Source organism: Rissa tridactyla, chromosome 1 (assembly GCF_028500815.1).
Source record: "Rissa tridactyla isolate bRisTri1 chromosome 1, bRisTri1.patW.cur.20221130, whole genome shotgun sequence".
NCBI classification, from domain to species: Eukaryota; Metazoa; Chordata; class Aves; order Charadriiformes; family Laridae; genus Rissa; species Rissa tridactyla.
The window spans coordinates 207,769,948-207,914,126 of NC_071466.1; the positions used below are offsets into that span (position 1 = coordinate 207,769,948).

The following is a 144,179-nucleotide window of genomic DNA, read 5'->3' on the forward strand; positions in this document are numbered from 1 at the left end:
TCCCTGGTCCTCTGTTTAAAATTAATCCATCAGAAAATCACATGGAGGATGCTCAAGACCCCCCTCCAATTATTTTAAATCATGTCATTAAATCAGACAAATGCTGGCACTGCAACTCAGCAGGCGTTAATTTAACCCATATGCTTTGGGACTGTTCCTACATCCTTTTGTCCTAGCCAGAATTTATGCAAGAATTATTTTTTTTTCCTATAAAATATAATTATATTACAAGATAACCATACAATTTTAAGCCCAATGGGTTCTAAATGGAAGCCGGATAAATATGAAAAAAAAAACAACCAAACCACTTTAGCTCAGCAAAACATATAATGACTTTTTGGAGACTAGTATTATAGGAAGGAAGATCCAAAAATTCTCAAAAATCTGAAGACTGGAGGTCAAGCATGGAAGTCCAGCCACCATGCAATTATGTTCCATAATAAAAATAATGAAGATAATTTCCTGCAGATAAATGACATTATTCTGGAAATACCCCACTATAAATATTAAATGTGTGTCTCCATCTCAGCCTCATAGTCACCCTTCTTGTCTTTCTACACTTCTTGCTCCCATTTCTTCATCCCATTTCTTTCTTCATTTTTTCTTTCTGTGTCACTTTTTCCATATCTTCCCATATTTCTCCTCTGGTTTAACTTCTCAGATTACTTCCCATTCTTTCCCATGCTTTCCTTTGAAATCTGTGTGTGAAAGAAAGGAAAAAAAAACAAAACAACTTAAGGCTTAACATCATTTGGATTTTTCTAAAACGATGTTGTCATTATGTACAGTGCAGAGGAATATTCATTAAATTATTAGGTTGATTTGCATATGACTTGGTCCTGGGATTGTGTGATTTTTGGTATTTGGAAAAATAATAATAAAAAAGCCCACTAAATGTTTGGAGTTTAATAGAATACTAATGAAGAGCAAAAAGAAAAAAATGTTGTCCAGTGTAGTCATGGCTAGTAACATTGCTCTGTTGGCTATTTACTATGTGGTTAAACATGTTTTAGTGCAGTAATCCCAAAAGGATGATGCAGGAAGTACTTACCTACACACAAAAAAAATGGATCTTCTTTATTTATAGTTTTGATTTGTGTTGTGATTGTGCCAATGCATGATTTAGGAGCTTTATATGGGGTTTTTTTGGTTATTGTTTTTTTCTCTGTAACAGCAACTTTGCCATCTGGAAATGCTAAAAGTGCATAAAAGAAATAGGATTTATATGCAGAAACAATAACCCTCTTCAAACTTTCTTCAGTCTGGGCTATGCTTTTGCATGCAAGTTGCTCTTCTCAACTGTCATTTGGTTTTTGTTTTTGTAATTGGTCATCACCATGAGACTCAAGTATATAATTCTGTGAATGCTTCTGTGTATTAATGACTGCTTCAGCTGATTAAAGAATAGGCCTCTTTACAGGAAATTCAAGGGATGTATGCAGTTCAAACTGAGACACTTCATTTTTCCAAGCTAGTTGGGAATTTTAAAGAACTTTTATTGAAGAAAACTCAAAATACAGTATTACCAAAGCAAGCTCATGCTTTGGACTATGCAACTTTTCTATGAACTTAGTGTTCTTATCAATGTTGTACAATTGAGAACAACAGTGAACGTGATAAAAGCTCAGTTACAAAATGTGATGCATGAGTCAGGAGTCTTGCTGCCTCAAGGGAGAAGTTCCCTCAGCCACAGACTTTGGAATCTCATCCCAGGTCAACCAGTCCTTTGCCAAATGAGTTTCTAAGCTCTTGCAGCCCACTTGCCAGTAAAGTTCCTGAAGCCTTAACTGTCAAAGGTTTTCCCTGCTGCCTTTAGTCTTCTCTTTCCTTGATTGGTTATGCCCTTCCTGGCTGACATGAAGGTACAAAAGGCTATGACAGAGGAGACAGAAACTGGAAATAAAGAAGGTAATTGATACATATTTATCATCATTTCCATAGGAAATCACAGAATGACACAGAATCACAGAATGTTAGGGGTTGGAAGGGACCTCTGGAGATCATCTAGTCCAACCCCCCTGCCACAGCAGGGTCACCCAGAGCAGGTTGCACAGGAACGCGTCCAGGCAGATTTTGAATGTCTCCAGAGACGGAGACTCCACCACCTCTCTGGGCAGCCTGTTCCAGTCCTCTGCCACCCTCAAAGTAAAGAAGTTCCTCCTCATGTTTAGGCAGAACTCCCTATGTTCATGTTGGTGTCCGTTACCTCTTGTCCTGTCCCTGGGCCCCACTGAAAAGAGCCTGGCCCCATCCTCCTGACACCCACCCTTTAAGTATTTATAAGCATTGATAAGATCCCCCCTTAGTCTTCTTTTTTCCAGAATGAAAAGACCCAAGTCCCTCAGCCTTTCTTCATAAGAGATATGTTCCAGTCCCCTAATCATCTTGGTAGCCCTTTGCTGTACCCTCTCCAGCAGTTCCCTGTCCTTATTGAACCAGGGAGCCCAGAACTGGACACGGTACTCCAGGTGTGGCCTCACCAGGGCAGAGTACAGGGAGAGGATAAACTCTCTCGACCTGCTGGCCACACTCTTCTTGATGCATCCCAGGATGCCATTGGCCTTCTTGGCCACAAGGGCATGTTGCTGGCTCATGGTCATCCTGTTGTCCACCAGGACTCCCAGAGCTGGTGTCCAGTAGGTCAGCCCCCAACCTGTACTGGTGCATGGGGTTATTCCTCCCCAGGTGCAGCACCCCACACTTGCCCTTATTGAATTTCATAAGGTTTCTCTCCACCCACCTCTCCAGCCTGTCCAGGTCTCTCTGTATGGTGGCACAGCCTTCTGCTGTGTCAGCCACTCCCCCCAGCTTTGTGTCATCAGCAAACTTGCTGAGGGTGCACTCTATCCCTTCATCCAGGTCATTGATGAATATATTGAAGAGGACTGGACCCAGTACTGACCCCTGGGGAACACCACTCGTCACTGACCTCCAACTAGACTCTGTGCCCCTAATCACTACCCTCTGAGCTCTGTCTTTCAACCAGTTTTCAATCCACCCCACTGTCCATTCATCAAGCCCACTCTTCCTAAGCTTCCCTATGAGGATGCTGTGGGAGACCATGTCGAACACCTTGCTGAAGTCACGGTAGACAACACGCACTGCCCTCCCCTCATCTATCCATCCAGTTGTGCCATTGTAGAAGGTTATTAGATTAGTCAGACATAATTTCCCCTTGGTGAATCCGTGCTGACTACTTCTGATAGCTTTCTTTGAGATGCTTTGAGATGATGCCCAGAACAAGCTGTTCCATCATCTTTCCAGGGATGGAGGTGAGGCTGACCTGCCTGTAGTTTCACAGGTCTTCCTTCTTACCCATTTGGAAGACTGGACTGACGTTGGCTTTCCTCCAGTCCTCAGGCACCTTGCCTGTTCTCCAGGACCTTTCAAAGATCATGGAGAGCAGCCCAGCAATGACTTCTGCCTGCTCCCTCAGCACTCTTGGGCGCATCCCATTGGGATCCATGGACTTGTGGATATCCAGTGTACTTAATTGATCTCTAACTTGATCCTCCTCAACCAAGGGGAAGTATTCCTTTGTCCAGACTTTCCCTGTTACCTCCAAAGTCTGGGACTCGCGAGGGCTGGCCTGAGCAGTAAAGACCGAAGCAAAAGAGGCATTCAGTGACTCCGCCTTCTCCGCATCCTCTGTCACCATGGCTCCTTGTTCTCATTCAACAGCGGGCCCACATTTTCTCTAGTTTTCCTTTTGCCTGTGATATACTTGAAGAAACCCTTCCTGTTGACCTTGACATCTTTTGTCAGGTCTAATTCCAAAGAGGCCTTGGCTCACTTGGGTTTCATCCCTGCATATTCCCAGAGGTGGACTGGCTGAACCACCAGTATGGAAAGCTGAGGGATGGAGACTTTACAGAAGTGGCAGGGGGAGCAGAGGAAACAGTTCATTCTAGTGGTAGTTTGGAGGCTGAAAGGGCACAGACTGTGTGAGTTACACATTGCTGACAGAAGGATGCATTTGCAGAGTTCCCAGAAAACATCAGACAGAACAGAGAACACCTTTAACTGGAGATCAGCAGGAAACTTTTTTTTTATGGTTTATTTTTTTCCCCCCACTATGACTCACAGCTGGGAGCGGAGGTTGGGTGTGATCTTTTCAGGGTATTGGCTCTACAAGAAGTGATCCTGCTAAGTTCTCCTACTCTATTATCGAAGTGTGGTATGACTAAGAGAGCTGTGCAGTCAGGAGTCTGTGCACACAGACCAGCCCCAAAATTGCCCATAACCTGGACCTGCTGTGAGAACTTGAAAGTTAATTACCAGTTTCTTCAAAAATGGGAATACACTTAAAAATCAAATACTTCAGGTCTCAGTCAGGACAAACTCTAAATCCCTATCACTTGCCCATCCCCCTTCACATACTGTCAGGGGAGGTATATGTTACTAGCAGACTAAAAAATTCCCCTGTATAGCTGCTTTTCCCAGGTAGATCATTAGCAGAAAAAAACAGATCTGAACATTTCAGTTGTGTTAGGTAAAACATGACTGAAACATGCACAGTTACGAGAGCGATTAATGTGGTATGAGGATCCATACAAACTAGAACAGCAAAGCTATATTATAATTTATACCGCTTTTCTGAAAATATTTACAATTTTCCCCTCTCCTCTGAGTAGCTGTAAAGCATTCTTTCATTCCCTTCCTGTGCCCAGGGAGATCCAGGAGGGAAAGCATCCTCAGCTTTGCCTCAGGGGACACATGGCAAGACGCACTTGTACCTCATACCTCTGTGAAAATGAATATCCATTATCTAGTCAACAAAATCTCCCTTTACGGTTCATGAGAAGAATTAAACACCCCAAGTATGCGATTCATGAAATAAATAGTTTATACACCTCACAATTGACTATTTTACTCCATTGAATATAGTTTAGGCTTATTTATTTCAAAACTAGACACATAATCATCTAAAATTCAATTAAATTATTCCCTGCATGTGTTTTCTTTTCCATGTCTGTCTTTTTGCAGGCTCTAACAGTGTCGCATTCCACATATTACTTTGGGTTATTTTCTATTTGCCACAGTGAGGAGCTTCTGATATACAATAAATAATCATTCTGTGGTACTTAAGGTTTTTGGCAGAATCTATTTAGAGGTAGCATTAAATGTCTTATGACTCAGTTTGAACCCCAATGAAATAAACTGAAAGTCTCCCAAGTCTCCAAGTCTGTGCACTGGAATTGTATTTAAAATTTGTTTTTCTAGACTGTGTTTTCCAAAGAATCTCTCCTCAATTTCAATTTTAAGGAGTTTGTAGTGAAAATGTGTGTTAGTATATAGTTTTGGACTGAGAATATGCTTTTATAAATATCAAATTAAGTTACATGTTAACAGCTTAGCTGCAAGGTAAATTTCATATATGAAAAGGGGCTGTGGAAATTGTTGGAGTAAATTCTTTCTGAAGACTTACCACTCTTATTGTCTAATCCTCTTCCCCTCCCCACAGGACTTTTATTGCACAATATATCTTAAAGCAAAATTCTTATTTAAAATCAATAGAAAGCAATAGGAAAGTTTAACAAAGAAACCATCTTTTTGGAATAAAAATTGTTTACAGATCATTCTGTAGTGTTACTTTAGGGTCCGTTTCATAACCCAGAGCTGGTTCAGACGTTTTATAAATCATGCACTATCTGGATCCACTAAAAAGAATGTAGTTGTTTTAGCTAAAGAATGCAGCAGAGAAAAATGAAAAACAAAATAGTTAAATGAGCAACATGATTTTTTTCCTTAAGCCTTTTGAAAAAGTACTTTTGAAAATAACATACTGTGAGCTAATATTAATCATATGAGGACAGATCATGTAAAAAGCCTATCTAGTGATCTAGGTCCAAACTTCGTAAGGACTGTGAATCCTGTTAAATTTTCATTTTTATGCTTCTAAACCTTTTTTATATTGTAACATTTATTTTAGATAATGCTCAGAACTATAAATCATTTTGCTTTACAACCCTTGAGTCTTAGGATTTATGAATACAGACCAAAATCTGTTTCCTATTTGTATGCTCTACTGTTTGGAATTACATGCTAGCAGAAGAAAATCTGTCCTTATACAAATGTGATAACACAAAAATATATGAAGCTGCCCTTGCTTAGGTATGACTAGTCAGCCTCAATTGGGCAGATCTGGTGTGTTATTTTACTTGAACTACATAATGATAAATAAAGTTCTTGGCTCCAAGAAGAAGAATACCATTGCAATATATATAGGCCATATACTTCATTCAGTTTCTGTTTTGTGACTGTAATTCACTGTAAGACTCAAAGGTTGGGGATCAAGTGTTCCCAGTTTAACATAAATTTATATCAGCTTTATTCCCAGTATCAATTGTATTATCAGTGAATTCCCAGTCTGGGCATTATTTGTCTTAGGGTGTAAATTCCTTTCTTTGGTTCAGATCAAAATTCTGTTCTATTATTGTGTACCTAAGTTACTGTTTTCCAATGGAAACTACTATGTATTCATCAAAGATTTCTCATCTTGAAAAATAAGAATATTAATAAAATATCCTCATCCTCCTATAGCTGAATGCAAAGGAACTTGTGTTTTTGCTTACAGCACAGAAACACATAGTAAACGTGCTTGCCTTTTCTGCATTAGTACAAAAGAAGACTCCATTTAACAATGGGCCAAAATTATTAAAAAGTTTTCTTTTGTTCCTAATACACTTAAAAAAATTAAATTATTTAGGGGAAAAAAAGTGTGCAATTTATACAGACTTCATTGACAGAACTAGAATTCTATAGTGTTTAGACAATCGAGATGCTTCTACAGCCACTGAATTCTTTTATAAAGATGTGATCTTTTACATGCTAACAGTTTAGATCTGTGAGCAAGAAGGACGACAAACAATATCAAAAGTCTATTTAGTACCTTTTCAAGCTTGTATAGTGAAGACAACTTAGTTTCTGAATGCAGTGACACATACAAGAAAATCTAAGTGTCTTCATTTTATGGTCTCTTTATTTTCCTACGGGTTTTCATAGAAAAAATTCAAATGTAGTTACTTGAGAGTGCTTTCAATAGCATTTCAAGAGCATATCTGTAGACTTAGACACATCACCCATCCTCCTGCTGTCAGCCAAAGCAACTTCACAAGAGCACTGTGAGCTTCACAACTCAGCCTTGGATTGATTAGGTCAAGAGAAGAAACATTAGGAACAAATGACACCAAAAAAAGAAAAATCTCCAGGGTCAGTGCATTTTCTTCTCTTTTAAGGTTATGAGAAGATGAATACCAGCTAGGAACTTTAGCAGGATTTCCAAGATCGTAATCATACGATGTCTTCTGTATAACAGTCTCACGTACCTACAGAAGTCCTACTGAAATCAGTGTTGCATTCAGACACAGAGGCCTGCCCAGTTTTCACTACATTACAATTACAGTATGGTAACAGAAAAGAAAAAGTGAATGAAAAGTACTTATTTTACAAAAGAGTAATTAAAATAATTGACATTTTCAGTCATCCACATATATAAGCCAAAAATCTATTCTCAAAGCACACTTTATCTCTTGCCACACATGTGCGCTATTGTGTTCTGTGATGAGTGAATGCGCTAATCCGTACATTTAAGTGGCATTCCTATTCAATAATCCATCTGCTCAAATGATGTTTCAACGAATGGCACACGAGTTCAGTTTGACAGACCTAACAGGCTACATCTTCTTTCCAGGGATACCTCCCTCATTGTTTTCCACAAGGATTTAGAGGGACTTCTGTTTATCTTTGTTTTTTCTCGGGGAAAAATTTGGAAAAAGGGCATACCTAGGCTGCATAATGTGCGCTGCACAGAGGTCTTGAAGTCCAGAAGTCTTTTCTAGAGAAGGCTCATATTGTATCAGTTTAGTAATTTTCCCATGGGGATCACCATTCAGGTGTTCTCAATGACAAATCAGGAAAAAATGGGCAGCTCTGTTAATAATGTAGGACATTTTTTCCAGCATGTTTTGTAATCTATTTCAAGAGTTTCTTTGGGATATGGATCTCTTGTAAGAACTGTGTAGACAGCTACTGAAGTGGTATACATTTCAGGAATCAATACTGACATGCCTAGGCCATAAAATAGGACAAATTACTTTGACTGAATCAAGTCTCTCTAATTTTTTGAAAGGTCTAATTTTATTTACATATAAATATGCATTGCATTAAGGTTGGCAGCACTGACTATAGTTCTTAGGCTAAAGCTAGCAAAACATTAGTTGATTTCAATGAAATTAATAAAAAAAACCCCATTGAATTTAATTAACTCCAAGAGGAAAAATCAATAAAGCTAAATTCCTAAGCATAGTTAAATGTCAGAATCTATCAAAGGCCATATGCAATTTAAAGCTGGCAGTGTATCAAGAGTCAGTTAAGAAACTGATAGAAAAAGTTAGTGTTCTACTGATTTGTATTCATTCTTGAAATGTAGCCTTTCATTGGAATTATTTTACCTTTACACCTCTCAGAACACGAAGTCAAGAACACAACAAGAATGAGGAGCTAGTATGGGCCTTCCAGATGCCTCTTGTAAATTAAGAAATGGTCCTTTGCTTACCCTCTTCAGGGTAGATGAAAGTGCATTCACTCTGAACAACTATACAAGGCTCATCCCATTCCTATTATCATACTTCTCCTTTAGCTAAAAATGGTATAGAAAATTTGCCTGACTTCCATGCTGAACAACTTTGTTACAGCGTGTCCCTGTGATTTACCGTGTGTCAGTAGCCTTTTTTCTTACCCTAGACTGTATTTTGTAGATCAGAGGCTATTTTGTACTCTTGGACCCCTGGGCACACTATGGTTCTGGTCCACTGGGTCAGATGCTACTTAATATAAGGCATTCATTCATTTAATATCATTATATAAACACTCTGGCTGCCTAGATAAATATTCTGTGTTCATGGCAGTGGAAGAGTTAGCTGAAGGTGTGCATACAATATTTCATTTACCAAATCACAAAGACTATTTGTATTGTGCATATAAAACAGAAAGAGCTTATAGTAAGGTTTTGCATAGCATACTTGTTTTTTGCACCCTAGAAAAATTCTCCAAGCCAAGTCTACATTGGCTGCTACAGAAGGTTGGCTTAATACCTACAAAGAGAGGCCAGGGCACTTGTTCAAACAGATCCAGTACCCCTGGCTCTTAGCACAGCCAGCACAAAAGAGATATAACCAGGCCACGTTTTGAAAAGCAGCTGTGAAGAGAGGGGTTATGCAAAAGGCATGTATTTCTGACTCTCGTCTTGGCAGGGTTGATTTCCAGATCTTCAGTTCCATTGCACCGCACCTAAATAGATTCAAGCTACTTGAAATTTATGTGACTAGACCTCATTTTTCTCGAGAAGCTAGCTGAAGAGGCATGATGAAACACAAGAGTAGGCACACTAATGTTAGCTTGCATTGTTTGTTTATCTTTAGCTGTCACATAGCATGCTACAGGATCTGCTTTTTGCTTGCCATATCAATATTCAATCTTCTATTGGTTATGTCGTTTCAACTTTTCTTTCTACAACATAGGCAACACAAGATTTATGAAAGGTCATATTTTATGAATTTTATCTTCCTTGTACACACATTTGTAGTTGTATCACACTGTTATTCTACTGAATAAACTTTGAAGTTAAATGCTAACTTGCCTGCTCATACAGAAAAAACTGATTTACATTCACATTATTCAGAAATATCACTACTATGTAGAAGGTAATAGAGAAATTTCCAGTGTCTCCCAATTCTAGAGGCATGGATTAGACTTTGGGCTTCCCAAGACTGTCAAACAGGCTGAAGAAGCCTGATCCTACTTGTCTGAGTATTTTGGGGTGTGGTTTTGTTTGTCTGTTTGTTTATTTGTTTTGTGTTTTGCTCATTTTTTAAGAAAGGAAAATGAGCAAGATCTCATTGAAATACACTCTTGATTGCTATTATGATGGTAGCAATTTTAATGTTTCCAGATATTTGAGAATGACATCTTATGATTTATTTTTATTTATTTATTTAAAAATAAAACAATAATATTTTCTTAGTATTATGGAAAAATCCGTTTCAGAATGTGTCTTGTAAAGACAAGATGTCAAATGCGGAAATCAAAGAACCTTTTTTAGCAGTAGTCTAGTTAAAGTCTGCCAGAACTGCTGAGAGTGAAAATAAAATTTATCAATAATGTTTATATGGAAAGAGACATTTCAAACAATGATAATGAATGTAGCAGGTTCTTGTGTTGCACAACTCTGTATGACAACTAAGTTTCTTTTAGAGTGGAGAAATTTCCAGGTAGTCTAGAGTCATCATAGCTGGTTTATATCATTTCCAGGCTCAAAGCTGAATATTCATCAAAGGTTTTAGTTAGGGAGTGTTTTGTGGTGGGAATAGCCAGAGACTATCTTCTCTTAATGTCTTTTTTGAAATTTTTGTGAGCATAAAAACCCCAAACACGTTCATATTATTATTGCCAATGTTCTTTTTCAGTGAAATCTGTGTTAGCCTCAGTAACAGTAAAGTACAAAAACAGGTGAGCAGATGAAAACAGTAGTATTAATTCTTGCTTCAGTACCAAAATTATTTTGGTATTGAACTCCTTAGCTGAATTTATTTTATCAAAGCAAGAAAGAATCCTTAGAACTAAAGAAATCCCACATTTAACATTAAGAATGTGCTGAAAAAAGTAATTTTATCCTTGAACCAAAATAAAAAAAAAATTGAATCAAAGCTTAAATGCTGTAGAACTAAAAACTGGAATACTCCAGAAGATGGAAAAATTCCTATTTATTTTGAAGACAGAAAGACACTGCAGTAAAATAAGATTTTAGCTGGCAGAAGCTTTCCAGAATAAAATGAATATGTGAGAGATGACGTAAGAAGCATGAGTAGCTGGATTGAAAACATATAGAATAAACAGCAGCTTATAACACTGTTTTAGAAACAGGAAAAGACATCTGGGCTTCAAATAATCATGCTGAAGAAAGGAGACAAATTTCAAATCTGTTCAAAAGAGATGGCATTTCGGCAACTTTCTAGGGTGGTTCCTCAGCCACAGCTCCTTCTCTTACTGTCCTATATCTGTTGATTTTCAACAATAAACACCTGCCAAAATCAACCTGAAGGCTATTTTGGACACAAAATATAAGATTACCAACTGAGTTAGAAGAACAAACACAGCAAAATGCTTTTAAAATTTCAAGAACCATGGTATTTTGGATTCTATCCATATGAAATACTGCTCTTTTTCAAATACATGAGAGCATTTACTGGTATTAAACAACTCTGGGAATTGTCACTGTCATGAAGGAGATTACTGTCTTGCACTCTCCTTATGGAATTTTCAACTTCTGAACCAGCCTGGGACTAAACTTTTATAATGAAAAACGTTTGCAGTACTAATACTGACCTCATTTGTCTCTTAAATGCTAAATGAACTTTAACCTTATGAATGTAAAAATTCTTCTGTAGAAAGAAAAATCTGATCATTTATACATAGAAATATAAAATATTGGAGTTACTAGGATCCAAGTAAAACACTGTCTGTGGAACAGAAAATTAACAGGTGGTAGTACTATTTGCATCTTTCTCTTTTCCTTTTATCTTGTTATATTAATTCCAGCAGGTTTATTTTCAGACACATTAATAAAATCCAAAGTAATAGTCTCTCCCAAAGCTTAATTTACTCTAGAGGAACCACTACTGGCTGTTACTCCAAAACTGTAGTTTTGTAACTAGATTGATGTGAACATCTGTTTTACCAGGTAAAATGAGGTGGGTTTAAATATTAAATAATACCCAATTCTGTATGCTTTGCGTGTCTTAGTCATCATTATAAACAACTGCATTTCAGAATTCAGGATGTTGATGAAGGAAGGATCAGTTCCCTGAAAGAATAACTTGTTATTAAAGCTAGTCACTCTGTTGACTGTTAATGAACATATCTGTGTGCGCACGGTTCTTTGAGTAACATGAGTGAGGACAATGGGCACAAACTAAAACACAGGAGCTGTCATCTGAATATCATCATAGACTTCTTTACTGGGAGCATGACTGAGCACTGGCACAGGTTGCCCAAAGCAGTGTAGCCTTCCTCCTTGGAGATATTCAAAAGCTGCCTGGACTTGCCCCTGGGCAATCAGCTTTAGGTGTCCCTGCTTGAGCAGGGAGCCTGGATAGGATGACCTTCAGAGGTTTTTTCCAAACTCAACCATTCTCTGATTGTGTGTGATTCTGTGTATATCATATGTTTGTGCTTCTATTTTTCCACCCTTACTGGAAACTCCTATTTGCTCTTTGTTTCCATAATGCTTCAAAAAGTGTGGGTAACTAATAATTAACTACAGCAATTCTTTTTAAGCCATAATACAAGATAAAGAGATAAATTAATCCATACACCATTTATCTGTCACCATTTTCAATATCTTCATCTGTAGTGAAAAATCTTAGGATGGAGTGAAAAACTAGATAATTCTCATTAATATCTATTTTGGCTGAAAATCAAAAACAAAACCTGTTTTGTTTTTCAAATATTGTTCATAGGTATTACTGTAAAATATGAGCAGTGAAGACACAGTTGTATCTGTCACTTTTTTCATGTTCCTCTAAAGCTATATTTTGAAAAAACTTTCAGAAGATCAGTTCAAGAGAAAAGTATTTTTCAAAATTATAGCACTGATTTTAACCTTTTGCATTGGAAATTCTGTGAAAGTTAGTCTGGACTGATTTGGAAAACCAGCCAAGGCCTAATTCTAAGGTTTTTCTATCCGTTTTCCACATGACAACCTTATTACCTTAGCAGTTATTGAGTTTCAATTAATACTAATCAATCTCAATACATCTTTCAAAACATATTAATTAAAAAAGTTTTTATTTTAAGTCAATCCAGACTTATCCTTATCTAAACCTTTAATAAGAATGAACAGAAGTCCTCATTTCCATTCATTGTGACTTTAACTGATGTTCATTGGTCAGATTCTGTCCTGAACTGTTTCTATGATAATAATAACAGTAGGGAGTTCTTGGCGTGGTTTTTCCACATACACATGGAATATTATAGCAATGGACTCAGTCTGTACACTAACGTGAAAAATCTGAAGCTACTTTAAATTAAATCAGTAAACCAGAAAAATAATTAATTCATCTCAGTTTCTAAGTGATTAGTTCCAATTCTGCTGTCAGTGGATGAAGATATACTTCATTTCAATGAGCACTACCTAACTGGCAACTTTTTCTGAGCATTTTCAAAGAGAAGTCAAAATCTGACTGTGTATAAAGTCCGAAGTTTCTTCTGTACAGGAAATAGACCCCCCTGGGTTATGTTTGAGATGTGTTAGCAGAAAATGATCGGGATATTTTAAGGCTTTCGTTGTGTATTACTGCTTCAGTAGAGTTAGAGACATTGCAGAATTGCCCCTCAGTCAAAACTAATGACCAAATTTTCACTTCTATACCTGATTTATCTTCAGTAGCACTCTCCTGGCCAGCATTTGTACTCCAGGGCAAACCCAACGGTACCTGCTCCTAAGCGTTAATACGATATTGTCCCGTGACTGACTTAAAGCATGCCAGACAGGATGCTTGCCTAGGAACAATCCCAGGGTTCTGTCCTAGGAGAGTCCCTAGTTCATTTCTTGAAAGGCCATGATGTATGTCTCTGACATAAGGCAGGCAGGGCTTTTTTCTCTTAGAAAGCTCTCGTCGTTCATATTTCACCAGTTACAGAGAAAAGGGTTTGGGGAAAAAAGCATCACCATTCATATGTTCCTTCAATAAATTTAGGATCGGTTACACCTGGATTTTTTGGGAAAACAGAAAATATTTATTTTGAAATACTTTATTTCCCTGCGGAGAAAACTTTTTTTCAGGTTGTCAGTTCATACCTTGTTACATCAATTTCAGAACTGAATATGCTGTTATTTGTAATGATACTAGCACCTGAAAAAAGCATAGATAAGCACACTTAGATGGTTTGCATGCTTTCCTTGAGATCTGAAACATGATTTTCCTTTAATGTAGCATTTTAAAGGTTTTCACATGCATGCGATTGAAGGAGCTGGGGCTGTTTAGTTTGAGGAAGAGAAGGCTGAGGGGAGACCACATCACTCTCTACAACTACTTGAAAGGCCATTGTAGAAAAGTTGGTGCTGGTCTCTTCTCACAGGTAATTAGCGATAGAACAAGAGGGAATGGCTTCAAGCTGCAGCAGGGTAGGTTTAGGCTGGACATTAGGAAAAAATTCTTCACAGAAAGAGTGGTTAGACACTGAAAAAGGCTGCCCAGGGAGGTGGTGGAGTCACCATCCCTGGATGTGTTTAAGACTCGTTTAGATGTGGTGTTAAGGGATATGGTGTAAGGGAGAACCTTGTAGAGTGGGGTTGATGGTTGGACTCGATGATCCCAAGGGTCTTTTCCAACCTAAATGATTCTATGATTCTATGATTCTATGCCACATGCTTTCAATGTTCATATCTATAAATGCAATTTCTGTGGAATATAATTAAACATAATAAGGTGGAAGTCCATTTAATTATGCAAAGGAAGACTTTTGGGGCACAAATGGGAGGTAAGCTTTCTCTTTTCTCTCAGTGAAAGACTCACATGTCTTTGTTTTGGATTGAGCATCAATGGCACCAATGTCATGGTCTAGCTTTGATTGTTCTGGATCAGTTTTTAAGTATAAACTGTAATTTTAAAACTAACTTGGAACCCCATGTTTTAAGAAAGTAAAAATTCATGAAGTGCATGAGGACTTGTAGAAATATCATTATCATAAAATCATAGAACAGTTGGGTTGGACGAGACCTTTAAAGGTCATCTAGTCCAACCTCCCCTGCAATGAGCAGGGACATCTTCAACTAGATCAGGTTCCTCAGAGCCCCGTCCAGCCTGATCTTGAATGTTTACAGGGATTGCTCATTTACCACCTCCCTGGGCAACCTGTGCCAGTATTTCACCACCCTTATTGTAAAAAAAATTTCTTCCTTATATCTAGTCTAAATCTACTGTCTTTTAGTTTAAAGCCATTGCCCTTTGTCCTACCACAACAGGCCCTGCTAAAACGTTTGTCCTCATCTTTCCTGTAGGCCCCCTTTAGGTACTGAAAGGCCCCATTAAGGTGTCCCCACAGCCTTCCCTTCTCCAGGCTGAACAACCCCAACTCTCTCAGCCTGTTCTGGTGGGAGAGGAGCTCCAGCCCTCTGATCATTTTTGTGGCCCTTCTCTGGACCTGCTGCAACAGATCCACATCTTGCCTGTGCTGAGGGCCACAGAACTGGACGCAGCACTCCAGGTGGGGTCTCAACAGAGCAGAGTAGAGGGGGAGAATCACCTCCCTCGACCTGCTCAGCTCGTGTGCAGCTTTTCATCCACCTGTACCTCTAAGTCCTTCTCCGTAGGGGTGCTTTCAATCCCTTCATCCCCCAGCCTGTATTGATACTGGGGGTTGCACTGACCGGGGTGCAGGATCTTGCATTAAAAGGACTCCTGTCTACTTCTACTGTTGATTCTCCATAAAATCATAAAAAATTTCCTTTATTGAAGTACGTTGTAGTGGAATAGGAGCATGCTCTACTTGATCATGCTTGTGGAATGTCTTTTGTAAAAAGAAAATATTTTGGAAGCTACATCCATGGAATGAACATAGATTCCAAATCTGACTCTGTCCAGTGAAGATTCTAATCAGAAATGTACTTAAATGATTGAGTAGAAAGGAAATCCAGAACTCACTCGAGTCAGTGCTGAATTCTTGCAAGTTGCCAATGGTTTGGTAAGATATTTTCCTGCCAGCAGCAATAGGATCACAAGTTTGGCTTAGTTCTGTAGCAACCGGCTTGATCTTACTGAGATTCACTGAGATAGTGATAAATACAAGATCAGCTGTATCCTTAGAAACCAAGATAAACAAAGAGACTGGAGCAACTAAGAACGTTTCTAAAGGCAGAGGAAGATAGTGGCATCTTTTTAACATAACAATGAACTGATCTTCACTGTTAGAAATTCTTCCCTCTAGCATTGAGTCTTGGAGCTGAACATCTTATTTAGGCACCGACTCCCATGCACCAGACTAAACAGCTGCATCAGTTTAAGGCATAAACCCCTTATCTTTCTGCTTTGTTTTTCTGCCAGAAGTTATGCAATGGGACTGCAGTAATAGAAGCAAATGTGTTTATGGTGCAACTCCACCACTTCTAGCTTCCGAGGAGCAAACATATTTCTTCTGTCACCCCTTTTCAGATTGTCCAGCAAAGTGGTAAGGTAAAAAATCTCAAACCACCGCAACTGAAGTTGCCAAAGGTTTCGGTCTTATTATTTTTAGTGACTCGTATAAGTTCCCTTATTGTTAATCCATTTTTTAATGTTCCAAATTTTGTGTTTTTTCTCTTGGTACATAAGACATTAGTCCTGATTGCAACTCACGAGAAAGGAAATTTCCAATATAATTTATGCAGAGCTGTTCTCTCTGATATTACAATCAGAAAATTAATAAAAACTCAGTTTGTATATCCTTGCAAACTCATTAGGCACTTTAAGACAAGCAGGGAAAAATCAGTGTTGTTTGTATCCTCTACTTTTTATCTCATTCGGCTACCAAGAAGTTAACTTCCAAAACCAAATGACACGTAGTGCTTCAATTAAAAGTGAAGAGGTACACCAGAAATTTGCAGAGGAAAGAGAACAAACTGAAGATGGTGAGCTGTTGTCTCCAAGCCTTAAGTCTTATTTCATTCTTGGAATATCTACATTTTCATAAACAAGATTAATGATATATTCAGGGCCTGGTTGCCACAGATTTAAAACACTTGGACAAAATGAAACACATCAAGCCAGGTCCTAACCAGTCTTTCAAGGAAGCTAAAACAGCTCATGCCAGCTCAACATGTAATATTTCCTTTGGGTGTTTTTAGGCATAATTTACATTTTTTGTTCGGACATTTAGTGATTTTCTGCCCTCAAAGCGCAGCTAAACTGGCCTGTTGATATCAGAGATGAGGGAAAAAAATACGTTTCACAACTACGTTCAAACCTGCTCCTGCAAGAGACACTCAGAACAACTGAATGTGAACTTACGTGTTCTCCTGCTTCCTTTATATGAAATTGCTTAGAAACGGAACACAGCTGAAACAAACACTTCAGTAAGCTCCTTGAAATGACCCAAAGCCAGACATTATTTTTTTTTGCTAAGGGGCTGCAAATACTTAGGTCATATTACAGTTGATAGCAGTTTGTTTTGTTTGTCTGCCATAGCTGCAGATGACAGAGATCCAAAACCCATTGACTTGAATAGGCTTTGGATTGACTGTGGGGAAAGGATTTCCAGTGTAGATAGGAATGCTGAAAACATAATCATTTAAGGCTCCAGTTTCAGAAAAATTATTCCAGCCTCTCTCTCTCTGCCTTGCACACACACACTTGCTAAGGATCAAATTCTCTCTCCTTTGTTCATGTTAGATAACTATAAAACCACTGAAACCATTCGAAGAACAAGGTGCAATCCATTGTGAATAAAGCTTTAAATACTTGCCCAGAGGTGGGAATTTTCCCTTCAGGCCTTGGTGAAAAGCTATCATCAGGCACACCCTCAAATGAGGTCAGCAGATTCCCATGTGTTCTTACATGCAACATTGTCATCAAAACCCCCACTTGTATTAAAATCACATTAGGTTGCAAAGTCAGGTACTCCATGGATAGTGTATGCCAGAACTGCAGTTGCCCTTTATTCGCCAGATTGAAACAGCCTAGCCTCAGGCTGGCTGTGCTTTTCCAAGACTATAACTCACAGACACAGAATGACTGGTCCAGACAGCACTCACCAACACATGCATGTCTCAGACTTCCTCAGAACAGCTGAAAACAGGATTGATTCGGTTACCAAGAAAAGAGGACCGAGGCACAGCAGCCAAGTAGTGTGCTGCTATCGATCATTTATTTTCAACTTTCAAAAGAAAAGAAATAATTTAAGAGGGCCAGGGGTGCATGAGAGGAGGAGAGTAATGGGGAGGGAGAGAGGAAGAGGGAGAAAGGAAAGGGAGCTCTGGCTCAGTCAGTGAATCACTTTTTTTTCTCTGAACAAAAGTTCAGACTTACCATGAACAACTGAAGATCTTCTGAACTGATAGCTTAAGTATCCCAAGGAGGCAAACAGTAATTTTCAGTTTCATCTTTTGGTTTTTTTTCTGTGATAATCCCAAATGGTAATAGTTCTGAGATTCATTAAATCCACAAATTTCTATGTTAACCAGATACTAATCTATCAAGGTAGTACATAAATTAACTTGGAATGGGAAAAAAAGTAAGAAATTATTCAAGTTTTGCAAACAGAAAAATGAAATTTCATGCTGAACGTAATCAGTGCAATTTCCAGAATTACCTTAGGTAACACAGAAATTGAAGACACACAAAGTGACTGAAACCCTTACAAGGTGACTTAGTGCATCCATCAGGACTTGCTAGGGATTCTGGGGACTTAGGTGCTCTTCCTGGCTCTGTCACTGGCCCATTGGATTAATCATAGAATCATAGAATGCTTTGAGTTGGAAGGGACCTTAAAGATCGTCTAGTTCCAACCTCCCTGCCCTGGGCAGGGACACCTCCCACTACACCAGGTGCTCAAAACCTCATCCAGCCTGGCCTCCAACACCTCCAGGGATGGGGCATTCACAGCTTCCCTGAAGTCTAATTCTAATTCACTCATGAATTAATCACCATTATTATCTCTATTAGGATCTGTTAGCAATTTAAATATATTTTTAAGTAACTAAGGTGGGAACAGGTGTCAAAATTTCAGTTTACGTATTTCACTTCATAGATATTTTCCACCATTTTAGACTGCTAAGATTTGTTTCTATTCAGAATCCTTTGTGAAAACTTTCTTCTGAAATATAAATTTCCTGCAGTCATTTTTTTTCCATTTCTGAATCTTTATAAAAAGGTATGTCTCAAGTGTACTCAATTCTTATCACCTCTCTCAGTAAAATAAAGAGAATGGATCAAGATAACATTAAAAACTTGTGTTCTTATTCTATACATTATTTTGTGGAATAGCACAGTGTTCGGAACCAAAGTTTCCCAATTAAAAGTCAATGCATCTGTTGCATCCTGGTGACAGTTAATATTATAAAGACACATGCTTTCAGTACTATGGACGACTTGTGAATTAAACATCTGCCTAGTATTATAACATCAATATAAAAAAACTATTAGAGCATCAAATTATCATCTTGCAAAGATGGGAGACTCATCCTGTCTCTGGGGACTTTCAGATATTGGACTGATGCAATACTTGTTCTGAGCCAAGTAAACTTTGTGCTACTTTCTTTGTTTCATTATGTATAAATATGTACATGCATTGTTTATAGGCTGTGTAAACTAGGCAAGGCCAGGTCTGATTCACAGCTGTGAAATTAATCATACTCTATGTACAGGGGATTTCAGGGAAAATTTTTTTATATCAGTACTCTGACCCTTCACAGAGCTCTTTTTCTTGTGTGGTAAAGCTCTAAGGCCAGGCAGCATAACTGCTAAATTAAATCTACAATTATGTAACAGGCTCAAAGAACAAAAGATTAAAGGTACAAGTGAACAAACGAGCACAATAACTTAAAACATATATTGAAACAGAAATGTACAGCCTTCAAAGCATAAGTCAACAGCTCAATACAATGGATTAACTGTTTGGTATAAGAAAGACATTACCATATAAACTATTCCTTCAGCAATCTCCTTCTCTGATGCAGATAGCAGCGCCCAACAATGGAGAGTCGGCTGTCCTGCCTGGATGTGCTGGTTTCAGGAGCTCAAATGGAAAAAGATCAGTTGGTGCCTCTCAAAGTGTGAATCCGGATTAGCCTATGAACAGCCTCCGTGCATTATAACAGCAGCAAATGCTTTTTGCTGGTTCATAGCCTGAATTGCCATTCATAAGGTTGTGCCTTTGATGATTTTCTAAAATTACTTTGACCAAGAGACAGCACAAATCAAAGGGGTTAAAGTTTGTATTTCTTTTACAATCAGGGAAATAAAACCTCAGGGTTCAGAACACAAAGAAAATTTTTTAGTGAAGTAACATCCATATCTTTCAAATGTGGAACAAGTTCTACTTCCAGATATATGTTGTGTGGGATTGTTGGAAGGAAATCAACAATCAACAAGTACGCAGTGGGATTCATTGCTAGCGCCTTGTAACACCATAGAAAATGCATGCCACGAGACCTATGGGACGGATGTTCTCCTGGAACAGAAGTTATGGACTGAGCAGGATCCCCATAGCACTGGAAATGACACTAGATAGTGAAGACAACTGAGTCTTGCACATTAGTTCTTCACTTTTTCCAAAGAGATCTAGAGACACCTCTCAAGATGTAGAAGTGTTGGATAGCAGAGTCCCCAGCAACTTGTACAAAATACATTCTTTCTTCACTCTTCCATTTCACCCTTCCACCAAAGAAAGACTTGTTCAGAGGTGCTCTGGATAAGGGGCTTTGCTCCAATAACAATCCTAAATGAAACAGGAGAATAAGATCAGGAGCTCCAGGGAAGATCCAACCAGCCTGCGTTGCACACTTAGCAGGCTGACCCAGACTAAATAGCAATAGCCAACAGTTGGAGTCAGGTATCTTTGAACAATAATTCTGAAAGTTTACGTGCTGAGCAAAGATCTGGTAGTCACAGGACTTTTATGTCCCTCTGCTTGAGATCCACATCCTAAATCTCTCTCCAGAGCCGGGTGGTTAGCATCTTTCTAAGAAATCCTGGGAAGAGATCCCTCAGCTCCCTCTCAAACAGTTTGCACCAACAAGTCATTCCTCTCCCTAACCACTAATTACAAAGTAGTAGGCCTTCTTCCTGCTTGCTCTGATTCCAACATCTTTCTTTTTGAACCCATCTTCAGTGTATGAAGGGGAGGTTATCAGCATGCGGGATTCCCTCTTAGCCTTCGTTATAGTACTGTCTTTCACTGAGAACAGATTGGGCACAGATAGACTGGTGGGAATGGTCTCACCCACAGAGTATTATGTGAAATAGAGAAAATCATTCCACTAACAACTATGTTTAAGAAAAACAAAAAAATTGTCACCTAAGCTCAGAAGAGGGTTTCAAGCCCTAAACTGTAGTTTCATTGGCATTCTTAACTGCAGGCTTGAGATGTACACTAAAAGACTTTGGTGCAAGAAGCTCAAACAAACTGCTGTCTTTAGCATTTCCTACTAACTCTCTTAGTGCTGTGGAGCCAGTTTCAGAGCCTATCTATCTTCAACTGAGTACACAGGATACAGAGAGGAAATCTAACTCCGCGATGCGAATGCCACCCCCACGTTTATGGTACCTGAATTTTAGGCAGTGCAGTGCTAAGCTGAATCAGCCCCTAACTCTTACCTGAAATTCAAGCAAACCAAAGGAAAAAAAAAAAAAAAAAAAGAAAAACCAAAACACTCATTGAGCATTGGACTTCAGCAACTCTAAACATTTTTGAGAATAAAATTTTTTATGTTCATTCTCTGTTTAACCCTTTTTACAGAAAGATCTAGATTCCTGCTTGTAAAATAGTTGAGTGGAAAGGATCTTAAAAAGAAGAGTAAGTCATAAACGTAACAGCTGAAATTTGTAGAACTCATTGTTCTTCCTGAAGGCACAAGCCCACGTAGGGAACAAGAGATCATTAAAGTTAGTATTTTTCCATTCCATATATCCAGACTTATTTTAGGACTTTACTGCTTCAGACTTTTGAAGCCAATCCGTACTGAAATCATGATGTGCCATACAAAATAGAAATTGGAACATGCTTATTTTTTTGGCTCATGGCAGTTAAGTAGGTGAAATCATCCTGTTTTAATTACAAAGTAACTCCCCCCTAACTATGTTTCTTATGTTTAATGGTTTTCACCTAATAAAATGCAAAGCATTATTACTATATAGAAAACCTTATGTCATTTCTTGACAAAGAAATGTATTTCCTGCTTACCATATGTCTAAATATTGTTCACTTTTCTAGTTCAAACAATGCTACTGAGTCAAAACGAGATTTTGCATAAAGCAGGATTTGACCTCATTTAGGTTTATCCTGAAGAAGACATTTAGGGAAAATGAGTAATATGCTGAGAAATGTTAGTCTGAAGTCACAGGACAGGAAAAGTGGGTTGTAGCAGTCCTCTTCATGGTAAAAGTACATTTCATTTTATTTAATAAACGTAAGATGAGCTTCTCAGAATGAGGTTATGTTCCCATTGCACTGGAAATATCCCTACAAACTGAAGAGCTGTCCCCATCCTACGTGTCAAGTATTCATTATGTTTTTGATTTACACCTTTAAGTGCCAACTGATATAAAAGACATTATGTCAAACATTTCTCATAACAATTATAAAAGCTTGAATCCTGAAAGTGCCATTTCTTGGGCTCATAAAACTTGTAATTCTACTTAGAAGTGCTGACTTCTTCTGCAAACGCAAATGCCATGGGCATTCATTCAGAAGGACAGCTGTCAGAAAAGAAGGAGTTGTGTTCTTTTCTTGATGTCTCTCAGTGCCAGATCATACACTCAGAGGCAAGAAACTTGGATTCAAAGCTTCTTAAAAGTGAAGTCTACTAGACCTTTTCCTCTTTCAAGAAGAGGGCACCAACTACAAAACTCTTAAGATGTTGCCTGGTGGAGCTTTTAAAATAGCCTCTGTCTGGAGTTGAAGCAAAGAAATTTGCTTCTCCCAGTCTGTGAGCACACTGTTCATTTAAGAAGAGCCTCTATTCCCACTGTTGTTTCTGTGTTTTACGTGATTCCTCCTTGTATAACAAACATAAAGAGCCCTGTAGAAGGAACAAAAATTTGCAGTCCTTTGCTGATGTCCTGAGTGGGAAATCATGTTCCTTTCTTCACATTCAGTAAATTATTGAAGATTTTTCTGAAAAATAGAAGACAAGATGTTGACCCTTTCAGTAGTAGGAAAAACACTGAACTAACAGTTCATATGACCTGAAACAATGCTTCAACTATTGCTTTGTTTATCACTCTTTTAATCATAATATCATAGTATCATTTAGGTTGGAAAAGACCCTTAAGATCATCCAGTCCAACCATTAATGTTTGTCTTGTTTTCTTTTGAAAGGGATAGTTTAAGGAGTTTTTCAAGCTGTGAACCCTAATCTCAAATACAATGAAACATATGAGCATCTATAATACAAAATCTCTCTTTTCCTCAAATAAGTTATTAACAGATGTCTGCCTCCCGCACACTCTGCAAACTGCATACAGGTGTCAAGGAAATTGTATTAAAACACTGTAACAAAGACTCAGAGTAAGCATGTACCACCTACCTAAAGAGACCTTAAAAGATCCCCGGAAAGTCATCACAGAAGAATAACACAGGGTATTAGAAACAGAAGGGCATTCTTCAAGAAGTGGAAAATGCTTTCGAGCAAGAACAGTGGATTTAAGCATAAACTCTGGCAAGTCTAGAATAAGATAGGCCAAAAGTCACTTTGTTGAATAATTGCATGAGGGATAAAAGCTATGAATAAAACTTCTTTAAACATAACAAAAGCAGGAAGCACGCCAGTTTGTCTTCAGGGTTTATAGACTATATAAGAGGTATAAAGGAATTTTTCCAACAAGATGCAGTCATAGCAGAAATACTAAGTGACTTATATGCATTGGTGTTCACTATAGAGGAACATAGGTAAGATCTGACACTGAGCCTTTCCTTTTGGCGGACAATTCCAAGCAAATAACTCACGTTGAAGTGTGCTTAGAAGAGTTGTAGTGTTCTGATGAGCTTTTTATCATTAATAACATGAAGGAAGCAGACTTGTTTTCCCTGGAAAATTCAAAATCAGATTATATTTGAGATTGTCCAAATTACTCAGATCTGCTCGGATGCTGAAAGACTGAAGGTGCTGAACAAAATGGTGTGTTTTCAAAGAGTGTTTTCAAAGAATCTGCCAGAAGAAATCCATGAAACTACACACTATTAAGCCTCTTTTGTCCTGGACTAAGCAACTGAACTGCGTACCGAACTACCTGAATAAATATGATGTGATAGGGGATATTCCACATGAGTTTTGCTGGGACAAATCGTGCTTCACTACACAGTGTTTGAGCAAAACAACGATAACAGGTGAGCTACCTAATGTACTATATCTGGATTTTCAAAGAACTTTCAAAAAGTTCCTCATCAAAGTTCTTAACCTAACAGGAAAGGTCCCCTCACAGATTAAGGGTCAGTTAAAATCCAGGAGACAAATAATGAGAACAAATAATGTGAAATGTTACTAGTGGTGACCCATGAACATCTGCACTTCAATGCGTGTGGCTAAACATAAATGGCCTGAGGTGAAGAGGAAAACAAAAACTTTGTTGATATATATCTTTTCAAGGCAGTCATACCAGAAACCGACTTCAGAGAGTTGAAGATATCATATGATACTGGATGATTAGATATTAAAAGGTCAAATTAAAATTAAGTGTTGATAAATACAAAATAGTTAAAAGGAAGTCTAGTTGCTCCTGTGTCCTGATGGACTTTAAATAAACTACGTTCAATGACGAAAGGGATCTTTGAATCATTGTTACTCCTCTAGAATCACCAGTTCAATGATCGATAGCAATTAGAGGAAAGCAGGATGCTACTAAAGACAGAATTAAGAAACTTTGTACCACTGTAGAAATCCATGGCAAACACAGGCCTTCCATCCTATGCAAAGTGCTCCTCACCATCCCCCTCTCCAAACAAATATAGTAAAACTTGTGAAGTGTAGAGAGCTGTGACAAGGATGATGAGAGGTAAGGAATGCTTTCCATATGAGAAGATTTTAAATAGACTAGAACTCTTCTCAGAAAAAGAAGGAACTGAGAGTGATTCGATAGGTTGTAAAGTCATGAATGGGCTGGAGAAGGTGACGGGGGAATAATCATTCACTGTATTTTATAACACGAGAATGAGAAAGCACCAAGTAGAATTATCGAGCAATAGGTTTGAAGGAAGTAAAAGGAGTAGTTTTTCACACAACACCTCATTATATTGTGGAACTCACTGCCACAGATTTCTTCAATTGCCAGAAGTGTAAATGGGTTCAAAAACACATTAAACAAATTAAGAATTGGAAGATCCATCAAAAACTAATAAACCTGATGATGTGGTACAATCTTCAGTTTGAGAAAGACCCAACCATAGATGGCTGCATGGCTGTACAGTTACCAAAACACTTTCTGACCACTACTGACAATATAATATTGGCACAGATGAGTTTTAACTCTGACTAAAACCACATGTTTTTATATTCTTAACTTTTGTCCCAGTTTCCAGTGAGGTGCCATTACTCTGAGCACAATTCCTGAGATGCATTACCCCTGTGTTCAATCTTTAGTGACTATATTCATCTGACTTAATTTATTTGGGCCTGTATGTTGCACATGCACATCCTCATTCATCTTTGACCCTTGGATTACACCCACGAAGAGAAACCGACTTTCATTTTAGGTCACATCACTCCAACCAGGGCCACATTTCTCCCTCTGGACATATGTGGGCCTTTCCCTTGAGCACCCAGATTTTTAAATTAGGCATCTTAATTCCATGGTAACAGTTGGGTAGGACAGATCTGGATGGTAAAGTAGTTTTAGATTCCTTTGGCTTTATTAAAATAAAAAAGGAAATTAAAAAAAAAAAAGAAAAAAAAATGGGTGAGAAGATTAGAAGATACCTAGAAACAGAGAGGGAAACTATGAACACTAAGTTATAAAAGAAGGTGAAGTCATTTCTGATGATTGTTAAAGCTTGAACTGGCCAATAACATCAAAATGTAGTATTTTTTAAAAGTGTAACACATTTCCACACATGAAAATTTCAGTCTTTAATTTTATTTTTAACCCACCTTTTCCAGACTCATGTGTTGGAATAACATGAATAAAACACTGAAAATTATTCATCCATTAATCCCTTTGCTTGTCATTGGACTCCAGAGGAATGCTATTGAAGAGAAAAATAGTCCCAGAGTATAAGGAGCCTAACTGAAAGTACAATGAAGACTTTTTCATATTTTGTAGAGAAGACCCAGAAATCTAAGCAGAAACTGTAGTCTTCAACACTTTTTTCATCACATGCACTGTATGTTATTCCAGATATTATATTGTATCCATATATGGAACATTCCACAAAAACGATTCAATATGACCAGCTCAGAAATAGAAAACTGTGAATAGTACTACTTAGACACATAAGAATGAGATCGAAGACATTAACCTGAAGATATTGTGTTCATTTAAAGAACAGGGGAGATAAGTACAATATCCCTATCAGCAGTATTCCTTTAAATATGGAAACTAAATTAATTCAAAGGATAACAGACACACTTTACTTGACCATGCTGGAAAAAGAGACAAAAAGGCAATAATGTGGTTTAATTAAGCTACAGTGTTACCAAGTAATATAGGACCATGGCCCATCTAGAGAGTAGATCACCACATTTTCTCTGTTGGTTTCAATCTTCTGGGTGTGACGTCAGCCTCACCTTTTCCTGTTTGGTCCATCACTACCCTCCTCTGGTACAAGACTACAGAAAGGCATACTCTGGTTCCATATATGGATAAAAGGGATCAGCCAAATACAGATTTCCTTTGCATTATATCTTCTAGCTAATTGGTAGCATTTTCAGGAGGACTCTTCCAACTCCAAGTCATCAAGGATCTGGTGAATGACTCATCAGTGTTTTAGAAAATGTTAATTTTCTTCACTACGAGACCTTTACTTATGTCATGGTCTTGCTGTTAAAGAATCTGAGAGAGGCATCAGCTTTTGTATAATGTGTTTTCATACTCACTTCATAGGCAAGTCCAGCCTCACCGCTCACTACGTCATTAAGTCACTCTTATAGACTTTGATTATTCACACCCATTGATCAATTTCTATACGTCTTGATTCCAGGGCCTACAAGAGTCTCTTTTAGGCCCCTAAAGCCAGTTCCCAAAATCTGTCACCCATAAGTCAGGTAATACCTTTAAGTACTTTGTGTATGGCTATAATTTCAAACTTCCATGAAAAAACATTTATTTACAGAGAAGTGTCTTGATTTTGATTTTCATAGGTTCTGTACAATAAACCTTTACCGAGGTTTTCTAGATAAAAAATTTAAGCCCGGAGTGGGCACGATTCTTTAGGTACTTCAAAATAAATTTAAATGACCTAATGACCTATGTTTGAAAATGTCAGCATACTTTTTTTTTTTTTTTTTTTGTTTTTGCAAGGGAGCTTCTGTGAGAGACATTCTGTCTCTACTGTGTCAAAGTGAAAAAAAAAAAAAAAAGGTATGCTTTGATAATAGCCTGCCTGTCTTGTTGCCGGGATGCTTTACTTTGTGTTTCAAACAGTTGGAGATTGACAAAAGGTGTTCCCTTTCAGTACTCAAATTTCATGACACTCTGCTATTTTTTTCCCATCACATGGGAAATCCCACACAAGGGAGAAGATATATATGAGTACAACTTGCAGTGACTTTGAGATGACAAATACCATGACGAAACAAAAGAAATTTCCCATTAAAATAAACCACATGTCAGATTTCAGCACAGATTCAGCCAGCTTTTTCGACTAAGGAAATATTCCTTAGCTGTAGATCACGGAGTAAATACATATCTGCTTTACTCAAAGTGGCCCATAGAGAAACAAACAGAAATATGAGCTAGCGCTGACTATGAGAATAAGCAGAAAAGCCTTCTAAGAGGAGTCCACCTCATGCTTTTACCAATGCACTCCTGAAAGAAAAAGATGCACACATCTCTTAGCCTCAGGCAATACTTAATTACTTTATATCAAAATAAGCTGTGGAATTCAAGGCCAAACATACCCAGTGAATGCTGGACCTTATACTGCTCAGGGTATTCCCTGTCACTGGATATAAAAAACATGAAGAACTGAAGCTTGCCACAAGGTCCAGCAAAATATAAATAATTTCCTTTGCCATAGCTAAACAGATTTCTCAGAGACCTCTTTTTATCCAATTAAAAACAATAAAAAATAAGTTTTGGAAGTGAAGGAAATACTGGAAATAGGGAAGAAAAAATAATAGAAAACTCCCCTGTTACAAGTGATTAGCTTTCTCCATCCTTTAATTAGGTAGACCAGGGAGGTATGGTACGTGCTTAGTTTAGTCCCTTCAGACTGACTCCATCCCCACAACAAGTGGTGTTGAAGTGCTTAGGAATTTTTTGATGGATCTTTTTTTCCTAGTACTGCATTGTTTCAAGAAAAGGAAAAGATTTTTCAAAAGTGTATATATTAACAAATTTTCTTTGGGCAAAGTTTCATGTCTACCAGGAAGAAAACTCAGAGCAGGAATGCTATTATTGCTTCTACCTCCCCTATCTTTCTTTCACTCCCCCTTAATCATATTCCGTTCTCAATTTCATAAAACCTAATTTTGTCTTGACTCAGACATTCAGCAAAATCTACACAATGATTGCTTTCAGGTCAGCCTGCTTTGGTGTAATTCCTTAGACACACACTGGGGAATAAAGTATTCCAGAAAAAACAGGTGAACTAACTTTCTTGATGTGAGAAAAAGAAATCTGGAATGGCTGACAGGGTTTTAGGCCTAATATTTGAAATGTCCTGGCTGTAAGGTACATCTTGTCTTTCTTGGATGAAAAGTCCAGATTAATATTTTTCTAAAATATTCATTTCATTCAAGCCAAGACACAGTCATGAGTAAATTGTATAGGTCTTAGTAGGTCATCAAATGTTCTTTTCTCAGCTGAAGTAGTTGAACAGCTTTTAGGGAGTTCTACTATGAATGAGACAATCATTATCCACACACTTCATTGCAAAGAAATAGGAATGGATTGTTGGAGGGATCCTAATCCATATGTAAATCTCCCATTTCAGTTAAAACAAGCACTATATAGTAACAGAAGTAACAATTCTATTTGTGGTCTTCTTTAGAAAAAAGACAAAAACCAACCAAACAAAACTAATCATCCCATATATAGTCGTATTTCACTGTAAAACTAAATAACTAAAATTATTTCCAGTGAAACCAAGTTTAAAAAAAAGTCAGACAAGGGAAAATAACTAGTTTACGTTTAATAGATATACATCTGTGCTTCGATAGTCACTGTCCTAATTGCAAGGCTATACCTGTGAATAGTTGAATGGTAGTAAAACTGTTCATTTCTACTATGATGTTCACTTTACATTTCTTTAAAAGATCTCTTTGGTAAAATTTTTACTATTTTATATTTTTGTCACATACATTTATTGCTAGCATTTCTATCTAGATATTTTGTGTTGGAACTTAAATGATAAAAGTTTACTTAATTTTTAAAACATTATGTTTATTGCATTTTAAAAGCATACACATGCACTCACTAATCCTTTTTTGGATCAAGATTTGATGAATATAAAATTTAACTTTTTAAGCTGAATCTGCCCAAACCACATGTGCTTTGGGAATCCAGATGGTTCCTCGCTTCAGGCTCTTTCATGCAACTTATTTATGTACATGTACCTGTATACCCATTTGGTACAAAGTAGGAGAATCAGCTATATAGGTAAGGTACAGAAGTCATCTAAGGCAGAAGTATTTGTATAGCTAATGCTTTCAGGGGTAGGCTGAAATTCCATGGTTTCGGTTCAGTTATTGATTAAAAATAGTTTCTTCTTGATTATTTATACTAAATAATCTACAATCTTTCCCATGGTCTTCAGTATATATTCCAATACAGGATACCTCAAAGCTGTGGGGTGCTAATGGTCCCTCTGCCTCTTGCGAGGTAGGCACAGATTAATTCCTGAAGGAGAGGTTTCACTCTGGGTTTGGTGCTATCAATCCACCCTGGTTTCATCTTGCTGAGAAACTACTGTGTTTCTCTCACTTGTTTGCCATTGGAGGCAGTGGTAGTATCCACAGCATGTTTATATGGATTTTTCACTTTTGAGGTTGATAAAGAAAATATTCAGCTGAATTCAGAATTTAGAATTTATTCAGAATTTAGAATTTATTTCAGCAGAATTCAGAAATTATTCAGCTGAGTTTAAGCATGAGGCATAATTATAGCATGCCATCAAGCCAGAGTAGATTTGAATATAAACTTGGAAATTGAGACACTAAGGTCATAAGCAATAATGAAACACAAAGTAAGACAATACTTTATATATTTCCATGTAGAGATCAGCTCAAAAATAAATTGTAGATCTTGTTGAACCTGAGTAGGTAGATTATGTGACAACTCCTCTGGCCAAGTGACTTTCCCTTTGAACATTATCACTCCCTTAACAAAGCATTTAAGCTGACTCCAAAACAGAAACCATATGATTTTATACACTTATAATCTGTGATTCTGACCCCTATTAAAAAATAAAAATTAAAAAATTCCTTGTAGTCTAAGGGCCATAATACTCCAAAAGTCTTTAAATGATATGCTGACTACAACCTGATGAAGATTGAACGTAGATATTTTTTCTCCCACATATTTCAGCTTCCATTGCATCCCATGATTTCCTGTATTTACCAAGTTTTATATTGTGTTTGGTTTTACCTCTCATAACATATTGGAAAATGAATATTTCACATGAATATGACACATAATATTTCTTTCTCTTATATGTCCCACAGACAGTAAGTCACTTGCCTCTCTTTTTTTCTCTCCCATATAATATAGCTAACTTAGTACTTCACCAGAAAATACTTCCTCCCTCATCTTTGTTTCAGTTACTAACTAACTTTTCTCCCCAACGATCTAATTTATAACATGGAACAATTTCTTTCTGGCTTTAAGAATTGCACCATTTCAGACTTGAAGAAAGGCTTCTGTGCTGGAAACCCTGTTTATTCAAACTATATCAGCTGCTCTAATAAAGGTGTTCCCTTACAGGAAGCTATTTGGACAGGATGGATTGATGGGCCAAGGCCAATGGTTTGAAGTTCAACAAGGCCAAGTGCCGGGTCCTGCACTTGGGTCACAGCAGCCCCATGCAGCGCTACAGGCTTGGGAAGAGTGGCTGGAGAGCTGCCTGGCAGAAAAGGACCTGGGGGTGTTGTTTGACAGCCAGCTGAATATGAGCCAGCAGTGTGCCCAGGTGGACAAGGCGATCAACAGCATCCTGGCCTGTATCAGGAATAACGTAGTGAGTAGGACTAGGGAAGTGATTGTCCCCCTGTACTCAGCCCTGGTGAGGCTGCACCTTGAGTACTGTGTCCAGTTTTGGGCCCCTCACTACAGGAGGGACACTGAGGTGCTGGAGCGCGTCCAGAGAAGGGCAACAAAACTGGTGGGGGGTCTGGAAAACAAGTCATATGAGGAGCAGCTGAGGAAACTAGGGTTGTTTAGAAGTGGAAGCTGAGAGGACATCTTATCGCTCTCTACAACAACCTGAAAGGAGGTTGTAGAGACATGGGTGTAGGTCTCTTCTCCCAAGTAACAGGTGATAGGACAAGAGGAAATGGCCTAAAGTTGAGACAGGGGAGGTTTAGACTGGTTATTAGGAAAAATTTTTACACTGAAAGGGTTATTAAACATTGGAACAGGCTGCCCAGGGAAGTGGTTGAGTCACCATCCCTGGAAGTATTTAAAAGATGGCTAGATGGAGTGCTTAGAGATATGGTTTAGCGATGGTTTTGACAGGGCTAGGTTGATGATTGGACTTGATGATCTGAAAGGTCCCTTCCAACCTATGCACTTCTATGATTCTATCTGTCTCCATGAGGACATCTATTCACTAGTAAAAAAAACTGGTTTCTGTTATCTATTAGTTTATCTTTTCGTTTTAGCTCAATAATAAAAAAAGAGATGAAATGTGACCACCAACTAATATAATGCTAATAATGTGGTTAGAACAGTATGAATGGCAACTAATCACATGCAACTTAGAATACATAATTCATGACTTTGTGAATAACCAAAGAAAATGTATATATTCACAAATATAATGATCACTGATAATTAAAAGTAAAACCAGAAGTATACAGAAGTTAGTATCAATGATTTAGAAAATAAAAGACTAACGTTTCAATTAACAACCTTGCTGAGTTTAGGTTATATCAAAAACGTGGACGCATCATCATTACAATTACAGATGGAGCTGTATGATTTCACCTTTTTTGGTATTATATTTCAAAAACTCTTTGTTGAAAGAAATGGCGTGATGGAGACAGAAGTGATGAATGCACTGAAAAATTGCTTCCTGTCATAAATGACTTTATAAACCTACTGGGAAATTTTTCATGTCTACATCTGGTAGATGGTGACTAATGCAGGATAATCAAATTAGAAATCATTCAGCCAGTAGGGACTAGTGACCACACGAAGGTCCAGTGACTAAAGCGAGATTAGAAGTTGATATGTGTAAATCACAACTGATTCTAATCAGAAGCAGATGCTTGTTTTCAGACAGGTCTTCATGGACAAGATGTCAAAAAAGATTAGAAAAAATTGAGTAGATGGAGACAATGAAATGCAGACTAAGTTCTAGTACAAACAACTGACAGAATTCTATGCAAGTAGGTATGCATAGTTTAAATGCACACCATCCACAGAGAATATAAATAACAAAAAAATAACTGACTTTCTACCTGATGATTGTGTAATTTTGATGACTAATATTTAGTGTGTACATCATGTATAAACATACTGTGAAAACGTGGAATAGCTGATTAAATTGGACATATGAGATAATATTCCCAGCCTTTGATATTCTGTGGGCCAGCACCATTAGAATCAAGCATTTGTTATTAATTTATGGACTAAAAATATGCTTTTGAGGATTACATGCTTATATTTATCCTAAAACAACTCTAAACTGTAAATTTACATTTTAAAATGTTCCTACCAATTAATACCAGTTAAAGATCATAGAATAACTGCAAAATAAATTAGCTGTGGTATTTGCTATCTCAATGTCTTTGTTATCTTCTGAAAATTTTACTGCTACTCCAAGGAACCTTTCTATAATTACTGATTTTTGATATTTTTGATTTAGGTTTACAGGTCCTGCATAGAATGTGTGTCAGGGCCTATATCAGTGCCAAATAAATGGACAGTATCATTTTTTTCTATTCTTGCACAATCCACTGTCATAGTTTAAGGGTACTGAATATAGTTATATGTCGCCATCAGTACTTTGAAGAATAAATACTAAATACATAACACCTCCTCCTCCTCCTACCTTATTCACATAGGCACAGAGAACTAAATAACATGAATCATATGTTGTATTACACAAGTTTGGATTTATACAGTATGTCTTACATACAGAATGTTCTGAACCGTATCTGGAAGGATATGTTTCACCATAGAAGGATTTCTAGTGCTTGCAGAAGACAACAATACACTTTATTAAGCCATGAGAATATTTTACTGGTAATAAGCACAACAGCGAGCATTGAGAAAAGAAGTTTGACATTCAGATAACTGGGAGATTTTAGGAAAGTGCTTGGGAAAATCCAGGGTACGGGTTAATTGTACTAAATGAGATTTTTTATGATTTTTTTATTTTTAGTTCTTTTCTACTTTTGATTAGGTGATTTTCAGACTGATTTCTTGCCAGCTTCTTAGTCTGAATGGTTGTGTGACTCATTACATGTTACTCACACTTTTTCATTGGCCAGCTAAGGCTCACACGGCTCCATCTCCTGTCTGGATGAGTATTTAACATACAAATGATATTTGCTGATACTTAATCATAATTCTGTACGTAAATACTCCTGTGAGTTAAAAAATAGAGGAACACATACACAAAGAGTACACTGACATAAATGTTATTCTAAGTCAAAGAACAATTTAGACAGAGTTGGAGAATATTAGCAAAAATGTGAGTCAGAGGCTTTCCTGCAGACTGGGTGGGTAAGTTTAATGGAAAGGATTGAGCTTACAATAAAGTTACACCTTTGCTTTTGCTGACCGAAAAGGGCAATCAAAAAATATCAAATGTTTTTTTCCACCAACGTCTTTTAGCTAAATGTTCTTTATTGATTTTAGAGGCAGGATCTTCAATATGGGTTTGGGCATAATGCAGAAGTTTGTTTCCACTATCACATTTATAATATGCCTGGAATCCTTGCAGGTAAATGTGATGACATTGGAGTAACAATTCTGCACCACAGTGTCAGTAAGAGCAGGCTCAAACCGATGGGTGCTATTAGTGCACATATAAGTCATGTATACGAAACACAGTGTCACTAATCCAGGGATGAAATCGTACCCCAGTGCAGAAAATAAGAACTTCAACTTACCCAACAACATACAATAGTTTCCTAAAGATCAAGATAAATGTTTGTACTTGGTACTGTTTGTACAATGACAGATAGATTAAGAAAAAAGGGAATTTGTGCGAGTGTATATAAGATATATTTAGAAGGATAAATTCATGACTCAAAGCACATGTATAATTAACATCTAAGTCCTTTTCAACTTCTGAATGCAAACACTTAAAAGCAGGAGAAATTAGCAAAAGCAGAACGTATATTACACACACTCAATAGACAGGATTTTTGAGCACTCTTGTTAATTCTTTGAATCAACAACATATGTTGTTTACTTATTGTTGCATCTTGCAGAAAAAATAAAGTTGGCTTCAGCAAATAATGAGCAGATGAATTTTGAAGAAAGAGGACTGTGTGGCTAGAATTACGAATACCAGACAGTAATGCCATTATACTGTGGGCTTAAGGTTTTTCCACAGCAAAATAATCGCCTGTCAGGCAGACAAACAAATTAGCTGATGATGGACCTCCCTTCCCCAACTAACCTTTAATCCAAGACAGCCCATTTAACTAATGAGGAATCCTCCTCTTGTACTACTATCATAATATGAAAGTGGGGTGGAACTGATAAGCTGAAAAGAGTCAGTCAAGTTTTTGACCTTTCTCAGAAGTGCCTTTGACATCAGCTAGATGAGAATGTGAGGACTCAGCCATTTGAGTAAGTCTCCAGTGATCTAGCCCCTAGAAAGTCTCAAATAACTTCCTTAGTCATAACAGGCACTTTGGCCTGACTCACAAAACAGCATGTAAGTTCAACTCCCACTTAAAATTGTTAGTGGTTTGAGTTCATCTCGCTTAGCTTTGACCAGCTTAAATATAGGGGTCTACTCCAAATTAGTCACTTTCCAAGAACCCCACATAAGCTCCTAAAAATCTTTCAGTTTATGAATTTTCCTTGTGCAGTACTTAGAATCCTGCACTGAGGCACATGATAATTTTCAGTAAAATATTTTAAATTAGCTTAACTATCTCATATTTTACTCCTTTTGGACTCACAAAACAGGAGTTTCCAACCTCTGACATCTGTTGACCAGCAATTTCAGAGTATACGCAAATCCTCATGGAGGTAAAGGAGGATGAAGTGCTGTCGTTCTTCTACACAAACTTTTTTCTATTTGATCAGTCAGATGGAGCATTCAGCCTTTTATTCCTCAGTCACATGATACGGCTTGAACTCACTTTCGTCATATTATTAGAACTAAGAAGTAGTAAAGGTGCCAGGTGGTAAGCTCTTTGGAGAGAGGGCAAAAAGAAAGAGAGAACACAGATTTTCTCTCTTCTTCCATTTTTTACTCAAGCTGGCCTAATTTTCACAAAATGAAATAACAGTAAGCCAAGAAGCGGTGAAGGTATTTTGCCCTGAAGGCTGCGGAAACAAGTAGGAAAACATGTCTAAAATGTAGCGTAAATCTAATCAGAATTTGTATACAAAAGCAAGCTACTGTAATGGAATTGACAATGTTACACTAGTACTGTTTGAAAAAAATGGATAGATTTGTGGATAGAAAGTACATATTTTAGGGCAGATGTTCTCTTTACCTCAGTTACCATTGAATGCAATGGTACTGTGCTTTGTTGCAGCTCTGTGAGAAAACTTGCAATGTCAAAAAAGGAGAAAGGATGAAAATGTACAAAGATCTCTTTGTCCTTATTTTTTTAAAGTCCACATTATAAGACATTCCATGAAAAAGAACGGGTTTAAAGTAAAGACCTTGGAGTTAGGATTTTTCTTCTGTATCAGCCCTTGTGTCTTTCATATCCAGAGTTAATGACAAATAGCTCAGTGGGTCATTCATTTTTCTCATGGAGTGACTGAGGATTTTCCCTGAATGAAGTTCATATCACGCTCTGATACTCAGGGAGGAACACTGGGGTAAAGCAGTGAGAATTTGTTTGTACAGGAGATAAACTGCTGCGATGACTTTACCAATCTCAGTTTGCATGACTTTGTTTCTAATTCCTGAGGACGTGTTTAGCCACCCAACCCAATACAGCTGCCTTTCTAACTATACTAAATCAAAGGCAAAGGGCTAGGCAAGCATATGATGAAAAGGACAATGCTTTTGGCTTATTGTTTGATATAAACAACAGGACTATAATCAAAGACTACTGTCCTTATTGTCCTCAAGTTTTGTTATGGATGAAAAACATTATGACTTATCAGATCGAGACCCATTTGTTCATTTGCTCCCCACATTCCCACAGTACAATACCATTTGAAGTGATGTATTCTCTCTTAAAGGTGGAGTTTCCACTTAGCCTGCTGCTTCACGCTCCTGCAGATCTCATGTTTATGAAATTTGTGATTAATTGTGGCCAGTTATTTTATTTTCTTATCTGTTACTCAAAATTCTTCTCTCTGACTCATGCTTTCTTTGATAAGGTCTTGCTTGGGTATCATAACTGGTGGTGGAGGCTGTGACATTGGCCATAAAGTTTCTGTGAGCAACAGGTACAGAAGGTGACACACATTGACAGGTAATTGACAGAAGGTGATCACGCATATTCCGTTTTAGCCTTTCCAGGAAAAATGTATTCTCTTGCAGTAAATTACAGAGGCACTACTTGCCCTTTCTACTTCATGCATTTCCAGACAGTATAAAGTGGATGGACTATGACAATAAAACAATAATCCAGGTAGTACAGAACCGTGGTAATTTTTTTTTTTTAAGAAACCACCTACCCAAATTCTGTCTGAATGTGATTTCAAATGTCAGGACAACATGGGCTGCTGGAAAAAAATCCTTCAAGATATCTCAAAGGTAACAGGAAATATAATATCTTGTGACCCCAAAATATGAAAGGCTTCTCCAATAACTACAGGGTTAAGTGTTTTGAATGACTGAAGGAGAAAAGGGTCTTATGAGACCTAGGTACAAATTGCCTTCAAGGTTGGTGCAGACAGACTGCAACAGCCAAAACCTGGAAAGAAGTGGATTTTGGTCTAGAATTTCCCAAAGAGAGCCAGATGAATAGCAAACACAAGAATCTGCACTAGGAAACAGCATAAATGAAAAAATGACATCTCCTTTCTCAACATATCTGCTTTCCCTCAGCTTATCCGATTTTATTAGGAAACTGGTATTTTCCTTACGCCTTTTGATCCACTGGCCTCAGAGTTCTGATGCTGTCTGTAGATGCCGTACCCTGCTGTGTACAACTGAATTAAATACACAAACCCAGTCAGCTTAAACCTGTCAAAAATCCTTCTAGAAAGCAGGCTGTGCATACAAGGATGCCAGATAGAAAAAGGTTTCAACTTTAATGAAATAATTTACGTCCAAATGATTCAATCCAGTCAATCAGTTCTGTGGAATCATTTTTCATAAGGACATAACTGAAAGACACTTCAAGATGGACTCAGTCTACAAAGTAGTTTAGAAATTAATGAATTATTGGTGTTTTAAATGACCCTTTAAAAAACACAGATTCTCCCTTTCTCATGTACAGATGTCATCTACAAGCATTCCCTGTTCTGCTGAAATCCTGTCATCCTTTGAGGCATCAGGATTTGGCTGTTGTCGGAGGACAGATACAAATGTTGATTGCCCTCTAGATGGATAGGACATGACAAATTTTATTCTGAACTGCTTTGGGGCATAGGAGATTTCAGTTATTGTCGTAAAAGGATGCAATCCAAAAGTCTTGATGTGAAATGAATTGGAATAATTACAATAACTGTCTAATTATACATGGCATGAAATAAAACCTCAATTTCAATACAGTTCAGGAAAATCTAATAAGGTCTGATGTTTACACCTATTTCCTGGCTCTAAACTAAGTTAATGTTCTCATCAAATCTGATTGGCTCTGGCAGGATCAGAATATGACATTATTGTAATACAAACACTGAAAATAAAGTTTTATCATTCAGTATTTTAATCCATATTTATGTCAAAAGTAACAAGTTTTTTCTGTATTTTCTGTCTTTTTCTACCACTTACACCTTTTACCCATATTTTTAAAATTGGGTTTCACTCTCTTGGCAATCTTGACATATAAGGATGTCTTAATTTAGTAGCAAATGGAGAACTGTGGCACAGGGTGGAATAAACAATTTTGTTGAGTTATGGAAAGTGTAAAATACAGAAAGCTCAATTTTGCTCCATAGTATGATTTGATGCAAGCGTACTCATCATTTGCACCTAACTAACAAGAATTGTTGTATCAAACAACAGCAAGTTTCTGATGAGGAAGGACAGATGAAGCAGTTCTGTTCCCTCTCCCACATAAAGACCATAATGCTACCTGGTGCTGGAAATACAGGACAAACAAAAGCAGCCGAAATCCTGATGCCATAAATCCTATATGAGCTGGGACTTAGATCTCTAGAGAGTACCACGTCCAAAACAGCAGCTCTATTTTCCAGGACAGCCTAATCTTGGATTTGTGAACTACCTCCCTTCACAACCTTAAAGTTAACCTCAGGTTGATCGCAAGTACTGCTTCTGATGAGACAGCAGTCTTTGAAATACCAGCTAAAGCTCTGCTGCAATACAGTTTTTGGGCAACCACAGAAGATATCTGTCTAAGCGTTCTGGAGAAACCCTGAGAGTTTTATGTTGTCATAATTGCAGCCACCTTTGACAGTGGACAGATACCTGCATGTAGATTAGGTAACTTTCATATGCTCATTGACTGGTCCAGGTCAGTGCCTGCATAGTGATTCAGGTCAGCAGACAGTGACCTCAGGGTAGAAAACACTATCTTGGGCTATTGGATTATACGCTCAGCAGAGCCTAGAGTCCTGAAGATATGCGGTCTTATTCATTTTGCAGATTTGGAGATTTCCTGTTCTGCACAGAGAAATTCAGTAGGGTGCATCCCAACTGAATGGAGGAGAAGAAGAGTTCCTGTTATTTCACTGTATTCTCAATGGAAAAGGATAGACATGTACCTTAGACTGGATTATTCTCTGGTGGTATCTAAGTTGCATATAGAGGCTGCAGAGCAGGCAAGTGATTTCAATAGCCTGGAACTCCATCTGCAGATCTCAGAAGTGCTTATTTCTTTTCAAAACTGGTCAAAGTAGCAGGAGGCTACATTAGAGAAGCTCAAATATTCTTTCTTCCCCTTTCTGGGGCCAGGCACTTCAAACTGGAAATGAACCAGTGCCCAAACTGAATAGACTATACACCACTACGTTATAGCATTAAACAGGAAATCCTGAAAGAAGGAAATCAAGACTTTGGTTCACATGTAAGGCTCAAGATCCTTGTCTGTAAGGGCAGTTCACAACCGTGGATCAACCTGCCAGGTCCCAGCATAGGCCATAGCAAGACTAAGAATATGCATATGAAAATAGGAAAATCTGTCTGGAAACCAACCAGGCACGTCTGATTTTATGCTAAAATATGAGGAAAAGGGTAAGGCTACACCTCAGCTTTCCATGGGCTGCAAATTCCTCTCTCTCCTTTAGAAGAAATTATTTGTCTAGGATTCAATTTCAGAGTTTAATGCAGAACTTCAAGCTTCATCTGGGCATTGATGCCTTCACAGAAATGAATCAGAAGGAAAATTGTTCTTCTTCATTACTGCATATTTATGGTGACCCTTTGGCAGATGTGTGTGGATAAATTGCGGGGAGTTTACCATACAATAACACAAACCTGCATAAAGCGCTCCTTTGCCAGCTAGATCCTCATCCCTGTCTTGCAGCCAACAGTGAACTAATACAGAAATCCCAGAAAAGAGTACTGACATTACCTTGTCATTGCAAAGTCAAGCATCTGTGTAGGATGTAGGAAGTACGGACTGAACAGGGGCTGAGTTTCCTGAGTGTCCAAACTGATTTTCAAGGGAAAATGTGCTGTAATCCAAGCAAAGTTGATTGAGATTTGAGTACAGAACTAGATTTTGCACAGAAACTCTGGGAAAATCAAGCAGAAATTAGACTCTTGCTGTCAGAAGGGAGGATTTTACCTGGTGTAAATTATTATCCCTCAGAAATCAGGTGGTCTGCTGCCACTGTTTGTCAGCTAAAGCTTTGGTCTTGTGTATTTGGTTATTCGTATTTCCAGGAGACTGGTTTGGGCAACTGGAGAGAGAGTGTGCATGACATAGACATTTTCAGAGACCTGGGGGAGCTATTTCCTAAATACAGGAGGCTTCATTCTTGACCAAACAGGTCCAAGCAGAATTCTAAAACTGCTGAACAGCATTTCATAACCAAAGTGAGCACACTGAAGGTACACTACAAATTGATAGTATCTTTCCCTGTTTGCCATATTAACTAAAACACAGACTTAAAAGTACACCAAAAAAATTTATAGAAACTTGGCAGAAACATGGTACAAAACCCATAGGGAGTCAGAATCATTGCCTTATGTAGTACAATGAAATGCATCGGTAATGATTCAGAAGACATGATACAAGTCTGCACTGTCCACATAATTTCAATATGTTTAAGAACAAAAAAGAAGCAGACAGAATAATACTTCTCAGTGAGGATAATTTTACTGTTCCAGACATCACATGGTAATAAAAGATCTGTAGAGACCACAATAACATTTTCATAACAATAAGTGTAATCTCACTGCTATACTGTTGGAACTAAAGTAGTTTTCTGAACACAGTGACCTCCATGGGTTATTTCTTCCAAATGACTACTGTGTGTTTAGCCAAACAAGATTTCTTCAAACACTCTGTGTATTATATCAATGTGTGTGCATGTTTGTGCATGTGAGTGTCTGTGTGTATAACAGATTTTTTACAATAGTCTCATCTGAAGAAAAACTCATTAAATAGTATCCCAGCCACTACAGAACATCTTACAAATGAATGGGTATTGTTCCTTTTTGACTAACAGCTGCTTTTAGTTTAAGTAGTTTACTGTAGCTAAAAGCTCTGACAATCCAGATACTTTTTGCTATCAAGGTTTATCTCAACCTGCTAAAGTCTAGATAAGGGGTTGCCAGTTTTCCTGCTTCAAAGGAGACAAGAGTAATTGGAACTATAAACTCTCCCATTTGTCATTAAAATGCACATTTTTATAGGACCACAGAAAGCATCTGTATCTTTACTAAGACAAGGCATGCATTAGACAGATTTAAACTGGGACTGCTCAGTACAGCAGATCACTTGTCTGACATTTACAGATGTTAATGTGCACACACTCATTTCAGAAGAGGAGAAAATAGCACATGTTTAATCAAAAGATTATTTTACAGAGTGGGGTCCTCATCCTGCATAGTTCTTTGCTTTAGCTGAAGCCAAGGGCCCTTAGTCCTTCAACAGAGTCATCCAGTACCTTCCATGATCACGCCCTATAACTTTTTCAGTGCAGTTTCTCTCACTTGTGCCTTGGCATAAAGACAGTTTTGTACAGATCGATCCAAGACTTATGCAATCCTGAAGATGACTACAAGCACTATTTGGCCAAATCTGACAACTATTCATTTCTACGGTCCATTAACAAAAAGTGGAATCTACCTAGCAACTAAATAGACCTGGTTTGTATAAGATGTACGTATTTCCTTACAGTCAATTTGATGGAATCTTCACTTCCTTTCAACAGCTTGCAAATTCATTGAAGTTAGAAACAGTTTCAAAGTGAGTAAAGTTTACTCCTACAGGATGCCATTATCATCAGAATATATAAATTCCACAAGCTAAATTAACGTTTACCAGAGAATGAGTCAAAAAAAAAAAAAAAAAAAAAGATCCGTTCCTTTCTCTTGTGCTCAATAATTCTAAAATGAGTCCCTGCTTGTTTGCACTGAAACACTGCAAAGAAGGCTGCCTGATAAGATGCCCATTAGTTTCCCTAGTAAAAGATATTTTAGTGTTATCATAAAAAAGGATTTTGGTTAACAAATCACTGACAGATAAACATAGAGCACTTTAAACAAATCTAGAGGTTTCCAACAAGTTTTTTCAAGACCTTAAACATGTTTGTGGCCCTGCAGCACAGGAAGCTGTTGGCCTGCTTTGCTGTGACGGTGCATTGCTGACTCATGGTCAAACCTTCACTGTTCAGGTATCCAGTGGTCCATCCTTCTCTAACAAATTTTGAATCCTCTGATCAAATTAACTTTAAAGGAAGGGTAGGAATCTGTTGTTTCAGCACACTCAGAGCCCTGGAACACTCAGGTTACTGCTTCCTGTTGTTCGGTGAGGCAGATTTGGTGTTACCACAAAGGAAGATATTTAAGGAAGACACATTCATAGGAAATGAAACTTCCTTATTTCCTCTGTTAACAGAACCACATCTTGTTTATTGTAATTGCACAGGCTATAGGCATACTATACCCACACTTCACAAGTCGCTCAAGTCTGCAAACCAACCATGTATGAAAATATATCCTAAAATCAGTAGATTCCTGGAGAATTTAAATAGGACAATAAGGAAACTGCTCCTAAATTATTCTATAATCAATATTATTTCTTATACTAAGTAATCTTAATGAGACCAAAACCCAAAATAAAATTGTATTTTTATACTGTACAATTCTGACAGCCTGTTATAAAACTTCCTTAGAAGTCCTTCTAGATAGCTATGGGAAGAGGTTTTTTTAAAAATATATTTTGCCAGCCTCTTATCCTCTTTTATGATGAGCGACTGTTTTAGTTGGTTTTCTTATTTGTGTCTTGTCTACTGTTTGTCTGTGTGAATGTGGTTTGACAGGTTCCTTTTTTAAACCCCCAAAATGTATTAGTTAGTTACGTACTCTGAGACCAAGCTTTATAACAACCTTTAATGCTCTAACCTGAGCCTTAAAGAAGATTTTATTTTTGAAAGATCACCTAAACAGAGAGGCCCTTTCTTGTTGTACGTGTACGTGGCACTTCATACATCTAAAAGTTTGCAGAACAGAGTTTGGGGTGGTTTGTTCAAGGATACTAAAAAAAGTCAGTGCTGAATTTCCTCTCCTCAAAGAGCTGTTGCATAGTAGAACTGAATGAATTTTAAAACTCTTTTTAAGATCTGGCAATATGAACAACATTGGCATATAATTTTTCAGCAAGATGAAATATGCATGTGCAAGAAGAAAGGAAAAACCAAGATACTTGCAGTCTAATCCATTTAGCAATCTGTCTCTAATTTTAATGATGTATTTGTCATTTTATTACTCACAAAATGTCATTTATATGAAACTGTCACTATGATATTAGAGAGGAACAGCTTGTGTTAAACTGTGTAATGTCTTTGCCAACTTCCAATGTTAGTTGCATTCTACCTCTTTTAGAATTTCCCTTACGCTTTCAATTCAGCTTGGATATATTACTTCATGTACCAAACTTTTGTATATAACTCCTGTACAAAACATGTGCATTTCATCTTGGGGTGAATACAGCAACTATTGTGCTTAGCTAGTTCAACAATGTGGAAATTATTCTGAAAATCATTGTGTAAAAATAGCCTGATGTGAAATAAAAATCCTGCAGGATCGTGAAATATCTGTCACCATTTTTAATGTTAATATTGAATGGGTGTAGTTGTAGTCATTTTCAAAGAGTTTCAAAGAGAAAGAATAAAAATAATAAAAAAAAACCCTAACCCAGTGATAGTACATTTCTTTTTTTTTGAAGATGCTTAAAATTATTATCTTCATGTTTGATAATCACTGAGTTCGAGGAAAGCTAAGTTTCTTTTTTTCCATATATTTATATCATCAACTGTGATACACAGTTCATTACAGTTACTGCAAAAAATTCACAACTAGTCAATAATCCCCAAATTTTCTTCAGGAAAATTTTCTTCAGGAAATACAAACAAACACATAGGGAAAGTTTATTGTGTTTTTACACATATAAGGAATTCAGGGATCTTTAGGTTCTCACTGCTTTCTTCAGAAAATACCAGTTTTCTCATGTTTTTCATGTTCTAGTCAAAATTGTTGCTCAAAGTAGCTAGAAATAACTAAAAACTTATAAATATTAGACGCATAGATTCACTTATGTCTTCTTTTGTAAAATGAAGGCAATATCTGCTGATTACATTTCTGTGGTCTTGTGAGGATTCAGGAGAAAACAATAACATTTTGTAGAGCATTTTGAAGCATTAAACGTAACAGCATTGTAATAAAGTTGTGCCATTGAACTCAACACTCAAACCCGAAGAAGTGTTTTTATTAGAATTAGAAAAAAAGATGGCTGAATTAAAATTAAAGATATTTGTTAAAAGGGGAGCGTTTCTAAAATGAAACCTTCTATTTAGAAAGCTATAAGCAATTTTTCTCCCACATTTTCTAATGAGCAGTCTTTGATTTCCATTTTGAAACAAAGTCTGTCTATTAGAAATTAATGATTTTTAGTAGAAAAACAGGGAATTTGAAGAGTTAAATTACTGAATGAGGGAAAGATGTGGAGGGTGTTTCATATCAAACAAAGCAATTCAGGCTGCCATGCCTTTTTGCAGGCACAAAACCTTGACCACGGCAGGAAGGAGTATCAGCAGTTTTCTTCTTGATTTTGTACTCCCTCCACTAAGCTGAAAAAAAAAATTACAATTATTTAAAAATAAAAAATCAATATTATCAGGGTTTGGTGAGGGCTGGTGTTTCCCTGGGCCTGGGAGTGTCATGCGCTCCCCAGGGTGTCCAAGCAGGGCCCAGCAGCCATGGCCTGTCTTCCCCCAGCGAGGGCAGGGCAGGCTGGGGGACAGCCAGGGCATCGGGCACCTCCCCGGGGATGGGGACAGTCTGAGGCTGGGATGGGCCAGGGCATGTGGAAACAGTGTCCTACAGCCTCACTGGGGCACAGACTGATGGCCCCGGGAGGTGGAAGGGGGTCCTGGGCTGGGGATAGGGCAGGGGGAGCCCCAGAGATGGGCAGGACATTAAGGGCCCGAGCATACTCAGGGTCTTGACAGACGGTCAAAGATAAAGTGACTCTTGACGAGCCGGAGGCAGAGACAAGAACTAAATATAGCTCCAATAAATGCTAGTTTCATGATCTATATTGTCATTAAAAAATAAAAAATAAAAAAAAAGTTCAATGGTAATAAAGAATTGATACATACGTTGATTGCAGAGGACTATTTAAGAACTTATTCTTCCACTAGGGAGGAGCATGTCCTCAAGTTGTTCCACATGACTCCTCACTTCTCAACAACATTTATTTTTAATCCACAAGTCTTCCATGCTAATCTAAAGCAATTTCCTTGTTTGTAGAGCTGTGGAATCAAGCTTCTCTAAATGACTTAGCAGAATTTCTTTAATATAATAAATTGGTTTGATCAAATAATTCATGTGACTTAGGTACTTGTAGTACACTTTTCAAGTTTCCTTTTAAGTCTTTTTTAATCTTCAAAATTCCCTCCGAGGATGGACCAGAGTTTAATTTACAGGAATAAGTTTGGAAAGCCAAGGTCTGAGGCTTTTGCACATGTACACATATACTTTTAGTCTATAACTTAATCATAAAGGGGTTTTGAGCCTGCCACATGTGAATATTTTGGGCTTCATTCGGTTCTTAGATGAAGTATGTTATCAGATACAGTTATCATCATGTTATAAATATATCTCTATATTCTATCAAATAAACGTCAGGCCTGGTATACAATCTGTCATTTGTAATTCTGAATCCTAAGAGATGTGTCTAGACAACCAATATAGATGCTGCAGAGATACACACTCTAAATTCAGCTCCAGAGCACAGGCCACTTATAGGTGCCCCCCACAGACTCTGAAGTAATTGGACAGAATACCATTAAAATGTAACCGTATTAAAATATTCTCTGCATTAGCTTTCAACTACACAAAGACATCTAATGTGGCATCTAATATAACTCTGAAGAGTAAACCACAAAAACACATCTATTTTCACAGGAGTTACACAAACTGTGGTTAAGGGAGAAGTAAGTTTGAATGTGTCCTCTCCCATATAGTTGCAGTTGAGCCTTTGAAAGTCTTTTTAAGCTGTTATTTTAAAAAGAGAAAAGGAATGAAAGGGAGCCATTAAATTTTGTTATGTCGGTTTTGGAAATCTTTTTTATGTTTATGGTGTTCCTGGCTATAGGTACCGTATAAACAAGTACTGTCCACACCTTGAATCTTTACCCACTTTCAGCCAAAGTCACAGTGCTTTGTAAGTTTCACTGGATTATTTGTGTCTTCAAAGGAATTGGTCCCAATTATGGGGGGTCCCAAACCCGACCTAAGTGGTTTGTTATAGCAGAATCTATTCATGTTGGTATTGTGGTGGTAAATATGTCAGAAGGTGCATAGTCTACCTATTCTTGCTGAATGTCTATGGATATATTCAGTATTTAGGAGCAATGTCGCAAAGTCTGTGCGTGAGATTCTTTCTCAACACTTTGAACGTTACAACAGAATTTGAAAAACATAAAACCACACAGCATGATGATAGCATGTACAGATTTATCTCTTTGCTACAAGTATGATGGTTCCTGCTGTGGAATTTTTAAATGGGACAAAACCTAATGCATTAATTATCTGGTTCATCTATCTTGTCCACTATAAAGTAACTGCTTTCTCTCATGCAACGTTCCCAAAAGCAGTTATACTAAGATTTACATCAAAGAGATCTAGTTCGGAAAAATATCCACTTTTTATTCTTGCCATCTTCCAGCAATGAAAGCTTTACCCAGCTAGCAGTCTCTAGGAACTACATCTTATTTTTTTTTTATTTTCATGGTTTGACAGACTGCACTGCATCTGCCCAGACAGAAGAATTAATCAAACGAAATATCTTTGACAAGATTTGCCAGCTGGTTTTGACTGCTACATGGCAGTGCGCAACTGCAGTAAATACAGCAATTGAAGAAATTTATGGCAGCTTTGTATCATCAGAGCAATGCAACAAAGGCAAAATCCACTGCTGAGCCTGACCTTGGAATATTTCAGATTATTCTTATTTTTCACATCGTCATTTAACTGTATCTTACCGACATCCTGTCTATAGAGATCACATGTAGTATCATACTGGTAGTAGCCTCCATCCTATATGATTCAACTGACCTAGCGTTGATTACAATAAGTCCTAAATAAGCTGACAGAATCCCCTGTAATCAGATCCATTCTAGTTCATTTTATTTATTTAAATGGAATAAAAATTAATTTTGGAGGGAAAACTAAGCCTAGTGAGTCATACCTCTAAATGGGCTGTCATCAACTGCAGCTGCAGTTGCATGCCAGATTACAGGCATGCAATCTTTATTGTGCAAATATCATCTCCAAAAGCATAATTCTCAATAATGTGAAGTACTGGACAACATCCCTAAGGCTTTGAAGGTGAAATGTTAGGTATTTTAAGATCTTTTTAGTTTCTATAATCTAGGAAATATTTTCTTTTTCTAAGAGCTGATGTTTTATTTGTTTTGAATGTAAGACAAAACATTAGGAAAGGCCTGGAGGGAAGTCTAGCACACAAGTGACTAGTAACAGTCTAATTCCCCTCTACTATTGGAGGAAAATATGTTTTGGTTTCTTTCTTCTTAGTCAAGTAAACAGATAAATATATTTCCCCTGGCTTCCATTACAGCAAGTTGGCAGTTACAGAAGAATCCTTTCAGTTTTGATTTCCTGTCAGCTTTGCTAACAAATGACCACAGAGTACAGTATTCTCATGGTGTGGTTTTTATAGACTCTGTGCCTTAAAAGGAGTGTTTCTGAATGAAATGGCTATATGTTCTCACTTGGAGGGGTTAGTTTGTTTTCTGTATGCAGTACATTTCCCCTTTTAATGAATGTGTGAAATTGGGGAAACGACAGGAAGGATGTGGCCTGAAAGAGAACCTTTTTAAAAAAAACAACAAAACTTCTCTTCCCTTGATCTTCATCTCCTAAGTTGGAGTCAAAAGACTGACTAAATTCAGATACAGACACAAATTGGATCAGGCCACTTTTTCAATCTGCCCACAGCAGGCAGAAAAAACAAACCAAACCAAACCAGCCCCATGAGTGAAGGACTGATCTCAGGGAAGTCAGTGGCAGACTGCTGAGTGATTTCAGTAGAGCTTGCTGAAATTTCTCCTTTGAGGTTGAACTTCTTCTCACAGGTGGATCTTCCAAAGAAAAAGACCTGACAACGACAGGGGCCATGAACTGTGGTCAGAAGCTGTGGGGTTCCTAAGCTCCTTCCTTATACCTCAGTGGCCACCCTTTTGGGCTGGGACCTAAAACGATTGCCCTGCTTTCTCACACCTGAAATACCCTGAGGGTAACCCCTAACCTTTTCATTTGCCTCTGCAGAACTTCTCTATTTCAAGCCAGGCATCAACTCACTACTCCTGTTCAGGCAGTAACCCATCTTGATGAGCAATCAAAAACCTACTGTATGAGCAACACTCTTTTCTAACAGTTTTTCTGTTTTCCAAAATGAGTTTTATTTTTCTGCTCTCTCACACAGCACAGAGCTCTGTCTTCACAGACACGGTCTCTGGAGAGAGAAAGGCAAATGTTGCAGAAATGCCACTCCACTCAGTGCATTTGCTGTATTTTGTTCTTCAACATACATATGCCCAAGTAGCCCCCTTTGCTCTGTATTTTGTGGAAGGGGAATGTCCTGCAGTGAAGTGCTCAGTGCTGTTGCTGAATCTGTGCTGAGGGACACAGAGCAGTGTGGCGTGGTGGGAAGGGGGAAGAGAGACAAAGTGACTTCATCACTTCCACCCTTACAGAGAAGATAATGAGGAAAGCACTTTCCAAATAGAGAAAGTAAAGTGTCTTCAGAAAGCTAAGGAGGCCAAGGAAACTGCCAAGAGAGGAGTGAAGAGAAGAATACTCCAAAAAGCTGTCCTTAGCAGACCATAAATCTTACCCAGCGGACAGTTCAAACACATCACTTGCACCAGCCCTACTCTTCCCTGTTTATTTTCTTCCTGTCAGCATTAAAATAGAATAATAAAGTACCAAACAAACAAACAAGACAAACAAGAAAATAATCAAGAAAACTCAGTAGAGAAGAAAAAGGACGGGAGTCCTTGTCTGTCAGCAGTGCTGAGGAGTCCCTTGGATCACACTGTGCCGCAGCCTGTGCAAACACCACTGCCTCGCCACGTCCGATCCAAGAAAGGAATTCACAAACTCTTCTTAAGTGTCTGAAATAACCATTCAGAAGAATATGGGAATGCCAAGACTATATTTAAGTATCTAAAAGGGAAGCACATCCAAGACTTTCGGTTCATGTCCAAGTGAGGTGTCTTCCTGTAGGTTTTGGCTGCCCGAGCTCGCATCAGCTTCACAGATACTCTAAACCGCTTTAAAGGTAAGCAGCTTTTTACGCTCCTGAAGAATTTGTGAGGGAAATGGGAAGAAAAGTCCGTCCTCCCCAGTGTGGAGTGGGAAAGAAAAGAAGCTCTGCTGCCAATTTTGAAAGGGAATGCACAAACCATACCCAAATAGGCGGGGAAATACCTCTCTGGAGGAAGCCGCACAGAGCGGGACCCTGGGGAGGTAAGCAAGCACGCTGGAGGGAATACAAACGGATTTCAGTTGGAAACCAGCCTGGTCTCTGTCAAACATACCAATAAAACTGACATGTTCCTGCAGACTGAGTTGGTAAGATCTGCATGTCATGATGGGAAAAAGTACTGATAAGAAAATTTAGTAGCTTTAATGCAAAGAGCAGCTAAAGAAAACTGAAAAGTCTTTTGAAAAGTGGTTTGTTTTTTTTTTTCTTTTTTTCCTTTTTCTTTTCCAAGCGTGTGTATAAACCAGGCAGGAAGGTAGGGCTAAATAAAAAGCTTCATTAGAAAGCTAAAGGAATTAATGTTCAGGGATTAGTGTTAGGGAGTTATATGAATTAAAAAGTTGTTAACATTAAGCGGCATCAGAGAGGATTAAAGAACACCATGCTCAAGAATACAGCCTGGCCTCTCTGCTAAGGTAAAGAGAGAAGTCAGCCTGGAAAACCCTTCCAGAACTTTGGAAGAGACTCCTAACCAAATTAACTAAGATAACAGCCTAGAAAGAGTTCAAGTGAGGAAGGAGGTTTCTACAGGAGAAATACTTGCTTTTAGGACAACTTTAACATTAAGACCGGTGTATAGCGAGAGCTAACAAAACTAAAGTGGAATAAAAGGAAAAGAAGGATCCAGAAGGGTCTCCAAAGATCCCTGCACCCTTTCAATTAGCAGTGTAGATGCAAATGTTTAGTATTGATTCCCTACAGGGCTTAGGCACCTTAAAAGCCAAGGTTGAGCTTTTTAATTCCTAACTTTTGGGGCCTTCACATGCGGATTATAGTTATACTGATAGGTCCAAACCTGTACATAGCTAGCTTAGCACTAATCAGGTCTTCTTCTCTGCTTCCAGGACAACAAATGCTGATGCCAGAGCTTCTACATTGCTTCAGGCAGAATAGGTACATACGTATGTGCACACATGAACGCACATATGTGAACAGTCTGTCACTGCAGAACTGATTGGATGGGTTTGGATCCAGTTAGTCTAGAGCAAGGACAGAGGAGCTGAGGCACATAAGACTTTTCCTTGCGATTCAGGTTTACACTACAGAAGTTTGCCATCACAAATGTGCAAATTCAGGATGTGAAAAATTCCTACTCCTGGCTGTCACCACTAAAATTCCCCTTGTTATTCTTGGTTATTAGCCAAAGTGAGATAAGTGTTCCTGGTAGGAAGACCTCTCTTCTCAGGTTGTCCTATTCCTATACTACGGCACTTCAGTTAGCCCACCTCTGGGGAACAGGGAAAATCCCAGGTTATAACCCTTTTCCTGAGGTGTCTGTGTAGACCAAGATAGGTGAAGGCACCTGCGTGCACTTGCGTGGGTCTGTGTGTGCATTTGTTTGTGTGTCCGTGTGTAATTTGTGTGCGTTAGTGCTCAATCGCGTCAAGCCTCTGGCTACGTATGGAGGATTTGTTATAGAGGGAGGGCTGTGGAGCACCTCCTCAGGGATAGCCAGGCCTCGCTGATGTGGGATGTGTAGAAGTCACCTAGCCCACTAGCATATTCCTTTCCTTGCATTAATGTACTTGATGGCAAGCTAAAGACATCCGTGTGGATAGTTGAAGGCTGGTACCTGAATATTGCAGGACTGCTGTGAGTTTTTACCTCCTACAGGTAATCTTAAAGACATATTCTGAGTGTGTTCAACATGAAAAATTATGGCTATGTGAAGACTTTGCCAAAAGAAACATAGACTTCAAAGAACTATAGGATCAGGCAATAACTGGGACTCAGCTACCTCATAAGGATACAAGGCAATGAAAAACAGAGGCTTTCAAGTGAATGCTTAATGTAAAGCTTTCACAACCTACACGTTTTCTGAGCTTTCATTTAATTAAAAAAAAAAAAAAAAAAAGGGCAGAAGATGTGATGGCAGTTTTGTAACCGCTATGTGAAGTTACAGTACTGTTAAACACAAAGCTGAACAGCAGATGGCATATTTACGCCCAAGACATGAGACTATTGTTGACATGGTTTGTAATAAATAGCGATGTTGATGTAAATGCATATTTGCTCAGTCTGTGTATCATGCTGACATTAATCCTCAAGGAAAGAAAACCATCTGGAAATTTTTCAGTTAGTATAATCTGAACTGAATTAAATACCATAAACTCGCATATTACTCAGGGTAAAATTCTCAAGTGGAGAGAAGGACTATATCCCTGTTCATGTTTTACACTAGCCCCATCTAATCCAATGTGCGCTTCTAATGCCATATTTCCTACCTTATTTTTAATAAATTCCTGTGAATTACACTATTCTGTATATATTTTCTCTCCTACTAGAATATATCGAATTACCTAATTGAGGACAACACTTGCTTAAATAGACACAACTTGAGATACCTCAAGCAAATGCCAACATTTCTTAGGCCCTGAAGTATAGTTCTTTGCTCTAGTGGAGAGTTTTTCCCTAAGGAATTCCCCAAGGAATGCATTATTATGTGTATAAAAACTACATTAATAGTAACTGCATCTGCCATTACTATTATTAATAATGAAAAATATTTGAATAGTAAACAAATCATTCAATCCTTATATTCTGTCAGACTCTGACTGAGCAAAGTTGATAGTCTGCAGTGGAACTTTGATGCCCAGGGTTGAAGTAAAACATATGCTTTTCTCCTCTGCCACTCAGCACCAGTCTGGAACGCGCCCTGAGTGCTTGACAAAGTCAGGGTCTGAAACAGCCCCATGACAAGGCCCAGGATGTTCAGGAGGATTTAGGACATACCCGTTAGTCCTATGGAGTTTTGACAGATTTCAATGCAAGTAGGATCAGATCCTCAGATACCGAAGCACAACTTGCACTACATCCTGTGTGGCCATATGGAGAAGACATTACGCCTTCCCAAGTGTTCCGAACCAAAGTGAAACAGGTTTAGGAAAGCTAAGGCTATTACCCTATTGTATTGCAGCTTTTCACACCATATATCCTATGTTACAAAAACTGAGACAACATGAAAAAAAAAATATTATGTGTTCATTTTTGGGCTTACTTTGATATTAACTTTTTTATGGTTTGCCTTTTTCCTACCAGCTGCTTTCTTTCCTATTTATTGCACATGTTTTTTATTGGAACATAGCTGTCCAGAAATCGGTGCTTTTGAAGGCAGAGTAGATGCACAACTGAACTCTACTAAATGGCCTGCTCTGTTTACACGAGGCTTGTTAAATAACAGAGAGCAGAAAGCAAGTACTGAGCACTGATGTAGGGTTTCATCATTTATCATCTGCAGATTATAGCGTCCTTGCAACTACAAAAGATAAAGCCACAACAGAACGTAATACGAAGGCAATAGCCTTTTATAGATCCTTGTTGTGCAAATTGCTGTACAAGCAGTTAATTCTCATGGCTCACAGGAGGTAGACAGGTCACCTGAACACCCTTAACACTTCGAATGTAAAACTATAACAAGATATGGTTTTGACATATGGACTATTTCTGGATTTTTATAACTTTGGAAGCATTCCTGCATGGTTGAAGTTATTGGCAAGTCTCCCGTTGATTTCAGGAGTTCCTGATAAAATCCACTGATTTTATGAATCAATTAGGATATGTCCTTTTTTGGACTACAAACAAAAAGAAAGTGATGTTTACCATGGAAAATTCAGAATCAGACTTCAAACATTCTGCACATGAGTTTATTTGAAGAATGATTCACTGTTGATATAGCTGGAGTTGTTAACAAATATGTTTAAATCATCAAAAATTCAGTTAAACCAGAAATGCTTAAAACTTTGAAATTTCTTCTGGATAATGAAGAAGTAATGAACTTACTGTCCCTTATTTGAACTCACCGAACCAGAACGCCTTGATGCTATAGGAGCTTGACAGTACTCAGTTGGACAGAGGCACTAATCTGGGGGCGGGCGCTCGTGAGGGTGTTGCTTGTTTCTCTAGCTATTCTCTAGCTATTGCTCTTGGCTGCACATTAAGTGCAGCACCAGCACCTAGTTTCCTGCAAGTTATTGGTTTCCTTTGCATCATCTTATGTACCACCAAGTAGTACGAAGTGACACAGTGAGGGGAGCTCTTTCCTGAAGTGTAAAGTATATTAAAACAAATGCTTAAAATTCCAAGCCTGTCGTGCTGAAATTGTAAGAAACTATAAACCTCTTGGCAAATATTCATGTTTAGGTTAAACACACGCTTTCCACTGCAAATATACTCTCTCCGTAATATGCTTAGGCCATTCTCAGTGCAGAATTCCATCAAGAAGCTCCTGGGGACACTCAGAAGGATCACAGCATGGATTTGGCTGCATCTTTCATTTTATGTGCAATTCTGCTATTGGACACATGAAGATCTTCAAAGCACTAGTCCTCCTTACTCTGCACACTAAAACCCCTCACTGAAATTAGAATTGGGAGCCTAGCAATGGAGTTCCAAACCGTCTTTAAATAAGAAATATAATGCTAATTAAGCTGGGGTTTTTTTATAAAATACTTTATTAAGAATAATAAGAGTAAACAAGGTTACAAAAATACCAACTTTATTAACTAATGAAGATGCCGTTAATTACAGAAGATTTGTAATACAAGTTATAACCACAGTGTTCCCTTTTCCTTAGGCATTCATCTAGTTGTATTTAATGGGAGCATTATTTTTCCTACTTAAATATGAAAAAATACTCTTATCATACACTGAATTCCATGGGCAGCTCCCTGAAGTTAGATCCCACGCAGGGAAACGTCATAATGCCCAAGAGTATGTTTAAAAAGGAACACTGTAAAATTTCAGGGTGAAAAGCCATGTTAGTTCCTGCCAGCAGCCCCAACATTCATAAAACAATAATAAACCAGTGCACGTGAGAGAGGAAGAAAACAATTGGTAAGGATACAAGGCTAAACAACCAATTCAATAGGTTTCATACCGGTTCCATGGGGGTCAACTAGTTTACAACCGGCCTACCAGAAGGATGGCGATAAAGCCTCGCCTCCTGTTGCAGTTGCCCAGGCGTTGAGATTCTGTGTGCTCTTCAGTGTACAGGGATGCATGTAGTTCAGTGCACGGCCATAGGGAAAAGCACTGAGCAACTTTCAGCCCCCGCTATTTTGACAATCACATTCACTGATTTCAAGGGACATTTCGCCTGAGTAGATTTTGACCCTCAGAGATATATTTGGACCCTCGTCTGAAAAGCTCTGACTCAAATGAGTAGCTCTGTCAAGTACATTGGCATTACCTGCAGCAAGGGTTTGCAGAATGCCTCAGAGAATTTTAATCTTAAACTAAAGAAGATTTCAGCAGTAGCAGCAAAAATCTAGACCAGTACATTCCCAATGAGAGCTACAGTTTCTCTGAGGGTCATGAGGTTTATGAGAGAAAAAGAGATAGGGAAAAAAGCTTTTTTAAGGGAAGAATGTTTTCATTAATGAAACAAAAAAGCGTCAGCCAGTTCCAATGCCCAAGGAAAATCAGTAATTAAGTCAAACTAACTTCAGTAGAACAAAATCAGCTTTTAGGTTTTAATTCCAAAATTTTATATCCAGTTATTACATTTTTCAGAGACCAAGAATTAGTTACAGCAAGGAGAATGAAGATGAAATTCAATGAAGCTTAAGAGTGTCCTTAGATAAGAATTTAAGTTCTGTACCCTTTAATTCTAATATGAACAAAATCACATCTACAAAATGAAGTCCAGATCTTGCTGAAGTTAGTAAGAGTTTTCCAGCAATTTAGATGGGCACTAGATCAGGTTCTCTTGTTATTACAGAGAGAAAAATGTTAGAACAGTGAAAAAATATCTGTAGAGTGTCCTTTCTTAAGAGAATCCTGTAGTTATAACAGTTGCCTGGTACGGTACCATTGGTACCAACAAGAAATATTCACAGGAATAAATGAAGTACAAATTCATTACCACATATCATTATTCTTCTCTTCCCTTGCTCTTCAGAGTCTCACGTGCCCTCCATACTGAGACAGGGAGAGCAAGAGCACCTGATAAGCAAGTACATACAAACATGTTAAGTTCTGGAGCATCAACTCTGCGCAGTTTATTTTACTGAGGCGCTGCCCAGAACAAACAGGTAAAAATCCTTACACGTTGTCTAACAAAAAACAGTATTTTTATCATATATATATATATGTGTATATATATATATAAAAATCAGTCTTCTGCACAGCAGAAGCTTGTAACTAAAATATTTTAGGATTTGATTTTTTTAGATAGACATAACAAAATGCCTGCAAATATAATACAGTGAGCACATAACAATTCTTAGAATACAAAGAGTGAACATGGAATTATATGTTTTATCCACATTCTACTTGTGACTGAATTCAAAACTCACTCGGAGTTTTTTAAAAGTCTCTCTTAAAAAGTTAATCCTTTCAATAAGATATGGTCAGTATATACTGAGTAAGAATACACTCTTCACATACATGGCAACAATTAACTGTAAATGCAACAGGCTAAATCCTGCCCTCTTTAGGCCTGGTAAGTAAGAGAGACCAAAAGAAGCATAAAGCCTTCAGAGGCAGCCAGAATAGATCAAGACAGACTACCTGCGTAGCATCCACAACCTCAGATCCGCTGTACAGAGAAGTCGCATCTCGTCCAAAGAGACTATTTACATCAGGAGGAATTTCAGAAGCTCTGCTTACTGAAAGACTTCTTCCTATGTGCCAGTAGAATCTGCTGGATGCTTGACACAAATCTCAGCAAGCCAAGCCACTTAAGCATGGGCTGAAACTCATCCCAGTTCACCAAGAGATTTAAGCATACTTGAGTCCCACTGAAGTCAAAGTGCACTGCTGAAGAAAATAATTTGGTGAGCCAAAATGAGGGCTGCCTCCTACGACAGCTCCCCAGAACTGGTTACTCTCTGCCAGGGCAGAATTCAACCCTGCGTCTTCTGAACGAAATGTCCTTTTATGTGTCTACACCACGATGTCAGCTTAGCGGCTATGCAGTTAAATATGATACGCGAACTATACAATTTGCTACTGGAAACATATACAATTACATAGTCACAAGTGAAGTAACAGTGCAGTTACTTATGAAATTACATGTACAGTAGTAAAACTAACAATTGGATATATGTTCTATCAATTTTTGAGAAATTACAGGGTAACTGGTGCCAACTATAACAACGTATTTGTATAATACTTCCAGCCATACAACTAAATGCCTAAAGGAGAACAAGCGCTTTTCATAGATGCCGATTATTTGTTCCCTTTTCCCATCAACATAAAGGAATATGATGGTTCTACATACAGGCATGAAACACAAGCTACTAAACTATTGGTGATGTTTTCCATATTACATACAAGATCATATCAATCTCTGCAATAATTTTATTACCCTGAAAGGAATTATACAAAGGATATAATTTTCTCCAAATCTAGGTACGGTTTTATGAAAGATCTCAGGTCTCTGAAAGACTATTAATGTATAACTTATTTTTCCCAGTATTAAGTCTCTCAGCCAGGTGCCAGATTCAACTGTTCTTTTTCCTGCTGTAAGTACAGAGTTACTTTCATGAAATAACTAGAATCAACTGAATTTTTAGCACTTGTCTGTTGAGAAAAATTTGGGCATATTTGATTGAAATTTCTTTTAATGGCCAAAGTCTGCCAGTAGCTAATCAGGGTTAATTTTTCAAAATGTATTAAATACTCTCTTTACCATTGTAAATTCACTATTATTTCTGGGACGAACTTTAAATAAATGATCCATAGTTTGCTAACGAATCCACTTCCATGTCTCTTCCTTCATCCAAAAGTGTTTTTGAGATATCTCTTAGGGGACCACATACACACTGAAGGAACTAAGTGCAGAACTAGAGTCTATAAGCACTGCGTTAAAGGAAGTGTTATTGACTTCTATGAGAACTCTGCTTATGGCAGGCTTGTCAAAGTCCATCAATAATGAAAAGATTAATTTCTAAGGAGACTATTTTTTAATGAAGTATTGAAATCTTTGACCTCTTATAAGGGGGAAAGAGAAATATGATCATATATGCTGTCCTTGACAGATGTATCTATCTCTCAGTAGGTCTTTTGTCATATATGAAGAGAAATATATGGCTCATAGAAAGAATAAGATGTGTTAAATAAAACAATAATTTGTTTCTCCTTCTAAGATAATCTGAAGAGCAGCATAAAAGAGGTCATATGATCTATTTCTACAAAACCATTTATCATCCAGTAATAATATCTTTGCAAAATTGTTTACCCATTCAAGTATCTTCAGGAGATATGTCACCATACTTGCATATACTGTAAGTCACTCCAACATTTATAAAACAACACTGATAGACAAAAACACCAAAAACACCCATAAATATTAAAAGAAGCTCAAAAAACTTGACTATCAAGTAGTTAAAAAACTGTTGATCTTTACATTACACATTAAATCCATGCTGTCCAAAGTCTTTCTTTGAATTGAAGTTGTTGAGTTTTTCAGGGTTTTCTGTAGGTCATCATAATCTTGTGTATCCACCGAGAGTAATATGAGACCCGAACAAAAATCCCAGGACGATTTCGAATGGCACATCCGCGGCCAGGGACAATGACACCAACTACTATCTTCAGCCTGTTTTGTTCACAAACCAAGGGACCACCATAATCTCGCTAGGAAAAAATAAACATAAAAAATGTCACTTCTGAAAATGCTTCAAGCCACAGCTCCCACTGTCTACTATTGACTGGTTTATTTTGGGGATGACATAGCTCAATAAAAAGGCAATAGAGTTATTTGTGCCATGGGACAAAAACCAGCTCCCAATGTCTTTTTCACAATCAGTACTTATGTGAACCATTGTCAAGGTTGGCCTTTGACCTTTGGTTGCTTCCTATGCAAATTAAACCCTACGGTCCATCTTCACATGTTATTCTAGTGACTTCAGACTACCAGATCTTACTCTCCTCTTTCAGCTACCTGCAAGCGTAATATTTGTTTCTGTGTGCATAAACCAGATGAGCAGAAAGTGAGTTGGCTAATAAACATCTTTGTTCTTATGACAGACTTCTCATCAACTACTGACAGAGCCAGGTTAATATCCTTCTGTCAGTCAGTCATCTTGCAAGCCCCTAGGATGAGAATCTATCCACACTAATTGGGGCGGGGAGGTGGAGTGGAATCCCAAACATAGTAAAAGGTAACATTTTGTAGGTATAATTTTGACACATAACTTGTTAAAATACTCTTTTTTCATTATTCTGAGTAAATGAGATATCTATGCACCAGTACACTCATTCAGTGAAAATTTGGGAGTATGGCCAGCCCAGATTGGGGTCTTATTTAGCGCTAAAATACATCCAGTTTAAATTAGATTGAAATGTTAACTTAGATACATTAACATAGATTTGGGACTTGAACACAGACACTGCAGTTTTTGTGTGAAATGTACACCAAACTTAGCAAACTAGCTGCAAAACTAGACAGTAAATGCTCATATCGGATAGTGAGACATTGTTTCAAAAAATAAAAGCTGACAATTAGCATTGTATTCTCTCCGGATCACCAGAGACACAACAATGCTTGACCTTTATTAGGTTTGTTGGGTTTTTTACTGACTGATTGCAGATTAGTTCCCACATGAACACTGAGCTATGTCAGTGCCATTAGAGCGGCTCTTAAAACACTTTCAGGAGTGGAGTTTCACCTGCCAATCTGATTTTGTTTCTCTGCCTGTTCTCTGCTGAGGAAAGTAGCTTCAAAGGGGAACTCGGGGAGCAGGAAACCATGCGGTGATTAAGACAGATTGCTAATATTAATTCAGTCCATTTCTTCTTGCAGGGGAAAACAAAGTGCAGGATCCCCAGCAGACTTCCATGCAGATGTTTCATTTATAAAGCCTGACATATCTAAGAGCTCGTTTATGATTAAATATTTGATTTTGAATAAAATATTTTGCAATAACAAAATGATCCTTTGGAATATTAATAATAAATGGAAGAGGACTCAGCCTCATGAAGACCTTGTTTCCCCATGGTTTGGTAGTACCCCCGGGTAGGGAAAATTTCACTGCTTGGTTAACAACAGTATTAGGAAATAATCTATTCTACTCCAGATATTAAATGCATAATAATACTCATGACTGTCCTCCTTCTAGACATCATCTCATCAGGCACACTTTCCACAGAAAAAATGATATCTTCCTGTAATAAATGATTTACAGCATTTCTCCTCAGATCTCCACCACCAAAACTAGTCCCAAGCAAAACTGTATCAAACTGTACTTTCACAGAAGTTGTTCTCCCGTCCTCACTGATATGTTGCTCGGGCTTAATTAGGGAGACCAAATGCTCCAGCCTTCTGACTAATGCTGAACCTCAGTACCTTTTGGATCTTTCTCCTTCCCTCACAACTTTATCAACTCCATTGAGCAGTGACTTTTTTTGTGTATTTTGCATGCAAGTCCTCATCTAGCTAAGTAGTTACATTTGCTCCAGCCTTTTCTTTCTACTCATTCAAAGTATACTGTTGTTCCTAGCACGCAGCCCATTCTAGCCCTTATTATACAGAACACCAATTTGTCTAGTCATATGATTACATTTAACATTCATGTAAATCCTTTACTGGTTGGTGGTACGGTGAAATTGAAGCAAAGGAACCTCTTACTGCACTCTGTCAGAAAATAGCTCACCAGAAACACAAATAATTTTCCAATGCAAAAGAGTAAAATATTTTTTTGTGTACATGTTTAATGCAGAGAGAATAACTATAAAAAAAGTCTAGTCTATTATTTCTGGGAAAGAAGTAGCCAGGTTGATGGCTCCTAAGAATGTATTAGGAAATGTGATATCTACCTCACAAGGCCCAGCACCGACGGTTTCAGCCACAGCACAGATTTCTGACTCATTCACGGTGATCTTCCCTTTGAGATATTGGTTGCATTTCTCATTTCCCAAAATAAACAGGTTTGCTACCCGCAGAAGGCCATCATAGTTAACTACTAGGATTAAAAAGAGAAAACATTATTCTACTTTAGGGGGAAGAAAAAAATTGAAGATGCAGTCTGGATAAACTTACTCATGTAACCTCAGTTCTTGTACTTTCCAGTACTCACGTATTTGTCCACTGTTATCATGTATTTGTCTTTTGGATTTCTTATATTAGCTACAAATGAGATTTGCAAGAAATTTCTTTGGTGCACGTCTCTGTTCAGTTCTCTGAGAATATCTGGAGAAGTTTTTTCTATTAATAGAAAGTGCTAGGTAACTGGCTTTGCTCTTCAGCCCACCACCAGCTTGCCCTGTCACGTCACAGAAATCAAAAAATGAGCCTGAGAATGTTATCACTCCCATCAGCGGAGCAAGGATTTTGCTCCCTGCCTTAAACATGAGTTAATGTGTAACAGGGCCTGCCATGGCCTAGGGAAGGACGTGTGACTTGAAAAATACTGCAGCAGAGCAGAGTTTTTCTCGTTCTGTGCTGGCTCAGCTATACTGAATGACTTTGTGCCTGCGAGGGCAGAGCCACAGCTTTGTGCAATCTCCATTCATCAGTGTGAAGGTCAGGAAGCAGGAGCCCTGTGGAGTTTGCTCTTGTTCTACATGTCAAAAGACAAGTCTGTAACAGGCTGCGAAGATAAATAAAGGGCCTGGACCTGCCTGTTCTCTGCACAGCCATCAAAAGAAAATGCCAAGCTTGCCCTTCACTGAGTTGTTATCCTGCTTTCCTGAATTTAAAAAAAAAAAAAAAAAAAAAAGATGTAACACTTCTTCCTTCCCTGACTAGGACGCTGTGAGGATTATATTAAGTAGTGCATAAAATATAGTACAAAGTCCTTGGATGACAGATGTTGTGTATTTACTGCATTATGTAACTCCGCAGCACTGCGAATTCCTTATCAGTCCTCTTAAGCTAAGCTTTCCTGTGATGCTGTACCGTGCTCCAGCCCAAATTCCCTATATCCCTGGCAGCCTTTTCCCCCCAGAGGGTGGCTAACGTGGCCATGCTGGGAACATCAAAGGCTGTCATCTGGGAGAGGGTTGGTACAGATTACTTGCCACCCACAAAGAAATGCGGAGTAATGGTTAAAAGGAAGAGAGCCTCAGAATTGCAGTCGAGTTTCTGCTCTGCTTCCAGGACAGCGTGAGTATGTTGCTGCTGCTTACTCAGGGTCTGTGGCAAAATGACATTTGAGCACAGCAATTAATGGAGTAATTATTGTCAACTGGCAGCTATTAACTTTATCATCAACACATAATTAGCCAGATATAGTATTTACCAGACTAAATAAATGTCTGTTCTCCCACATATTTGTATTTACTTCACACAAAAACTGTGTTTAATAAACATTATTAAGGTTGCAAAGTCAAGTACTCAAAAGTTAGGAAATGCCAGACTTAGGGCTGCCTGTTCATCCTTAGTTCACTGTTTTGTGTGTGTTAATTATGTCTTTGATTACATGATTCTGTACTAGCTTTCCCAAAGGGCAGCCTGCTTTGGGATAGAGAAAGGGACTGCTCAAGTAGGTGAATCAGAATTTTTTCCAAAAAGTGTTAGAGCTTTGCAAATCATTTCTGCCATATTTTTTAAACCTGTAGAAAAATATTTTTCTCTAGTTCATTCTTTGAAATGTTTGAATCATTTTGCCTGTCACTGAAACAAAACAAAAACAAACAAAAAGAATGGACTAGTAGAAAATATTTCATATTAAATGATCTTAGATAAAATGTTCAAAGGACACAGTTGGACAACTGTGGTATCAGGCAATACCAGCAGCCTCACCTATAATGACAAGAGGAAGTAAGCTGTCAACGTATTCATTTAGTTTTTAAAAATAGTTTCTTACATCCAGTGTATCCCCATCCATAAACACTGCAAGTGGTCTTCTCTGGAATGGTACATCCAGAAATGGGCAATCGGATTATTTCTACAAAATTTGTCAATATGGCAGGTCTGAAAAGAGAAAGCAAATAATAGATATAATGGATTTTACTTAACCTTCTAAAATGTATCTTTAAAATGACATTAAATCTATTATAGACCACAGCAATTAAAAACTGTGCCAATTCTTTCCTTTCTTTTCCACCTTTGAAGAATATGATGGATTCTTCTACCTATTTTTTGTGCTACAGCTGTTAACTGTCAAAAGATTTCTTGAAATGCTGTCACCACTTTCATGCTATTTAACTTGGATTTTCATCTTAAAAGTAAGTAATGATGACATTTCATTTAAATATATAGTTTTGCTAATATGGAGAAAATTTAAAAGCTCATATATACACAAGGATCTCAGTGTCAATCTGGTGCTTATTCTATAAATTAAAGCCATATACAAGTCAATGTGGGTTGTTTGGGGTTTTTTATTTTTATTTTTTTTTAAAAACAAAGAAACAAACAAACAACAACAACAGGAAAAACAGTGTAGGCATGATTTTTCAGAAGTAGCATCTGTTTTCTGAGTAAGGTAAATGAACCTGCATTTCTGCATATATCAAGTGAAATTTCTTACAATTGTAAGTTTACCCCATGGAGACACCATCTGCAGTATCGCAACAGCAGAGAACTGCATTTGCAAACCTTATTTAGGTAGAATCTCATTCATCAGTTGAAAATCCTGGCATTGGCAATAATAGCTACTAACCTGCTGAGTTTCAGTAAGACCAAATCTGACCCTGCAGGGCCATAAACCAACTGGGAGATATTCAGAACTTGTCTGTGCTTCTCCTCTCCCTTTCCTTTGATATTATGGACTCCAAGCCAGGCTTTGTAGTCTTTCAAATCTTTGTACCTAAACGAGGCAAAGGAGGTTAGGATTTTGCTGAGTATATAATAAAATAACTCAAAAAGCTCTGCTTAATATGATTATGCTAGAAGATCTTAACTAATACTCTTCACTAGAAATGGGTTTATGCTGCCAACTGCTATTCCAAAATCAACATGCTCGGATGTAAGTTTTTGGTCTGAAGCCACTACATAATTTTATCTTCAACTGTGACTAAAATCTAATTTTTGTTTCCTAATACTCTCCAAACATTTAGATGCTTGGACAGTATGAACCTTTGAACTTTTTGAGATTTACCCAATTTTTCTATTTTATTCTGTCCAGTTAGCAGAAGCATGAGATTATTTTTATAAAGAGGCAATTGTCTAACCATTACACTTGGAAAACATATTTATACTGCTATGTAAAATAGCCAGAGCTCTTTTAGATTAACAACAATAATAACAGAAAATACCAAGGTCCCACAGGACTTTTATATCAGAAAAGCAGTGCTAAAGCCAAACAGGAGGGAAAAATGCTGCATTTAAGTTGAAGAAATGTTGTGCTGATAAATTCCCGAAAATAGATGTATTTCGATATAGCAAAGCTACAGACTACTGTACCGAGAAGGGAAGCACTGCCTTGCTGTTAGAACCCACTCTTCCTTTATCAAAGTACCTCCACAGATATGCTTATTCCTGGGGGGGGTGGGGGGGGTGGGGGGGGGGGGGAAAAAAAGAAATGTTAGTTTCTACGTAGTCAAAATTTAAGAGAGTACTTTTGCTCCCCATATGTTTTTGCTGACTGACAGCCTGAGAAAACATGGCTCTGTACCTTTGCTCTACAGTTTCAAAAACAATAGTAGCATGACTTTGCGGAGATTTTCTCCAATGTGTATAAACAAGCAGGAAAGAGAAATTCAGTTATGCTGTTCATTTAGTGGTTTCAAAGTTGAATTTATAATGAGACCTAATTTTTTTTCATTTTTTTTTTTAAAAAAGCAAACTAATTCTTTGTAATAGGAACTGGACTGAAACATTCAAACAAGTCCCCAAACTGCCACCAGATGTAAACAACATTTGGTCATTATTCATGTAGGTATTATTCAAAGCATTGACCTCAAGGTGGAGAGTTCCTATTTGATTGCCAGCCCTATGAGATTTCTGTCCCCACATACTTCAGTTGGAAACAATCTGCGACGTATGACATCCTACATGTGATTATAGAAAACCTGCAGCATAATATATCAAGTAAAATTAAAGCAATTAAGCATGACAGTTCTTTAAAAAATAAGAATGACTGTGGAATGCAGATTAATTAGTTTCCTTCTTTGTGTCTCCAAAATCACATTTATTTTCTGCAGCTCTTTGGAAAGTGAATTAGAATTGTCAGCAATTTGGGAAAAGCTTAAAATCTCACAATTTATAAATTCAAATCACACAAATGTTCAAAGCTTTGCAAAGAACTGCTGGAAGGAGCCCAGACTCTATATGGAGTTCAAAGACAGCAGAATAGCACAGATGCTTGCCTCCTTTTTTTCTTTTTCTTTTTCTTTTTTTTTTTTTTAATTATATTTTGATTGAGGAACAAAGTATCTGGTCCAAAAGGCTGGATTCTTTTTTAAAATATAAATTTTGCCCATTTTTTTTTTTTTATAAAATGTCACAATCAGGAGTATAAATGTGTTCTTGCATATTATGTTTGCTTCACTAATTATCAAAAGAAATTTACAAGATTGCATCATCTGCTTTGGAAGATTGACTAGCACACATAGGAAGGTTAAACTTCTTATTTAAATGTGGCACAAATCCAGAGCGGGTTCCATGAAATAGATGAAATTTATCCAAATGTACCTAAATATACCTGATAACAGAATCTGGATCAGATATATAAGAAAATATGTCATTGATTAATTTAACATTTAGAGGTGGACCTTAGTTGCTAAATATCAATCCAAGTTTCTAAGTATCGCTAAGCCTTTACCGTTCAGACATGGCAATTCCATTTTGAGGTGTACAGTTAGTTTTTTGCAGAAAGTCCTGGAGTCATTAAGATTTTGTTTCAGACAACATTCTATTTGCTGCCTTGGTAACAATGCAAACTAAAACTACATGTTTATGCCCACATGTAATACACAAAAATATCTTTTTGCTGCTGGAGTATTCCAGAAATCCCTTTTTCCTAAAATGGGATTTCATGCAATCATTTAATCACTCATCTGCTTAATGGAACTTTGCTGCATAGCACAAAATCCAGGTTCAACTAACTTAACATTAGCTATTTAAATATTAGGCACCAGATGTAATTCTCCTTACGTAGGTAAAAGTCCTCAAACATCAAGGCCGCTTTAAAAACAGTGCAAAGATAAACTTTTCCAGAGATTGCTTCAGCCCACCTATCTGGTTATTTATTCTAGGAATAGAGTGATGTTCCTCTAGAAATGTCTTTCTGGAGCATCCACTAGACTTTCAGACAGGTCTAGTTCTCATTGGAGCTCATAAGATGCAAAGACCATCAAGGATGGGAAGGACCTGCACGATTTCTCTAGCAATGAAGCAATGTAGAAAATAGGCTTTTTATCTTTTCTTTTATCCCAATTTTTCATTTAAGACCTATTTTACAACCTGGTTTTAAAACAGTTGACAAATCATAAGCTAATAGCGGTGAGCTGTACTTTAGTCTGTACTAGCAGACAAAAGCCCCTTATTTTTTCTTTTTTTGTTTCATGATAGAAGACACAGGGCTGATGCACGAGATACATCTCCTGTTACACATTAATGATTCACACTTCTCCAGCTGATGAGTTATGAACTAGAGTAATGGACACAGGAAACTGTTATTCTGTGTTCTGGCTTTTACACAGTAGCAAAGTAAGAACTGCCATAATGTAATACATATTTCCAGCTGTACATGTTAGGGTCTTGTTTTACAAAATTGAAAAGGATTTCTTTATAGCTCCTACTTTTTTTCTTTCTTTTTTTTTTTAATTTTTTTTTTTAAACAGACTACATTTCAAATGCATGCAGTAGGATGAGTTGAAAGCTCAATTTGAGGTGGGTATATTTCCTGAATCCAACACTTCACAACTAAATGTACTGCTCTTAAAATTAAAATATTGATATCAAACTCAAATTTTTTGGTAACATTCTCTAAAATAAACAGCTTCATGCTGGATGCTAAGCCAATGGTATGAAAAGGTCTGCAGTAACTAATCGAAAGAGCAGAATGCTAAGAATGCTTTACAAGCTCATGTGTGCAAGGTAGCAATAATGACCGTATAAACATTTCACTGATGGAGTGAATACTGTGGAATCACTTGATGTTCCAGGAATGACGATTTTCTGCTTTTACAGAATTTAACGCAATCTAGAAGTGTTCTTATTATGGTCAACATTTTCTACAGTTCCAAACCAAATATCCCAGTAGATGTATTGTCTTTCTAATCAAAGGGATAGTTACCTGTATGTCAAACTAACCACCCATCCTTCGTTAGTTTGTGTTGGGATTCCATTTACAACTCTCAAATGTTTTGTTGAGGCACAAGGAATGACAGTATCTGAAAGCAGGTCCAGAGATCACATTTTACTAAAAACAGCGGTAGGAAACCTGTACAGTTGCACATAAGGACCACAAGAAGGTCAATATTCATTATGAATTAACTTTCCTGCGCTAATGAAATATATTTCTAGAGCATCAAAACTACTTCAGCGAAGCTGGGTCAGTCTATATAAATATACATAAAACACACATATTTAAATAGGTTTATTATGGAGATTTACACAGTTATAAAGCAAACACTGAAAACCATTACCATATCTCACCACTGGCAAGACAGGAAAGTGAGCATAGATAAAGGAGTATAATAAAGCTATTTTACATTTTCCTCTTGTAAAACCAATTTTTCCCAAACTCTATGTTTTTTTATATCTTTAACTGATCTCTTTTTTCACAATCGGAAAGAAACAGCTAGTCTTAGAAGATACAATACATTCACTGCACAATACATCTGCAAACTTACTTACCATCCAAGCTGGCCGTAGTAGGAGTTGTATCACCTTCACCTAGACAGACAAGAGATATCCATAATACAAAATTAAAACACATCTAAAAATTGAATAGAGTAATAATAAACAGCAAACGGCATATTGTTATTTTTAATAGTTCACACCGTTTTAAACTTCAATGATTTCTTTAATACTCTGCTAAAGCACAATTTGGAAAGGACTAACAAGAAGGCAGAATTTCATTCCAATAGAATGAAATAAGAATTAAACATTTTGCAACAGGAGTTTCAAGCATTTTTCTTCTTGGCTGAATCCTGAGTACATCAGGCTACCAGTCATGTTCAATTTACATGTTTCATTTGAACAAGCAAATGCTGAAAAATGAAGTTGCAACTTTTCTATAAACTTTCAGGAACTATGTGATGTCATGTGATTAAATCCAAATCAGATTTAACGAAAATTTCTCATTTCCTTAAAAACCTTTGAAACTTCAAAAGGCCTTTTATGTTGCTATCAGCAAAAACTTATCCTTATCAAAACGTGTTCCCCAAAATCTGGTTTGGTTTTCCATCTGGTCCAAGTGAAAACACAGTTACAACAAGGTTGCTTAAACTTGGTTCAATTTTTTTTTCCTCAGTGAAGTCTGCAGAATGACCCAGCGTTATGAGCAGGTTCAGTACATACAGGTGTAGGTACTGAAAATTTGCACAGGCAAAATTTCAACAGTCTCCTCCAACCAGATTCCCATCATTAAGAAAATGTGCATATATACATATATATAAAAAGGCATACAATTATAGACATAGTTAATTTTCCATGTGTATGTATACGCATATGCATGTGTATGTGTATGCATATGTATATGTGTATGAATGCATGTATACATATAAATAAATAAATAAATAAATAAATAAATATCAGTATCTAAGTGAGCTAGTAGTAGCTTAATACTAGTCCACAGAAGTTACAATTGTAAAACCAACATATTCCAGCTCTGGAGTTTGATTCCAGAAATCATAATACCCACCATTGCCATACACCCTACAAATGTCTGCAGTGAATATTTCCTTAGGAATTCATAGATCCAGATAATGAACTCAGAGTGAATAATATTTATATTTCTTCAGCTGTTGTTCTTTACCTACTTTGACACAAATAACCTTTTGCACAGTTTGTTTATTCTTCACCTAGATGCCAAAATATCACCTGAGACTTCAAACATCACCTCTTAGGGATGCTGCAGTCCAGACTATGAGGAAATGCAGCAGATTGCTGCCAGGAATGAAAGTAACATTAACCTTAACCTCTAGAGATCACAGCCATGCATTCAAAAGCCTGATTTATCATTTAAATGTTCTCTCGGGTTATACAGCACAATGATTTAGAAATAGGAATTTAAGAGAAAAATCTTGAACCTAAATGTGAATCGCACATTTTTTTGCATAAATCTTTTTCCACTTAACTTCAGTTTATTACTGAAGTCCTTATGACTTTTAATTCTGTTTATTTAAGCTATTTAGTTTTTAACATGCAGCTTTGGAGGAGGGATGTTCCTAATTCTTGTCGGGAGTTAAATCATCTGTAAGCAGAATCTATGTAGCACATATACATATAGTGAGTTATCCTAACTTTACAAACAAACAAATGCAGAACACACAAAGAGATTATGAAGCTTGTAGCTCAGAAGATAACTGTCCCTGGGTTTCTTGAGGCCACAGCCAACATTCTGACCACTAGACAATCCTTTGTCTCCGTCCAGCCCTCATTCAATAGCTAGATCTGTTGGAAAATGTTTGACCATCTGTAATAGCTCTTTTATGCTCCTGCTGCATAAATAAGCCTTGAAATCTCTAAGCTGGTCAAGGAGAAGGACCCCTTGTTCAGATATTGCACAAGCAGCTTCTGTCCGTCCCTTTTCAGTCATGCACGATTGATTCTTGATGGACTTACACATTTTCTGCTGCCGCGAGTGACAACAGAAAGGTATGCAAACACATGTGACACCGTGGCTTCCCTGGGACAGCACAGTTGACAATGCCCGAGGCATACCAAGTACTCACATCGAGAAATAGGGCAGTAATCCCAGGGAACGAGAGGATCATCTGTATAACACCAGGGACCATGAAAATCATCATCTGGATTGCGGCAATAGTTTTTCTTCAGTTTACTAACATCTGGTTCTCTGAATATTTGTATATGCCTACAGGGAAAAAAAATTCAAAGTGCTGAAAAGCTTTATACTATAGCCCAAATTTTCAAAGGTTAAATGTTGCCTTGCTCCACACTGTAATATTAGCTGATTGAGAAGCCTACAGGTCAGAGTTTAGGGCTGGTAAAAATCAAAGGGAAGATGAGACCCAAATATTTGCTGGATCTGGGTCCAAGTTTCCTCTAGTTGGTATTCTAAGCACCGGACAGCTGGGAGGTTTCTAGATCTTCCACTCAAGCTAAAATCCCTGGATACCATCAGGAGGGAACTTTACACTGACGAGAAGAGTGTCTGTGTTGCCCTTAGCAAATCTGCAGGTCTCTGGGAGCCCAGGCACCCTCTCCCTGCAGATTAGCACAAGGGAGCACAGAATCTGCAAAGAAAGCTGAATCTCAGGCAAAGGAAGGACAAATGCAAGAAAATTAGCAAGTCTGAGCAGCAGGCAAGGAGAAGGATGAATGGCTCAGAAAAACTACAGTCATAGGTCACCTAAGTTGCAAACCTACATGAGACAGTTTAAAGGTGAAACTTTGGGATGAAAATCTGAAGCAAAGATATTTATTTCTGACTTGTCAGACAGAAGCTTACAGGCTTCCTAAGTTACAGCTGCACGGCCCTTTTAGTTTGTAACCAACCATGCATGATGCTTCTAGCACATCCATAACCAGAGTAACTGCTGAAGTGAGCCAGATAACTCTCCAAAGAAGTTCCCAGGTGGAAAATTTGCGGGAGTAAGAGAAGAAAGGCTGATCTGTGCTCAAGTTTATACAAACACAATTGCATCAAGCATCCAATTGCTTCAAGCTGTTTTATTCACAGGTAACTGAAGACTTATCAGAGCTCTCAGAAGTCATGAACTTAAACCTCTGCCTCCTTTACATGGACAGGACACTGGAATATTTATGCTGTCTCTGACCCTGTGTAGGGAAAACCACATGTAGTCCAATAGGTGGTTGCAGACAGTGGCACTAAAGCCTGCCTCTTGCAATGCAGCTTCCCCAAAGGCTGACTTACCAATTTACATGCCTTCACCTGGCTGACCACCAAGTCAGCCGCAGGAAACTGGGACAGCCAAATTCCAGAGGGCAATGCCTAACACATCGGGCACTATGACTGTGGTGATCATGAGCGCTAACTCAAGAACAAGTACCAAAGGTAATACAGAGATAATCACATCTTTAGAAACTAAAGGAAAACAAAGGAAATAATGTTTCCATCTGGGCTGTGTAATATACCCAGCAAAATTTTTTGATGAATCTCTGTCTTTGTGTGGTACCTAGAAGTCATTGTTCTTGTCACTCCTGAGATTTATTAACCTATGCCTCTGAACCAGCAAAGACAACACTGAGGATCCTGGCATAACTGAAAAAGTCTTGAAAACTCACAACTTCTTTTTTACTTACTGCTGATTCGTTTTTACCTTAACCAATAAATTAAAAGTAACTTGACTTTTCCACTACTTGAATATGAAGCAAATTAATGATAAACAACAGAAATTTCAAGTCACTTTAATGGCATTTGATGTCAGTGTCATTAGATGGTAGACTCATGATTCAATTTCAGGTCACAAGGGACCTTAGGTGGTTTCAAGTCCAACCTCCTGCTTGAAGCAGCGTGAGCTATGAGATCAGATTGATGAGATAACAATTTCCTACTTTATTCCTGCTATCCTCTCATAGAACAAAACTTTCAAGGACAAAGATGGGGTAAACCAGGTCAGTAAACTAAACACTAAGAAACATCCCAAAGCCTGCAATTAGTGGTTAGCCCAAACAAAGACATGTTGTGTAATATATTTAAACACCGAGGAGAAAAAAAAAAAAAAAAAGATACTAAAAACTCCAGGGCATAAGTGGCCCTTTTAGAATCACTGCAGAAGAAAAGGAGATGCCATCTGGAGGCCGTATTTACTCAGAACTCACTGAACCATGTTGTTCTATTTCGTATGTACACACCTACGTAAGTCTTCGATATTCTTGTCCCATGTGGAGCAAGTTAGCCCAAATCTTGTCTTGGATAGATTCCCCATGTAACTCTTGCCATTGCCACGATAACAATCTGAATAAGAAAGTTGAGACAAAAAACATGGAGTGTATGGAGTGTGATTGTGCAACACTGAAAAGAAAATGCTTCCATCAGTAATCCAAATAATTAAAGGCAAGTGTTATATTTAGCAAACACTATACAATATAAATCAAATCAGAAGGAAAGTGGGAGAAAATTTTCAAATTTAGATACATAATCTCCTGCTTGAGGCCTTCATTTTCAACACAGTAACATTTTAAATTTTGTCTTACTTAGATAAACTGGGAAAATTGCTTTCATAAATAGTTAGTTTATGGTTAATTTAGAAGGGTCACACAAAACATTCTAAAAGTTGTCAGGAGCGGTTTTATGCAAAACAAAGCAAAAATGCCCCCTTAATCCTCCCTCCTTAAAAAACAGGCACTCAGCCTATTTGAAACAACTTACCTTTATGTAGATTCTGGATACTGGCAACAGTATATAATTCTAGATCTAACTTCTACTTTGGCAAAATCAAAAAATCAACATCACTTTAATTTTAATGTAATTCAAAAACTTGCCTGTTCACTCCATCAGAAGTCATGTTTAATTCATAAGCTTTTATCACAAGCCTTTTTGAGACTTTTCAAGAGGATTGTTTAAAATGATCACTACTATAAAGACTTTTTGTACAAAGTATTTCATTTCATATTCATCAGTATTTTTACTTTTTGATAATTGATACTTCAGGAAAAAAAACACCGAGTGAAAGTCAAAGTTTAATCCTTTCTCTCACAGAACTCTTGCAACTGCAGCTCTTCAAATTTTAAGAGAAAAAATGGCTAAAATTGAAAGGTGGAGATCTTAATGCAGCCTGATGTAGGGTCATAGGTCTGAGGTGTCGGCCTCAGTTTGTGCTATGATTGACATCAGTTCTCATGATGCAGTAATACTCCTTAGAGTAATACCAAGACCTCCTGGGAAAACCAACATTTGCCTGAAGACTCAGAGTGGACTTTGCAGGCAGAGGTAATAACTCGAAGCTAAAAGGCTATACGGGAAGTCCCATGTGGGTTTTTTTTTGGCTCAACTTCTTTTAGACAAGGGGGTATATGGAAAAAATAAATTTAAAAAATGACATTTGGTGGCCTCATATGCAATTATAAAAAGACTGTGAGACAAGGAAATCATTTCAGCTCCGGAAAAAGGTCTTTCAAATTAAGAAAGGTAAGACAGTGGAGCAGATCTCCAGCTAATATAAAATGGCACACAGATTCACCTTGTCTAAAAATCAGATCCAATAGCAAATCTTTGCTGCAGCTTTCCCTGCTGGAATTGAAACATGAACTGAGAAATGAATCTCATTTACACCATGATGAATCCCAAGTATGCAAATAAAGCCAAAGCGGAACTACAGGTGTAATACAGATGTACTGAGAACAACTTCTCCAGTTTTCAAGCCTGCTTATCTGCCGTTTGGAACAGTACAGCATTCACTTATCGCTCTTCCCTCTGTTACCTTGTTCATTTGATACATCGCACTTAGGAATCTGGGAGCAATAACCAATACGGATGTTTGGGTCAGTGGTAAAACACCAAGGTGATTCAGATCCATCTGGATTTCGGCAGTAGTTCTCCCTCAAATCCCTATAAAAATAAATATGTTAGCTCACAGCAGGGATAAGCTAAAGCCACTGATGCATTCTATTGCTTTTTATTATGAATTAGTAATAATATAGGCTCCTTAAGGTCTGTATGTTACTGATCAGTGTCAAGTGCAAGGAAATGAGGAGCCAGTAAGAACACAGCATCCAGAAAAATATAGTAATTGTAACAAGAATCTAGTTATGGGAATTTGTTTTCAGTGGACCTATGTTTTGACTGGATATAAGATTCCATTTGAAGATTAACAATATTTTCAATATAGCTTATTTTTATTCAGGATTCTCCAACAAAATTTGCATGGAAGCTGACATTGGATACACCTGCAATGCATTACAAGTGCTTTTAAATACAAACATTACCCAAGTGCTTAAAATTCCCTGTACTTTGAATGATTCTGCTGAGTTTAGAGAAACAGAGTCCTGTAGACTGTCATTTAAGAAACCAAGCCTTGGAATATAAAAAAATGTATGTTGAAATTCTATACAGCTGTTACCTTTAAAGTAAAAGTTAGCCACAAGGGAACATCTTTAAATGTCTCTCACAGCTTGCATGAAATAGTCAAACCTCTTAAAAGTAAGTTTTATTTTCCCATCTCCTGACAGTTGTTGCCATGTTCTGTGCATCTCCATATTTCACTGTATTTTTCCATCTGCAGTGCTTACTGATAATAGACTATGGAAAGGATGGGCCTTATACTGTAATTTTTACTCATGTGAGTGAGTTTTGCACAGTTGTACTGGCAGTTCTGTTCGTTTTACTCAAGCTAATAGCCTGAATAGCTACTACGCCCTCAAGCATCGGCTGAATAAGCAGTTCCAATGTTAGCTCCTCTACACTGCCAGGAACATTGTTATAACCGTATGAGGGCCTAATGCTGCCGCAGCGTTAACACAGGCACAGCTCAAATTGGTTTAAGAGGTAGTTTGTCTGAGAAAAACCTGTGGGATCAGGTTCAGGCACTAACTTCCAGGCAAATTCAAGGTGGTCCTGAGACTGACAGAAGGCTCAGGATCAATCCGATTTTCCATTACAGTGATGATTGTTGCGTTTTCAGTAGATGTGTTACAATGCACAGTATTTGATCAATAAACTGAACAATCTCAGTGAAGAGATTAAGACAACAAAACTATTTTGCCCAAACTACTATTGTTAGAGAGATAATCCAAACTCAGACTAGAATCTTTTCTTTACATTGAAAGATCCACGCTATTAAATTCCAGCACAAGCCCAGACTGATATTTAGCTAACAATAAAGACGTTTGGTACAAACCAGGCTGTGGGTCCCTGCTGGTCAGCTAGGTTTCCTCTATGCTCAGTGAAAAAAGGGCTGAAAGAGCATGATTAAGGTAACTGCCTAAAATAACTAGATTATTCACATCCTGGGAGTTTATGAACTGTAGAGAAAGGTTACATGACCAGTGGTACTTCAGGTAAATGCAGTCTGAGTCATGCAAGTACATTTAGCAATGAGACAGCAAAAGGATTAAAAAAACAGAAAATAAAAAGAAGTTCTGTCAAATACTATAAACGTAAAATATTGCCAATGAGATTACACTTAGGTAACATTTAGGGCATATTAAGTTAAAGTCAGTAAGCAACCTGTGAACAACGACTTACCTCCATGAAAGAAAAACAATACTATAGAATCACAGAATCATAGAATAGTTTAGGTGGGAAGGGACCTAGGTCACCTAGTCCAACCCCCCTGCAATGAGCAGGGACATCTTCAACTAGATCAGGTTCCTCAGAGCCCTGTCCAACCTGAATTTGAGTGTTTCCAGGGATGAAGCATCTACCACCTCTTGGGGCAACATGTGCCAGTGTTTCACCACCCCCATTGTAAAAAACGTCTTCCTTCTATTTAGTCTAAATCTATCCTCTTTTAGTTTGAAACCATTACGCCTTGTCCTATTGCAACAGGCCCTGCTAAAACATTTGTCCCCATCTTTCTTATAAGCCCCCTTTAAGTACTGAAAGGCTGCACTAAGGTCTCCCCAGAGCCTTCTCTTCTCCAGGCCGAATAAGCCCAACTCTTTTAGCCTGTCCTCATAGGTGAGGTGCTTCAGCTCTCTGATCGTTTTTGTCACCCTTTGGACCAGCTCCAACAGGTCCATGTCCTTATGCTGGGGACTCCAGAGCTGGACACAGAACCTCAGGTGGGGTCTTGCCAGAGCAGAGTAGAGGAGCAGAATCACCTCCCTCAACCTGCTGGGCACTCTTCTTTTGATGTAGCCCAGGACACAGTTGGCTTTCTGGGCTGCAAGCACTCATGTCCAGCTTTTCATCCACCAGTACCACAAGTCCTTGGCAGGGCTGCTCTCAATTCCTTCATTCCCCAGATGGTATTGATACCGGGGGTTGCACCGACCCAGGTTCAGGGCATTATAATCATAGAATCATTATGGTTGGAAGAGACCTTTAAGATCATTAAGTCCAACTGTTAAGCTAGTTGCATATTTACCACTAAACCATGTCCCTCAGTGTACCAGCACTACTGGGATTCAGGTCCCAGTCTGGAAAACATTCATACACTTCACAATCAACTAAACTGGTGAACACATGCTTGAAGAAAATGTTCATAAAAACACCTACAGGTTCACACAAGTTCATCTAGAACTAATATTTTGAGATCTGAAGAAATGATTTTCCCTTGTTAAAGTGGTTTTCAGCACCAGCAGTAAACGCATCAGGTTGCAGAGCAGGTACAGGGATCCTATAGTCTATTTTGATGGCAAGAATTTCTAGACATTTGAAAACTAAGCTCTTTTCGCACTGCAGTAATACCCACATGTCTCTACTCACTTGCACTTGAAGTTCTCAGGAGTGATGTTGTGCTGGTGAGGAAACTGGGAGTCCCATCGCTGGCACTGGATTCCACTCCATATGGTGTTGACCGTGCCACGGTAACCCTCACCCTGCCCCTGAATGCAAGTTGATGTCTCGGCTGCTGCCTCTGTGTTGTTCACGACACTTTCATCTGTAGACCCAGAGAAGAAGTACTGTTTCATTTTCCTAAGACTGAACCTGGCTCAAGATGTCAGGTTTCAAGTCTACATTGCAGTTCAAGTTGTGAGTTCTTTGTTGCAAATGCTGGTCTGACATCTTTTACAGAATAATTTTCTCTCCTTCACATTCACAACATCCATGAGATCAAAATGGGTATTAGATCTTATGCTAGTTTATCCACTTGCAGGCAAAGAATCTATAAAGTCTGCAACATTTAAGGGTTTTTGTTCAGTGAGACACCTGGCCTATGCTATATTATTGAAGGTCAGGAGATATTCTTGGTTAGTCTTTCCATTTCAACAAATATTTTCTCATTAGCTTAGCTTTACACAACTGAATGACCACCCACGTGTACACTGTTAAAGATGTTAATACATGTTTGCAAGATTAAAACCCAATTGGTTTTCTCCAAAGAATTCCCAGAATATCAAGTCACAGGAAAAAAAGATGCAGATAAAAAAAAAAAAAAAAAAAAAAAGAAAGATAAATCCTATTATGAAGTAATGTGCTAAATCCTCCTTGAAGCTTCTCTTTTTATGCCTCATATAGTTAGAGGGGAAAAATAAAACAGCCCAGCTTTTGGAAACCGAGGATCAGTATTCTCTACAGAGAGACAAATGTTTTAAAGACCAACAAATTCATCAGACTCAAGATCTTTTACAGATGTTGATATACTCTGCATTCACCCTGGTGTGGGCTGTCTTGAACTAAATTCAGAAAAACAGTGGTTTTTTAAATGACTCATTCACATAACTTGAAAGACTCTTTTTATTTCTTATGCAATTTTCATAATTGCAAATTAATGGCACAGATATTGCATCAGATATATACAAAGTAGTACAAAACTAAATATACTTCAGCAAGAGCAACACTTCTACAATGTCCCAAAAAGCTCCCAACATAATATTTTTGTAATTGCCTGCCCATCTGTTGGTAATTGCTATTGTTCACAAGACTAATTTTATTAATTACCTTAAAAGTATTAGTTGCCAGCAATAAGTATGTTAACAAAGTTTTAAAATTAGTTTTCTTCAAGTGGTCCAGTGATTAGAACAATATTTGTGTGTTACTCATAATATAGTTCATTCCTGGTAACTTCAGCCAGTTCTGTGAACTTGCAGAGAACATGGATCTTAAGGAAACCAAATGTCATAACAGATGGGTTTGGTTGATTTGCTGTCTAATCTTCTGTGTTAAAGATCACTTCCCTGTCAGAAGATAACATCAAGTTGTGCAGTTGGATTATATATTTCTCCATGCTGGAGAAAATTTCCCTTTTTCTCTTCATCTGGTTGATGTTTTTACGTCAGTGTTTAATGGTTAAATTAATTTCCTGTCCTTCCTTCCCAAGGCTTCTTTGTCTGCAAAGATTGTCCTGTTTCATTGGGATTGTGAGTTCCATGCTCACTCCAAAGTCAAAAGGACATTGCTCTGAGAGTCTCACAAGAAGGCTGACAAATGTACCCTTTGTGGTGAATTCATCAAACAGGCTTGCAGCTAGTAACTATATATTTAACCATTATTATTCACTTTATAAGTAATTGGACAATGAAAAGACAAATTCGTACACCTGATAGAAATACATATCTACCTATTTCAGGTTTCCATCATCACTAACAGATGAAAAAAAAATTGGAATTATATTCTAAGATAGCTCCTAAACTGATTAGGCTGGACATTGCCATGTCACATTCAAATATGTATTAGGTTTTTTTAAACATATATATACAACGCTTTCATTAAAAATGAAAGAGATGGGGTGTACAATTTGGAGAAAAATAGTTACCCGCCATGATAAATTTTAGCACATATATGGCATCCTGGCTGCATAATATTTCCTAAGTAGATCAATAAATTACAACTATATAACTCTAGCAAAAAGTCTTCTTAAATAATAGTAAAAATGCACAAAAATTCAACCTAATGCAAGCCATTACAAAGACCTTATTTATACACAAAAAGTTACTATTTCAACTGTAATGAATTGTACAGTGCATCTGCTCTGTACTCAGTCATGCTAGGGAAAAAGTAACTAGGTTGGCAGTTATGTATCTTTGTATGTTTTGTGGGTTTTTTAAAAATCACATTCCCAAAAAAAAATAACTAATGCATCAGTTTTAGCAAGGCCATAGAGATATTTTGCAAAGCATTCTTTCTTATATATGTACGGACACACAACTCATCGCTAAACTTTACACTATGTGTCTGTACAGTGACCTCTATCTGTAGATCAGATTTTACAACAATTTGTCCATGTCAAAATGTTCTGTTTAAAGGAATCAGACAAACTTAACTTTCACATTGTCATGAATACTTGCACACCCAAACCTCTACTGGAAAAACTTACTTTATAAATAATTATCTAAAGTTTAATAGCGCCGAGCACAAAGACCGGATATGTAGAGCACTGGTGGAAGAGTCCTGAGACCACGCTCACCAGTTCTCTTCCAAGGTGGGATCAAGATGAAGCTAAATATCAGTAAGGCTGAATTCCCATCCTTATCCTAGCATTTTCTCTAAAATCTAAATTAAGACCTGCAACTCCAAAGCCTTGTTCCAATGAGAAAGTCATCACGAATTAAGTTAGAAGATGAATTTAAATTCAATAAACAATCCTTATTATGCAGGTAGGTACTTAAATTTCATATCGGAAGTACTCTTTTTTTCTTTTTTTTTGTTCCAGTTCAGCTTTCACAGTTCTAACTGAGATCAAAAGTACTGTTAAAGGAAGATCACACAAAATTATCATCTTATAAAAGACTACTATTTATGATTTATTAATTAAATGTCACTTCTTATTCCTGTATGAAACTTCATTATGAATAGAAGAATTTGGTAATTGTCTAGCAGCATTTTTCTACCTTTGAACTTTGTTATAATATTTTTTTTATATTCTGGATGACTCAAATTAACCATGTAATTCAGACAGTTACTTGAGAATTTCCTGTTAGTAGCATTTCCACCATCACACGTTCACTCTGAATTCCCCAACCAAAGTGCAAAAATGCAAAGGTTTCCTTTTTTCCATAAAACCTTCCTTATTTTGATACTTCAAAATGCATAACTTTATTAATAAGGGCCAGCTCATGCATTCATAGATGCTTAAGTAAAGAGATGAAACATTATCCAGAGCTTTGTCTGTAAAGCCACAGATAGTCTTCTCAGTGCTGGTTCTCACAGTAATGCCAGCATGAGGGAATCAGCGGGGGCCTTGAGTCATTCTACAGTTGAAGTAACCAGTCAGAGTACTATTTCTGTCTTTAATCCCAATGACCCAGAAGAAAATCCTGCACAAATTTTAGGTCAATGGTGAAACTCCTACTGACTTAAAAGAAGGCAAGGATTTTGATGGAGTATTCATGTGCTTTCATCATAATACTATCTAGGTATTTTTGGAAAGAGACATAGTTGGAAAAGAAGAAGAGTCCTAAAGTACTTCATCAGGAAAATTCCTACTTTTGCTTCCACTTTTGCAATGTCTTTCCTAATGTGTCAGTCCACAAAAGGAAAATGTACCCTGATTTGTAACAAAGGATGTTAAAAGTAGATTTTAAAAATAAAGAGGTACCTAACCCAGTAAAGAAAGTGTTCTAAACACAGCAAAGTCCTCATTAAACATGATCCATACAATTTTGCAAATGTCAGTAAGAAACCTGAGTGACGTTATGGGGAGAAGCTGCTCATGCTCAGTTACACTGCCTCCAGGCACCCCTACTTCAAGCAGTACAATCTACAGTTCTGGGTGGTAGGATAGTGGCTGTCCCTTTTTTCCACTTTTCCTTCAATGTACTATCTCACATTATATGAAACATGAAAAAAAAACCCCAAACCAATGATTTGTTGTGTTTCCGGGTTGTTTTGTTGTTGGTTTTTTTTCCATAAAAACATATGATAAAGTGATGAAACAAATCAGACCCAAGCTCAAAAATCACAGTACTGAAGAACTCTTTGTCACCTAAAACCTGCACAACTACAGTTTGTCCTTGAGCACAGAGAGTTCTTTCCCGGTTTTGCCAGTGTCTACAGCTAGGCTTTAAATCCAAACAATTTTTAGTTCAAATACATTAAAAAAAAATATATATCTGTATCCAATTTTTCACCATTAAGACTTCTCTGCAGGTTCAGCATTTTGTAATCACACTTTTAAAACTGTCATAGAAATGATGAAACGGATCTGAGAAGGATCCTTTTTGAGGAAATGTAGATTAAGCCGTTGCCTACACAATGAATGCTGGACCTCTGCTATGCCTCTGTGCGAAGCAAGGTGGAAGGTAACACTTTATCAACTACTAAACATCAGTCTCTTTTTACTGCCTCTTTTCTGTAAACATCCTTATCTTACATAAATATTAAGCTTAAAATGAGTGACACTTTTATTTGTTTACATACTATGATTCAACAAATAACTCTTTAATCAGAACTACACATTCAAATGGGCAGTTGAAATCTCTGCTTCTAAAAGATAAGTAAACTAATACTGGTGATTCTTTGCCTTCCCAAAAGTTGTAGGCGCACTACAATGGTTCCTTTTATACCCAGATTCTCAATTTTGCTGTTTCACTTCTTGCTCTTTCCCATCAAACCCAGACCTTTATTGAATTCTCTCAGTGCTTTCCAGGCTCCAGTCACCCCTACCTATTGCCCATGAGTACTGACAGCAAAGGCTTAATTCATAGTAAAACCACCTGGGGTGCTTGGAAATCAGGTAGGCAGCAATCAAACACTGTCCTTACCATAATAACCCCATATAGCTCTGCAGCTCTCCAGTGACTGACATATGTCACTATGGCTGACCTATGTCTTTGCCCTATAGCTCATCCCCAGAAGTGCAGCTGTCCTTTCTCCTTTTTTTTGTAAAAAAGCGGTATTATCTCCCCACTCCTGTCTTCCCTGTAGTCCATGTCCTCATTCATGCCAAAGTAACAGTCATTTTCTTTTTTCATATCTGTTGTCACTGCTTCCATTTCTTCATTTCATCCTACACTTCTTTATTGCTGTTATAGTTGTCCTTTTATCCTCTCTTCTAACTAAAAATTGTCTCAAGCCAAAACCACAGACACATATGTGAGCAACTTCAAACCAATCCTGGGGTCCCTGAAGTCTTAATCCAGATCCAATTTTTGCAGCTTGAGCCATCTCTAATCCCTAATTGCTCCTGTCATCTCTTTCTCACAGCCCTGGCTGTAAGCCACAATGTTTTATGCTGCCTTCTGTGCTTGGAAATAAAGTTACAATGCCCTCCTGTCTCTTCAGTCTTAAAAACATATTTATTTTCTGAATGCTTCCTTCCACTGACTTTTTTGCCGAAAATTTTGTATATGAGCTGTTGTCAGCATTTTGGCTATAGAGCATGCTAGCACTCATGACATGTAGCAAAAGCCGCAAGCAGCATGCTGCCTTGTGGTCACTCCCCCGAAGAGAGGACACCTACGTTTTTGTATATGGTCCAAGGACTTGGATTTGAAAAGCATTTTTTCTAATTAGTATTTCTTGTAAAGTATATAAACAGTCTTCAGCATAGGAATTAAAAACCTGTGTGAGAATCCAAACCACAAAGCTATAAAGACATATAACTCATGGTGTTCTCTTTTTAGTGCACTGAGATTGCACACAGCCACAGCTTCAGAAAATGGAGCAGCCACTGAAACCCAGAACTGCCTAGTGTTTTGGGCTCCCTGCTAGGAAGTGGGAAAACAGTTTTTCTATGTGCCTCAAGAAAGACAGAAAACTGAAAACAGGGCTCTGATATTTTGTGTTGATATTCTGGTTACCAAGCTGGTGATGTAACAGAAATATCAGCAATAAATTCCCTCTCTGGGTTATAAAGCTGAAAATATCTGATGGATTAAGCACTTTCAAGATCACTACTTTTGTATTCTTTCTCATATAAATTGCTTCAATAATTCCCAAAGATCTACACTTTTCTGCAGTGAAAATACAGTTTTGCATGTGAAATTTCCACTGATCTTAATATACTTTCCAACTGAAGATGAAAGACAGGATTTCTAGTTAATTCAGTCAACTTTTGCCTAGAAATGAGACAAAAGGCTTTCATTATAATGTTAACATCATTACATTGAGGAGTATTTTTAAATTTCATTTTGGTGTTTACCTTTTCTTCAGGACTCTAATTGTGACTTGGGTAGACAGAGGTGACATTACAGTGGTTTGCCAGAGAACTCCCATCCAACTATTTTCTAAAGCTTAGACCAGACTGGAGATACTGAAAGTTGCATGGACTGTAAGCTTACGTGACCAGCAAAGCCAGATGCGAATCCTCAGAACACTGACACATCAGCTCAGGAAATGCCAAAGGATAAAGGTTTATAAAAGTTGCATTTGTGAAACAGTCAGCTGTAACTTAGGAATATTTTTTTTTTGTAGTAAAAACACTTCTACCAGGGGAAAAGAATAGATCTAGTAAACTACATATGATTCATATATTATCTAATAACTAGAGAAATGTTGGAAGCCCAGTTTATTTTAAAAAAATCCCCACCAAAAAAAAAAACCCAAAGCACAAACCAAAAATCCAAAACAACCACCCCCAACTAAATGAGTTAACTAAAAAAATGGAAAGATGATTCAGTTATAAAGCTAAGCGAGCCTGTGTTCCCAATGGGGAAAGAGTGAACTTTCCCCATTACCAAGGGTCATCAAAAACTGTAGATACAATTATGTGAATTAGTTCACAGGCAAGACTTTCAACATGGGCGTGACTTAATGGGTGCCTGTCACAAAACAAGCAGTAGGCCTGTTAAGTTTTTTCTGTCTCTGGAGAACCTGGTTACAGGCATTGCCTGAAATGAGAAATTAACCTCGCTTTTTTACAGTGGAATAATTTTGCTAATTTTAACTACCTTCTACTGGATTTACAATGACACATGGTAGTGCAGAATAAGTTCAATTACTCCACATCAGGAAGTACATTAAGAGTACTCTCACTCAACCTTTTTATTTCAAACAATTGACTAATTGGTAAGAAGTGACCGACACTCCGAGACATTATAATGGCTTAAGCCAAGAACAAGCAAGAAGGCAAAATTCTGAACTGTTGATGGTGGAAGCAGAAAACAGCATAATTTGGTTTGGTACAAATTCCAAGAGAAAATGAGGAATACCATGCTTTCCCCTTTAGGTAGCAACTGCTCACATATATAGGTTCATACCAGAGCCATTCCCTTTTCTCTTCTCTCCTTCGTATTTATGTATATGCCAACATTATGGGAAAAAATACAGGATTACATTGTGGAAACAGACTTTTTGTAAGATCCACGACTATCCCTATTTTATCTAGGTTTGAGATACCTCAATAATGGTTTATCTTGGTTTATATAACAACAACAACAAAATACAGAGAACCCTAAAATTAAACAGTTAAAAATCACTCCTTTTATGCTTATTTCCCCCCCCACCCCCTTTTTTGAATTCTCACATAAATCCAGTTCCAGGTGAGCTTTATTGTTATTTTTAATAGAATCTACTCTCCTCTTCTATCCTTCTCCCAAGACAGCCAAATGAATTTTACAATGACATAAGCCTACTGAAGTGACGCAAAGCTAGATGAAAAGCAGAGTGTCTGGTTTCGAGGATTTTTATTTTTTTTAACACTTAATTTTGGTCAAAATTCAAGCAGGACATCAAAGGAAATTGTAGTTTACAAAACTGCAGAACTAAGAGAAACTGACTTTCTCATGGGCTAACATGACACTGAGTTTCACTGAGCAGTTTTAGATGCTTCCCTTTGCCCCTACTTCACAGAAAATCCAAAAGTACTCTTTTCCCTTTTCTGCCTGTATTCCTGGGGGCTCTGCCACAAGGGTGGGGCACATGAGGCTGACATTTGACTACAGTATTGATTCAGTCAAAGTCATGCCTTGTTTTCAGAAATTGCCTTTATTCCTAAGATGCTATTAAGAGAGTATTTTAAGTAAAGATAATAAAAATAATAACAAAAAAAAACCTGCCTAGGTATTACAAGACTGCCTTTAATATCACGTTTGTACATTGATTATTTCATAGACTATTAGTTCACTAAAGGGAAAAAATTAGACCCCAAATCTGGCAATGAGGAGTATGGGAGATAAGGGAGGAGACTGTCAGCTGTAGATCCATAAGCTGTGAATGAGTTAAGGAATTCCAGGGATGCAAGTCTTGGTTTCCTGACTAAAACATGTCCCAACAAAACTTAACTCTACCATCTGCCTCAGCCCCAGCATTACCATGAAAGTCTGGAAAAATTACTTTACCCATGTTTTCAAGGGAGGTCAAATATTTTTACCTTCCTCATTGTCCCTGTATTTCTAATTTAAGACATCTGATTATCACTAGAACAGAGCAACCACCAAAGTTAGGAGGATCTGGGCTTTGAAGATAGACTGTGTTGCAGAATTCTCTAAAAATTCTGAACTAAAGCATCTCAAAGTGGGCATCCAACATTTGTATAGCCTAATGTTACTTTGAGTCAATTCCCTGTCTGTGAAGTGGGGATAACAAAAGCCACCATCTTGTAGCTGATGTATGAAAAGAAATGAATTGCCTTTGGAGTGCTTTGATACTGAAGTACTGAATATCACAGAGAAACCCATGAGGAAATTAATAATTCTGTCTTCAGCACAAGGCTGGACAGAGTGCAGGAACCAAGGCCTATGAACCGCAAGAAGAAAACAAAGTAATGAAGAGTTGTTGACAGAGAGAGCACTGAGAAGGGAAGGTGTACCTGCATCTACTCACAAATTGTAATGCACGTGCCCAGCAGGGCTAAACTAACACTCTACATGAGATCTTCATGATGTTGTGGCCTCACTTTTTTAGTTCTTGATTTTCCTACATTTTAATGCAATTTCCTGTATACAAGATATACACATATTCCAGTGCTAAATTACACGCAACTCTTTTATTTCCTGTCCAGATTAAACATAATGTCTTCATAGGAGATCCTCTTTGAAAGCTATGTTTTAAAAGTCAGTGAAGTGCAATGAATGAACTAGCTGTGGTCCTATATTGTTTGAACTATCTGTGTCCAGATTTTGGAAAGGAAAAGGAAGTAATAAATTTTACTTGAACTCACCACACGTTTTAATTGCACAGAACTCCCAGGGGGTGTTAGGGTCAAGAGTGTAGCACCATGGTCTCAGCTTGCCATCGGGATTGCGGCAGTAATTATCATCAAAGCCCTTGTCAGGGTATCTGCAAACCACAACAAGAAACGTGTCAGGGAAGTCTTCCTGGCAACACTGCACAGGCTTGTACAAGGCGAGTGTTCAGCAGAGGCAAATAAGCAGTTCTTATTAACCTTGGGTCTGATCCTGTGAGATGGATGCAAATACTCTTTTAACACTATTAGAAAGTTAATAACATAAAGTCTCCTTCCAAATATGCAGTCGAATCAGACCTCCACTGAGGGGATTCCCTGCTGTGCTAATGCACAGGATACCGGATGGGGTAACTCCGCTAATTGCTAAACTCTTGCTCTTGTGTCTGTCAACTGATGACCAGACTCTAAAGCCACTAGTTTTTTTGAAACAGCCCAATTAAGTGTGGATTATATAAACAGTGCCTGGCATGCTGGACTCATTAAGAAAACAGGTTCTTCAGTGCAACAGCCCTGGGTTCAAACTGGAAGCTATTTTGAATAGCCGTGTTACTAATGATAGCTCCATTTTTGTAATAGAGCTAGTTCTAGGTCATGCCCTCATTTCAAGCATTGGGGGGAAAAAAGAAGAAAAATAAGGAATTAACTTTCGTCTCACTTTATCTCATAATGATTTGAAACTATTATGGCATTTAATTGTTTCCACGTTCCTATTGCCATCATTGAACAGTCAGGCAGATATTCAAGATAAGGAGGTTCTTTTTGTATAAATGTGCTACATGAATGTCTATAAACTTAAAGAGAAGATAAATGCATACTTTTTTTTTCTCCAGTGAATAAAAGTTGTCTTGGTTTTCCAGTTTTATTGAAACATGTTTGTAGAAGAAACAAAAAGTACATTTGCCCCTGAGGGAAACATGAAAAGTTTGTAAGAGAACAATAAAGTTAACTACCTGGGAACCTGAACCCATTTACAACTGCAAGCAGATGTGTTTCGTACAAGCAGAGGAAAATATGATTTACAAGCGCATGTTTTTGCTAGGATACTTTTTCTGTCAAACAATCATCCTAATTTTGACTCATACATTTGCAACTTGATCTCCTATCCCTTGGGAAAAACCAGGTCCCTTCATCTATACAAGAGACAGGGGCAGGATACAAGTAGATTTAAAAAACAAAAACAAAAACCCTAAAAAACCCAACAAAAAAAAAAAAAACAGACAAAAAAACAAACCACCAGAAGCACCAACAAGAGAAACCTCACAAAACTGAGAATTCGAGGGCAGTCAAGAATGTGGTATTTTCAGATCTAGCAATAGTACCCTATTTTCTGCTAGGTAGAAAACAAATTGTAAAGGAGCAAACTGTGTTCAAGGATTTCACAAGAAAACAATTAATGGGCTAATAACATAGCAGAAAACGAGATGTCTTTGGCCATCCAGTAGGTGCAGTGATGAGCTTTTGTGTTGGCAGTACATGTTCCATGTTGCATTGCAATGGAGAGTCCATGGCATTACCCAGGAACCAAGAAAAGTCCAGGAATGGCAAGATACCTGCAGTCATAGCTCCCAAAAGCAATTCAAACCAACTGGGGATGTAAAGGATCCACTTCCTAGAAGGCAAGTATCTTTCATAGCACTGAATGCCCTGTCTTGCCTAATGTTATACAATATGGTATCACAGTATGTCAAAAATATGTTATTTACTAACTAGAACTTAAGTAGAGGTGTAACAGTTCTTTCAAGATCAAACTTTAAGCATCTTTGCAGGATGGAGCAGTGTCTGTGAACTGTATCATTCCACCTACTATATCTATGTGCCCTTTTCTAGAGTAACAACAGCTTTCCCAGTCACTGGTTCTTCCCCCAGTATTCAGGCACACTTCTGCCTTCCTTCATATCCAGTAAGAAACAGTTCCTTGGTTCCTATAGAAAAGGCCAACCTTTAAGACACAAATATTAGGGATAAGATAAACAACGGGGCTTCGAACTGTTCCACGATTCAACAGTGAGACTGTGGAGGATTCCCTGAGAGCTCATCCCTTTGCTCTGCACACTCCTCCTTCCCTCAGTACACTTGGGCACAGACCTCTTGTTTGGCCCAACAAAGAGACTGAGGTTTTCAAGATCTTTCAGAACCCTACATATTTGATTTTTTTTCCCCCTGAAATCACAGCAGCTATACTTCACTACTGAAACTAAATTGAAGCATCCAGTGTCAAAATCAAGACATTTTCTCGGCTTCTGGAGGGGAGAAAAAGAGTGTTAGATGAAGAAATAACATTTATTCTCTTTAGAGACAGATGTTGATCCCTAGCTCTGCTGGAACCAAACTGAAACTTTAGAGGTGTCTAAACCACTTCACCAATATTTCTTTTCCCCTTCTTTTTGTTTTAAAAGACATGCAGGGCTGGAAACTTGATCTTATATAAAGTAAATTTTCATGCAAGAGATATAAACCAGAGTAGTTAAAAAAAGGATACCTGCAGTTATTCAACACCTAGTACACTTCAACCCCACTTTCCTCCATGCACTAAGTACCTATTTTCAGAGCACATTTGATTTTGACCAGAAAATATAAGCAGAAGAGGAGAAAACTGTTGCTTCTGTGTGCCCCCCTATGTCTCTCTCAGTCATTATCATCAATGGTCTTCCTTCTACACTAAGGTATAATCCTACTCATGAGGAGTACAGGACAGAACTGGAGCTTCAGAATACAATTCTGCATCAACTAATAGCTAAAAGTGATCATGCAGTTGTTTTGGGGTTCCTACTGCTAGCTTTAATCACATTTAAGTAAACAGGCATTATCAATTCCCTTCAGTAAGTGACTTCTGAAGGGAATAAATGTGGAACAATTCTGTGAGATGACAAAAAGAAAAAGTGAGATGTATTCACCCTGAGCTGAAAGCATTGTCCAACAGCAGGTAGATTGGAGCATTTGAAAAGGTTACTAATTTTACCTCTCTTTCTTCGTCATATGAATCCATAAATGAAAATAAGTCTAAATCTCTCCATCTAGTCCTTTTTGGTTTCCAGGTTATTCACATTACCCCTAGATGGTATAGTATAAGCCTCTCTAGAGATCGCTGCATTTTAATGGGTCATTTGTTCCAGACCTCCTCTCTTATTTTCAACTTAAATAAAAAACAAACAAACCAAAGCCCACAACATTTTTAAAAGCTAGCATAATCTAAAAGTAATTGTCATTACCTTTAGTGACCACTCCATGAAGTTAATTAACATCAGTGTATTAGAAATGTACTGGACCCCAGTTACTCTTCTGAAAGCCCACACAGATCAGGTCTGTCTGGATGGATTGCTTTATAATAAAAAAGCATTTTTATAACAGTCTAAAAACACTCAAGAAGACATTTTCTGAAGGATATCTTTAAAGATGAAAGATGATCATTCATGAGACTGCAGTTAATCTGAAAAGCCATTTTGCAAACAATCCAAAATTAACGGAAAACAGAAATTTCCTCCTGAGAGTAAAATCATTATTGTTTTTTACCCGGAGGTTCTATAAATGTTTCACTCCCAAGGAACAAAATTCTTTCTCTGACTTATTCTAGAATGCACAGCAAGTGCATGGCAAAAGTCAGAAACAGATTATCTTCACTCCCAGTTTGCTAATACAAGATATTTATTGTAGCAGAACTATGGGAGACCCTGCTATTATTCATGAAGCAGATCATCTGAGCCAAAAGGAAAAAGAGGTTATATAGAATCATAAAACCATAGAATGTGTTGGGTTGGAAAGGACCTTTAAAGGTCATCTAGGCCAACCCCCCTGCAGTAAGCAGGGCCGTCTTTAACTAGATCAGGTTGCTCAGAGCCTCATCAAGCCTGGCCTTGAATGTCTCCAGGGATGGGGCCTCCACCACCTCTCTGGGCAACCTGTGCCACTGTCTCACCACCCTCATTGTAAAGAACTTCTTCCTAATGTCTAATCTAAACCTACCCTGTTCTAGTTTAACACCTTTGCCTGTTGTCCTATTGCTACATGCCCTTGCAAACAGTCCCTCCCCAGCTTTCTTGTAGGCCCCCTTCAGGTACTGGAAGGCCTCTATAAGGTCTCCTTGGAGCCTTCTCTTCTCCAGGCTGAACAACCCCAACTCTGTCAGCCTGTCCTCATAGGAGATGTGCTCCAGCCCACTGGTCATTTTTGTGGCCCTCCTCTGGACCCGCTCCAACAGGTCCATATCACGTAAACTCCAAAAATACAGATCCTTAATGTTTTGCTGAATAATCAGGCTTTCTAAAATCTATCAGTACCTGTATTTCTGAGTATGAAAACAATGCTTTATTTAGTGGAACACTTCAACATATATAAAGATAATTTCAGTGGAAGGTCTCAATCATTCAGAGACTGTTGATCCTTGCAGTCTTCCTCTGGCAGTTTAAGTTTATTCAAACCACTTTATAAATGGAGTTAATCCAAAATACAGAGTAAAACTAAAATGAAACTTTAGTCCTGTTTAAAAGAAACACAAAGGCCCTCCTGTGTGGCCTAAACCACCACACAAAATCCTTCCAAAATGATGTATTATAGATGACCCTTTGCAGTCAGGTGAATTTCACCCTCTAGGAAAATCCCTAATGGGGATGAAATTTTTCTTGCTATTTCTGACTCATGTTTTGGTATTATCTATCTATGCCTAAATTAAAAAAAAAAAAGTCTAAAATATAAATCCATTTTCATGAAATGCTAAACAGAACGATGAATTCCTTTCCCAGGCTGAAAAAAAAACTTGTAGTAGGCAAACATTTTGGTCAAACAAATTGGATACTTAGACCTGATTCAACAGAAGATCATCTACAGCTTTAAAGCCGATCAATATTTTGAAAAAGGAGCATACTCTGACTTGACAATTTTGCAAGTTTAGATTCACTAATTGTGTTAAGAACTCTAAGAAAAATTTATGAAGTTTAATCATTATTTACTTTGTGACTACTTTAAGGTATTTTAAGCTGACCGAAGCTACATAACAACATATACAGAAACATTCAGAGGTCACTATTTTAATGTCAATGAAGCTAGGGAGGAAATTTTGATAAATTAATGCAGTGATGTACATCACTGCACTACGCAGCCATGGGATGTAGCCACAACTGCACAAAATAGCCTCTAGTCCCCATCCTGCATCTCCACCAGGACTGTAGCCAGCCTGCACACACCATGGACCAGAAGCCCAAGCAACTAAAACTGGTGAACTCCATAAATTTCAGTGCAGCTAATGCTGATTTTGTCCAACTGGTTCCAGAACATGTGTGATTTTCAAATTATAACCACATGGATTTACTTAAGGGGGAGGAGAGATTACCTCTCTGGACGAAATTTGTGCTTGTGTGGTCTCTGAAGATCCCAGCGCTGACACTCCTTGCCTGTCTCAGTGTGATCCATTGGCCCTCTGTAACTCTCTCCATTGCAGGTCATGCATTCCACTAGGAAAAAAAAATAGGTACTAGTCATTTATTATGCTGATGACTTGTAGCACATAAAAAAAAACTTAAAAACATTAAATCGTGTCCCTGCTGTTACAAATTGAAACCAACATAGAGAGGTATAAAAACGTAATATCTTTTAGTTAGGTTGGTATGGGAAACGTCCTTTGGAATAGAATTGCATCTCCTCTTTAGATCTAACCCAGATGCTTATATTTGGTATCACTTTACAGGACACTTACAGTTTTGAGGCAGGCAGGTGCGAGCTGCTAGAGGCATTCATGTTCCTACCAGATTTTTGAGTTTACCTATGGTTAGGTACAGAGGGAGACACACATCTAAGGGAGGAGTACTTTATAGAGGTGGTATTTTCAATTAACATTGATTATCCTAAATCACTCTAAGTCATAGTGTAACAACATCATAGAATCATAGAATCATAGAACCATTTAGATTGGAAAAAGACCCTTGGGATCATCGAGTCCAACCATCAACTCCACTCTACAACATTCTCCCCAACACCACATCCCCTAACACCACATTTAAACGACCCTTAAACACATTCAGGGATGGTGACTCCACCACCTCCCTGGGCAGCCTATTCCAGTATCTAACCACTCTTTCTGTGAAGATTTTTTTCCTAATGTCCAACCTAAACCTACCCTGCTGCAGCTTGAACCCATTCCCTCTTGTTCTATCCCTAATTACCTGTGAGAAGAGACCAGCACCAACCTTTCTACAACGTCCTTTTGAGTAGTTGTAGAGAGTGATGAGGTCTCCCCTCAGCCTCCTCTTCCTCAAACTAAACAGTCCCAGCTCCTTCAATCGCTCCTCATAAGATTTAGTCTCCAGGCCCTTCACCAGCTTCATTGCCCTCCTCTGCACTCGCTCCAGCACCTCGATATCTCTCTCGTATGGAGGTGCCCAGAACTGGACACAATACTCAAGGTGTGGCCTCACCAGTGCTGAGTACAGGGGGACAATCACCTCCCTCCTTCTGCTGGTCACACTATTTCTAATACAAGCCAGGATGCCATTGGCCCTCTTGGCCACCTGGGCACACTGCTGGCTCATGTTCAGCCGCTTGTCAATTAGAAGCCCCAGGTCCTTTTCTGCCAGGCAGCTCTCCAGCCACACTTCCCCAGGCCTGTAGCGATGCATGGGGTTGTTGTGGCCCAACTGCAGGACCCGACACTTGCCCTTGTTGAAGCACATTCCATTAGCATTGGCCCATCGGTCCAATCTATCCCAGTCTCTCTGTAGAGCCTCCCTATCCTCATGCAGATCAACACTCCCGCTTAGCTTCGTGTCATCTGCAAACTTGCTGATGATACACTCTATGTCCTTATCAAGGTCATCAATAAAGATGTTAAACAGAAATGGTCCCAACACCGAGCCCCGAAGAACACCACTTGTGACTGGACACCAGCTGAATTTAACTCCATTGACCACCAATAGAAGTCCATAATAACGGCTGAATCACAATTTCATGCAGCACAGTCTGTCTCTTTAAATTCCCAGCACTGTCAGCTACATATGATACTGTTTCTTTTCGATACTAATTCTTTTTGGCAGCTTAAACTGTGATACATTTTCAGCCCTGGTCTGGGAAAGTTTGCGGGTGGAGGGAGAGTTGGGCAAAAGCTACCAAAGGGATTTGAAATCACTGTTGAACAAAATATGCTTCATCATTTAGAATGAGAAGTCTTAAAATATAAAATAACTTCACCATAATTAACTATAGACACATTTCTCAAGTGCCCTCTAATTAGAGTAATTGTAACGAAGGATCACTTAGTAAATACTAATTTATGCAATTACAGATCTCACTCTTCAGTCAAAACATCCGCTACCAAAGTCTTCATCCTGCAGTGAGCTCCAGGTCTTATCCCATTTGAAACTCACTTAAATTGATCTTTAAATGTTAGCTTTTAATAGATTTTCAAGCTCCTTGTAAATCATTCTCTTCCTCCCTCCCTTCCTCCCGCTCCCTCCCTTTTCTCCCCCCACCACTGCACAGCTATTGCACATGACACATTGGCAGGAAAATTAAAGGCATCCTATCTTGAGAATTTAAATGGGTTGATTGACTGGAACTGAATTGCTTGATTAGCAAGATATAAGAGCTTAGTTTGGAGGTTAACAGAACTTAAAAGTCAACAAATGCACATGAAATGTCTTTTGAATTCTGTACCTTGAAAGTCAAATGGGATTGAATTTATAAAAAAACCCTTCTACTTATTTACAGTATTTATTCGAAAAACAAAATGCTTGCTTAGATTGAGCTTTCATCTTGTGATTCAATATCTATATTTTCATCAAAAACAAGAAGAAAAGTTGATTTTACCATGGAATAGCACTAGATGATTTTATCACTCAGTAATACTGAGATTGTTAATGGATTCACTATGGACTAGACAAGTGAAAAAAGGGTTGCATTTGTGCAATCAGCACAACTTCATTGTTCCAGCTCCTCCATGACCTGAAAAAAAGCTGTTGAGCCTGAAAACTTGTTTAAGTCTTCCAGAGTACTGGAAGATAACAAGATCTCCTCTTTCTCTAATAACTGCTTTTCTTGCTACATGAGTTATTCTTGCTGAGAAATCACCTATTCTTTCTCCAAAGTCCACGAGCAAGCATCACTGGAACTAGTGTTTCATTGTACCCGTTCTGTGTACCTGCTGTCAGGGGAGAAAAGGCAACTTTCCGCGTGAGCCATGCCGGGTTACCTTGTGAACAGAGGGGGATGTCGCAGACTTCATGGCGCGTCTCTGGACTGGTGGTGAAACACCACGGCCCTCCCTCTTCCCCTCGGGGGTTTCGGCAGTAGTTTTCCCGCAGGTCTTTACCCCGATAGCTCGAAGGCAAAAAGCTAGTTTTAAAATGACAATCATTACAGTATAAGAGCATGCAAACTTTGGTGTTAATCATACTATTTTTTACAAACAGTTAGAAACAATCACATTTCTGCTTCCTTCTCCCTCCACCCTGCCTACACAAATGCACACACCCAAATATCTGTCCATACACAAATACACATCTTCAGTCGGGATTACTCAATCGATGGCCTAAATCTGGGACAATTTGTCTAGCCCATAGCTTGCTCTAGCAAGTTTTACTCCCGTCCCTCAGGCGTCCGGAGCCAACTATCTGCTGCAGAGCCAGAGGCAGCAGCACAGTCCCTGCCAGCCCTCGCTGTGCTCTCCTTCATGAGCTCGGCACTGCTCACACAATGATGGAAGGGCTCTGGACAAGGGGGAAAACTGGTTTGGGTGCATAGGGGAAAAATTCATTGGGTCCATAGCCACGCCAGACCTGCCATTCACATGCATGTTGTGCAAATACAACAGGCCCGGCTGGGCTTTGCGTGCACCTACTACATAAAGGCCACAAGAAGAGACCCTTCTCATGGTCAGGCAGCGGCCAGAACTGGGCATCAGGAGTGTGTGAGCGTGACCAAGCGGTGTGACACACTGCGCTGAGAGGCTTTCACTGCCCGAAACCACCGACTGCTTTGCATTTCAGCATCAGAAATTTCCCCAGATCCCGCTTTAGCTGTCTTGCTTCGTGTTCTGCCACAAGCCCCACTGTTTTCACCTTAGGGTCTGCTACTTATAGACATCATCACTATCGTACAAATTAGGTCATTTAACAGTGACCTCACTGACTTAAACTGTGCTCTCCCTTTCATTATATGTTCTGCTTTTGCTGTAAGGGGCTATAAAATAACAAAACTCCTTAGGATTTTTCTCTTAGATTAGTGGTTCTCGGGCCAATGTTAAGCACTTTGTTCTTCTTTAGTGATTTAATAGAAATGTGAGTGAATACTCTATTTTTTGCCTAACACACATTTTCAGTATGAGACTTTGCTGTTCATGCTCCATCCATCTTTGTTCATGCTCCGCTCCATCCATGTAAACTCTCCAGGGTCAAGGAGTTGTGTTCTTAGCTGTCTGTAAAATTCTGTGCTTACCTCTAGAGAAACCCCCACATACACACTGACATATAGAGACATATGTAGGCATGTATACATACATATTTATACCTAAAAGTTATATAGATTCTTTTTCCCCAAAAACTAGGGAATCGGTAGTAAGCAATCCCCACAGTAAGAAGCCCAACCCCAGAGCTGGCTGCATTCAATGCTACTGCAAGAGCTCATGACCACACTCAGCCTGCACATTGCAGACGAACCCAGTGACACTTCACTGCCAGTTTCACTGCAGTGATGCTTGAACAGCAGCTAAATCTCTATAGTTAAAAACCACATCAAATTCAGAGTTATGCTCAATTCCATGAATATTAGTTTTGTTCTTGTTAATTGAAAAGTCGGGCAAAAGACAAAGGGGATGACATAAAACTTGTAATTCAACTTAATAAATCGATTTAATTTTTGAGCTTTCTAAGATTTGTTCCATTTTTTTTTTTTTCAGCATATTTAAATTCTGGTGGAAATACCACAAGTAAAGTGCACCTTTTATTCTGAAAATGCCCAATAGTTTATTTTGGGTGTTCGTTCAAGGCATTTTTTTTGGTTGTTTTTTTTGTTTTGTTTTGTTTTGTTTCGGTGTGTTTTGTGTTTTGTTTTTTTTTTTTAATCACCAAGGGAATTCAAACATATCTATATTCTAGTAGGAAAAAAAGGAATAAAATTTCATCTAACTTCTTTTAGCAGACTAGACACTTGCAGCTTAGGAAACTAAACTAAGCACTTGGGACAGTCTTTATACACAGACACTGATTTAATTTATATACAAAAGCAGACGAGAAATGTACGGTTCCTGCTGTCCTTGGCAAATTCTATGTTACAAATGAATAAATTAACAATTTTTAAAAAGAGAAAGAAAGAAAGAGGGAGAAACAAAAAGAAAATTCTGACATGTGACATTTTAATCATGTTTTATTCCCATTAATGAAATCTTTGAACTAACTGAAGTGGAAAATACCTCTGTTAATTGCATTGTGGTTCTAGTCAAGGCAATGTGGAAGCATTATTTAAAAGTGCTTTTCTTATTTTTAGTGCTTGAAGAGAATAATTTTTATGTCATTACTGCTGCCTATAGAATTATTGCTTCTGGTTTTCCTCTGTAGTCTTGTAATACAAATATCTCAATTTTATTTTTTTTTAGCTAAAGACAGCCCTGGGCAAACTTTACTGATGGGACATTGCAACCTGTGTATGTATTAATGTGGTATTTCAGTGCATATTAAAAATTTTTATTTAATTATCCTGCTGGAAAATCTTTCTGCTCAGAAATTACGGACATTAGAAAATATGGGGAAAAGGCATTTCAAATTATGTCAGGTATGTTGTCAGAAAATTAAAAAAGAAAAAAAAGTGTAAATGCATTAGAAACTCAAATGGGTCAGATAGATATACAAGTGGCTTCAACAGGTACTGAAGTAATATTCTTGAGGGAGGAAAAGATGAGATGCAGCAAAGACCCACCCAGAAATGGAAGATGGACTCACTCCTAAAGCTGTGTGCTGATTTAGTTCAACTATATTAGGTAAGGAAAAAAGAAGAAAGCCAAAAACTGAAGCCAATAAGGGTAATGGTAAAAACAGATTCAACCACAGCAACAGCCATGGAAACTAGCAAAAAGCCTGTGAAGTACCGGTCTACTCTTTTGACCATTTCCCTTTGAACCATTTTTGCATTGGCTTTGTCCATTTAGACAAAAAAAGCTCTTAAGAGCAAACAGAAAGATAGTCTTGTAATCCGTACTAGGATGGAGACAAAAATAATGGAACCCTGATTTCATCTGGGAGTCTCCAGGTTCTACTGGAATGCAAATAAATAAAAATATAATTTGTTAAATCTAAGCACAAGTTTAAAGCCTGAAGTTACTTCAGTTCTTTCTAGAAAGATAATGAAAAATCACTAAAGTACATTTCTCCCTTGAATATGAAATGGGATTTTTTTTTTTCCAATGGCACTTTGTGATAATCAGATGTTGAGAAAAACTGACCTAAAAATCTAAGCCTTTCATACTAATAAGTTCCAAACACACCACTACTGTCTGCTTCTTCCCATCTCCCTCATGTCTCTGATGATGAAATCATATTTTCTGATGTTGAAAAACAAAATTAGCATGCAGCCACCTCATTTATCCAGTGACCTTTTAAAAATTAAACTTATTGCACAAGACAGGAGAAAAGTCATTCTCATGAAATACATCACAGAAGAGTGGCTGTCCAAATGTATTAGATAAAGCTGTAGATGCTGTATATTTAAATGCAATTTAGTGGTAATATATACTATTCAGGCACTTTTCTTTCTTTAATTTTATAAAGTCATATGTATATTATTTAGAATAAATATTCATACTTGCTTAGGGTGTAATTATTGAGAATTCTTTCATTTCTAAAAAATGAAGATTGTACACTTTGAGGTGTTAAGTCTCAAGAGGTAATTCCTGTGGGAGCTGGTGGTATTTGTCACACATTCACAGTTTAGAGCGGGCCTAGTCCCACACTCAAAATCAGACACAGTACCATCTATATTATAAGCAGCCAAGTCCAGTCAAGTCCAAGCCCGAGGCTCAGCTTTGTAACACATCATAAGAAGAGAAAACCCAAATATCCTTTGCCTTTTAATGTTGTTCCAAGATATCATCTTGCATACTGGATAGATTTAGTCAGGACAGGACTGAGCAGTGCACATCCCAGTTCCTCACTAGCAGTCTCCAGCTTGGCACCTCCTAAAGAAAGTGCTGCTGCTGTGAGTCCAGAACAAAAGGCAGCAATGTGGATAGGAAGCTTATGGGTGAGAGGACACTCGTTTTGGCTCTTAGGGCTTCATTATCTAAATGGTTAAAGCCAATACAAAATGGTTCGAAGAGAAACAGTCAAAGAATAGACCAGTGCTTCATAGACCCTTTGCTAGTTTCCAGCAACATTTGTTGTGGTTGAATCTGTTTTTACCAGCAGTTTTTGTCTTTCTTCTCTTTTTCCTTAGCTAATATAGTTGAACTAAGTCTACCCTTAAGGTGTAGATATGGCCCCAGTTCCTCACTGTATCAGGTCTTAAACTCAAAACTTAAATGCCATTCCCGCTGCATCAGTCTTTTACTACTGCTCATGTGATCTGAAGGAAAGGATTTCAATAATCTGTTCTGTCCTTTCTATGTATTTGTTGCCTGGTCTAAGTGTTTTATAGAGTTTCACATTTTACAAATAATAGAGATTTAATAGTAACTATGCAAAATATAGTAACAATAATTATATACTGATCAAATAGATGGGCTAATGTTCCTATTATCCCTCACTTCCTAATAATATATTTTTTAAAATTACCCGTTTCCTGGGAGTCCAGCGATAAACTTCCAGACCCCAGACTGAAGTTATGCAGATGTTTTGTTTCTGCCAGTAGCTAAGAGATCAAAAGGACATAAACAGCTAAAAAAAGCTGTCACAGGGAAGGAAGGGATCCAGATACACAGGCTGGCATTAACAGAGACCTCTGGAGAAAGGCCAAGAAGGTAAGGTTTTTCTGAGACCTGGAGAGCGGCATCTCTTGGGGGAAAGGCGAGAATACACCTAAGAGATTTTGTTGTCTAAGGTCAGTTTTCTCATAAATTTTTTGTCTGCTAATAAGTCAAACCATTCTTTATGGAAGCTGTCTGAGCACTATTCCCATTGTCTCTGCTCATGAACTCTTACCTGTGCTCATGGGGGATCATTGAATTCCAAGCTTGACACTGGATACCACTTTTGGTAACAGATATCGTTCCTTTGTAATCTGCTCCTTTTCCAATGATACAATTTCTGACATAGTCTATTGCAAGAAAAGAGATGAAAATTAGGGTTTTGGTCAATGTATTTAAAATTAGAGTTCATCATCAGTTTTCACATAAAACAATATATTTCTGATAGCCTTTAACTACTTAACTACTAAAAATAATGTGTAATCGTCCACATACATTCTTGCCTCTTTTTCTTTCCAAAATATTGATCACTAGCTTCCCAAAGAAAGCTATTGAAAATGTTTCCAAAGTGTCTGATTGACCCAAAGTCCATGTCTGAGAACTTAAGTCCCCCACTAATTAATGAGGCAAATAAAAGCAATATTCTGTCAATAACAGTAACTCATACAACTGAGCTTTTAACTAGTAAACTGAAGTAGCAGCTCAGACTAGTGCATATGATGGTAGGCAAATACATAGGTTGGAAAACTGAACAAAAGCAAGTTTATACATGAACTTGCATGACAACAAAACCAGGATATTTGTAAATAAAACTGTGGATGCAGCTTTCAAAATGCATAAAACTGCCCCATACCCAGAATACTCTTACAGCCAAAAAGTCACTGACTGACCTCAGCTTTTTTTCCCCCTCCATAGCTGGAAAAACAAAATCAGTAAATAAATCAGTTACCCTTCTTTTCATACAGATCAAACGCATGGTCTTGCTTCTTTCTCACACCATTTGTCAAGCTGTTGAAGGATAACCAATGGCACCGTTTTGTAACTCTGTCATAAGCAAAGGCCCTGCAAAGAAAATCTGGATGAGAAAAAAAATCTCTGTGTGGTTTATAATAATGAAACATGGCTTGCCAAGGAGCATGCAATGACATCAGATTTATTTTTACTGGGAAAGTCAGAGAAACAGCCCAAATTAGTGTTTAAACCCACAACTGTGCTGACAAGAACAAAGAAACAAAGAAATTAAATTGATGTGGCCATTACATTAAATACCAGCTTGGTTGTTCACACTAATCTAAGAGTTCCCTTGTCATTAAAGATCTTTATTTTAAAAGTGAGATGAATGTGACTGAGACAGCATTTGTGTCCCCAGTTGTGCTGTTTTCTGGAAAAAAAAAAAAAAAAAGAAAAAAGAAGACTCTAAACCATCTTCTTTGCCGTCCTTACAATATATCTCTGAAATAGTTAAGTATATCACACTGATGGCTTGAGGAAAATTCAGGAGCAAGGAGCCTGTTTCTTGCCTAGAACAACAGAGCTTTTTAAAAACAAGATTATTTTTATTTTTATGAATAATCTAAGCTGTGATAGTGTACCTACAGCATGTCCTTGCTTTGCTTTTGTTTACTTTTTTTCTTTTATTTTTAACTGCTTTCAAGGCTAGGGTACAATGTGTGCTGAATTGAGTGGATTTTGAGGGGGGAAAGAAACACAAACAGAAATCAGAAGGGAAAAACATTTTCTTTCAATATTTTAAATGAAATCTGCACATCTTTTTCTCCTAGCATCCTTCTGAAAGGAAATTCCATAAGTGTAGGTTAAATATTTTAAAGGATTTTAAACACACAGTTGACTGCCTGGGTGGGGGCAGTAGTTACTACAAAAAAAAAAAAACCAAACACCAACAACAAAAACAAAAAAAAACTGTTTCTTTTTTTCCCTTAATTTCTCATTAGCACCAAATAACTAATCACTGACATGATACTATTTTCTCTAGCCCACCACAAAGTCTACATTTCTGTCAGTCATCCCAAACTTTCTAAGGTATTTTATTCTGACCTGAGAAGGCATTTTAACACTACTTGATAATATCCAAAAGAACACACAGGTTTCCTGCACTTCATCCGTACTTTGGCTGTGCCATATTCCTGAGCAGTACGTCCCCCAACTCAAAGCTCTTTGATCTTCATTTAATTCCCCTCTCACCATAGAAGTTTTTCTGTGTGAGATCTTGCTGGCTTCAGTTAAAAATATTACAAGATCCTATCCAACCTCCCCACTCTTCTCTCTTTCAAACATCCTCTTCATTATCATTTCCATCACCAAACAGATTTTTCGTCCAACTGCTCTCTCTACTCTGTTGACTCCAAATGTTTCCAACCTGCTAACCTTCATCCTTCTGCCCTTGTTCAGCCTTCTGTTCTCTCCTGGCGAGTTCTCAAATATGAGCGTATCCAAGTGCCTCTAACTCCATCTTCACAAAAATATCCTTGACCTTTCCTGCCTTTCCAATTACATTCTCCTTTCCCCTCCTCCCTCCTAAAGCGGGAATGCAGAATGCACTGTTTACAAACATTTCTTTCACTTTTTGCCTTTCAGTTGCCTTTTGGTTTCTTTCCAGTTTGTCTTCAGCCACTTCTGCACATAAAAGTTTCTAACAATCTTTTCTTGGACCCAAAACTGGAGGGTTTTTACACTTCCAAAGTCAACATATTGAAGCAAATTCTTGGACTTTCTTATACTGATACTGCCGATCACAACCTTTTTTGTTGTTGCTATTTGTACTGAGATAGTCAGTAGGTTCTCTGATACTGGAATCCCGTGGTCTATACTGGAATCCCTTTCTGTAAATACAAAGACACTCCAGAAATTAAGCAGATAACAAAGGGTAAGACAGGCACAGCTTTGTAGGTAAGGAAGTGACATGTCTGCAAAAGTCATCTGCACAGCCAATAAAATAGTAACTATATAATCTTTTTCTCGTCCATAAGAAATGTAGTGAGACAGCTGCAAGGATGACTGAAGGAAAACAGTGGGAGTAATAGACTGCAAATGGTGGTGAAACAAAGGAATAAGAACAGTCTAGCAGCAGGTTAATAAAGCTGATAGGGAAGGCTGAAAATGATGTACAGAGAGTTATGAAGTCAAAAGAACAAGGTAAGCAAATCTAAGGAGTATTTTGAGGGGGGATTTTAGGAATAGTGTTATGAAGAAGAAACAAATCTTGATAAGGACCATGCAACTCAGTTGGAAATGATCAAGATCTGTGAAAACATGATAGCAAGGGAAAAGAGGAAAGGTCCATTCTAAGACATTCTAGGAAGTGACATATATTAGCTCCAACAAAAAGGTGTCAGAGTTAAAAACAGCAAGGATTAATGATTATCAAATATAATGCTCACAATTTACTTGCAAGTGATACAGAAACTTATCATAAATAAATCAAAAGTTTCCTTCTTTTTTTTTTTTTTTCTTCTCCCCCGAAAATAATGAGTGGCTGATCCTTTTATAAGTGTGTAGTGCCTGGAATCTGCTACTTTACCACTTTCTGGAAGAAAAGAAACCCAACCCTCTTCCTGCTGGTGTACCTCACGGGGTACATACCCAGAGGCTGCTGCTACCAGTGCTATTGTCACAATTATGTTACAAAGTATTTCCATTTTATTTGATCTTAATACTTAAAAAAAATCGAGTTTGCGTCCAGAGAAGAAAACATCAGTGCCATGACCCGAGTGATGGAGAACTACTGCATGGATGTGAAGCATCAGAATCAAGCCATGAAAATGTCAATAAACAAAGGAAAATCTAAGTCTGTATTTCAAGTATTTAAAATGTCATTCTGTTTTACTACTTTTGTTATTTTAGAATGCTCCCACAGCAACCAGTAAACTAATTGGTTTTAATTTAAGTTGGCAACAAATTTCACCTTGTAGTAACCATATGCTGGTATGAAGTTAAAGACTGAGGATCCTAGGAATAAAAGGGAAACATTAGTAATCACTGATTCCTTTAAAAGGGAACACATGTCAAATACATGTTTACAGTAGCATCAAAGAACTGTGCACACTACAACTGGACTCATCTGGGGCCAAATGGGAAACCACAAGAATGTTCACAGATACAGAAAATCCTTCATGTTGTGCTGCATAGTGGTAGCACAGGCAAGATCTAACCACCTACATCTCTGCTGCTAGCCTTCCTTGATAGAGAAATGTAGGGGAAAATTGGAAATTCAGAGCACAAGTAGTCAGATTTACAATTCTTTTTCATCTTCAGTGAAAAATAGGTATGTGACTATTGTAATCCTGCTATCTGTGAGTAGGATTCTTCCAAGCTGTGTTCTCAAAGCCCCTCATGGCTCTTCTCTGTTGCTTTCTTGGCTGATTACAGCAGAGAGAATTTGCCCCTGAATGAATCCATCAGATGCTGTCCCAATAGAAAAAATTTCTTCACAAATGCAAAAGTTTTAAATTTTCAGAGAGATTCTAGATTATTATTAATGTAAAATATAATCTATAAATATATTAACCTACTTTTTATTTTCAGAACACGGAACATACCAGCCAGAGCAGCTACAACTAGCTTGAGACAATTTTCTTAAGAGACGTTGGAATACAGAATTGCTGTCTGCTTGGCATCTTTCAGAATTTTTTTATACTGTGAAACCTAATTTTATAATACTCCTCGCTGCTGACCATCAGAACTCAAGGATCTCTTGAATACAACCTGATCCACTTGGCAATGATCTCAGTGGAAGATCTGCCAATAGGAAAAGGAGTGGCTTGTACCATGTGAAAAATATTAGTGCCTGGAAAATATTTTCTAGCAGAAATAAGTAAGATCTGCTCATTGTTTACATATATAAATAGTCAAAGCAAAGCACAACACAAACTAGGTCTTGCAACACTGGACTTAAAGGCTTAAAGAAGGATTAAATTAAAGTTGAGGACCTTTTGTGCCAAGGAAGACCTTTTGTTATTGCATTTGGTCTAGCTTTCATTTGTAGTGATTGTCAAGACTTTTTTATGTTTCAAGACCAGGCTCATATTTAGCCCAGTACTCACCAGTACAGAAGCCATCCATTCTCTCCAAGATTCTCCTGCATTCATGTCCTTTCATTTATTGCTAATGGTCTAGACTAAGAGAGGCCAGGGGGATAATTTAAGTCTAATACATGTGAAAAATAATAGTGATTTGTTCCAAAAAATAGTAGGGAATGTGTACAAGGCAGACAAGCAATCAGCTGCATGATGTGTTTCTAAGAGACAGCAGATGCTGAAGAATAACTGTCATATACTCGTAATGATTGTGCAGCCCAGAAGGTTTGATTCCATTGTATCAGATTCGTAGCACTTGCCAGTGAACTTCAGCAGTGCGTGTATCTGCGCTCCATGTGTGAGGTTCCCATTGATTTCAGAGGGAGTAACGTGCAAAGAATGAAGACAGAATATGGTCTGAAGTGGTGCTGAAATACTGCAGCTGTGATGTGTGACAATAACCATTTTATAAGAGACATAAAAATCTCAGAAATGTTCACCGAACACTACAGTGCAGCACAAGTCATCCATATCTTAACATGAGTATATTTTTTCAGCTATGTTATGGAAAAGATCACAGATTGGACAAGCTAAGAAGACAGAACAACTCAGATAAGGCTTCAGAAAAGACTGACACTCTCTGCACAGGTAGAGCAAGTTCATGGAAATCCTTAGCACAAGCTAGCTCTGATGACAGTTACAGACAGAGCTTTGGTCAAAGGAGTTATATAGGTTCCATTAGGAAAAAAAAACAACAATAAAATAATAGAGATACATAACTTACTTGCAAGTGAATGAAAGGCCTTTGTTCCTGCTGCATCTCTTGGCACATTGCTCAGTGGTATTTAACAGCTTGGTTTTTACTTCCAGTGTTTTGTTTACTTTAATGAGCATCAACTCTCCTGTTTTTTTGAAGTCATGAAGAGGATTTCTCCTTTTTCCTTTACCCTCTAAGAAAGAAGGAAAGAAGACAAAAAAAAACAAATAAAAAAAAACACTGTAAGGAAGAGTGCTGAGATTGAAGATTGCATTAGATATGAATAACATTTATTAGGAATTATAGGAACACTGGTACCTAAAGCATAAAGAAATTCACAAAAATAAGGTACAAGCAGATACTTGAGAAGAATTGATTATTTCAGATGGTGCTCCCCATTCTTAAAAACAGAAATGGTAGGAATTATAGCAAAATTAATTTCAAATAAAGACTTGCATAATGCTAGAAAAGGGTAAGAGGAAAGTTTTTCACGCTTTGTAAGTTTTTTTTCAGAGACCCCAAAATATGCCTGATAATAATAACCTGAGATCTTATAAATACTGCCATGAAAAACTCAGGTGAAAAAGATGAACAGCAAACTTTTTATTGCAAATTGTGAAAAGAAGTGATGCCTGGAAGTGATGTGACATAACCATTTGTCCTCCCTCGGCTCCAGTGAAGACTCGGTGCGAGTGTTGTGTGCAGTTTAGGTGTGACTGAGTTAGAGTTGTTAGCCTACAGAAAAGAAGAGCAGGGGAGACAGAGGCCATATCATGGAAATGATCTGCACTGTTGCAAAGATTTCTGCAAAAAAGAATGCACTGATCTGGTTTCCACATCCCTGTTCAAAGGCCCGGTGGAAGGGGCGTAAAATGGAGCAGGGAAGACTGACTAGAGATGTTTGGCTAAAGTGCAAGAGGAAACATTTTTGATTTTTGCAAGAAAAACCCACAGTTTTCACCATATGTATGTATTTTTAATAATTTTTTCCATAGAAACAAGTCTGCCAGTGTAGGCTGCTCCATCGTCAGTGAAGGCAGATGAGTACCTCTGGAGAGTGATTCTCCCAGTTCTGACAGATGAGTAACACAGGGAGGACGAATTGTGCTTTGGATCTATTGCTCCGATTTCACTCAATGATCCCAGATGATCTTTTTGGATTAGATGACTAATCCAGGTAAATTTAGGTGAATTAATCCCTCCTTAATTTACAAAGTAGCTAAAAATATTTTTCATAACTTCTTTCCATATAACTATTTTCACAGCTGTCCTTTCAGTTTTCTCTACAGAATCTGAAACAATGATAGAACACGAATGCTAGGCATCAATTTATTAAAATTTGCCAGTCTTTCAAATATATGAAGCCTCACCCTAGTGCTCAATTATCCTGAATAGATAATTCCTCATGCAAGTGCAGAGTGTGCTTAGGCCAGTGGATTTTTGCTTGGTGCATTCTGTGCAGAAGCTCAGAATAACTCTGTAAATTACAATAGCTGAGGCTCTGAAGGAGTTACTGCCAGCTCCACATACTGTAAAGCCAAAGAGGGCTTAAGGGTGTTCCCTTTGCAGAACTTCCATCCTGATCATTAAGCGAGCTCACATTTTCACTGGATTCAGCTAAATCACACCTCTCAGTGGTGAGTTATCCCTAAGACACCTAAAAATACACCAAAGGCATTTAAATTAGATTTCATCAAGCTTCAGCCTTTAAAAAAAAGAAAATCAAAGGAGTAGAATATCTCTGCTGTGATGTCCCTATAAAATAATCTTCACCCCATCCTACTCTCCTTCTTTTTGAACTGATGAAGGTGAACTCTGTTATTCCCCTGCACCTAATAGCCCACGATTTTAATTCCAGCTACAACCATTTTCAGCAAAAAAGTATTTATTTACTTGCACATCCGTGTTATTATTATATGAAGAAGCTTTTGATGAAAAGATCAAATGTTAATACTTTTGGTGCTGTGTTAAGGACTCCTATTAGCTCTCTTAAGCATTTTCAGCCCTTGTGTTAGTGCCGTGCACACCCACCCAAAATGAATCATTATGTTTAGGGAAATGCTGTGAGGATACTCTTACCTTAAGTACCGGCACTCGGTTACTGGAAGCCATTGTGTCTACACTGAAACTGCTTTATTTTTTGTTGTACCTGTGATAGAGCCGAAGGGCTGCATAAAGGATTGCATCTGCTCTTTAAGACAACCACAGAAAAACAAGTCTTCTATAAAGCTTTTGTGGTAAATCTCTCAATCTATTATCTTACAAGACATATCTGTTAGTTCTAAGTTGTCTTAGCCAAGACTTTTATGTCAAATGGAGGTAAGAATCTATCTGTACAGAAATATCAAAGTATTTTCTTTCAGTTCCTGATGATAACATTCCCCATTTACTGATAAGTGTCATTATCTTAATTCCCGATGATAACAGCTTCTTAAACTCACCAGCTAGCATGCAAGAATATGATTCAAAAAATCAAGAAATTCTGTTCTGCCTGAAAAACATGGTTCACAGTTCTGCTTTTTTTTTCTTCTTTTCCTAGCAGTTGTCCAAAGAGGATTACGGGTTTGATCTTGCTTTTAGCAATTCATAACAGCCTGATTTACTTTAGCTTTCAAACAACAACATTCTATGACTTGCCTATAATCCAAAAGGCAAAGGGCCAAAGGCGTCTGTGGTGTGACTGTTAGAACCATCAGAATAATGCAAAGCATTACTTTTACAAATCTAACAACAAAATAAATGAAAATAATTGAGCCTTTTTATTTCAAATTAGGTGCTTTTATTATAAAAATCTTAAATTAAATAATGCCCTAGAAATGTTCTACATTAAAGGTTATCATGCAATATGCTCTAACTAATGTTCTTAATTTGTGATTGCCATTCATTCCAGTTTCCTAAACTTTGATTAATCAGGACTTCGGTTATTCTGTGGGTCGTGTACTCTAATGTTTCTTGTAGTTGAATATCATATTACTAAGGAAGTCTGACATTCCACTTAAATTTGAAAATAATAGCAGCTGATTCAAATACAAAAGAATCCAGTCAAATATGAATCAACATTTTTTTTCTTCAACAGAAGCAACCACTAACTAAAAATATTTCTTCAGTCAACTTAAAAAAAACCCTCAAAAAGGTGAGAGTGTTTCTTCTTTCTACTTCTTAACATGGTAGCAACCTTGTCTGAACAGAAAAAAGAAGTGCTCAGCCAGCGCCCAAGGAAATGGAAACTACCACATTTGCTCTGGTAGGATGCAGCACTGGACAAGGACTCCATAATCTCATTTGGGATTTCCACAGTGTCCCTACTGGAGTTCTTCCATTTTCATAAAATGCTTGAAATATTTACTAAAAAAAAAGTGTTCCTTACAGTGAAAGATATTTACTTGGGAACTACAAGAACCCAACTTTGCGTTCCATTATGACCTTTTTCATGTGAGATTTCTGTATAAACTTCTCAGATATGAAGCATTAACTGAGACTGCTCAAAGTATAGAGCATCTGGGTGAAAAGATTTCCAGCAATATCTTTTCTTGGAATAGTTCCAGTCCACATCCAAACCAATCATCAAGGATAAAGAAATTATTCTGCAGCATTTTGGTGAGAAAACTCACCAGGAGGTTGCAGTACCTGTACTCTAGAACCTACTTAAATGCAATCTTAACTATATTTATACAAAATAGAACCAGTAAAACAGCAAGTACTGAGAGTAACGGATGCTATAATATTCAATATCATAGAAATTAAGACACTTTCTTTACAAGAGAAATAGGTTTTAATCAGCAAAGGTGTTTGTATTTTGATCTCTCCCACTCTCCAGATATTTTCTAACTGTTGGACTAATGGGAAAATGACAGCAAAGTAGTTTCCTTTTTCTCATCTGTCCCTGTGTCCCACATCAAAAAGGGCTTTACGCTCCCATACCAGCAAACCATTTAGTCCTGAAACTATCTAATTATGTTTTATATCTCAAATAACAATTCAGACCTTGCAGAAAACAATAGGTCTAATAGTGAGCTATATGAGAGTCAAGAAATTCAGTATAAATCTAGTTGCAGGCCATTTAGAGTTCAAATACCTAAGCAAGTCAAGTTTCAGACTCTCAGGTCTTAGTCGGACCACAAAAAGGATTTGGTTTTGCATTAGCTGTTTAGTAGTAAAAAACTAATATAGCCAATATGATACCATTGTTGTGGTAACCAAAATAACATACAGGACATCAACAGGCCTAAGGATCACCTTTGCCCATTATAATGAGATCAAAAACCCTACTTGTATTGTCTACAGAAAAATTTTACAATGAAATTTTTCTAGCTTTATCTACCTCATTGGTAATCCCTTTCTCCTTCCTCTGCCAGTCCAGCTTTTTCAAATGCAGATGTATACTTAGGCTTAGGAATTGCAGCCTTACAGAATACAACTGGAGCATACTGGCTGTCTCCCTGAGAAAAATCTCCACTTTTATGGACTTTTCGTAGACTCTACAAAGCTTTTTTTAAACAGGAGTTATGATGCATTCGGCATGTCGGCTTCCAGGGTTTCCAAGTTTCACTCTAGTCTATGCAACAGTTAGTGCTTTCTTAAAGCAGCGCATTGTGAAGTCTTGTGGTAACGTGAGATGCCTCGTTCATTTCACTTCTTTCAAATTTTGCACCCCACTTTATTACACAGAACAAACACATCAAAACTCAACACAAAATTTTCCAAATGAGAAGAGAAATACATTTGAATTGAATTTTTGTATTTAAAATGAGATTCTTAATGAAATCTTGATGATTTGGTATGGAGTTTTATTTCCTTATTCTGTGTGTTTACACTTGCAGAACTTCAGCATTTTTCCAAGTAGTTATTTGCTTTGTTGTGCTAAACTTTATATTGTTTGCAGTAATGATTTTTTTTTCTCTATTATCATAGTTACTGATGTATGTAAGTTGGATACAGGTCTTCATACCGTGGATGGAAAAAAGGTCTTTTATAATTTTCCGTTTTGAAAAAAATATGGACAGTCACATAACAGCACCATTCTTCATCATGTTTGTTAGATGTCAGAGATAAACTAAATCTTTAGGAGGAAAAAAATCAAGAAAATGAAGATATCTAAATTCCTTAGGCTGGAAGATACTGTCAGAGAACTGCAGGAATCAACAGCAGTCCTTCCAAATAGTGCAATGAAATGCAAAATAAGATGGCATTGGGGAGAAAAACTGAAAGAGGGAAATTGTCCACACACTGTGCAGGAAGCTCAGAGAAGCAAAGATTCAAAATATATTCCAGTAAAGAAAAATGGTCATATAAACTGATACACTTATTTCAGAAACATAGAAGAGACATAGCCCTTTTAGTATCAATTGGCATTTTAGTTCTCTGTTTAATGTTTTGCATCGTGTTTTTAATGAAATGAAGTCACTTGACCTTGAGCAGTTAACAGATGGACTAATTAGAGATTGAATTATTTGTGTTATAAGTGATAACCAGGTCAGAATGTCAAAATGAGATTAGCTATTAACTTAATTTTGCAAACAATCATCACTGCAAGCCAAAGTAAACTGGATTTCCCCATTGAGCTAGAAAAAAAAATAAAAAATATGAGAGCCGAATTTCATGTGACTTGAAACTCTTGGGGAAAAAAAAAGAAAAAAAGCCTGAAACAAAAGCCCAACCCTAAACATGTCTGAAATAAATGCACGAAAGCATAGTTCAATACAATAAATGAAATAAACATTTTAACAGGGAACATCATACTCAACAAAAATTGCATGGTTACACCCAAGAAAAGATATTCATAAGTATGTATCTGAATGGAAAAAAAAGAAACAAGCGAATGTTAGATCTCAAAAAAATGTACAAAGCAAAAATCTGCAAAACGATGGGTTATCACAGTGTCAGAAAACACTTTTTATAATAGATAGAAAAGCTGAATTATTATCTCAGTATAAATAGTGACAATTTAATATGAAAATAAAAAAATAAAGTATGCTAGATTATATGCATAAAATTGCATTTGGTAAAGCTTGTGTAAGAAGAAAAATAAGTGAGTAGGGTTTGAAATAAAGCAACATTTCTCAGCATACTGGCATTGAAGAACATTATGCAAATGCAGTGAGGTGTTTAACTTGTCAATTAAACATGGTTCAAGGGATACTTTTAATTAAATTCAATGATGTATTTCCACGACAATGCTTTTCAAAGGATATAAAACATCAAGGGTAAATTGCATATTGATGCAGGCCTCAGTATGACAACGTAAATATACTGGCTTCATTAATTAAAAAAAAAAAAAAAAAAACACAACAAAACTTGACCAGATGGTGAAAGTAGATGTTACTAAATGGTTTCAGACACCACATGCTTTATTTAACAGTATGGTCACAGTAGTAAAAGAAAAGATGTTAAAGGTGAATGTTGATACTAAAACCATTAATAGAGGCATCAAAATATTGTTATCTATGAGAACAGTTAGGAAGCCCTTTTCAAAGAAATACATTCAATGCAGTTTTCTCTCTTAAAACAAGTCCTAACAGAGTCACTTGGATAAAAAAGAATTAATGCTCAGCACTTTCAACTTACTTTTAACTTACTTTCATTTACTTTGACTTCTCCTTATGCCTGTTTCAGTATCAGAAATGTCCAGATTCCTGGCTAGAATGCAAAAAAGTGAACACCTTTTCCAAATGACTTCTCATTTGGAAAAATAAAAAAAAAAAAAAAAAGAAAGGAAGGAAGAAAGAAAGAAAGAAAGAAAGAAAGACCAACATAATGAGAAACTGAAACAACTCTGAAATGTGCCCAAGAAAAGAACTTTGTAGATTGAATAGATTTAGATGCCAGATTAAGTTTAATGTGGTTATTTATGTAAGACAATAATTTGGCGTGAAAGAAGTTTACCAACCATACCCATAAAAACTGCTGTATAGATGGAAAGTCACCAAAATAAAACCAGCTGTCCAAGGAGGCATCTCTAGCTTGTCACAATTAAACAGTTTCTCAGAAAGGTATCTGGAGGATGATGCGATTATTTTAACTGCTGAAATTTATTTTCTTGGCAAAAGAGCCACTATGGGAAAAAAAATCTACAATTTTTAGAAAGTAGTTTGAAACATAGATATATAATATAGAAGATAATTTTTTCCTTATTTTTACATTGGCTTTCAGTCTAGCTGTTGAGCAGATTCAGGAAATGCAGAAAGATATTTCTTTTTGGCTTTACATTGCATATTACCACTCACACACCCACCCCCGTGCACGCATACCCCTTATTAGCAGCTGCAGAGATTGCCATGTTACTTGGAACCCAACTTCATGTTTATGCTGAGTCCTGCCTTTGTAACCCTCTCCTATAGTCATCAAGAACGCTCAAGAAGCTAAGGATAATGCTAACAACTGATAGTATATTCTAAAATTGGATGGCAGAGGCAAAAGGACAGCTCTTTTTCTTCCAAGAAAAGGTTATCTGCTCAGCAGGATGCTGGGACCCATTGGCAGAAACAAATGTTCTGCAGTTTATACTCTGACTTGCTGTATCTAACCTCTGGCTAAATTACTGAGAGGATTTTTCCTTGTAAGATTTGTCTTTTTACGCATTTTGCACAAGAATTAAATACCCACCATTTCGCATTGCATTCCACAATCTTTACAAGCGTTTGGTGTCTCCTCTGGGGCACCCAGCACGTTGTGGGCTTCTGTCTTGATGGCGTCTCAGCTGCTGCTGAGGATGCCCGGGCACGGAGTGCAGGATAAAGAGAAAAGCATAGGCAGGCAGGGTAGGAATTTGGGCAAAACAAAGAGTGATGGACTGCTGAGGGCAGCAAAACAGCCCCTGTGAGGAGTGATGAGAGCCTTGCTGCATGTTGTATACATAAAACCAGTGCTGCTGGCCAAGGCCAGGAGTCATAGGAAGAGCTGGAGCTGAGGGGAGACGGAGGGAGCAGCCAGTCCCCATCTGGGCCAGCAGCACCGAGAACTGCCAGGCATGGCCAGGCTCATCAGACAGAACATGGGTGGAGGCCCACAAGCCATTGAAAACTCCTGCAGCTAGATTTTGCCAACACATCTGACTAATCTGGAGCGTGTTCCCAGCTCTGCTTCGCTGCAGCACTGCTTTACGTGTAGGTACTCACCACATTCGGGAACAGCTCTATTGTCCTTTAAGGGCCACTGCCAAAAAACCCTACAGAAAACAGATGGGGTAACAGTGAGGATGTTCTCACCCCTTCCTAAGTTGTTTTTCATTGCCATACTTTCCCACTGCAAGCATTGCTCACATCGTGCCAATTCTCCTACCAGTCATGCTTCCCAACGAAGCATGGAGATCAATCCTTTCTCGCCTCCGTGATCAATCCTTTCTCACTTCCCTGCTGCCTTGTAGCCTCTGCCCTTCAACCCTCCACCTCAACACTGATAGGGAGAGAGTGACATTCCAACACTCATCCAGTACAAGTAACTGCACAATGTTCAGGGCAACCCTCTCCTCCCCACATAAAGCTTTTACCCATCAAGAGGCCCAGTTATCCTGCTTTCAAATCTCCTTGGAAAAGTTCGAAATGCTTAAGTGGCAAACTAATGTTCAGCGTAAAGATCCAAAGGGGAGATATTATGTTCTCGGAGGGAGACTGCACATTTCCCTTCCAGCCCTGGCCTCAGTTGAAGTATTACAATAATGACAGATGAGCTCCTCCAATAAGAGGCTTTCCTTTCCTTGACTTCAGTGCACAATTTTCCAGAGTTTTATGCAACATTTTAATCTCATGTCTTTCAACTCTGTATTCTCCTGCTACGTTGCTTATGAAAATGGCATTAATAGAAACAGAAAATCTGTTAAGCAGGGCAAGTGCTGTATTACATGTGAGAGCAAAACAAGCAGCCCCTGGCACTGAGCACCAAAAGGATTCCATTAAACAGAAGGAATACAGTCTTCCAATTGGCAGAGTATCATTTCGCTTTGTTGACAGTATATAGCATAATGATTATCTACAGCTGGGATGGGGAAGTATAAATCACGTTAAATTTTTAAAATATACTTAGCTATGCAGACCACAGGAATACACAACATTCAAACATCGATTATGGCTACGGGATTTGATTTTATTTTTTTCTAAACAATAGTTATTTATAGAAACTAAGTGCAAGTCCCACATTTTCATTAACAACTGCTTCAGATGATCCAAACTACAGAAAATGCTGTGAAATTTGAAAAAACACACTTGGCTAACAGTCTTTTCACAGAAAAATATATATTTAATTGAAATAAATCTTTAACATTCACTCTTTAGCAATATACCAGTCTACTTTTTGCTTTGATTAAAAAGTTATTTTTAGTTTCACTAGATTAACATTATTAAGGGGATACTGTCTAAGAATACTGAATAATACCTGAAAAAGGAAGAAAATTCCCTGATAAAGTTATTAGCTACAGATTAATTTCTTTGTGCAAGTGACAGAGACTTACAGAATATTGATAATGACTAGGCAAGTAGTCTATAGGAACCTTGCACATTTATCTTTCACCAATCACCCTCTTATCTTTTATATATTAAAAAGAAACTCAGAAACTGATAGTGTGGACAGCTTGCTGACATGAAAATTTCTCAGTGTTTTCTTCACCCTCCATTTTCTTTCCCCATTAATATAACCCAACCTGTATTAGGCAGCAAACTCGGCAACACAGGACTTTGTCTTCGCACAGAACTTAGGACATGGGATTCCAACCCTAAAAGATCCATTCACAGAAGAAATAACACCCATCATTACATACATTTAAAATCAGCTTTGACAGAACTGTAATCGAAAAAGTATGGACTATGGACATGCATTAGCAAAAGACTTCCTTTTTCCCTATTTTAAAATTTTGTTTTCACCACTTAGCTTGTTTTCATATAGATAAAAATAATAAATATCTTTCTTAAAACCATCCCAGTAAAAAGAATTCAACATCCTGTACAAAGATACCATGTATGTTTAGAAAGCAGTCAATATATTTTCGGAGAGGAATGGCACAACTTCCCCTTGCCTAAATTGTAAAAATCCAGACACTATTGTTGAAGATCACGTATTTTTAAAAAGCAAAGTAAGCACAATGGCAGCGCATGGTAAGAGTCCTCATTCTTGCCCATAAGGCATACAATAGGTTTGATTAATATTAAAGGCGGGTGGGGGAGAAAAGTTAAGAAAGAGAGGGTTGCCAAGAAACTGTCACTATGAAAGTTGGCCAGAAAACAAGTTCTACTCTGTGAAAAATTCTGAAGTTTTGGAAATCTAATTTTCCTCCACATCAAGATGAACCAGCCACTCCTAAACTGGAGGGCCCATTGGTTAGAGCACAACCCTAAGAGTCAGCCTACTGACAGGACAGTGCTGAGGCTGTCTCTCAATCTCTCCTGTTGGAATATTAGGTAGATTAAATATTCATTGAGCTTGGGAAACTACAGACCAGCGCTAAGAGCCTACAATCAGGGAGAACACGGACTTCCTCTCATCCAAGAAAAGCATCCCAAATATCAAGAGAGTAAGCGTGACCTTAGCTTCTTATGAACTGGGCTGCAGACCAGTTTCAGTATCTTTGGCCCATGGAACGCAGCTGGGGAGTGTTTATTCAGCTTTTTTTTTCAAACTAGCCCATCAGTTGATGAGTTTCTGCCATAGGTGAGGGTTTCTCAACAGAAGGTTGTGCACTGTTATTGTGAATATCTCCTGCTGCAAATTTCTCTTCTATTTGATTTGGGGGAACCAAGCCAAAGAAAGTTTATGCTTAAAAGGAATTATTTTTATGAAAAGTTTTGATGGGTCAGCATTTTCCAGTTTAAAAAAAAAAAAAGAGACATTTCCTCAGAAAATTCCTAGCCAGCTCTAGTCATCACTTTTGAGAGAGGTCACATGTCCTTTACATGGAAATTGCAATGTACATGGAAAAGGAGTTCAGAAAAGTATAGTAACATAGTGCTTGCATCTCTGTGTCACCTGCTAAAAATGCCCACAAAAACAAAATCATCACTGAGCAGGCTGAGCACAGAAGCTCTGGTGAGATGTTCAGCATCCTACAGAACCACACTCCTACTGTAGGGGAAAAATGACAGGTTTTACTGCACGTGATGCCACCAGTCTTTTTTTTTTTTACTTGCCCTCTCAGATCACGAAGTAGTCCATTTTTAAATTACATTTCAAACTATTTATTTTTCTAACTAGAAAATGTAGTTGTGTCTTGGAAGCCATCAACATCACTTGCCATACAGTCGCCTGATGCCCTCAGACCTTGCTCCAGGACCGAGCGCAGAGTGTGCCTGCCCTCACTCTGCCCACTCCTGGCAGATCCTTTCCCTGAATTGTGGCTGTCTTTTGTTTCTGTCTGTCCAAAGGTCTGACCCTAACAATGTTGTCGGAAGGAAGGAAGGAAAGGTTTGTAGAAACCTTTGCAAACTTTTTTTTCCTTAAACGTCTCCCCAGAGGGCCAATAGAAACACAGAGTGAGCTCTTCAGATATCCAGTCCAAGGGGGACACTTCAGGAAAGAAATTCAGCTAAAGAGCTTCCAGCACTTGATTACTTATTGTTTGTTCCTTCCCCCCCTCCGCCTCCCGGATTTCATCGGGAACATCTAATGAAATTACAAGTCTGGAAATAGCATGCTCACGCTGCTGAACTTCAGCAAGGATATTCCCTTTCAGCAACGTACTATCCTGTGTTTTGGGTATTCCTTGTCAACTTCTGTTACTTAACATTTATTCTACCGCTTGGAAATTGAGGACACATGTTTCCTCACGTCCTGATAACGGCCGCGAGCACCTATGGACAAAGCTGAGGTTTCCTTCTCCCGCTCCCAGCCCCTCCAGGGCTCCCGGTCCCAAGCGAGCCCCGAGTGCCCCTTCACCGGGGGAGGCGGTGGCGGCACAAGCAGCGACCACTCCGCAAACCACCCAAACCTGCCGTATCTCACCCCAAGCCGCTGGCCGCCAACACCCTGCCGCGGGCAAAGCCCGGCTTGTCCCGCACCGCTCCGCATCCCTCCCCGGGCGCGGGAGGCGCTGGGCGGGCACCAGCGCACCTAAGCCCCCGCCCGGCCGCGGGGCCAGGTGCCTGCCCCGCCGAGCAGGTTGGAGCTGGCGGAGGTGGCGGGGGTCTCCCTGCCTGTCCCACCTGCGGTGGTGCGGGGCATGCCCCCGGTGCACCGCCCCAAGCACCCACCCTCGCCACGGGGGAGAGAGGGAGAGGGAAACTGATGGAGCTGTGAGGTGGAGGGTGGTGGCGGCGGGGTGTCACTAGCGTAAGTGATAGAAAAACTAACCTGCCACAGGGACGGTGATGGGAAGCAGCAGCAGCTGATGGAGCAGCAAGGCTGGCAGGAGTTGGGTGACCCACATGGTGCTGGCGGCCCCCCCGGCGGCTGGCGGGGAGGAGAAGAGGAGATGGCTCCTCGGAAGGTCCCTGTGCACAGCCGGTCACTAGAGGAGGCAGAGTGAGCCGAGCTGCTTTTTATTGCGATGATCTAAGTTTGCTGTGTGATTAACTGGAAAGATCTGGGTCCCAACTCCCTCTTACGGTAAGAAACTGTTTAACAACATCCCCTCTCTGCCTCCTCTCCTCCCCTCCCCAGGAGCTGCCTCCCCCCCCCCCCCGCCCCGCAGCCAGCGCAGGGAGAGAGCTCCCACCGCCGCATCCCTCCCTCCCTCCACCCTTCCCTCCCTCCTTCCCCCCTGCCTCCCTCCCTCCATCCCTCAGGGGCTCAGGAGGAGCAGCCGGGCCGGGCCCCCAGCTCTTGCCCCGGGGCTGGTGTCTGCTGCCGCGCAGCCCCCCTGGAGCCTCCCCCCAGCCCATCCTGGCCCCACTGCCCCCTTTGCCCTCCCACCTGCAGCCACAGCAAAACTCTCCCTCCCTGCAGACATTTCCTTTCACAACCTCCCCCTTTCTCCACCTGCCCCTCAGCCCCATCCCCAGGCATCACCCTCATCCATAGCCCCCACCCCATGGCCGGGGATAAAGCAAGGCCAATTTCCCAGTAGGAAACACCTTTCCTCTGACCTGCCCATGGCTGCCCCTGGCCACCAGCCTGGCCTTTCCATCACCCTCTTTGGCCATCTGACAAATGCCACTTCCCCAAAATTGTGGCAACTCTGGGGAATCTAAAGGTCAAGTATCAGCTGGCTGGCGTCGCTCCGTGGAGACAAGCCTCAGACCCAAGTGAGGCCTGACCTTCCTTCTGTCGCAGGCAAAGTGCTTGTAACTCTTCTATTGCGCTTCATTTTAACCTCACGGAAGCAATGGCACTGGGTTTTGTTTAAAGTCATGAGACCGGCCTTCGTGACACGCGAGTGTTTAAAAATAAACACTTCAGGAAAAGTTCTCCCTTAATTTAAACTGTTCCTTTCTCCCATGCACCCACCTCCCGTCTATAGCATGAGTATGTGACAACACAGGAAACCGTTTCCCTCCATTTTCTGCAAATAAACTGGAGACCTGCACGTGGCCCCGTGCCATGTGCATCAGAAAACAGGTCTCCTTCTCCAGCCCAGACTCCTTCTCCCAGACTTACTATCAATACTGCTGATAAACACCTTTGAGTGAAACAGCTTTTCTTAAAAATGGTTTGTTTTCCAAGCTGTAAATGTCCGTTGTTAACTATTATTTTTCCTATTTTCCCAAAACATAGTTGTTGGTTTTTTTCTTTTCACCCAATTTATGCCCAGTGGTAAACCAAAAAATTTCCACTTGGGAATTAATGCCTCGGTAAGTGGAAGAAAGGGGACAGAAAGGAGTTGAGAGTGAGTCTGTGAAGAAAATATTTTGAACATTTGGCATTACAGGAAAAACACATTTATGTGAGAAAAAAAAAATACTTTCTGAAATCTGCAGAATGAAAATTATTTCTAGGGTGGTTGTTGGGTTTTTTTTGCTGTCCTTGTTTTTCTCCCAAGAATAAAAGTTAATTTATGGAAGTACCTTAAAGATACATAACCTGAGAACAGAGAAAATGTATTCCACAGGCCAATGACCTTGTGCGAAATCTTTGTCCACTGCAACTGTTAGAACATGGGTGTCTCACTGAGTTTGTTTTCTGTTTTTCTCCCTGTGCTTAAAGATAGACATAAATATAAACAATAAGCAACAAAAACAACCGTAGCACCATGCTGAGCCCAGAATAGCTACATTCTGTTAACCAGATGTATTTGACTTGTTGTCCATGCATGTGATGAGTGACCTTTTTTTGTATAAAGCACAAAATCATGTGCCATTAAAGTCAAGCAGATTTTTTTGCCACTGACTTCCCTGAGGGGAGTATTTGGCCTGTGGTCAGATCTCTCCTGAATTTTAGGAAGATTTCTGCTGCATCTCTTGAGGACTAGGGTGCTCTTTAATGGAGAAAATATTTTGCTATATGGATTTCCATTATTAATACACAGTGTTATGTATTATTGATGATGTATCTGCAGTTCTGCCTGAGAGCTCAAGTCATGGGCATAAGCTTCTTTGGCTGCATATATGATACTGGGCAGGTGCAATTCCATAGTCCTTGTTCTCCATTTGTCCAGTTTTGGGGACTTGCTGGAGGGCACCTCTGCCTTTTACAGAAGCTCTATATATTTGCCCTCAGTGGAAACTAGGGCACACGGAGTGGAGGGACAGGGACAGAAGGGAGATTAGAAAGGGAAAGATCCCATAGGTGCTATATTCAGATGCTCTGTTTGTAGGCAGTCAAGACAAAGTTTTGCATCTGCATCTGTGAAATGAAAATGCTCTTTGGTCCTGCATCATGTACTGCGAAATGTATTATGTTCTTTTTTTCTGTGTCTTCTTGCCCCATGTATTTTACAACTGAAGCATAATATTTTAGTTCAGTTCAATCAAATTTTACCTTTAAATGAAGTTTGATATGAAGGAAGGATAGAAAAATTGCATTTCATGCGTAAGTTTGCAAAATGAATTCCATGTTAAGTTTTGGTCTGCGTATAGAGAAACTAAAGACCTAAATATCATAATCAAAAGTTGTAGGTTTTATGCACAAGTATTCTGTTTTCTGACCTTTTGAGGGCATGTTTTCTGACCTATAAATCTCTTCTGCTTTTTCTGGTTTTGGGACTTAGCTGGGAGTGGGGATTTTGGGTTTTCTTTTTTCTTATTCTTCTATTTTTTTTGGCAGCTTTGCAAACTTGCCCTGATAACCTGACTTTCAAATCTGTGTAGCTCTGTATTAGGAAAGTAGCAGAACACTTCTGTAGAAGATATCTAAAAAGAAAAGAGTTACTGCACACTTTACCAAAGATATATTGGCTCTGGACTGCCTACATGAGTAAAAAAGTTTGAAAACCTTTATTTTGGTTGGAAAAGTAAGCAGACATGACCAAACACAACGAAGCTGCTATTTTTATATTCCTTTTTCTGACCATAACCACGGTTGGATCTGTTTTTCAGATGTAACTTGCTATTCAGAAATGCTAGATATTCACAGTTTTGGCAGGAATCTTTGCGCGCAGAGAGTAATACCAACTCAAAATTAGTTTTAAAGGAAAGCTTTTCTAAATGAACCGTCATCTGCCACATGAATCACCTCTTGTGTTCAAAACAACTTATTTATTTTTCTTATTTATCCAGTGTAGGTATCACTTTGTTGAAGTCCTATTGGATAATAAGTCCAATAAAATAAGCAAGTGCATGTAGTAAATATTGTTCAACACCAAGTTCACTGATAAAAAAGTCTCAGGCTGCCTGCATAGTTTAAATCAAGCAATTGCGCTTCACATTTGAAGCAGGATAAATTTTTATTGTCTTTTTTTATAAACTGAGCTTGAGACTAGGAAGGGAAAAGACTGAGGTACAAACTGCAAGTTTTCACACTGCTGGGAAATGCAGAGTTTAAGCAGAGCTACAGCCCATGCCAGGCATCAACACTTGCTGAGGCTCCTCAGCCAGAACCCCAGCCGGACACATGGCACCTTCCAGCCCCATCCCCAAGCCTTCTTCCTGCAGAAAAAATAAAAAGGCAAATGGCGCAGAAAGGCTGAAAGGAAGACGGGGAAGAAGGGGATAACAAGATCCAAGCACAGGGATTAATGTCTAGTTGAAAGCAGAAGCTCAGAAACTCCCCTGAGTCCATCATCTTAGATTCAGCCAAAAGGATTTTGTATGTCATCATACTAAACACTGCAGACCCGAATTGCTAGTCCCAGAGGGCAAATTCATGACACCAGTCAAGTGTTTAGAGCCCCATGCAGTGAAGCTGGAGAGTGTGGCACCTCAGATGAAGCTTCTTCTTGATTAGCCACCAGGGAAACCCAAGGATGAAGAGCCACACCTCCCTCTGCAATGTAGGAACTAACCTACAGTCCTGAGGTAGTCACCTCTGCAAACATGGCACTCACATGTTAAATTCCATCTGTACTTAATAACCTGAACTGTCTAGCTCTAAAATGCTTCTTATTCCTCAGCCCATGTTAGAGCTTACAAATAAAAATTAGTCAGGAGCTATTACATGGCTTTGTAGGCACATGGTTTGGTATGATTTGGCTCGAAACTATACAGTTGCACTTTCCTCTACCTCAGAACAGACTTGTGTAAGCAGCTTCACACCTTGACTGGGCACTTCATGGCACAATTGTACAAAATAATACAGGGCATATGCAAAAACTGAGGCAGTCTAGATTATCATTTTATATATGATGGGGATGCTCCTGGGGAATGAAAAGTGTGGTTGTGAAGATGGTGAGGTTAAAAAGGAACATGAGCTCCAAAGTGACTTGGTTGTGCTTGGTTCCACCCATTATAATTCCCATATATTCATAATATTCAAACATATATAATTCACAACTCTCCCCACAGCCAGACTCCCAGGTCTGGGTCCTAAACCCTAGGCAGGTAATCCAGAGTTCATCCCCACAGTTAGTTATTAACATAAGTTTTCCTATATAAGACACTGTAACTGTTTTTTACAAATACATTGTATGCCAACTAAGAATAGTTAAGATGAATAACAAAACAATTTTGAAGTTCTAGAGTGCAAGCAATTTAAGCCATTTATGACATGGTGCCCAATGGCAGCTGATGATAATACAGCCCTTCAAGATTAGTTTGGAAATTACTATTTCCAATATTTTGGAAAAAAAAATAATAAAAGAAAAATGCAAGAATCTATATGCAGCACACTTCCATTTGTAGGAAAAACCTGATCAAAATTTGTCAGATAAAAATTTAGGTATCTCCACACCTAAATGGTTTATTTACAAGGAGATAAATTTTGCAAATAAATGTGCGTGCAAAATGGTTATTTCCATAAAAGTTCACCGTAATATCCATTTGAAGGTTTTGGGAATGTGCTGCATTGTGGATATAGGCTTTTAGGAATGCAAAAAATGCCTCACTCAGAATTGTTTCTTGTATGTAGTTAGAGTTTTTGTATATTGCCTGAGGACATTAAACTTTTTGTTTAAATATGATTGTTTCCTCTTCTATTAGTCTCTGCAGCACCAAGAAAGTCTGGAAAGGATAACAGCCATTGGCAGTACTGTTAAATAGATTCTAATGTACTTTGCCTCTATTACTCAGGGCCTAATTTGATCTGCAAAACCTTTACAATAGATGGGGGGTTTTGTGCAAGAATGTAAGAAAAAAATGAACCTCTCTTTGACCTTTGTCTATTAAAATGAAGTTGTGGTACTGGCCATTGGAAAAACAAACAGAGGCTGAATATATTTGATATGAAGCAACATCCCCAAAGCCCTTAATTTACATGCCATAGTTACTGAGTTACTTCTCTGAGGATAGTTACTCTCTATACTATTTAACCATTCAAATATGCATGCATTTATGCTTCTCCATACATTTTTCATTTTTAGCAAATAAAGAAGTATTTTTTCATGCTTCCTAGAACATACATTCTCTAGGATAAAGTAGCCAAGTCAAAGGTTTGGCCAAATTAATCTGTAGACATTGCCCAGTCTTCAGACCTCCCTTTTTCCAGTTGTTGTTCTTTTTTGATTCAGAAAGCCTTCATTCCTTTGCATATTTATGTAAATTACAAAGCTCAATCACGTTCAAGGAGAACTACGTTTGTAGATATACACATTTTAAGTACATTTCTATTATTTTGTATTGTTGAAAATCTTGAAAATAGCAGCCCAAAATATTCAACCACTAAGGAAATCCCCAAATCACATTGATTTTAAAATCACCTGCTTTTTAAAGCAGTTTAATGACTTTAGTGCCTGAGCTAAGGTGTGTGTATGTATGTGATTTTGACAATACAGTAATGCTTACTCTGAAACTTTTCTATGTTTAGATAATTCACTTCTCCCTCTGCATTTTTCAAGTCAGTGAAAACCAAGAGTGTACTTCAGTAAAGCCACAGAACATACCTGCCTGATTTTTATTTTTTTTTTATTTAACTGGTTAAACCATCAAACTGAAGGTAGTTTTTCTAAGACCTTTTTATGTGTCAAATACCCAACCTGGAGAACAATTTTTGGGTTTTCTAGAGCATTTTTTATTTTAAGTAATTGCTCTAATTTTAAAAATAAACTTTCAAAGGATTTCAAATCAGGACATATTTTTTACTTATAAATTATGAAATAATTAGTGTATAAAAAACCAAAACAAACAAATAAACAAACACAAAGGATTTCCAGGAAAATTTTGACAAAACCAATACAGAGATGTTAATACAAGCCCATGTATTGTTTTGTTCAACTTAAACTTGTGCTTTTCAGTTGGGAAAAGTTTACAACAAGTTCTCTGCATTATACATTTTACCTCTAGAGGAGGTAAAATAGTTGGTAGACAGCAAAGAGTCCTTATTTCTAATATGGCACTTCTGTAAAAGAAAAATCATTGAGAGAGATGCTGAGAAAACCCTACCAAAACTGATGCTGAAAGACCAGCTACAAAAAATTAATGTGCAGAGGTTTCAAAAAATCAAGTATTGCTATAAAAATGATATTAATATCTCTCAGACTGGTTGACATTTTAAAATGTATTTTCAAGATGTTTAGAGTAACAAAGATTAAAATTAAGATGGACTTTGACTGTGGATTATACATTATAGAATAACTTCGGCAATTCAAAAATCCAGAGACAAAAGCGTTAGCCCTTTGAATTCCAGAGAGTGAAGACTTCCAGAACTGGCTTGTCAGGAGTAAATTCTCTAGGATTTCATATCAAAGAGGAGAATTTCTACCTAGGGTGCTGTTAAAGATTTTAGAAACAAACCTAAAACGTGGATTCATCACTTTCCTAGCAATATCTCAGACATGAGGAAGTATTAACAGCAGCTCAGAAAAAACACAAACAAAAAAAGAACTCACAACTGATGGCCATAAAGCACTGATCTTTTCTGGTTTAAGGTTTGTAACCCCAGAGACAGAAAGCTTGCCAAGACATCAGAAAAGATGTTATCAGAGGAGAAATCTCAGCATGAATTCTTTTCAAGAAGAAGCTTTGGGTACTTTATTCGAATCAAAGTCTCCTTGTTTGGGATATGAGCTTTGTAATGCAGCTACTGGAAAATAGTCAAGTAGGGAAAAGAGACGTGGCTGCAGAATCAGGACAGGAACTCTCAAAGGAAGACTAGGGCAAACTGTTAAATTTCTCTGCTGTTTCCATTTCTTTATATAGTAAAGAGAAGCATTTTTCAGTGTAGTTTTGTCCCTTAAAGATCTTATCACAGGTATTTCAATGCTGGTACTGAAATGACACTGATAACAGTGTGATTGCCCTACATTTGCTATGCCAATAAAACACAGACACTTTTTCTCTATGCTATTTTTAGTATTCCACACCTCAACGCTATGGAGCCTATTTTTACAAAGTACCTAGTCCCCACTTTTCATAGAGATTAATTGTTGCCAAGCTTTTTTCTTATAGGTGAAATTTGAGCATGGATGATTAGGGTTCACTGCACGTTAAGCAGTGACACAGTATATTCTTGCCTTAGCATATTCTTTTGCTGAGAATCTTGCTACCAACTTCTGTAGTAAAAATAAGATTGAAACACAATTTAGGTGTCTCTGGTCTGAAGTTTCAATTCTAAAGCTTGTTCACGTGCATCAGTGTTGCTCAGCTTTCCCGAAGTTTTGATCCTATTCTTCACATCCAAAATGAAACTTCTAGATTAAAGAGTAAGTTTTTGAATTTGGAACACTACTGCTAAGCAAGCTGGTATGATGGTCTATTTCAATATTTTTAATCAGGTTATTAAATAAAATTTTCTTCTCAATAAAGTCAGACTGGTATGAATAGACATAAAGCAATGAATGCATTTATGATACTGGCACAGAAAAAACTTTATGGAAAAGTATTTTTTTTTCCTGCTGAATAGCAATTGTGATGTATCTTAAACTGAGACACGTTATTTTTGGCTTTGTATTATTACTGCAAGTTGTTTTTTTTTTTAAAATCTTTTTTAAAATAGTGATATATAGATTAATACTCAATGTATATCTAACTCCACAGATTAGTAACACTAGTTTTTAATTTAAGAACCTAGAGATTGGGTTGAAGGACAAGTCCACATAGACTAGAAATTTTATCTGACAGTAATCAATGAAGGTTGTCTAGGGAAAAGTATAAAAACAGAACAAGTTTGCAGTGATACTTCCTTAAAATGTTTTCCAACCTGCCAATGTTTGATGGTCATCCAGTTTTTAGTGCTATGAAATTAATTATCTTCACAGTGATTTATGACCTTTTTTCTCTCTTTATGCATCTTACCAGGGTTCCGATGCAAATATCTAAACAACAATATGAGATACATCGGCCGGACAAGTAACTTTCAAATATACAATTTTGTAAGTTGCTTTTTACTTCTGGTACCAAATGTTTCACATATAAAATCCTGAAAAGTATTACGTTTTTCATATGCTATGGAACAATAAACATTCAGCGTTAGAATTTTATTTCTTTTCCTTAAGAAAAAAAAGCCTAACAAAACAAACCAAAACCCAAGAACCTCTCCGTCATTTACTAGATTTTCATGTAAACGTTTGACTAAACAATTTTTAATAAGAAAATAAAACCATCAATTCTGAAAATATGTAGATTTACATGCCACATTTCTGATCAGCTATTTTTTTACCATTCCCATTCCCAATACCACTGTATTTCTTCATTTATTCCCAGTAGATAAAACAATGTGGTTTCAATTCACATATTAAAGAGCAATGGCAACAAACTGCCTGTATTTTTGCCTAAGATTATTTTATGCACATGTCCTTCAGTGATGGAAGCACTTCAAATAAACCACTGAGAATGTGCATTGAGCACCCACAGGAAATAGAGGGCTATGTCACTCAGCTTGAGATGAACAACATTTAAACTACTTTTCTTATAGTTTCTCCAGGAAAAAAAAAAAAATCTGGTATTTGTTTCCCAAGATTAAAATAGCAAGCACACTATCTACAATTAATCTGTATTATATGACAAGGATGTCTGATATAGTCCCATTGAAAGGACTGGTTTAGAACACTGACTATATCTGGAAATAATCTTCCAATTTTTAATGGGAGGCATAATTAACCAAAATTTTCAGTGTTGTATATCACATTTTAAAAAAACTTCAAGCATTAATTACTCTGCTAAACCACTTATATGCCTCATTGCCAGTAGCTGACAGTGTATATGGAATTTAATCTTTTCATCCCTTTACTTCTTTTTCTTTATTTCTCTCTTTCTCTTTTGTTTTCTTTCTCTTTCCCTTTCTTTCTCTTTCTTTCACTTTCTCATTCTTTCTCTTTTTCACTTTTTCTCCCTTCCTCTTCCTCTTTTTATTTTTCTCACTCTCTTTCTATTTATCTTTTTCTCCTTGTCTCTCTCTCTCCATCAGCCTCTCCCTTTAATTTTCTCCCTGCCTTTCTGGTTTTCTTTTTGTCATTCTTTTTCTCTTCCTCTGTCTCTTTCTCTCTACTAAAAGTTTTATTGAAACCCTACACAGTTGCAGAAGTCTTCCTGTCTATTGTCAATTTAAAAATAGAGTTATATGGGCTAAGATTTATGAATTAATTTTTGGCCTATTAAACAAACGCTTTAAGGAAAGTTTACAAATTATCATGAATCTAGGGACAAAATTTAGAGCAACTACACCTAGTTAGGCATTTTAGGTGGCATAGTGAGATATGCTAACTGCCATCCTCTTTACTGTCTTCTTTCACGACTTTGCAGACACCAGAGCCACTGCTGAAACATGAAATTACAGTAGAACTTCTTCAAAATGCAATAGATGTTCAGAGAAAATTTTTAAAGAGGTAAAGGAATAATAACAGCTTGAAATGTTCTATCACTTACATCAGACCATTCTTCTAGCCCAGATAAAGTACTAGCACAATAAACAGCAGCATATTAAATCTTTATTTCCAAGGCTCTCTTGTTACAGGGAAGTTAAAAGATGGAGGTTAACAGCGGAGATCAGCTTTTATACTGATCAAAAAGATCACATCTGAAGGTGTTACAGTTGGGAGGAGGCATTACAGAGGGACACATCAGGAATATGTCCCCCAGTCTGTGATACTGTATAAGCTTTGCAGCACTCTGCAGGCCAAAAAGCAGAAACTGTTGTAACAATTGCTGCAACTCCAAAGTTTTATAGATTTTTCTTATAGCCATTCTCTCTTTTACACAGAAGTTTACCTTCAGGAACGCATGTAAAAATCTACTTGATGTCCTAATTTCCACAAATGGTCATTCCACTATGTATTAGACATTCCACTATGTATTCGAAAAGTTATGAGACAAGTGAAGTTTAGGGTTGCCCTAAACTTCATTCTTCATTGTCAGTAATCTAAACTAGCTGTTGTTCTGTGTGACACCTTCAAAGAGGTAATAAAGCACGCCTACAAATTTAAATACTCTGTTATCTCCTATTTATATCTATGTGACTAGTCATGTTTTTAGATATGTATTCAAAAGATCTTTCTTGGGTCTAGGCATGTGGGACTGTTTTTATGAAAATGGAGAAGGTGTTTCAAAGGACTTTGACTTCACAAACTGTTGATCAAAAACTCATAGAGTGAAGTGGAAAACCCATTTAATTTTGTCCTGCACCAAAACACAACACAATTGATTAAATATAAACCTCAGCCTTGTAAAATCAAGACTTGAATGAACAGCTAATTTTTTTTATGTAATTCAAAGAACAGAATGTCAGGACAGAAACATACACATTCAAACTGAGAATCATAGGTCATCTGGCCAGCAAAAATTCCAGTGAAGTAGCAACCATGATGAAATGAGTATTCAATCAAACATGCCATAACAGTAACAGGAAGGAAGAGCATTTTTCAACAGTGCATCACACCATTTAAGCCAAGACTGATCACATACTTGATGAACAACGAGGCAATGACGCAGCCGTCTTTGTAGGTAAAATCTCTGCAGACGAGAAGGCTGTGGAATAGCAACTGCGGCGAAGGGATAAAGCAGTTTGTTTATTCATTTTTTAACTAGGTAATAGAGCACAAATGTTCTGGTTTGAATAAAAGAGGCACTGTCTCATATCCAAATTTACTAAGTCAGAGAGAAAAAAGTATAGTTACAATAGGTTTTAAAAAAGTGCTCCACTTAGCATGTCTAAATAATAAATGCAGATGTACCATCTGTGTTTGGAATGGAAGGTTGCCTACCCACAAATCCATTTAAAAAGTCATTTTTATGTACACACCAGGGAACCAAAAGTGAAAGTAAGAAACGTAAGAAAACTTTCAGATACATTCTAGAGTCCAGAAAGTCTGTAAAAATATCACAAGAAGGGAGGCAAATCATTGACACCTATGATTCTGTCATAAATAGATGGGAAAACATATATTTCTGCTTGAGTCACACTGTATTTCTGCCACGTTATACCCTGTATTTCCTACATATTTCTGTCTTGTAGTCTTCCAGTCTTAAGAAAGGAAGCTCAGCTTTCTGGGTGCTTATGTCTCCTCCTGAGAATACATCTATCTGTTTGTCCCTGTGCTGCCTTCAGCCACCTGCCACATCCCACAGCCTGGGCTGGAGGCAGCAGGTTCAGTGGTGGACTCTGAAAAGCACATGTGTCATTTTGACATCTCAAACAAACTTAATAAAACATATAATGACTCCCTGCTAATGGCTCTTTTGCAAACGCGCCTCTCACTTCTACCTAGCTATTCATTTTGGGTGGCATTAATTTAATCCAATGCTAGATATCTATGTTATTTGCAATTATGTCTGAGGTAATCACTTAGCTTTCAGTGTAGCATTTTTAGAAATAAATAGGCATTTGGGAGCACCATTAATCTGACTGGATAGAATAAACTTTCAGGGCAACTTTCAGGTTGCCCTCAAAGTATCCTGGAAGTATTGACTTCCTCTCAGTCAGATGCCTACCTTTCTAGTGTCTTCAACATAACTCCTTTTAGCTGAAATTTGCTCATTGCAAGAAGATAATTAACAGATTGGGGATAAATTAACAGATGAGGACAATAGGAAAAAAATGCTAAGAATTAAGGAAATACATACAGTGAGGGAAAAGGTAGGTAAAGGGCAGAAACTATGCTTTTCTAGTGCACCAGAAGTGTTCTAATGAGTTCCAAAACCATCCTGAAACCAGTGGACTCACATGAAACTGCCATGTTCATATGATTGTGATGTAAGATAGAATCCTCAGGAATTTGTAGAAAATTTACTCTGGACTTCAGATTTTTGTTTGAAAGACAGGTAAGACAATGGCTCAGTAGAGCACCCAGGCTTGAGTCCTGCCTGCAGCTCAGCAAGCTGAAAGGAAGATTTCTTAAGACTTAAATTGTCAATAACAATTTGGCAGGACAGTGAACTCTTAACTTGCGTTTCCTGAGTGTTCTTCCAGGCACACCACAACAGTAGAAAAGAAAGACCCTAACTGCAGTATTTCAATACTTGTTTTAAATGTCTATTGTTTCAGCTAAGGGTTCTAATTCCCTGACACTTAAACCCTGAAACAAGAATTTAACTCTGGAGAAAAACATGGATTTATCCCCATAGTTAAGCTATTCCAGTTCACTTCTTTGTATGCTATATCTTTACTGACATATGCAAAGCTAACTCCAAGATTGCACCTATCTGTTTCTAGAACTAGATACAGGAGAGGCATAGCATTCCTGTGTTGGATTTGAGCTAATTACACTTTCTGAGGCTTAAGTTAAGGCTGTTAGGCATAGCAGCATGGTAGCACGCAGGTATTCCTTCAGGAGCAAAGGCAGTACCTCTGAATTGTCCTATTCTGTTATGTGAATGTAACAACATGATCAAAGGTAGCTAAGGGAATATTTGCAATTTGGAATATGATTCAACTTTTTAGATTTACCTAAGTAGCTCAGGCATCCAACTCTGGGTTATAGATTCCTTTTAGGGGACTAGGTTTTTAGCCTTTTGTGTTCTTTGTAGAATTTATCACAACTGAGGACCGCAGAGGTGAATGGAGCTCCAACAAGAGAATGATAAAATCTTCTAGGAGATTTGAAAAAATTATACGATTAATTGAGAAGGTTATTTTGAATGCATTAAACTTCCAGAACATGATCAATAAATAAATTATGTCTACTACTAATATGCATAGTGTATATAGAAGCTACATCAAACTGCTTACTGAATCCTGAACATTAATTGAAACTGACTAGGAATTTGTGGGTCAGGTATTTTAAAATCAGAATGAAGTTAAAAATAAAACTGAAGAACGGGTATATTCTACAAATCTCTTTATTTAAAAGGAGCTCTGAAATTACAAAACAATCTGAACTTTTGGACAGATATCAGAATTTAAAATTACATTCTCCAGTTTGCAGAAGTTTCTAGATATTTTAAATTAAAATCAGAATTAATGTGCAACAGATAGAACTATAAAATAAAATGGAATTAAAATAGAATGAACCCTTTTAATTGCTGTAATTTAATACATTTTTAATAGTAGTTCCCCAAAATATCAGATTTTGACATTTCATCAAAGACAGGAAAAACCTAGAAAAGTAAAAAAAAAATAAATTCTTATGATAATACAAAGTAATTTCCTGTGTAGCTATGGTTCTGATTAAGTAAGTCATGAGTCAACAGCTCAAGAGGTCAAAGAAACCAGTGTTCTGGTCATGAGGACAGCGCACCGAAGTCATAAATGAATCCACAATTATACATTGCCTAATTTTTATGTATTTATTATCTCTCTGATGTTCTTTGATTTGTGTTGTTACTGTAGAAATCCATATGGGAACATGTGAACATAATATGTAAATCTGGATATGCATTATGTTCATGAATAAATTTCTTAATCTCACTTGCTTCAGTTACTGGTTGCAACAATTCTTACCCATAATATCCAGAAGGTGTTGTGAGGCTCTGTTCATTCATTAGAAGTATGAAATCTGCTGTGATAGCTTTGCATCAGCAGTGCTAGAAGTTTATAACTAAAAAAAAAATCATGTGCTCATAGGATTATAACCCATACAGGGAAAGGGTATTTCCTCTTTATATTTGTGTAATCCTCTTTAATAGGCTTCTGTCATAATTAGGTAAATTGGGAAATTTTTAAGTATTACTACTACTAATGTTTCTTAAACTAATATTATAACTGGTGGTCATCATCTTCATTTATTCTTTAATTAAATTATTGGTTTTACTGAAAGTAATCAAATATTTAGAAGATGCAAGAAATACATCTTTGGAGATGTATTTCTTTGTACTTCTTTGGAGACAGAATTGCACCCAGAATATTTTATTTGGCTTATTTTGTTAAGATTAAAAAATACTCCTCCCTCACTTTTCCACTGCCTTTCGTTTTCCTCAGATTACTTTATTTAATTTTGCGTTTAGGGATTTATGTTTTATTTTGTTTAAAGTTTTCTGCAGAAGAAGAACTTTCTGGGAAAAAGAAAAAAACAGCAAAAGAAAACTGGGATTCAAAATAAACACTTCTCAGCTGAACCGCCCTTGGTAGACCAACAAACTCCTCCCTTAACATTCAGATATATGACTGTACATGAAAATCAGATGGGCATGAGGAAATGATTCCATTTGTCAAGTGCAGTTTTGATCCATATGGCAAACAGCTGCTGTTCAGATGAGCAAGTTTCTGAGAAGCTAATTTGTTAAATCCAAACAGAGGATCTTGCAGTCAAAGGCAAATACATCATAGCGCCTTGCAGTTTGTATTTGCTGTCGTCATCGCTAATAATGCATAGTCTTTTATTACATGCTCTTTCTTTCTTCGAGTGTAACCTACAAGGCAGGCAATAACAAATACATAAAATAAAAGATCCGAGTGGTCCCTGTTGCTGAAACATGCAGTAAATGGGAACACAATTCCTTGTAGTCATAGCAAATTACCACAGACTTTTTCAGGAATGTGTGGTAATCCAGGCATTGCAGAGAGGGCCATCGCAGAAAGATTTCTTTTTGATTTTTGATGTTATCACTGCCGCTGTCAGTGCTAACCTGTTTCTGCCTCATTGTATAGGGTAAAACCTGCCAATTGATTTTATCTTGAACAGTTGCAAGGGCTATTAAAAATACCACCTTTAACAACTTAGACTATATATGTGAGAGTGAGGTCCATTCCGTTTCACTGCCTGCAGCTTTCTCTTTCATTTGAAACCTTGAATTGCTTTCTGAGTCTATAGTGATGTTTGCACCTTTCTTAAAGAGTGCTTCCTTTCCATGGGAAAGGCAGGTCCTATTCCTCACCATCCACAAAGCTGCCTCATGGAGGGCCTGTCTGGACGTGTCCAGCAGTATGTTAATTTGTGGGGCTTCCTGAGGCAGAATGCTTTGAGTTCTACACTGAGACACCTTCCAGCCACCTCTGAAAACATGACTTTAAACCAATGGGTTGCATGTCTTGATGTTTTGTCTCTCTTGAGTGTCCTCAACAACACAGATTTATGCTGTGCCTTACCTATGTAACTTATATAAAGATATATAGAGATCCTTTGCAGAGATTGGATTCACATAGAAATAGTTTCACAGTCAACTTCCTGTCAGTCTTGAAGTGGTCAGACAGTTGGACTAGGTAATCATTGTAGGTCCCTTCCAACTGAAATATACTATTCTATTCTATTCTGTTCTGTTCTGTTCTGTTCTATTCTATTCTATTCTATTCAGGAGGGTACAAATGTGGTCACTTCTCTGCAGCATACGAAGCAACATCATTTGAAAACAGCAAATGGTCAGATTTCTATGTCTTTATCCTATTTTATCTTGTGATAATACTAGTTTGATGTGCAATTTTTCTCACCAACTTAAGATCACTTACAGGGTTCAGCTCTTTCAGTATCAAATTCAATAATGGCACATACTTTTATTTTCACAGCTGTCCTGGGAGTATCTGAAGTGGGGAAGTCACAGACCAGGTGAAAAAGAAATCAGATATTTACTGCCAAATTGTCTCTGGAATAAGACCATAAAAACTAAAGGAGGGAGAAAAAAAGGAAGAATGACTCCAGATGGTCCTTTGGAAGGCAGTGGAGAAGAAGGCTTAGTAGTTCTAGTTTGAGCAAGGCAAAGTCTGCGAAAGTGGCTGCTACGTGGATACCTACATGGTTAGGTCAGTAATCATTTCAGTTCATTTTATTTCCAGTACTTTTTATAAGAAAGACAAGATAAGAGGAAAACATGAATTTAATTTTAATGTACATATTTGCCAATAATATTTAAAAGTCAAGTTAGATGCCTATTTAGTTTTGCTTACAGGTCTAACTTAATGAATTAAGTGGTTGAATATGTTCCTTCATCTGTCACTCTTGAACCAGATTTAAAGTTGAAGACAAATTTTAACCTCACATACCATAACATTTTATGGAGGCTTAAAGTTAAAAGGAAATCTGACACTCTGTAAGTGCTTGTAATTTTTGTCTGTTGTGAGAGGATATTGCTCCATGTCTTTTCCTACTACTACTTTCTTAATTACTTTTTTTTTTCTCGCAGCCTTTTCTTCTTGATTGGAAACACTCGCTAATGATTAAGGGGTTATTTTATGTATGTGTTCCTTATAGTCACTTTATTTGTGGCACTATGTCATTTATCTCCTCCGTCAAAGTCCCTAAATTTGTTTATTCGAGGTAGAATTGTAGTTCTGGGAAAAAATCCACAAAGCCTAACTTTGAACTTCAGGACTTGTCTTGTTTTCAGGAAAGTAATCCCTATCTTCTTATACCTTGCCTCAGAGATTTCCTTGACAATTTTTTTCTTCAGAAGGGAAATACATCAGGTAAAATTGTGAAATATTTATTATTTAAATAGTACTTGACTGTGAATGGAAGCCATATGGCTTGTAAATGTTTAAGGTGGTGTTTTGCTCCTTTTTTATTTATTTATTTTGGTGGGTGGTGTGGGTTAATTCTCTTACTTATGGTCTATTCAACGGAAATTCTAGAAGGTATTTATTTTTAAAAGTGTCCATTAGTGCTCTTAAATAAGATTAGTCATCTGCACTAAGGACTTCTGAAACCCATATTCTCAGGAATATTGAAATAAACCCCAAAGCATTAATTAATATACAGAAGGCTTTTTAATATCTCCAAGGATGGAGACTCCACAACCTCTTTGAGCAACCTGTGCCAGCGTTCAGTGACCCTGACAGTAAAAACATCTTTCCTTAAGTTCAGACAGAACCTCCTGTGTTTCAGTTTGTGCCTATTGTCTCTTTTCCTGTCACTGAGCAGCGATGAAAAGAGCTTGGCTCTGTCTTCTTCTTCCTCATATTTATATAGATTGATAAAATCTCCCCGAGCCTTCCCTTCTCCAGGCTAATCCATCCCAACTCTCTCAGCCTTTCCTTCTATGAGACATGCTCCAGTTCCTTCATCATCTTTGTGACCCTTTGTTGGACTCTCTCCAGTATGTCTGTGTCTCTCTTGTACAGAGGAGCCCAGAAGTGGACAGAGGACTCCAGGTGTGGACTCACCAGTACTAAGTAGAGAGGAAAGATCACCTCCCTTAACCAGTTGGCATCATTCCTCCTAAGGCAGCCCAGGATACCATTTCCCTTTTTTGCCGCAAGGGCATATTGCTGGCTCATGTTCATCTAGGTGTCCAGCAGGACCCCTAGGTCTTTTTTTGCAAAGCTGCTTTCCAGCTGGGCAGCCCCCAACCTATACTGGTGCTGAGGGATGTTCCTCCCCAGGTGCAGGACTTTGCACTTCCCCTGTTCTTGTTAGGCCATTTCTCCAGCCTGCTAAGGTCCCTCCAGATGGATGCAGAACCCCCAGGTGTATCTACCACTGCTCTCAGATTTATCAGCAAACTTTCTGAAAGTACACTCTGCCCCAAAATCCATATCATTAATGAAGATGTTAAACAGAATTGGACCTTGTTCTAACCGCTGGAGTACACCACTGGCTACAAGCCTCTAACTAGATTCCATGCCATTCACCAGCACCCTCTGGGCCTGGACATTCAGCCAGTTTTGAACCCACCTCACTGTCTGCTCATCTGACCCATACTTCATCAGCTTCTCCACAAACATCTAAAAAGAAACAGTATAGAAAGCCTTACTGAAGTCCAGGTAGACAATATCCATTGTTCTCCTCTCATCTACCAAGCCAGTCATTTCCTTATAGAAGGTTATCACACATTGGTCGAGCATGGCTTTCCCTTGAGGAAATTGTGTTTACTATTCATGATGACCTTGTACTTCATCGACCTGGAAAAAGATTCCAGGATTAGTTGCTATAGCACCTTGAGGTAAAGCTGACCATCTTGTAGTTCTCCTTCTTGCCCTTCTTGAAGACAGGAGTGATGTTAACTTTCCTCCATTCCTCAGGCATCTCTCCCAATTGCCATGACTTTCAATGATAATTGAGGATGGCTTTGCAATGATATCAGCCAGTTTTCTCAGCACTCATAAGTGCATCCCATCAGGCCCCGTGGACTTATTTTATATGTCCAGTTTGCTTAAGTATTCTTTGACCTGATCCTTTTCCACCAAGAGTAAATATTCCTTTTCTCCAGACTTTTCCTAGTTTCTGGGACCTGGAATTCCTGAAGGCCAGTCTTGCTAGTAAAGATTGAGGTGTAGAAACTTTTTCCATGTCCTGTGTCATGAGGTGCCGTGTTTCATTCACTAGTGGGCTCACATTTTTTCCCTAGTCTTGCATTTGTCACCTATGTACATCGAGAAGCCTTTCTTGTTGCCTTTGACATTCTTTGCCAGATTCAATACCAGGTGGGCTTTAGCTTTCCTAGCTGCAACTCTGCATGCTTAGACCACAAGTCTGTATTCCTTGCTGGTTACCTGTCCCTGCTTCTACCTTCTCTATGCTTCTGCTTTGTGTTTGAGTTTTACCAGAAGCTCCCTGTTCATCCATGCAGGCCTCCTGGCACTTTTGCCTGGCTTCCTGCTTGTTGGGATGGACTCCTTCTATGCTTGAAGGAGGTGATCCTTGCATAACAACCAGGTTTCTTGGGCCCCTCTTCCCTCCAGGACCTTATGCCATGGCACTCTACCAAGCAGATCCTTGAAGAGGCCAAAATCTTTTCAATTTGTCTCCAGGAGGAAAATCCATGATTCATACTTTCAGACCTGAAATTTATCCAGATAAGTAGAATTCCAATACAGATTTAGACACATGAATTTGTGTGTCTACTTGTAAATATGTGCATACAACTGAAATCATTATAATCTCTGCAAATGTAGGGGTTAATCTCCGCAAATGTAGGGGACAAACTACATAATGTTTCTAAATACAGGTAGCTATCAACATTGGTTGGGATTCCCTAGGGTAAAATACCTGATCTCCCACTGCTGATACATTAGAGTATAGATCTCCCATAAATCTTTTGTGATATCTTCTACTCCTATGTAATGGTTTCAGCCACTTCACAGCATCTCAGATTACGCTAGCCACCTATGTATATGCAATTGAATCAAGTCCTGGGGCAGCATAGTCAATAGAGTCAAAAAAACCCAGTCAGCTAATCAAATTTAGTGTCTGCATTTGAGTGATGTGAGTGCAGACCTCCAGTGATGGTAATGTGATCTTGCACATATAGCTCATAGACAGGCACCCATATCATAGACCACTAAATTTAGGTATCTGAATCTTGAATTGAGTTTCTTTGTGAACGTCAAACTTTCGTTAGATAAAAATGCTAGCAAAAGTTTGGTTTATTGCATGTTACACAATAAACACATTACACTATTTAAAAAAAAATAAAATTGAAAATTACTCTTTAAAGGTTTTCTTATTTTTCAAATGCATACCATACAAATATTTTAGAAATTAGAAAAAAACACAACATTCTTCGTGCATTTTTGAATGAAATGTAGGGGAAAACTCACAGGGAAAATAAGACTCACAGACAATTCATAAAACTAGATACCACCCAAATAATGGAACACTTGCTTCCTTCAGTTTAATTAGCATTCATTCCATGACGGGTAGAAATCATATTCCCTTCTTCCCTCAGTTCCTGGTTTGCCGATAATAACACACCAGAAACTGGATCAAGTCAGAGCAACTGTCCAGCCCTGCTGTCTGATCTGAATTACCAGGAATCAAGATTTTGACTCACATTACATTCTCATTCACAGATTAGTTTAGACACAACCTGTGAGACTTCTGTAACTGTTCACTGTAACCTGCCAATACTGTAAAGAGAAGGGAGAGGGAAGAAGAGAAGAAATGAGATAAAAATGTTACTCATCAACACATGACACAGAAAAGCTGTGCTACCTCGTGATAGGACAGTACGCCTGCTATGGGTAGGTTAATACATCTTTCTCAGAAGAGCCGGAAGCAGAAAGTAAAACTGAAATGCAGAATGTGGCACTCAAATTTACATTATCAATATTAGGGCTAATCAGATGTTGAGTTATTCAGCTACACATTGCCTAAAAGTTGGGTTTGTAAGAAAGTCAGGTTTTAGTTTTGAATAACAGGACTTTTTATTGTGAAGCCTTTGCATTTTTCTAAATAATTCTCCCTGATAGAGTTTCCAACTTGGGGTCAAGGACCCCAAATTACGTTTTATTTTGCCAGCTTGCACATTTTTAATTCTTGTTTTCTTCTTTAGTAATTTAATCTTTTGAGACATTTTGCATTTGAATTCTTTCACCCTGTTATGATTTTTCTGCTGCCAAAGACAGCAGACTGAATGCATTATTATTTTCATTTGCATTAATACTACTTAATACTGTAGCCAGATTAAAAGAATCATGAGTTTCACCCAGATTTATCATGCATAAATACTTAACAATCAACCTATATATATCTGCTATGGGTTTCCTCTTCTTCCTAAAGACTGAAACAATCTAGTTTTCATCTTCAGATAATCTACCTTTACATGATTTTTTCATATCAAAAGAATAGTAAGTAATGCAATGCAAAGGACATCATTCTCTTCAGAGAAGTGACCTGCACTATGAAGAAATAAGAGGGTTACTTTGGCGTATCCTGAGGGCACCCATTTCAACATAGAGAAAAAGTGCCTGAAGGAAGGGCATCACTCTACAAACTTCATCACTGTAGGAATTTACAGTAAGTCTGTGTTCTTAAAGTTTTTAGGAAGTCGCATCTCAATATCTTTCAATATAAGAATTATGAAAAAATGAAAATATTGAAGATATATAAAGAAATATATTGATAAATGTATAAATCTTCACCTTATGATTGTTCCATTGGAAAGACTTTCCAGAAAGTTATTGCTCTGATGCTTAGAAATCTTTATACTGTTAGCATTTTGGTTTCATGCTAAGGGTGCTTACGGCCATTTCCTTGTGCTTGAAATGCAGCTTATCTTAAAATACTTTTCTTCTTTCCTGTTATAAATAGAGATGCATTACCAGAGAACAGTAATATCTCTCTGCCTTTTACCAGGAAAAATGGACTGAGTTCTTTCAAGCAGTGTTCATAGAGCTTAAATTTAGGTACCTGATCCTTCTGTGTTCCTGCATTTATGACTAATGAAATATAGGATAGTTCTCTGTTATGAGATCCACATGTAAGTCTGAGCACATTGTACTGCTGAATTTCTTCTTATTCCTGTTCAGTCCTCTACGTCATCATTCTTACATTGACAATGTTTATACTTAACCTGCTTAACGTTAAGTGTTCTCCTGACTCTACCTCAGGGCAAGATCCAGGCACACAGCAACCTCCCCTCTGCCAAGCTTCAATATACAGAAGAAAGAGACTCATATATCTGGACCAGAAGGGAACTGTGATATGTTCCAGGTAGGTCATCAATGCAAAAAATTCAAGAACTGGGACTTTTGGTAGCTATGTAGTGTAATGTGACACCCAGTCTAAATAAACCAACTGTCTCCTAACGTGCCACCATTAACAAGCTCTACGGAAACATGTCTACTTTTTATTTTGTAGTCACTAATTAGAAAAAATAAACAACACTAACTCTGAAGAATTGCACTGTCTCTACCCTGATAGTTACCTTCATCACAATCTGTTGTTATCTCACCTTCATAAATTCATAATTTATTTTATTGTAGTAAAATTAATAGTTTCCTCTGTGACATAATATCAAATGCTTTTTGGATACATGCACTCTCTAGAAAACAGCGATATCAAAAGGTTTCTGTTAGCATGACATGGTTAACTTTGATAAACTCATTGTGTATTATGTCATTTTCTGTTTATTGTGAAATCTTCAATTACTCTTTCCTCCAGGTGTTCCATATTACAAAGATTAAACTATTGTTCCTCAGCCACCCAAGATCTCATTTTTCTTCTTTTAAATACAAATTCTGTATTGTATAGCTTCTAGTTATGAAGGACAGTCTTCAACTTGACAAATGTTTTATTATTTCTTGCTACATTTCATGAGTCCGTTTTCTTAAAGATCTGAAATGCTGCTTACCAGCCCTCCCAAATCCAGCATATAACTTCACAACACACAAACGCGGGCACCGCCTGAAAACCTCCTACTCATCAATGGAGAGACGGGGATTTTCAGGTACCAATTTAGATCATGGAGAGTTCGAATTGCTGTTTATAGAGGCTTTTTTCCATTGATTTTAAAGGCGTGTGGGGAAAACAGGTTTCTGGTTGCTGTGCTTAAGTGCTTAACACTGAGGAAACTCTGCCAGGCCCTGAATGCACTCTGGGGCCCCAATGTTCCTGCCTGCCCCAGGGCTCCCCCTGCCCTGCCCATGGCCCAGGATGCCATTCCAGCCCTGGGGCCATCATTCCCTGCCCCAGAGGGGCTGTAGGAAACCGTCTCCAGCCCTGCCACAACCCTGTCCCGCCTGCCCATGGGCCCTGCTCAGCTGAGCCCAACCCACCTCCACCCATCCCTGTCTCCAGGACCCTGCCCGGCCATCCCGGGCTGGGTCTGACCCTGGTTCCCCTCATTGGCCTGGATCCATGGCCCAACTGCAGGCCAAAGGCCCGGCCCAGCATTGGCCTGTGCCCATCCCCAAGGAGGTGCCCGATGCCCGGGGCTGGGCCTGCCCTGGCTGCTCCCCGGCCTGCCCTGCCCTGGCTGGATGGGACAGGCCATGGCTGCCAGGCCCTGCCCAGCCACCCCCAGGAGCCCCTGACACCCCCAGCCCCAGGCCCAGGAAACCACCAGCCCTGGCCCACAGAACGCCCTGACAGATTTTGGATCTGGGCTTTACTTCCCTTATAGATGTGGCACTTTTTTTTCTGTCTCCTCATTCCAACAGTTACTGATGAATATCAGGGCCACATTAGATTGTATTTTATCTTTACCCTTCACTGAACAGGAGTCAGACTTCCAAGTTTTAGACATTATTAGAAGAGCCATTTGCACACTTGTTTTATTTTCATAAAGGCAAACCCAGCTTGATTTTTCGAAATTGTCACTTTGTGCTTGCACTTTTTAACCTTTGAAGTATAGCTTCCTTTAATTATCAGTCCTTTTCCCATTCCAGATAGGCTCCCTGTTTATTTCTAATATCCTTTTTACGAGATGGTTGTTTATCCAGTTAGGCCTTTAAAAAGCTTTCTTAGAAGTTTTTTTCTCTCTGGATGAGATGTGAGTCCCAGATAGTTTTTGTACATTTGACTTCCAGTATTGTTCCCTACTGAAGTTTTTGAGCTATTTAGTCCTGTTAACTTCATTAATTAACTTTCTTAATTGTCAAAGCTTGTTCTTTGGAAACAAAAAACAAAACAAATCCTTAGCTCCTGACCCATCCTGCTGAAGTCATTTAGAGGGGAATGAGCCCAGGATGGTAATACTTCCCCCTGTTTGCACAGTGTATTTGCAAAGTGATTTATACTAGTCCAGTCAAAATGCAAGCACTTCTGTTGATATTGAGTTTAATTGGGCACAGTAATGACTAAAGGCTTTTAAAGGTCACTGCATCCAGATGTTCGGCTATTAGTCACCATCGCCCAACAAACTTTCTACAGTAAATAAAGATAAAATAAAGAAACACTGCAACCTTCAACAAAATTAGTGTGTGGGACTGGTAGGATTATATACTTCTGCTTTTTGGTCAGCTACGTTCAATTCCCCCAGAACACAAAATCTTACTGAAAATAAATTTTACCCTATAAGGAAGAACCATCCTTTGCTTTATTCAGGCAAGTAGGCTTTACTTTCATGAGTAACACAATTACAGTTTGAAACTTACAGTCTATAACAATTCTGATATTATACACATTGAATAATCAGGCTCTTTATTTATGAACACTGCAATGTAGTGTTCATGTGTAACCTCCTGCCTCTGAAAGTTTAAGCGATTCACAACATCTTTCTCAGTACAGTTTAGGAACTAACACTGAAAATGGGTTGGTTTTAGATTTCAAAAATTCATCCTATTGGAATCAAGGTTCGTGTTCATTACCCTTGGCTTATTAATAGTTAATTTCTTGGTCTTTTAAAATAATTTTGTTACAGAAATTGAATAATTAATTTCCAGAAAGCAGTTCTTTATAAACTGACTGCCTCTGATAATATTTCATGCTGTTACATAGTATTTTCATATGTTAATCTAAGATAATTTTTCAAACTTTCCTGCTTTCTTCCTAAAGATGCACATAGGCCTTTTAGATTTTTGTAAGAGCTCTATGTTTCAGCTTCTGATATTACTCAGAGTTTGAATAGATACAAAGAAATTTTCACTGCTTACAAACTAGTGCAGGATTTAGTTTTAGTATCTGAGAAATCAAAAATTTTTATTGAAGTTGTTTTAATTTTAGGAGATTTCAAAATCAAATTATTTAAAATGTCAGTGTTCAACCTTCTGTTGTAGATTTAAATTGGTGAAATTTATTCATTCAGACTAAATGGAAACATAACTAGGAATTGAAGCTACTACTGAACAACCAAATTCAAACGCTTTTCGTATGTAATTAGAATTCATACGATCAAATGTTGTGAGAAAGCAACATTTCTTAGATCCTTTTGTTTATCATGTTAAAACTTACAGAAGTTCTATGAGAAATCTCTAATTTTAATCAGATATGTACCATGGAACATTCCTACACTGAAGAAGGAAAATAATGCTCTTGAATCTTCTTTCTAATCCATCTTTACCATGTTCCATCCAAAACGCTGTGCTCCTTATTTATCAGCACTCTGCTTCCCCAGTGAGATAAACAGCATTCTTTAAAAGATATATTGCCAGACTTTACAGTAGAATTCATTTGCTGGAGTGATAAATCTAGAGCTAAACCAGAATACAGTCTCATTTAATCTGAGAACATTGTCACAATTTATGTAATGGGCTGCTCTAAAGGTTAACAAGAAAACATCCTATCTCTTTTTTCAAATGTCAGCCAAATATTTTATAGATTTCTCTCCATCCCCTCTTGTAGCCCCTTTAGTTAAATTAGAGCAGCTGTCTGGGAGATCAGATTTAAAGCCTTTCAATGTTCCCTTGATCTGAGAACAGATGCCTCAGGAGCATTGCCAGGCAAAAGGTAAAAAGCGGACTAGTGCAGCATGTTTTCTAAGCACATTATATACACAGAATTGATAGGTGGGTAGGTAAGGATGCACCCTGTCTATTAAGAGACTTTAAAAATCCTGGAAACAAGCTTACGGTGTCCAAAAGCAGATCCAGCTTAAACACACTAGGCCAGTGCTGTCCTTTATTGAAACATCTGTTAGAATTTTGGTTGGTTAAAAATCCAGTAAAAAATTGTAACAGGACGACTCAAATTTAACATTGTTATTGAATGGCAATAAGTGTACTTTACAAAAATGCAATTTGAGACTCTGGGGAGCTCAGATGAAAACATGACCTCTAAGCACACAGCAAGGAAAAAGTCTTTTCTGTATTCTTGATATTTTATTTTTGCTAGCTGTAGAAGATGAGTAGTATCATTTTCAAAGAAAAGAGTGATCCTTATCCTCCTCCTCTAAAGAATAGCTGTTGAACTGCAGTTTTTCTCAAGGCCTTCTTCTGTATATATATGAACCAACAATGTTTTTGGTTCTTCTCTAGACCTTAAAGGGAATGGTCAGGGAGTCATCAGATAAATCCATTCTGTATCTAATCTTATTATGGAGAATAAGTCAACATAGATGGGACATGTACATAGACAAAATAGAGAGTCATCTTTTGTATGTTAATAAATCCTATCATGGCCAATCCTTGTTTTGCAAATACCTGAAGAAATGGTCTAGTGGAAAGACTGCAATAGCCAAACCATATAATCAGTCTTTGAACTGACAGAACCATAAAATTTTTAATTACATCATAGCTGTAGAACAGAAGAATATTTAAATCTTACTGGACATTTCATAGGATCTAAGGTTTATTTAGCACGTTGTCCATTGTCACCTGACCAGAGTGACTCAAGACCAGCAGATAGTCTATGAATTAAAAAATTATACAGTGTTTGTGTTTCAGTTTTTATACTGCAATACTTTACATATCCGAATCATCGGTAAGGATGTTTAAGGATGACAACCGGTAAAAGTATTTTATAAATTATTGTCCTAATGTGGTCAATAATAGGCAGAGAAATTTGTTCTATAAAAACATAAGACATTTATGAACATGAGATACCTAAGTGATAGTGAAAAGATCAATATCATACAGTTGGAGCAGAGACACAGTGTGTCTTACAGGCATACGCTGGAGTGCCTAAAAAACACTACAGATAAAGCAGTTAAAAGTGTTATCCTATAGTGCTGCTGTTGGCATCTGCCAAAATAAATGGAACCTACTTTACTAGAAATTGTCATCAGTTTCTCATTTGTGCTGTAAAATTAGCAACTCCAGCATTGTTGGGAACAGGGAGGAGAAAACACACTACAGTTTGAAGTTTTCTGAGCTTTAAAAATGTTTTTTCAAACACTTGGTGTTTTACTACATTAGCTTAAGCATTGTGAAACATCCCATCCACCCTTGTAATTAAGCTACTGTTTATTTGTTTTTATGGAGTTTAAATTAAAACCATGATTTTTCCTACCTAAAGGGAAGCCAGGGTTGAGCAAACATCAAGAAAATCATAAAAGAGAAACTTCTGTATGATGTTGCTTGTTTTTTCCTATAAAATATAAAGGGTGAAATCCTAGCCTATTGAAGTCATTGGGAGATTTGTAATTGACTTTGAAGGGCCGAGATTTCACCCTTAAGAAACAAGGCTAAATTTTCCAAAAGCAGTCTCTGATTTGGAGTTTCTTGTATGTGCCTGCTTGATCCTTTGACTGTGCTAAGCTTTAAAACTCTAGAACTCAGAGTTGCTGATGCTCAGCACCTCTAAAATAGGCTCTCACTTGTCTTAATTTGGCTGCTTAAATCATCACTGCACCAGGAATTAAAAGCTGCCTTTGGAAATTTTTAGCCTACATCTTTGAAAAGGGTTTCAAAAAAACATACTGTGTATATCAAAAATTTTGTCATTGTTATTAAAATAAGCTGTGAGGAATAAATTAAGAGCAGAAGTGAAAATTGGCAAGAGATATGATAATGAAAATAGCAGGTTTTCAGTGTTGCCCTTTTTTTCGTAACCCTACTTCATTGGACATGTTGAAAAAGGGGAAAAGAGCTAGTGGGATACTTCCATCAGACTCAAGAGATAAGAAGAGTCTGAAACTACAGAAAACAGAAGTGACACATTTACAACAGTTGCAAAGGAAAGGTAGAGAGAATGGATTTTTTTAAAGGGCACATTTAAATTTAGATTGGCAGTTTCATACTGTTTAAACAATTTCCTCGTCACAAACTGTAGTTTTTTCCTCCTGAACTCATGCGCTTACTCTGTTGCTATCAATCATTAGCAATAGAAACCTATAAGAAGAACTATGTGCAATTGGAAATAAAAAAATCCTCAGACAGTATGGGTTACATGACAGAAGGTGTTACACGAAAGGTACAAAATTATCTGTGCTTTGCTGTCTCCAGCAGGTGTTATGAGTTTTTTCTCATACTTCCTCCTTTGTTGGAACC

General features: G+C 37.9%; 1 protein-coding gene across 3 annotated transcripts; it reads right to left on the reverse strand.

Moving 5' to 3' along the window:
• Nucleotides 1–54,110: 54,110 nt before the first annotated feature.
• HGF (hepatocyte growth factor) lies at nt 54,111–116,423 on the reverse strand. 3 transcript variants are annotated; one of them, XM_054188082.1, is made up of 18 exons: nt 116,178–116,423; nt 103,935–104,100; nt 99,067–99,179; nt 98,353–98,467; nt 93,417–93,544; nt 90,567–90,687; nt 85,217–85,335; nt 75,943–76,117; nt 72,995–73,122; nt 71,427–71,529; nt 69,323–69,462; nt 67,281–67,319; nt 66,718–66,814; nt 63,882–63,956; nt 63,139–63,285; nt 62,344–62,450; nt 60,353–60,498; nt 54,111–58,171 (listed from the first exon to the last, which is right to left on the reverse strand). In XM_054188082.1, exons 1-18 carry the CDS (start codon nt 116,251–116,253, stop codon nt 58,001–58,003), a joined length of 2,166 nt encoding a protein of 721 aa, XP_054044057.1. In that variant the 5' UTR covers nt 116,254–116,423; the 3' UTR covers nt 54,111–58,000. The 3 variants fall into 3 exon arrangements, with proteins under 3 accessions (XP_054044057.1, XP_054044056.1, XP_054044058.1); XM_054188081.1 differs by having other exon boundaries at nt 93,417–93,559; XM_054188083.1 differs by lacking the exon at nt 54,111–58,171 and having other exon boundaries at nt 60,403–60,498; nt 62,280–62,450; nt 93,417–93,559.
• Nucleotides 116,424–144,179: the final 27,756 nt, after the last annotated feature.

Bases quoted from the DNA above. Each gene is read 5' to 3' on its own strand.
- HGF (XM_054188081.1), bottom strand. From the start codon at position 116,253: ATGTGGGTCACCCAACTCCTGCCAGCCTTGCTGCTCCATCAGCTGCTG. The intron at 99,180-103,934 runs GTAAGTTATGTA...TTTTCTTTGCAG, and splicing joins GGCCTTTCATTCACTTGCAA to GGCCTTTGCTTATGACAGAG. The intron at 69,463-71,426 runs GTGTGTACATAC...TTTTCCCTGTAG, and splicing joins AATATCGAAGACTTACGTAG to GCATATACAAATATTCAGAG.